At 41.9% G+C, this 144,179-nt stretch overlaps 3 protein-coding genes across 7 annotated transcripts in view; 2 read left to right on the plus strand and 1 right to left on the minus strand.

Moving 5' to 3' along the window:
• The first annotated feature begins 22,929 nt into the window (after positions 1-22,929).
• Positions 22,930-92,604, plus strand: top3b (DNA topoisomerase III beta). Its single transcript, XM_078250339.1, has 18 exons — positions 22,930-23,210; positions 45,773-45,904; positions 46,849-46,955; positions 47,080-47,154; positions 52,583-52,779; positions 53,852-54,008; positions 54,099-54,212; positions 61,126-61,216; positions 62,941-63,095; positions 63,283-63,388; positions 64,608-64,754; positions 65,675-65,848; positions 67,323-67,451; positions 69,650-69,799; positions 81,890-81,990; positions 87,490-87,691; positions 90,806-90,993; positions 92,207-92,604. The coding sequence occupies exons 1-18, from the start codon at positions 23,141-23,143 to the stop codon at positions 92,477-92,479; spliced, it is 2,568 nt and encodes an 855-aa protein (XP_078106465.1). The 5' UTR covers positions 22,930-23,140; the 3' UTR covers positions 92,480-92,604.
• On the minus strand, positions 40,444-44,048 carry LOC144517514 (uncharacterized). The gene is made up of 3 exons (XM_078249601.1): positions 44,034-44,048; positions 42,401-42,576; positions 40,444-41,138 (listed from the first exon to the last, which is right to left on the minus strand). The coding sequence occupies exons 1-3, from the start codon at positions 44,046-44,048 to the stop codon at positions 40,910-40,912; spliced, it is 420 nt and encodes a 139-aa protein (XP_078105727.1). The 3' UTR covers positions 40,444-40,909.
• A 28,230-nt stretch (positions 92,605-120,834) lies between the features above and the next one.
• ppm1f (protein phosphatase, Mg2+/Mn2+ dependent, 1F) overlaps positions 120,835-144,179 on the plus strand; it is an 81,466-nt gene continuing 58,121 nt past the window's right edge. The window contains exons 1-4 of one of the 5 annotated variants that reach the window (XM_078250341.1): positions 120,839-121,165; positions 122,562-122,629; positions 126,485-126,721; positions 127,154-127,186. In XM_078250341.1, coding sequence (XP_078106467.1) covers positions 126,555-126,721; positions 127,154-127,186 — 200 coding nt within the window. In that variant the 5' untranslated portion in view covers positions 120,839-121,165; positions 122,562-122,629; positions 126,485-126,554. Of the gene's footprint in view, positions 121,166-122,561; positions 122,630-126,484; positions 126,722-127,153; positions 127,187-144,179 lie in introns of all 5 variants that reach the window. The other 4 variants (XM_078250342.1, XM_078250344.1, XM_078250340.1 and 1 more) reach the window with 4 other exon arrangements.

The raw sequence follows: 144,179 nt of genomic DNA on the forward strand, positions 1-144,179 counted from the left end.
TCGACGCCGAGAAGGCATTTGACCGGGTCGAGTGGTCGTATTTGTTCTATGCCCTGGAAGAATTTGGCCTAGGCATTATGTATAATACTCCGACGGCGGTGGCTCTAACTAATGGGCTTAGACTGGACAATTTCCCCCTCCACCGCGGAAATAGGTTTTAAAAAAAAAATAAAAAAATGGCCTCCAACAGCTGACGTTTCAGGAACCTCCAGCACCTGTGGAAGTGCCGAGCTACAAGTGGCTCCTCACTGTGTACAGCAAGATTTTTTCATTATTTTGATAATTATAATGATGATTACTTGTTGTTTTCTATGTTAATGATTTGTTTCTTTCAGATCACAAAGAAATTGAGTGGGCCTGCAAAGGGGACAGTACAGTGGATGACGTCTGTGGGCAATGAAAGTGGTCAGGTGCTGATTAGTGTCCTGACTGCAGACGAAGGTGGTGGAATTGATGCAATGGCAGCGGGGTTGGTGGAGCGATACAGGAGGGCAGGTGTTGCTCCTCCGACTTTGCTCTATGTGGACTCCCACTGCTGCAAGGAGGCAGGAGACACAAAGCTGCAGCTTTAGTTACTTTGCAGATTCAGATAAATAATACAAAATAATATGAATAAATTATGATGTATATAGTAGATAAAGATGAGACTTTGTTGATCCCGTGGTGAAATTCACAATCTACCTGCCAAGTCATACTTCCGCTTTTATTTTGGTGAAAGTAACTCAAAAGTAACGCAAAAGTAGTGTAAAGCATTACAATTCAGAGACAGTAATATTGTAATATAACTAATTACTCTCAAATGACAGTAACTAGTAATCAATAATGTATTATATTTTGGAAGTAACTTGCCCAACACTGGTTATCAATTCATCAGTGTCTGGGAAAGAATTGCTCAAGGGCAAGGAATGCCTGGAAATATACTATGGATAGAGTGGAAAAATCATATGTAACTCAGCCCAGTCAATTTCAATAAAAAAACAAAATATAACATCCTAAGCCTGATCACTCTAGTTCTTTTTTCAAGCATTACTCGAACAGGACAAAATTGTGCCTTTGTTGGAGACTACTTTCAGCGGTGGATGAATCCACATTTGGTGCTGTAGTGAGTATTTGTAGCAGCAGGATGGTGTGTGTGTTGTTGAGTCAGAGTAAAGAACAGTGTGTGTGTGTGTGTGTGTGTGTGTGTTGATGGTGATGGAGGAACATGTCAGCCAGTGCAGCAGTGTGTCTCACTGATGACATGTTATGATCCATCAGGCTGTGATACACACACAGGACTTGTTAGCAGAGACATTCACTGCTGGTTTGGGTCTGCACACGGGATTGGTTGACTATAAGACAAATATACAATGTAATCAGCCTCATCCTGTAAATGCATTACTAGAGTACTTTATTTTCCTCTCACTGTCTTGAAGAATAATTCTGGTTTATTCAGACTTAGTTCTTGTACTCATTGTTTTGGCAATCATCCCCATCAGTACTAACAACATTATATTCACCAGGTGTGATAGACATGAGCGTTCAGGTTCAGATCAGACAGGTTGGAAACAAATCCCAGGATAGTCAAATGTTTGTGGAAAAGAAAATGAACAGCAAACGGTCAAATTGAATGGATTGATTTATGGAACTGATCCCAAGTCTTGTATGTATTTGCATGATGTGCCTCTGTGCTGTGTCAGTAAGATATCTGTATCCTGTTGCTCAGCAGAGGGCAGCAGAGTCTCAGCTTTCAGACTGAAACACTAACTCAAATATGAGCAATGCGCTACCATATACTTTAGTCTCTTTTCTTGTGTGTTATACCACAAACCTTATCCTGTATGACCTAAGTGTTGTTCTTCTAATGTATTTGTCACACTGTGGGATTCACTGTATACCTGAGTGTGCATCATTACAGATACAGAGGGGAAAGATACAGAGTGGCAGGTAAGCAGAATAATTAATGCTGCCTGACACACATTGTCTACCATCCATACATCTATCCATCCTCCCTCCTGACAACTCCTCACCATGGTCACCATAATCCAGTGTGATCAGGCATTGTGGGTAACAGCCTTCATCCTTTTTCCTCTCCATGATATCATTTTTTACTACTTCCCTTCATCCTCTGGTTCTAAAGTTTCCAACCACATATTTTAAACCCAGCGTTTGTGAAGAGTTCTGAAGGACTCTCGGGTTTCCTCTGTTAGATATACCAGCAGCCATGCTCCGTCTCAGAGGTAAAGAGTGGGCGGAGGAATCTCATGTAGCCTACACCGCAGGATGGGATCTGACTTCATCATCCATGACACAACTCCTGCTTCTCTGTATGCTTTGTTTAATATTAATGGTACTTTTACTTCAGTGTTTTGAATTAAGACTGCATTTTGTACTTCATCAGTTAGAGAGCACTCATTTAAGGCTGGCCATATGGCCAATATGAACATCATCATCAAATCTTAACTATGAGAAATAAAGTCTGCCTGTATCTGCCTGTTACATGCTTAATGTTGACATGATGTCATAAGTCAAGTTGTCATAAGCAAAGAAACATTTATTGGTATCAACAATATTTCTGGAGCATTGTTAGCGTGTTGGCTAGTTCCTCAGCGCTGCTAACCACTCTTTTAGCTTGGAACAAAATAAACACTGCTTTAGCAACCATTTCACAGTGAATTACACAATATCCCAATAAGAATGGTTTGAATGTCCGGGTTTGAACTGAGCCTGATTGCAGCTGTTAAAGTTTAAATGATTATTTTCAAAGTAAAGCAGCCCTAGTTCAACCACATGTTGAAATATACACACAGTTGCCAGCTGAGTGAATATTTGGTCTTGGCTCACTATCTATAGCTCTCAGTAGAACATTATAACCATCGTGATGTATCGCAAGACTGTTGTAAAACACTGCATTAGCTTAGCTTAGCATTAGCTAGGTGTAACTAATACACAACTGAGCTCATTGAGAGATGAACAAGATTTGTTTGGAATAACGGTGATATGTAACCTACACATACTGACCATGTTTTATTAGTACTAACTGGAATTATATTGTCTTTCTTCCTTTTTCAAAACTCAAATGAGCTACTCACCTTAGTAAACCTTAGTTAGTTTTCACGTCATGAGCCCAGTTTAGATCCAAATGTAGCGCACATTATTCAACAAAAGTGCAGAAAATTGGCAAAATAAAATGCAATGTAATACGTGTTTCCATCCACCACTGCTATATGAATATAAGGAGTTGGAACTATTGGGGGCACTGACTCTTCAGGACACAAGATGAGGTGATTAAGATTGCAAGTCTTTCTACTAGAGAACAGCTTTATCCTGGGACCAACAATAATGATAAACAAATCTACTATGAAATATGTATCAATACAGTTTATTAGGAGGAGAAACATTTTTTAAAAAAAGGCTGAAGAGGATTTGAACATTGCGCCATTGACTTTTACAAAAAAAAACATTTTAAAGCTTAATATTTTAAAAAGTACAAATAGCCTCGGGAAGGAACTTGTCTCATAAATTCACCAGAGTTTAGAATGCCAACCCAAGAAGAGGGAGGTGATGGACATCTGGATGGGCTCTACGAGGGGCATGGGCACAAGAGGCCCACTAAGGTGGGAAAACACTTCAAACACTCCTTAAAAACCAGGTTTGATTATCTAAAAAGCAGTTTAAAAAAGGACCCAGATGTTAAAAGAACCAGTGGACAGGACGGTCAGCGGGAGTATAAAACTTTAAATAAAAATTACTTCCACACCAGCCCTGGGGCCTGTTGCACAAAAGTAGAATGAAGAAATCCAAGATAACTGAAAAAGCGCAGCTTGACATAGTGTGATTCAGTCATTTCCCCCCAGCAAAATATAAGGTCAAAAACCATTGAGGTGTCCTCTCCCTGTTTCATGAATGTACAGTAGCCTCAACTATAGTTACTGGTCCAGTGAACTAAGACTAATTAGGGAGGCTTGTACAATTATAAAAACCTATAAATTGTTCAATCCTCCCAAATTATAGTCCCAGTTCACTAGGACTGACAGTTTTTGCACCCATAAGTTTATTCATATGTGAACTTTAAGGATAGCACTGTTTAAATAGTGCATTTATTTGTAAAGCAAGCAGTAAATGGTCATTTTATAATACTTTCTGGTTATGATACATCTTAAAATCTCATACATCTCAAATAGGGATCTGCAGTGAATGGATTGGACAATGCTGTACAATGTCAGCAGAAAAATGTATATGCATATTGAGTGTAAAAGTAGTTGATGCAAGTTTTTGTACATTCAACCCTATTTACTAATGAGGAAGTTGTGAACATATATTTGATAGTAATAGTAATTACTGTCAAATTTTTATGTCAGTACCGGTGACCAGAACTCAAGCCAGAGTGAAGTTTCAATAAAGGTGATTTTATTGAAATGAACAAACAGAACATGGTTTGAGTGGCAGGAGATTCAGATGAGTTAGAGAGAGGGAATGGGGTCCAGTGCTCTGGATCTTGTGGTGCCGGCAGGTAGATCTGGGTCCAGGCTCAGGGCAAGATGGTCTGAGGTGAGACAGGGAAAAGCAAGTTAGCAATAGGTATTTCACAATAGTGAAAGTTCAGATTGGCTGGCGTTCTCATACTAGTTGATTCAGTGATCCGGCGGGGACTGGAAGGTTGGCCTGGCTTATAAAAGGGGAGTTGACAGTTGATGAGGAACAGGAGTGCTGAGTGGTGTGATGAGCCACAGGTATGAAGGCAGGAGCTCCAGTGACCACACCCACCTGTGGCTTCCAGTGCATGTGGGAGAGAGCAAAACACAGACGGACGTCAAACCAAAACACACAGCAGGCACACCAAAAGGGAGAAAAAGAACACAAACTACATTCACACACCATGAAGGAGGCCAGGGTCACGGCCGGCAGGCAGTACCCCCAGGCAGTCCTCCAGGCTTTTCAGGATGGGAGCGGTGGAAAGCCCAGATGAGAGCAGCATCCAAAATCCGCCGCACAGTGAACGCTGGCTGGCCATCAATGAGCCGGGGGGGGTGGAGGGGCCGGGGAAGGAGGGAGCAGTGGGCTGATGAGGATGGGCTTGAGGAGGGAAACATGAAAGGCCGGGTGGACCCTGAGAGTGCGGGGCAGCTGGAGATGGACGGTCACGGGAGTGATAACCTTCTTGACAACAAAGGGGCCAATGTACTTGGGTGACAGTTTCTTCGAGACAGCTTTCAACGGGAGATCTCTTGTAGAGAGCCATACCTTGTCTCCAACGGAATAGGTGGGTACTCCACCCATGGAAGCTGGGATGACCAGGGAGTGGGTTTGGAGGATGCCAAACAGCGCAGGGTGGTCTCCAGTTTCTGGTCTGCTCTCACCGCTTGCATGGGGATGGAACCCTGAGGTCAGGCTTACAGTGGCTGTGAACCGTGAATACCAAAGAAACCAGGAGCTCAGCAGTTTCCTTGGCTGTGGGCTGTTTAGGCAAGGAAGGTAACGGGAAAACTTGCTAAAAAACGGTCCACCACAGTGAGCACAACAGTCATACCTTTAGATGGTCCGGAGACAAAATCCAGAGACAGGTGGGACCATGGGCAACGCAAAGTGAACCTTTTTCAGCTCCGAAAAGGCTCCTTCCGTCTCGGAGGTCCAGTGAAAGGGTCTAGGAGGGGAGGGAAGTGCGGTTAATGGTGCAGCAATGCAGCTGTAATTTCTAATGAAGCGTCTCGAAATTAGCAAAACCCAAGAATCTCTGAAGCTGCTTCCTACTCTGGCTTGGGCCAATCCAAGACCGCTCTCACCTTCTCGGGGTCCATCCTCACCTGACCCTTGGAGATGTGGCCTAGAAACGTGATAGTGGAGGCATGGAACGCACATTTCTGCCTTGACAAATAGCTGGTTCTCTAGCAGCTGCTGGAGGACTTTGTGAACATGCTGGATGTGCTTTGCTTGATTCTGGGGGGAGAAAAAATAAATAAATTAGTATATCAAGGTAGACAAACACAAATCTGCCCAGCATCTCTCTCAGCACATCATTCACCAAGCACTGAAAAACTGCTGGTGCGTTGGTGAGACCAAAGGGCATAACTAGGTACTCAAAGTGCCCAAGGGAGTGTTAAGGCAGTTTTCCATTCATCCCCTCAGGGATGAGGACTAGGTGGTAGGCATTGCGCAGGTCTAGCTTAGAAAAGACTGCCCCCTGGAGGAATTCAAAGACAGAGTTCATGAGGGGAAGTGGATATTTGTTTTTACTGTAATGTCATTCAAACCTCTGAAGTCGATGCACGGCCTGAGTGTTCCATCTTTCTTGCCCACGAAGAAAAACCCGGCTCGCAGAGGTGATGAAGAGGGACAGACGATCCCTGCTGCCAGCGAGTTGTTAATGTACTCCTCCATAGCTGCCCACTCTGGCCTGGAGATGTTATACAGACGACTACGAGGAAACGTGGAACCAAGCAGCAAGTCGATGGCGCAGTCGTATGGTCGGTGCAGGGGTAAAGAAAGGGCCTGCTGTTTACAAAACACTTCAGGAATCCTATGGTACTCAGCGGGGATTAGCGACAGGTCCGGCAGGACTGGTAGATTACAGAGGGAGGCAAAGCAGATCGCAAACAACTGGCATGACAGGTGGGGCTCCAGTTACTTATTTTAGCTGTTGTCCAGTCAATCTTAGTATTGTTTAGTCAGCCAGGAGTGCCCCAAAACCAGAGGTATGAACTGTGAGGGGATAAGCTCACAGCTGGAGCTGGACTGGGCAGGTGCGGGTGGTGACTCGAGCCAGCAGTCTCCCGTTGAGTGTGCTAGCCTCCAGCGGCTCTCCCAGTAGCTCTGTAGGAAACCCCAGCTGTTTCACTAACTGTGTCTAAAAAAAATAAAAAATAAAATCTCGTCGGCTCCCGAATCAATGAGCGCTAGGAGCTCCAGAGTCTGGTCCCTCCAGCAGATGGTGGCATGTAACTGGGTACGAGGTCGGGAAGACAGGGGTATAGTTGCTCGGCTCGCTAGGATGCTCCCCCTGGCTAGCGAGCCCTCCGGTTTAGCGGTCGGCTGGGGCAGGTGGCAAGGTAGTGACCAGGTTTTCCACAGTAGAGGCACATGTTAGCTCTTCGTTGTTCCCGTTCCTCCGTGCTGAGCTGGTTCCGTCCCAGCTGCATAGGTTCGCCCTCGGGGTAATCCTCTCGCAGCATGGGTTCCCGTGGCTGTACAAATCTGGGAACAGGTTGGGATCTAACCGGGGCTAGGGGAACGCTCCTCCGACGAGGTGTAACCTCACAGCCAGAATTACGCCGCTTCTCCCTTCACTGCATCGATTGTCTATACAGATAGTCAGAGAAATTAAATCATCCAAGTCTTTAGGCACAGGATGTGATACCAGTTCATCCTTTAGTAATTCACTTAATCCATTGACAAACTGCCTGCAAGGATGCCTCATTCCACCCACTCTCTGCTGCCAATGTCCAGAACTCAATGGTGTATTCAGCCACGCTCCGAAGCCCTTGGCAGAGAGAGAAAAGCCTCATGAAGCAGTCAAAAACCTTAGCTCTGTAGTGAAGGCAGCATAGGTGGTGGTGGCCTGATTCTACTTCCTCCACTGAACTGAAGCCCACTCCAATGCCGCTCCCCACAGCAACCCAATCAGGTTGGCGATTTTAGCTTTTTCCATAGCGTATGTAAGGGGCTAGAGATCAAAGACAAGACCACACTGCATGAGGAACGTTTTACATTGACCTAGATTTCCATCGTACCTCTCTGGTGGGAGACCCAAGGTTCCCTGGCGGGGTTGGCTGCAGTAGGTGCAGCTGGTACTAGGAGGGTTTGCAGTGCGCTCTGGAGATCCTCCATGTGGGTCGATAGGTTTTGGAGTTCTCCCATTATCTCCTGAAGCACGGTGCTGTGCTGGTCCAGGATTGCTCCCTGAGTGGAGATGGCATGACGGACAGGCTCCAAATCCGCTGAGTCCATTCTGGCCGGATCGTTCTGTCAGGACTGGTGACCAGAACTCAAGCGCAGACCAGAGTGAAGTTTCAATGAAGTGATTTTATTGAAATGAACAAACAGAATGTGGTTTGAGTGGCAGGAGATTCAGATGAGTCAGAGAGGGAGAGGGAGTCCGGGCTCCAGTGCTCTGGATCTTGCGGTGCTGCCAGGTAGATCTGGGTCCAGGCTCTCAGGGCGAGATGGTCTGAGGTGAGACAGGGAAAAAGCAAATTAGCAACAGGTATTTCACAATAGTGAAAGTTCAGATTGGCTGGCGTGTTCTCATACTAGTTGATTCAACGATCCGGCGGGGACTGGAAGGTTGGCCTGGCTTATAAAGGGGAGTTGACGAGGAACAGGAGTGCTGAGTGGTGTGATCCAGTGACCACGCCCACCTGTGGCTTCCAGAGCATTAACATCAATGTAGATGTTAACGATTTAAGTTGCTGCCGTTTCCATGCTGGCTGTCGGCTCTCTGCAGTGGGTGGGGCTACTGCGCCGTACCCCCCGCGACTGATACTTGCACACAAAACGGTGGATGCAGGAGAAAAAGGAGAGGAGACGACACGATGACCTAAATTGAGGACAGCGACGCTCGTTATTGTAAGTGCAATAAAGTCAGTACTTTATCAAACTGTATGAATGTGTGTCCCAGGCCAGCATAGGAACTTTATCTATCGATATATATACTCTCACCCAATAGAATTAAAGTGATTTCAGTTTGAAAAAAAAATTAAACACTGATAAAAAAAATATTAACTTACCAATGTCTTTCATGAGGTACATACACATCTCAGAGCAAGGGGACAGAACTTGATCTAAATTTTGCCTGTAGAAATAAAAGGTGAAAATAATTGAAATAAATACATTTGACAAATTTTTGGTTACAAAAGAAACACTTGAATGTTGAAAAAAAAAGCAGCAATATTTATGTTTCAAATAGGCATTTCAGTATCTGTAGTTTCACATAACGGTCACGGTTTGTCAGGAATGGCTTGGACCCAAATGCAGTTTAGATGATTTAATAAACAAAAATGAAGTACATACCAAAAGTGTCCAGAAAACAGGCAAAAACTAATACCAGAACAGGATCTCAAAAACTGGAACTCAGTGACAAAAGTTAGACTCCAGACACTGACTAACAGAACACACAGCAACAGACTGAACAGAAACGTAATGCTCCCACACAAGACAAACAGAGAGACTAAATACACAGGTTAACAAGGACTAACAACAGGTGACACAACAGGTGAAACAAATCAGGGCAGAACAATCAAAACAGGCGAAGCTAAGAGACAAGGAGACTTGGAAATAAAACCCAGGAAACAGAACATGACAGTAACCCCCCTCCAAAGGCGGATCCCAGATGTCCAAAACCAAAAAGCAGACAAAAGTCAGCAGGAGGCGGAGGGACCGGAGGAACAAAAAAGTCAAGCGGGGCTGGGAACAGGGATAGTGGGAACTAGGGACCACGGGCACTCGGGAACTGGAGACAGAGCCGCTAGGCACTAGGGCCTGGGAAGCTAGTGGGCGGAGAGGCCTGGGGGAAACAGAGGGGCCACTCGGGACAGGGAACAGAGGCGCAGCACAGATGGGACCCCTCTGGCGGCTGGTGGCGAAAGCAGAACCCTTCAGGCGGCCGGCGGCGAAGGCGAAATCCCTTCTGGAGGCCGGGCAGGCGACAGGTCAGCTGGGCTGGAGACAGGCGACGGGTCAGTATCGGCCAACAAGGTAACAGGAACCGGAGTAGGCGGGTCCGCCAACAAGGCAACAGGATCAGAAGTTGGCAACTCCACCGACCGAGGTAGCAGGCAAGCGACGGACCGCCGACAAAAGCAAAGTCTCTGGGACGCTGGAGACGGGCGAAGCCTCAGGGGTACTGGGAAAGGGCATAGTCACTGGGGCAATCTCAGGGACAGTCTCAGGAACCCCACAACCCGGCAGAGTCACTGGGGTCTTGGAGACCGACAGTCGCTGGGGCGCCGGTCAGCCAAGACTCTGGGTGGGAGGTCAGTCGACGTAGACTCTGGTGGAACGCTGGGCCGCTCTGGCACGCTGGGCCGCTCTGGAAGAGTGATCATCGAAGACTGGACAGCTGCACATCTGCGGAGGTTCTGGACGGCTGCTCGGCTTGGAAACGTTGGAGCACAGGCTCAGGTCCACTGGACAACTCGGACGCCGGTCCACTGGAGAGCGGTTGAACCAGTGCATGGCGTCGGGGACCATGTCGACCACGTCCTCTTGCGGCCTCCACGGTTCCCAGAAAATATGGCCAGAGCGATTGCCCTTGAAAGACTGCTCAAGGGAGCTGCATGAAGGCGAACTGGACCGTAGATCACCGGCTAGTAATCCAGCGGCTTCGGCCTCCTCAGTCCATCTAGCACATTTAGCTAGGTACTGGAACAAAGTCATACAAGTCTCTGGCTTTCCTCCAGGTGGAGAAACTTCCTGACTGGGAGAAGCAGGCAAAGGGGTAGGCGGGGTCACAAACAGAGAACCTGTAGCCACAATGCTAGTAGGCCTAGAAGCAGGCAGGCTAGTGGGTGCTAGCTGGCTTGGAATCTGATGAGGAGCTGGTACATGACTGAGTGAAGTATTGGTGGAGTTAACAGGTTTGACTGAACACAATCCTTTAGTAAGTGGATGAGCTGGAGCAAAAATGAAGCTTGTAACCCAGTTAGGAATAGAGTCCTTTAACTAAGGTTTTTCCAAAACCTTATGAGCCAATGCCAAAATTGCCTCCTTCTGGCAATAATCGTTAGCCTTCCTCCACCAGGCTTTCAGTTCCATAAGTTCACATAAAAGGTCATAAAGTTCATCAGAAATCATCTCTGCTGGGTCCATGTTTGGTGGGAGCATTCTGTCACGGTTTGTCAGGAATGGCTTGGACCTAAATGCAGTTAACATGATTTAATAAAACAAAAATGAAGTACATACCAAAAGTGTCCAGAAAGCAACAGGCAAAAACTAATTCCAGAACAGGATCTCAAAAACTGGCACTCAGAGACTAACAGAAACATAATGCTCCCAGACAAGACAAAGACTAAATACACAGGTTAACAAGGACTAACAAGAAACAGGTGACAACAGGTGAAACAAATCAGGGCAGAACAATCAAACAGGCGGGAAAACAAAAGACAAAGTAAACTAGATAGGACAAGGGAGACAAGACAGACTTCAAAATAAAACAGGAAACAGAACATAACAATCATGACAATAACAGATGTTACTCAACTTAATGCAGAGGAGCATATATTTGACTCCGGTAATCTTGCTCTCAAAGTACAACACTCACTTAACATATAAAGAATAAAAACAGAAATGACGGTAAAAAAAATTAAAAAAAAATACTGTTAAGTGTACAGTATAACAATACAATAGAATTTACAATTTTACAAAAAATATTCAAAATAGAGAGAGGGAAGGAATAGTGTAATATCATTCAGTATAGTCTGAGATTTTAAAGAAAAAAAGCAATATTATATTAACCCAAATAGAGATAATGAAATCAATCATTTTTAAGAATGGCCAAATGAATTCCACGACTGACCAGTGGAAATGTAATACCAAGGAAACAATCATACTTATGATCTAATCTTAGGTTAGAGGCAAAAAAAAAGAAGTTACAATTAAAAACGAGTCTGCGGATGTATTAGCTACAGGCTTGCGCTATAGATTGAGCTTCTCCTGGCATTAAAAGTTATGGTCACTTAAGCCTAACATTAGCTGCTCAAAGCCATGTTCAAAATACACAATTTCACTGTGGCTACGACTAGTTGCTGGCACTCTCCCCTCTTCCCCTCCTGCCCCGCACACCATTTCTAATTGCAGAGCAACTTACAAATTTAGTTGTACGTTTTATTTATTTATCGCCATTTCGTTTTACATGCAGCAAAAAAACTATTACGATAAATAATGTACCCGGGGTGTAAATTATTGAAACCTAGCAAGGCGCAGTTTAGCTAACGTCAACGTTAACTAGCTAACGCTGAGAAAGAGTGACACACATTATTATATTGTAACATTAGCTAGGCCAAGAGAAAACTTGCACTGAGAAACGTCTCACAAGGGCCAATGACTATTATCACTCACCAAGTTATTTAAATAAATTCATGTTTAAATATACTGTATGAATTACTTACACGTGGATGGAGGATGGGAAACAATGCAGCTGTAGGGAAGTCATTCCGTATCCGTTAAAGCTGTGTGTCCTGTCCAACGTCAAGTCCCAGCTTCCCATTCATTTCTATGGGAGCAGCTGTGCAATGCATTCTGGTAGCGTCGCGGGAAGCGGAGCGTCTAGTCGCCCGCTCATTCTCATGTAGTTGAATCAGATGAATCCAACCAACAAATGAGGTTGTTGCAAATGAGTAGCGGCTGGCTCGGCTCGCCGCCTCTCAAAATCTGACGAAAATCTTTCAAACTGACCTTTGTCGATCTGAAATGAAGACAGATTCAGCAACTGCATGGCCTATTTCTCACTTAAAATGTTTTCAGAAACACATTTCGGTTAACTATTTTCGTAAAATATGAGATTGTATACTCCGATCGAGCCGCCATTAAGGTTCTTTTCAAATTCGGGAGTAGCCAGAGCCACGCGCGTTTGTCCAATCAGGTGCCGGTCAAGGGCGTGAAGCAAGTGGTCGTTGTTTTGATTAATCTACTTCTCATTGCATTTATCTATATGATAATAATTCATCTGATTTTTCTTTTAATCACGTTTTACAGAGAAGAATTAATCATTTAATGAAGGTAAACACCATTCACTTCTCCGGGAACCATCACCTTATCGTGGTGGAGAGGTTTGTGTGTCCCTATGAACCTGAGGGCTGTGTTGTCTGGAGCTTTGTGCTCCTGGTAGGGTCTCCCAAGGCAAAGTGGTCTCAGGTGAGGGGCCAGACAAAGAATGGTTCAAAAAATCCTATGAAAAATCGAGGAAGGGATGAAGTGACCCTGCCCGGAGGAAGCCCGGGGCCCCCGTCTGGAGCCAGGCCCAGATGGAGGGCTCGTCAGCGAGCGTCTGGTGGCCGGGTTTGCCACGGAGCCCGGTCGGGCACAGCCCGAAAAAGCTACGTGGCGGACATCCCTCCATCCCATGGGCCCACCACCTGTGGGAGGAACCGCTGGGGTCGGGTGCGCTGCCACATGGGTGGCAGTGAAGGTCAGGGGCCTCGACGGACCAGACCCGGGCAGCAGAGGCTGGCTCTGGGGGACGTGGAATGTCACCTCTCTGTGGGGGGAAGGAGCCGGAACTTGTGCGGGAGGTGGAGCGCTACCGGTTAGATCTGGTGGGGCTTACCTCTACGCACAGTCTTGGTTCTGGAACCATACTCCTGGATAGGGGTTGGACTCTTTTCTTCTCCGGAGTTGCCCAGGGTGTGAGGCGCCGGGCGGGTGTGGGGATACTCACAAGCCCCCCGGCTGAGCGCCGCTACGTTGGAGTTTAACCCGTGGACGAGAGGGTCGCTCCCCTACGCCTGGGCGGGTTGTGGGGGGGAAAAACTCTGACTGTTGTTTGTGCATATGCACCAAACAAGAGTTCAGAGTATTCGGCCTTCTTGGAGACCTTGAGTGGAGTCCTGCATGGGGCTCCAGTCGGGGACTCCATAGTTCTGCTGGGGGGACTTCAACGCGCACGTGGGTAATGATGGAGACACATGGAGAGGCGTGATTGGGAGGAACGGCCTCCCTGATCTAAACCAGAGTGGTTGTTTGTTGTTGGACTTCTGTGCTAGTCATGGATTGTCTATAACGAACACCATGTTCGAACATAGGGATGCTCATAAGTGTACTTGGTACCAGAGCACCCTAGGCCAAAGGTCAATGATCGATTTTATAATCGCTTTCATCTGATCTGAGGCCATATGTTTTGGACACTCGGGTGAAGAGAGGGGCGGAGCTGTCAACCGATCACCATCTGGTGGTGAGTTGGGTCAGGGGTGGGGGAAGACTCTGGACAGACCTGGTAAGCCCAAACGGGTAGTGCGGGTAAATTGGGAACGTCTGAGGAGGCCCCTGTCCGACAGACTTTCAACTCACACCTCCGGGCGGAGCTTTTCGTGCATCCCTGTGGAGGCTGGGGGGCATTGAACCCTGAGTGGACAATGTTCAAAGTTTCCATTGCTGAAGCTGCGGTGAGGAGCTGTGGTCTTAGGGTCTTAGGTGCCTCAAGGGGCGGTAACCCACGAACACCGTGGTGGACACCGGTGGTCAGGGAAGCCGTCCGATTGAAGAAGGAGTCTTTCCGGGATATGTTATCCCAGACGACTCCGGAGGCAGTTGCAAGGTACCGAAGGGCTCGAAGGGCTGCAGCCTCTGCCGTGAAAGAGGCAAAGCAGCGTGTGTGGGAGAAGTTCGGAGAAGACATGGAGAAGGACTTTCGGTCGGCACCAAGGTACTTCTGGAAAACCGTTCGCCACCTCAGGAGGGGGGAAGGGGAACCATCCAAGCTGTGTACAGTAAGGATGGGACGCTGTTGACCTCAACTGAGGAGGTAATAGGGCGGTGGAAGGAGCACTTTGAGGAACTCCTAAATCCGACTAATACGCCTCTATGGTAGAGGCAGAGCTGGAGGATGAGGGGGGGATTGGCATCAATTTCCCTGGTGGAGGTTGCTGAGGTAGTTAAACAACTCCACAGTGGCAAAGCCCCAGGAATTGATGAGATCCGTCCCAGAAATGCTTAAAGCTCTGGGTGTGGAGGGGTTGTCTTGGTTGACACGCTCTTCAACATTGCGTGGAAGTCTGGGACGGTGCCTAAGGAGTGGCAGACCGGGGTGGTGGTTCCCCTTTTAAAAAAGGGGGGACCAGAGGGTGTGTGCCAATTACAGGGGTATCACACTTCTCAGCCTCCCGGTAAAGTCTACTCCAAGGTGCTGGAAAGGAGGGTTCGGTCGATAGTCGAATCTCAGGTTGAAGAGGAACAATGCGGATTCCGTCCTGGTCGTGGAACAACGGACCAGATCTTTACTCTCGCAAGGATCCTGGAGGGAGCCTGGGAGTATGCCCAACCAGTCTACATGTGTTTTGTGGATCTGGAGAAGGCGTATGACCGGGTGCCCCGGGAGATACTGTGGGAGGTGCTGCGGGAGTACAGGGGTGAGGGGGTCCCTTCTCAGGGCCATCCAATCTCTGTACGACCAAAGCGAGAGCTGTGTCCGGGTTCTCGGCAGTAAGTCGGACTCGCTTTCAGGTGAGAGTTGGCCTCCGCCAGGGCTGCGCTTTGTCACCAATCCTGTTTGTAGTATTTATGGACAGGATATCGAGGCGTAGTCGGGGTGGAGAGGGGTTGCAGTTCGGTGGGCTGGGGATCTCATCGCTGCTTTTTGCAGATGATGTGGTCCTGATGGCATCATCGGCCTGTGACCTTCAGCACTCACTGGATCGGTTCGCAGCCGAGTGTGAAGCGGCTGGGATGAGGATCAGCACCTCTAAATCGGAGGCCATGGTTCTCAGCAGGAAACCGATGGAGTGCCTTCTCCAGGTAGGGAATGAGTCCTTACCCCAAGTGAAGGAGTTCAAGTACCTTGGGGTCTTGTTCGCGAGTGAGGGGACAATGGAGCGGGAGATTGGTCGGAGAATCGGCACAGCAGGTGCGGTATTACATTCAATTTATCGCACCGTTAGACGTAAAAGAGAGCTGAGCCAGAAGGCAAAGCTCTCAATCTACCGGTCAGTTTTTTGTTCCTACCCTCACCTATGGTCATGAAGGCTGGGTCATGACCGAAAGAACAAGATCCAGGGTACAAGCGGCCGAAATGGGTTTCCTCAGGAGGGTAGCTGGCGTCTCCCTTAGAGATAGGGTGAGAAGCTCAGTTATCCGTGAGGAGCTCGGAGTAGAGCCGCTGCTCCTTTGCGTCGAAAGGAGCCAGTTGAGGTGGTTCGGGCATCTGGTAAGGATGCCCCCGGGCGCCTCCCTAGGGAGGTGTTCCAGGCACGTCCAGCTGGGAGGAGGCCTCGGGGGAGACCCAGGACTAGGTGGAGGGATTATATCTCTAACCTGGCCTGGGAACGCCTCGGGATCCCCCAGTCGGAGCTGGTTAATGTGGCCCGGGAAAGGGAAGTTTGGGGTCCCCTGCTGGAGCTGCTACCCCCGCGACCCGACCCCGGATAAGCGGATGAAGATGGATGGATGGATGGAAACACCATTCATTCATGTAATTTAAGCAAACTCCTAATTTGCTAATCAAACACATGCCCAAGTCTATTTTTTTTAGTGTATCCTCTTCAGACTGACATGTTACTGTCGAGGTTGAGACCTTTCCAACGATGTGTTTGATATAGTCCTACGACAACGTTTTAATTGTCACATATCATGGAGACCAATTTGCAAGCGATACTTTATTGTCCCCAGAGGGATATCTGCCGTGAGTTCAAATGCTTCACACATAACACTTGACATATTGTTTTATCATACAGCTGACATATACTTACAATAAAAAAAAACATAAAGTGATATGTAGCCAGACTGAATCACATCACACAGCCACAATCTATTGCTCATATTTCACAAACAGTGACAAGACCCTATATGCATCATATCATGAAGCTATTGCAAAACCCCTGCAGCCTCAAGCAACATTATTTAAAGTTTTAATTGAGGTAAGTCCAAATTAGGGCTATAGTTTAGAAATATTTAGTTTACATTGGGGTAACCTATTTCTTCTGCTAGAGGATAAGAGCTACTTGGCATGGAGAATAAAGATGGATCAGACTTGAGCCCTTTATTTAGAGCAGTGTTTCTCAACGGGGGCGTTCAGAAGATGACGCTGGAAGCAATATTTTGGAAAGAGGGGCGTTTGTTTGAAAGCTAGTTTAAACCAAAGATTCACAATAACAATGCATGTTTACACTTTAAACTACTAAAAAACAGTGGTCTGCAACATTAAAACCTGCCAGTTCACGGCACTGCAACTGGACGAGACGGATATCATAACTCTTGTGCTTCTGTCAGCTTTGTTTGGCGCAGCTCCATGCTGCCTTCACAAAAACGGGACGTCAGAGCATCATCTTAAATGAGCTCTGTAGTACGTGAAGCTGCGTTCAGAGATTAAAAGCAATCGCCGCGACGTCCTGTTGTGTTCTTTAACCCCCTAATGTAGCACAAGTAGACTTTATATTTCACAGTAACAGTTTTTCGTCAAATCGTTTATAGAACACAAAGTTTCCTACTGCACCTGAAGGCAGCTTCATTTCACGGAGAAAGAGAGAAAGAAAAGAGACGAGCGAGAGATATCGACTGTGCTTTTTTGTTTCGCAAACATTTAGCTGTTTCATAAAATCCCGGGCAGTTCAGGGCTTGTGTTTGGTGTTTTAAAACGTTCTAGTGGAAGCGATAGAGGCAGTGATGTAACTGTTTACTGCAGGCTACAGGATTATCACACCTCAAAACGCAGCGCAATATGGGGTTGCGTTTCTCCAAACGTTTTTTTACTGCTATTTACTCGCAAGACAGGCGATAGCAAACCTATACTATTCTAACCTATACTATTCTAAGCATCAACAAAGGTCTCTCACTAACTTTCAAAGGTTGTAAACTTATTTCCATTCTGCAGTAGGTGTCGTTCTTCAAGTTGGATGTCGTTCTTACTTTTACTTTTTGTGTGTGTGTGTGTGTGTGTGTGTGTGTGTGTGTGTGTGTGTGTATGTGTAATCCTTCTGCTTTTACCCCTTGATAAGTGCCAGCTGTTTTCCGTTGGAACAATTTAGCCTACATATTTTTTGGGGGGCGTTAGGGGCCTGGATAATGGATAGGGGGGCGCTGGCACAAAAAAGGTTGAGAACCACTGATTTAGAGTGTGGCCAACTCAAATCATGGGCGCCATAATGGATACCAACGTCAGAAGACTCTACAGTGTAACCCTATGGGGCGACTATGCTATCTTGAAATAAATCGGTTATTTTCACCATAAGCAGGCATATACATGTTATTATCAACATTTGTCAATATGTAAAAGGTCCTTACGGAAATATTCCAGTGTATATTTAACGTCTATATCGTAAATGGGACTCTAAAAAATGCCCATGTAGTAAGTGCCGAGCAGTGTTTACCTTTCCAATATCCGCTAGCATACAGGCTAACTATAGCCAGTTAGCTTATCCATATGGTGATACCTCATAATAGCAGTGTTAGAACTGATACAAACACCAAAAGAAAAGGCACTAATGATGTCTCCATTTCAAACATCAGCAGGTTGATTGTGGGCAACAATACAGTCGTGGTTAGCTCGCCGAAACTCTGTTGCCGAAGTTGCTGGGTGGCTCGGCAACGTTAGCTAATGTCCGCTAGCATAATGTACAGGCTAACTACAGGCAGTTAGCTTTGTGTGTAACGTTACTAAAACCCACCCATCTCGTAGGAGTGAACCTTAATATTTCATTCAATACAATTATGGTACAAAAGGAGCACTAACGCCACAGGTCTTATGTTGACAACGTGGACGCAGACTCTGAAGGTGGTCGTAATATTTGCCTAGCAGGCTAGGCTAACGCTGTTGAGTTAACGTTAGCAAACGTCGGTGTAGCTAGCTGTCTAAACTTGTGAAAAGCCGAACAGCATCCCCGTCCAAGCTGTGTTTCACTTTCCCTCCAATATTATTATACACATAATAAAGACATCTGGACTCGGTCGAGACCAACTGGCAAGACCAGTGGCAGAAACCGAGACAAGTCCAAGTCCAAATACCACCGAGGCTGAGACAAGTCCAAGACCATAGAAAAACTGTCTGGTACTACACCCCTGAACGTTATCATGCTAGCTATAATAACTTAGTAGTAACCGAGGCAAAGTTATGTATTAATAATATTTGCTAAATTTACTTTACCTCACAAAAAATTGAGTAGTCATTTGCCCTCCAAATTTGTTCTTTTCACATTCAGCTCCCATACTTTTCTCCTTTTTGGTTCACGGGGGAACTTGTGAAATGTTTTTCCGCTTCCTGGTCTTGCATTGCAGTCAAACGCGCAACAGTTGGGCATTTTTTCAGTGATTTATGTCATTTTAACAATAATTTACTACATTTTTCCACTATTCCCTACACTATGTCAATGGGAATCAGATGAATGTTGGTATCCAACATGGAGTCCACGAAACACGTGACCACCTCGGAACCAATCGCATAACGGGATAGCTCAGAACATTCGATTCCCTAGTTGGCCATACTCTCTAAATAAAGGGCTCTAGATCAGACCATATTCTCTGTGCTTGCCTGGAGAGACAGCCACCTGACAAGCAAGCTTTAAATGAGATGTTTTTAGATATTGTCATGCTGACATATTAAATGCTCTGTAATGCAGCCTTGTATAACATAAACCCTCTGATTCACCGTGAGTGTCTGCTCTAAATAATAACACACACTTTGAACACGGGCATTCCAGCTCTGTTCCTTCCCTAAACACTAAGGGGGTAAGCTTTGCTTCAGAGCTCGAATCTCCTATGGCGCCATTTTGATGCTACAAAGCGATCACCCGACGTTAGCATTCCATTGACTCCCATTCATTTTTACGTCACTTTGACAGCGAATAACTTTACATCTGAAGCGTTTAAAGACTTTATTTGTCCATTGTTTATTTTTAAAGAAACACGACAATGTATAAAAGGCTCCATTACCTTGTACCTCACGTTATGGCTCCGTAGTATACGTTTTTGTAAAAATAGGCTAACGATTGTGTCATAACCACACGACTTACTGTCGCATAGTAGAGGAATTACCGTATAGTACAGGAGAAGCTCGCAGGCAGTTTGGACTTACATTAGCTGTTTAAGTTTAATTACTAATGTTAACTAGCATTTTAGTTAACAATAATTAGCCTGTGTCCATGTTATCTCCTTACATATACCTACGCTCTCCGTCTCTGCAAGATTGGGAATGATTGAGATTTCTCTTGGCACAGCTACCAGAAGACTTACAACTTTCAGAAACGTTGCTCACATCACATTTACGTCGTTTCTCTCAGTTGGAGGCTGCGCAATAACGCTCAGCGCTCACTGGAAAAGTGCTTCTAAAGGCCTTCACTGGTCTCTGTCCAAAGCAACGGGATCTGTTGGTCCATTCTTATATACAGTCTATGATCGATACACGCTTCACAGGAAACTTCCGGGATTTCTCTACACACGCTTTGAAGCCTCGGCATAGAACGTAACATCACTACCAATAAGTAGAAAAGGCTATTTTATTCACTTTAAACATTGGATGAAGTGATTCTTTTCTCTAACACAGATGATGCTGTCATTTTTCATAGATCCCCCATGTTAGAGATTATAACGTTACCTAGCATGTTTGGTAGCTTGTTTAATAGCTTGCTAATTTCACCCAATATGCTTTCACTGGTTAAAGAAAATGTGCCAGCTGGCTAGTTAGTTAGTTAGCTCGCTTGCAGGGGGTTCAGTTCTTAGTTCAACATCATCTATTAGAGAAAAGAATCACATCATCCGATGTTTAAAATGAATAAAATCGTTTGCCAGCCTACTTACTGGAGTTCCACAACTATCCTCTACAACTGTACTATTTTGTATGCATTATCTGTGTCAACTTCAAAAATTGCTCTTGAGAAATTTCATGTTTATTGCCCCACCCTTCCAACTGTTTCAATCTTTTTTTAAGTATGTTAACACCCTTTTTCTTTTAACAGGCCCATTTAAACCACTGACATTGAAGCTGAGGCAGAAAAAACAAACAAAAGAAACCAAAACCTCAAGCGCCGACCCCTTGAACACTCGTCACCATCCAAAACCACAAACCGGGACCTAAGTTTAACGCTCTGAAGCTGTTCTGTTTTTAAAACATGTTATTACTCGGTGTACAGACAACATTAAATGAATATGCAATAACACCCTCATAACAGTAAAAGTAAACTTGGTAATAGAGATTATCTTTCAAGTGCAGCCACAAATATCTTAAGTCAATAATGTCCAAAAAAGAAGGGGACAGCATTGCACTTACATAGTAGTCACTCAGTAAATAAACTGTAGAAAGATATGGGGAATGTCACTTTCCTCTCCTTAGAGAGGTTGCAACACTGCACCCGCACCTTCAGCTAATTGAAGATCAACGTCTGCGTTACCGTTGTACATGATGGGACCACCTTTCTCTCTGGACATAATACAAATACATGAAACAGTATTTTACTGTTTTTGTTGTCTTTATTGTATACATCCTTAAATACAACGTGTGACAACTACATCAATATTACGTATATTATGTATTTTTTCTTTCAGACTTGCGTCACTTTCTAAGAATCCTGGCGGGTTGGACACTTTTTCCATGGTGCATAACTTACTGGAAAAACTGAGCAACTATTGCCACGGTTGCTGTTGACAAAATAACTTATTAAATATGTAAATTGAAGCGATATTGGCGTTACAGAGCTGCCTGATTGCTGTCCGATTGTCTGATATGAATGACTGCATTGCATTATGGGATATAAATGCCCTCGTAATTTCCTGTCTTACCGCATACTGTAATATTTCGCCGGTAATAAAACCGAGATAATAACATTAAAATAAAGTAATAAAAACCATGGCTAATAAATGCTGATTAATGTAGCAGTTATAGTTTTAAAAATATAAAAAAACAACTAAGCAATAGCCTACCTACAGCTGCTACATTAGTTTTAAATGTGTGCTGAGCATTACAAAAAAACCCTGCTTTCATATAATTTAGATTTTAGTGCCTAATTAATATTAGAAAAATAATGAAGTCAACTACTACAACCCATTTTAGGGCACATTACATTTCACATTACAGTTATTCTCTTCAGCAACTTCAGTAGGCATTTGTTTCTCAAAACTGTGGCAAAATGTAGGCTACCTGACGGTACGTATTTGTGGCGCTGCAAAAAATGTGGCCAGAGGTGCATTTATCCCATGAGACCTTAGTTAAATCAACACCTCTCTCAGCACTTCAGGTAGAAGTTGGACAAATGCCAATGCAACTAAGAAGGAAACAGGTAAGGGCCAGTAATTGGGCAAATCTACAGAGTCAAATGATTCACATCTTACAAAAGGGATAGGAATGAATGTGGGGAAAGTAGTAAAATAAAAAGGAAGTATTTTGAAATATTTCAGGAATTAGGATTCAGTGATTGGGTTACAAGTCCAACTGTTTTAATGCCATTTGTTCTACCATGGTTACTGCCTTAGCCTATAGTTGATTTTTCCATATTGAAATAAGTACATTCAAGCAAATGTAATTAATATGCAAGCTTATGTGAACACTGTGCTGCATGAGAGATATGGATATTGTGTACATTTATTTACTGATGGTTCTAAGAATACAGATAATGAAAAACAGTCTGGCCAGTCTTAAGCATGCTTCATCAAGATGCAGAGAGGACATTCTTTATTAAATTATATTATCCTTATATAGAGTCAGTAGACTGGGAATAGATTGTATGTGATATACAGTATATGATAGTTTTTATGGGTACCAGCATAGGCATCTGAGGGAATTAGATAGTAGATACTGGCTAAAAATGGATTAGAAGCAAAACGTGAGGATGTGGCAATACCAGTAAGCAAAACAGATGCAAAACATTAATATGGAACCACATTAAGATACAATGGCAAAGTCTATGGAACACTGATACTAAAGGAAGACATGTATTCCAGATTCACTGGAAAGTGGGGGAGGAAAGGGTACTGGGGAAGAATAGGAGAGAATAGTGCCTGTTTAGCAGAGTGAGGTCACACAAAGCATCTCTGCACCTTATTAGGAAACATCCCACTGGAAATTGTGATGCCTGAAATCAAATGGAGACTGTGGATCATGTACTTCTATTATGACCTAAATACTCAACTGAAAGACTGGTGTTAAAGGCACATTCACATTAAAACAATCTTAACTCTGGAAATATGGTGTTTAAACTCATTTTCACATAACTAAAACAAACTTTACTAATCACAAGAATGTAAGGAAAATGTAACAAGGATACAGTAGGCGGCGATAATGCTCCGACTGGTTACAAGTCGCCTTTAAAAAGAAGAAGAAGAAAGTCCATGCACCGGAAGATAATCATGTGTATAGGGTTTACGGTCTATCGTGGTTCCTAAAACAGCATTTTAGCAAGCAATTATATACAAAATTAACACTTTTCTTTATCGTGGAGTGATTGTTGCTAGAACCCATTAATCAGGTTTAAGGTAGTAACGTTAAGACTGCTTGTGAGCTGAGTTTGATAGTGGAGCTGTTCGCACTTCATTCAAAATGAAAATTGTTTTGATGGTGGCAGAGAAACCATCCTTGGCTCAGTCTATTGCCAAAATCCTCTCTAAAGGTGGGTACGAATTTATTTCTATGTAATATGCTACAACGTAAGACTTTAATTTAACACAAAGGGACAATCCCCAGGCTAATAGCAACAGACTAACGTTGGAGTAACGTTATCATTTTGCTTTGTTGTTGAATACAGTGCCTTTATAACTAACGTTAGAAACCGGGGTGAAGTTAGTTTAATGTTTGACATTCGTCAGTTTTCATGGATGTTACCTTCAATAGGTCCGTGTCAAAGCCTAGATTTCACTCAGTTTCAGGGTATGTTGGAGAGCTAATTTAGACAGACGTTTCACAGTTATTTTTAACTCAAAATCACCAAAAATGACGAAGCAGTTAAGAGCGCAAAGAACTGAATGTCTGTCCAACGCGCCCGTCACAATAGACATACTTACAAAACAACTGACATAGAATGAAAAGGAGGAACCGTCAAGCAAAATAACAACCTAAGCTTAGCTAAGTTTCCATCCACTTGTCAATCGAATTATCTGAAGTTCGGTAAAAAAAAACTCAAGTGAAAGCTGGTGAAAGTGTGTTTCCATCCAACGGCTTTAAAGCGAATAAAAACCTGTGCGTAATGACGTCACATGCTGTTTTGCGATCAAATTGGTATATCGAATTGATTTGAGACATTTTAAGGTGTTTCCATTCATTTTCGCACTGAATCGCACAACATTCAAGCAAACATTTGCGAACAAAGTTTTGCAAGACAAAATGGATCGCGCCATCTACCAACAAATGATCAATATTGCACAAGTTGTAATAGTGCTTATGTGCCAGCTGATAGCGACATATCAAGCTATAATAAGAAAACAACGACGCTATCAACACATTGCTATGATGATGCACGTAAATTTCCGACGACAACGGAGGCGGCCTGTGGTGTGGGAACGACGTGGTTCAGAGACACTTCACGGAAACCCTTTGGTTGAAGCAAGACAACATTTGACCTGTTGTGTAATTTTATTCGCCCGTCCCTTTCCCCAGATGTCGCAAGCTATCGCCCTCCGGTTCCAACCGAGAAGCGTATCGCCATTGTGCTCTACAAACTGGCTACATGCGCAGAGTACAGAGTGGTAGGCGAAACGTTTGGAGTCAGCAAAACCACCGTGCACCTGTGTGTTTACGCCGTGTGCAATGCCATACGAACGAGGATGATGCAAAGGTATACCTACCTGGAGTGGATGAGGCGCATGATATCTCACTGCGTAACTCCAGAGTGCACCTTGTGCCACAGGTGTATGGCACAATAGACGGGACTCACGTCCCGATTAGACCCCCTGCTGAAGGCTACAGGGAGTTCCTGATAAATTATGGCATTTCTTAGATTTTTGCTATCTAAAATAGCCGTTATATTTTGCTCGTAAATTCAAAAAGTCTCTCGTCTCCTCGTTCGTCCACTTACATCTGTCTTTATTGACACCCGCCATGTATGCAAACAGAGCGGAAATACTGGGCGGAAATTAACTAAAACTTCTTCTTCTTTTGTTTTGTGGCGGGTTGCAACCATAAAATGATAAATAAATAAAACTTAATCGCAAATCATTATTTATTCGGCAAATAACGTTTCCATCAGCGTTTATCGCATAAGCCGTATATCAATCAAGATAAAATCCGATGAGATCGAACGTATTTCCTTTGAGTCGATATTTATGAAATTCAATCGAATTTTACTGTTTCCATAAGGCATTTTTCATTCGATATCACTTAATTCGGATAAAAACGTGTAGATGGAAACATAGCTATAGTGTGTGTGTGTTTATGTGTGGGTGGGTGAATGTGTAGCTAAGTTTCCATCCACTTGTCAATCGAATTATCTGAAGTTTGGTAAAAAAAACTCATGCGAATAAAGCTGGTGAAATTGTGTTTCCATCCAACGGCTTTAAAGCGAATAAAAACCTGTGCATAATGACGTCACATGCTGTTTTGCGGTCAAATTGGTATATCGAATTGATTTGAGACATTTTAAGGTGTTTCCATTCATTTTCGCACTGAATCGCACAACATTCAAGCAAACATTTGCGAACAAAATTTTGCTAGACAAAATGGATCATGCCATCTACCAACAAATGATAAATATTGCACAAGTTGTAATAGTGCTTATGTGCCAGCTTACATTTGTCTTTGTTGTCACCTGCCATGTGCGCAAACAGAGCGGAAATACTGGGCGGAAATGAACTAAAACTTCTTCGTTTTGTGGTGGGTTGCAACCACAAAATGACCTAAAACTTAATCGCAATTCATTATTTATTCGGCAAATAACGTTTCCATCAGCGTTTATCGCATAAGCCGTATATCGATCAAGATAAAATCCGATGAGACCGAACGGAGAACCAGCAAGAGGCCACCCCTCCCGAGCGCAGGCAGAGCCAGCGGCCAGCGAGGCCGAGGCCGATCAAGACCCCGAACAGGGACCCAGCCCCTGAGGCAAGCACCCCTAGGGAAGAGGGCCAAAGCTACCGCGACTACAGCGGCCATTGTGCTCCTGGGACAATCGCCCGCCCCCCATTGCGAGAGAGCCGGCAGGGGAAAACAGCGGGAGCCCCACCCCTGTCAAAGAGGGACCCGGCAAGGAATGCCACCCACCCCTAGGATTGGGCACCGGCCTCGATGCAAACGGCAGCAACGAGACCGAACAAGAACGCCCGAAGCAGATATGAAAATTTGTTTGGTCGTCAAATGTGCATATTTTAACGTAGCAAAATTCCTTGAGTAACTTTTGGTCAAGTCCATCTGGAGATGCTACCTACCTGCTCCTTCAACCAAATATCGAGAGGCGCGAGCCGCGACGTCTGCGGTACGTCGCCGTTGCAAACATCTTCCTTTGTGGGTGCTTTGTGGGAAATTAAGAATCAATGACACCGACATGACCAATCGCACTATGACAGATGCTCCACTTAGCACCAACTGCAGTGTTTCATTGCACGGTATCGGCGCCTATGAATGGTGTTGATTTTGGATTGAAAAAGTGTGAGAAAAGAGTTGCATTTGTACACTGAAGGTTGTAGAAACTTTGTCAGGTGCGTTAAGAAGTTTGTTTATTGTAAAAAAAACCAGGGGAGCACGCAAAAGTAAAAACCAAAACCTAACGATAGGAGGCAAACATCAGTAAATATTGAGAAGTGTGAGCTGCAAGGTCTGTGGTACATTTCCATTGCAAATATCCCATTAACATTGAGTAAAAGGGCCAAAGCTCGTCTACGTTGATTATAGTGCCCCCTAATGGCCGATCTTCGCCAAATTTGGTACAGAACCTCAGAGCGGCATGCCGAACAATCAGCACAAGTTTCGTGTTGATGGTATGTACTGTGGCAGAGATATTGCAATTGCAAATTTCCCATTTAAATACATTGTTATTGGCCAAAACAAATAAACGTTGATTATAGTGCCCCCTAAAGGCCGATCTTTGCCAAATTTGGTACAGAGCGTCGTAGTGGGATGTTGAACAATGATCCCAAGTTATTTGCTGATAACATTTAATTTGGTCGAGATACGATATGATACGTGTGTGCGTGTGTGTTAGCTAGCTAGGAAAATTAGTTTGGTCGTCAAATGCGCATACTTTAACGTAGCAAAATGCCTTGAGTAACTTTTGGTCACATCCATCGGGAGATGCTACGTACCAGGTTTCGTGCTGATCCGTCGCACGGCCTAGGACGAGTTTGAAAAAGTTGGTATTGCGGAAAAAAATGTAAGCGGAAATGGGCGTGGCCTATATCATGTGATTCAGCTTGATTCAAGGAACACGTGGATGTAAGGATTTTTAATGTGCGATGTGTAATGTGGGAGTTAAAGGCAAAAAAACATTATAGCGCCACCTAGTGGTCCACATGTGTAATTTTTGGTAGGTGTGGTCCATGACCAATTGTCTATCTACCCTGTAAATTTAAAGTTGTTCACGTTAGTGTAAGTAGTAAATTTAGACGTGGGTCCCATAGGCCACGCCCACTTTGACCCCTCAGTACCCCACTCTAGGGTTGGCCTCAGGAGTGGCCCTAGATGGTACCCAACAAAGTTTGTAAAAATTGGATGAGCGGTTCATGAGATATAAACGTTTTGTACCTAGTGGCCAATCTTTGTAAAACGCGTGGGTGACCTTCAGAGGGTCATGGTAAACAAGAATCTAAAGTTTGGCATTGATGGCATTTATTTTGGCCGAGATATGGCAAAGTTGGTGTTTTCATAGTTGGCTACACAAATTTGTTTGTGCGTAATATTTGCAATTTTTATCCTATCAAAATTGTTTTTATTGACTTTTTGTCCGGCATATATATATATATATATATATATATATATATATATATATATATATATATATATATATCACGTGATTCAGTTGGATCCAGGGAATGCGTGGATGTATGGTTTTTGAATGTTCGGTGTACGGTGTGGGAGTTATAGGGCCAAACGCGTTTTTTCTGCTATAGCGCCACCTAGTGGTGGAAGTGGGTGAATTGTTGCGCCTGAGGTTCTTGCGGAATTCTGGACCATTCCTGAAAATGCCAACCCCCCACCACATACGGTGTAGTCGGAGTTTTAGGCGGAGAAGAATAATAAAAATCAACAATAGCGTTCTACAGCCCTGCTGTGCGAACGGCATAGCTTTGCTATTGCCCGTTCTTGCTGACTCGGGCTTGAACCCCTAAAAAAGAAACCCAACGATAGCCAACCCTTCCTGCTCCAGACATGAGCAAAAGCCCGCGGCCTCAGGCCTCAGACCTCCGGGTCCAGAGCGTACCCCCCCCCCCCGCCCCCCCACCAGAGGGACCACGCCCCCTGACCCACTCCAGGCAAGGTAAGGCATCCACCAACCCCACGGCGCCCCTGACGCTCCACGGGCAGAACACGAGGCCAATGAGACCCCCCCCACACCCCGAACCCCCGCGCATGCCTCTGTAAATGTATTGTGTTGGATGCATGTCATGATTTGTGAAGTGTTGTATGGTGGAGTGGAGATTAGGTGCGTGGTAACTAAAGTGCAGTTAAAAATTGGAGGGTAGTTGCGACATGGGCACCCCACAACTGGCAGGTAGTGGACCTACGGAGCGCAGACTGCCACGCCCCCATTAAAATGATGACTTTTAAATATGCATTAAATAGCCAATAGATCAAGTAATAAATTAAAAAGAAACAAATAAAAAGATATATATGTAAAGAAGTGACAGTCTTACAAACTTCATTAATGATAATGACCGCAGGAGTTCCCAATTAAATAATTGTGAGTAGACATCAGATATTAAAATACCTTTCTTATTGGTTACCAGTTTAAGAGACTCAAAAGTATGTCATTTTCAATTTGGAATAGTTTAAAACATGGTGTTGCTTTGGAAAATTTTTCTTTGTGAATATGGAATTTACCTAATAAAATAAAGAGGTTTACAATATTACATAAATTCCTATCTTTACATTCAAAATATGTAATAATATGTTTCCCTTCAAGTGTAATTGTATGTGTTGTGATTCTTGTTCTGTCTTACTAAAACTACAATAATTATCATGAATTTTGAGATAAACAGGTTGGTAGGATATATATTATGCAATATTTTCAAATGTAATTCCTTTACTTTGTTTGTGATACAATATCTAAAAGGAACAAGCCACGCCCTATGCCAGTTAATATCAGTAAAATGAGAATTCCAGAAAAATTTCCCATGGGGTGTTTAATTTTGTACTACACTTAATTTTGTTATAACTTTTCATTAATTATAACATGCCATTAGGTATAGATTTGAAAACCGAGTTATATTCTTTGAATGTTATCGGGAATGCCTTCTCTCTGAGAAAGGATTCATAGTTAAACGTACAATATGTAACTTTCTGTCGCTAGGAGTCTCTCAATCAAAACAATGGATTGTAAACACAGACGTTTGATGACGTAGGGAAGTTGCGTGGAATTATGGGAGTTTTTATTGCTAAATGCTGATTGTTGTTTAGAATGCATCTGTCCACGGACAAGTTTACCCATTCAAGTTTAGTAACGTTTATTCATATCATGCTAATAAAATAGCTGCAGTTTCCCCAACATAATTACGTTTTTCTTGATTCAATCTGTATTGGTAGCTGGCTGACCAGTTAGCTAGTGAGCCGGCAAGCTAACATTAGCGGCTAACATTAGCAGGTTTTACCACCCTATCGCAGTCTATTTCACATGCCAGTGTCACCTTTTGGATTTTACCGGGCGGACGGGGTTTGTTGTAACGCTAGCTAGCTACTCAACGAGGCTGAGAGACGGGTGTGGGAGGGGATTGCAGGGGGACTCTCCACGGCGGCAATGACGTTCGATTGCTGTTAGCAGCAGCAGAACATCTTCCAGCTGCCCGATCTCCCCCTTCACTTTTCTTTAATCTTAACTATTCGTTTTGGTGCTTAACGCACCTGTTTTCGGGTTAATTTAGCTAGCTAGTAAAGACAGCTACGTTTAGCTGTCTTTACAGTTAGCTAGCTAAGGGGGGAGAAATTCGGCAGGGAGGAGATTTTCGGTACAAACACCGTTAGTGTTTATGGAGACGTAACTAGCTAGCTAACATTATGGATGGCCGATGTTGTGACTAGGATGCCTGTGTCTGATATTCTCTGTTTCCCGACGCTTCATTAAACTGCTGTTAGCGTCGTAAGCACTGGCTGGGGCTAACGGTAATTAGCTATTGCTACATGTCCCGGCTGTGTTGTCAGCTATCATCCTGAAAGATGTCTCTTTGTGCTGGGGGAGTGAGGCAGGCAGAGCGGAGTGTGCTAGCTGGCTAAATTAGCATTAGATTAATCGTCTATCTATACAGCTAACGTTACTAGTAAACTTATTCATGGGTTAGCGCAGTGCTGCTTTTATCCATGGTCAAAACAGTCATACTACTAATAACTTGATGAGCGTGTTGAACGATGTTGTACCCCTATGATGTTATCCACCAAGCATTAGCTAGCATTAATGTTAGCTACTTGTCAACCAGCACATACATTGTAGTAACATTAAGCTGGATTAATATTGGTATGTATCAATAAATAAGGTTTCTGCTGTATTACTGTGTTGCAAAGTGGCATGTTGTTAATCACAAAATGATGCATTTTGGCAGAAAAAGCAGTGTTACCAGTATTTTTTTTCTGTGACATTGTATGATTTACAATTCCTCTCGAACGTAGCATCTGGGTGCCCATGTCTTGATGGAAGTTACGAGTAGCTAGATGGTGAAAGGTTATGACGCCACTGACGGGCGACGAGCTAAATGAAACGTGACGTGTCTTAAAATAAAATAACAGATTTCTCTGGGTTTGCCATTTGATGGAAACATTTGGGATAGTGTAACTACACAACTCAAAAAAATATATAACATAGGTATGGTCGTTTTTAGACATTTTAATGCAGAAAAGTTACATATTGTACCTTTTAAGTAATTGGTTATTACAATCAAAAATGTCTTTTTAAGAAGATAATATCTCTATTGATCCATTTCTGCAAATAGAATGACTTGTTCTCCTCAGTGATGCATTCATTATTCCATAAAATAGACTTGTGTGGAGAAACGTTATGAGAGTGACATCGCTTCCAGGCCAAAAGAGCTTGTTGATAAATTGGGATAGTTTTAACGGCAATCTTGTAATGTTGTAGTTACATTTCAATAAAAATGTAAGACCTCTTACACTATTAAAGATGTTATTGGGGATAAAGTACCATAAAGACTTTGGTGCTCTGAAACATTCCTTCAACTATTTCACCTTAAAGGTGTAATTCAAGTCCCTAAAGTCCAGAAGTTCAAATCCACCTTCATCATTAGAACCAGAGAGCACCTCTTTTTTTTTAAATGATGGTGTCTGTTTTTCCATACAAAATTCATAAATACAGTATTTATGTCTTTACATGTTGAATCATGGACATTAAGAGAGAGAGGGCGGGGTAGACAAATCTTGAAATCCCTTCTACTTTAGTCAAAAGAATCGTTCCTAAAATAGAAATGTCTCTTTGAAGCCATAAATTCAGTATTGTTTGTCTTCTTCAATTTAGACGAAAAATAAAAATAAAAATTACCAAAAAAATCTTACAAATGCCCCTTTTAACCATTTCAATGTACATATTATCTATTTCCTCTTTAAATTTTTTCATTGTTGTTTCTTCTTCCTCTGAAAGATTATCCTTAATCATTTAAGCATTTAATTTATCCATAATACTTATCTCTTTAGCTATGTTATTTTTTTTAATTACTTCGTTTAATAGCTATTTCTCTGATTTTAAACTTGAAATATTCCCAATTTTGTATGTGATTCACTTCGTTATTACCAAATATGCTTTTTGCTGTTTTTTTTTTTGACTAAATCACAAAACTCATCTTTTAATAAATTATTTAGTTTCCAATAACCAAGTATATTACCATTTTGTTGTTTTGTTTGTACCAAATGGATTGAAATTAATTTATGATCAGAAAGTGGGGCATAACTATGTGATGATTCTGACACAAATTGCAGACAAGAGGGAGATATAAGCCATAGATCAATTCTAGACTGCAAGGATCAACTGACGTTGCTCCAGGTAAATTCGTTAATGTCAGGGTTTAAAAATTGCGAAACATCTATAATTGACAGTTGTTAACAGATATATACAGTACTTTTAATTCTTAAATGTGGGATTAATTTTACAGGTACTCTATCTACAAGATCATCTGGAGCATCATTATTTGCCTATAATTGCCTCCAATAATCAAGTGTGCATCCTTATATTTGTTTTTAAAGGCTTCAAGTTTCATACAAAGTTGTAAAAGCATTATTTTTGTTAGAGCTGTATTGTTATAGTTATATAAATTGCAAACTATAAAGAAGGAATTGTCTAATTTGTAAACCAAGATTATCCATATACCCTTATTTGAGATCACTGATTCAACTATATCTCCTTTAAAATTGTTGAGAATGGTGACACCTGCTGATTGTTAAGAGGCATGACAGAAATAGCATTGATCACCCCATTGTGCTTTCTAAAATTTCACATCACTGTCCACCGAATGAATCTCTTGTAAAAATATCAAATCAGCATTTTTTCATCTACTGATCAAAAAGATTGATTTCCTTTTAGTACTGTCACGGATACCCCTGACATTAAGAGATATTATTTTAAGGAACTAAAATGGAAGTCTGTTATAATGAAAGAAAAAGAAAAGAAATTCTGAACTGGATGTCTGTTAAGGTTATTGAAACTAGTTAAAGAAAAAAATACTCTGAGATAGGAAATATCAGAGATTAGCTTACCGTCAAGTAGAAAGCTCTGAACATCAGTACCTCAATTAACTCTGAAATTCTTATTTTAACTATTGGAGTGAACATATTGCTCTTTTAATTGTATACAGGGCGAACAAAATAACCCAATAAGATTGGGTGGCATATTTAACTTGAAAGTTTTACCTCACATTAAGGGAAGTTTAACAAGTTATGCAGTGTGTCTCACACCGTTAATGATGACCGCAGGACCCTGCCATTTAGTTTTCTTTCCGTCAGCGCGCTTGCTTCACAAGAGGCCGCAGTTTATTTCTGCACTGTCTCGCCTGTTGGGTTAAATCCTCAGTCATCCGGAGGTTCTTGTTCTTTTTTGGTGCAGACCTTCGTGGGATTTGGGCTTTTCGTGGGAGTATCAGGAAGAGGTGTACATAAACTGGGAAACAAATTTTCAGCATCTATATCCATTATCAGGCCTCCCTTTCTCACATTCTTGGCATCTGTCTTTGACATCTTAGCACACGTGTCCTGGCTGTTAGAAACTTTGGTTTACAGCACACTGCGCACGTGTCCTGGTTGAGCAAAACTTTTTGAACAGTTCATAAGCTAGTTGCTAGTTCACAAAATTTGACCAGCTAAAGTCCTTTTGTTTGGCCAAATTAACTTACTGGATGCAAGAGCAAGGTTCCACACCTTCGTTCATCGATGATATAGTCTCAATAAGCCAATTTACATGTCGGTCGCCATCTTGGACCAACCCCCCTTGGCCAGGCATCCATGCGAGGCGCACGCCTCCATAAAATGACGTGCCAAGAGCCGTCGGTTCCAGCGCGAAGGAAGGCTCCGCAAGCTGTTGCTTTTTGTAAATCTACTACTTCTTGCTTATTCACCAATGTTGGAGAGGTAGGGGCTAAGCTTGACAGACTGGGGGCGGTTTGTGAGAAAGTCCATAATCCAATTGCAGATGTGAATGGGTAGGCCTAGATGGTCCAAATTTTATGTCTGGTATAATAATATTAAATGCTGAGCTGTAATTTATAAAGAGCATCCGAATGTAGGTCCCTTTGTGTTCCAGGTAATTCAAAGCTGTGTGAAGAGCCATGGTGATGGCATCCTCAGTTGACCCATTTACCCTATATGCAAATTGATAGGGGTCAAAGGTGGGAGGGAGGCAGTCTTTAAAGGGAACCTATTAATGCAACGACAGGGTCGCATTACTGCTGAAACATATCCGGTTGGGTAGTATTTGGTTCAGAAGCTTGACGATTTTTTCTTGACGATAGAAAGTGCTGCTTTATTCCATAACAATCCACTACTAACTACAAGTAGCTGCATGCTAACGCTAGGGAAACCTATAATCTTGGCTGCTAATGTTGTTAATTTCTCCCCAATTTTGGGTCAGATTACTACATATACAACATATCCGGTTAAGTAGTATTTGGTTTAGAAGCCTTTATTGGTGATTTTTTTTTTTTATGGTACAAAGTCCTGCTCCATTGCAGTCAGTCTCAGGCTCACATTGCAACAGCAGCGGAGATTCCAGAGACTCAAGGACATGCAGAAGCACGCTGACTGGGCTTTTTCGGGAGGGGGGCTTAAAGACACAGCGCTCCAACAGAGCGTCTCAGACTGAGGGTGAATACAGGTGCAGCAGCCATGGGCAGTATGAAAAAAATAAGTGTTTTTTGAACATTAAAGCATGTAAACATGTTCTAGTAGAACCACAAAATACAAGTATGAAACAATATATAATAGGTTTCTCAAAGTACTTCATAACGTTGGGAGTGAGTGCGATAGGTTTCTAATTATTTAGACTGTCTAGACTGCAACAGGCTTTTTAGGGACTGGGATGATAGTGGCTGTTTTAAGGCAGGGTGAGAGGATGGCCTGTGCCAGATACAGGTTAAAGATGTTTGTGAAGACAGCAGCAAGTTGGTAGGCAGCCTTCTTTGGGTTTATCGATCTGAACACCTGTCTCACCTCATGTTCCTGTACAGCAATATCATGTGGCACATGTGCCTAAGACAACAAGCAGACACCCGTCCCGGTCATGGATGTACAGGTGCTGGTCATATAATTAGAATATCATGAAAAAGTTGATTTATTTCAGTAATTCCATTCAAAAAGTGAAACTTGTATAATGTATACATTCATTCCACACAGACTGATATATTTCAAGTGTGTATTTCTTTTACTTTTGGTGATTAGAACTGACAACTAATGAAAACCCCAAATTCAGTATCTCAGAAAATTAGACTATTACTTAAGACCAATACAAAAAAAGGATTTAGAAATGTTGGCCAACTGAAAAGTATGAACATGAAAAGTATGAGCATGTACAGCACTCAATACTTAGTTGGGGCTCCTTTTGCCTGAATTACTGCAGCAATGCAGCGTGGCATGGAGTCGATCAGTCTGTGGCACTGCTCAGGTGTTATGAGAGCCCAGGTTGCTCTGATAGTGGCCTTCAGCTCTTCTGCATTGTTGGGTCTGGCGTATCGCATCTTCCTCTTCACAATACCCCATAGATTTTCTATAGGGTTAAGGTCAGGTGAGTTTGCTGGCCAATTAAGAACAGGGATACCATGGTCCTTAAACCAAGTACTGGTAGCTTTGGCACTGTGTGCAGGTGCCAAGTCCTGTTGGAAAATGAAATCTGCATCTCCATAAAGTTGGTCAGCAGCAGGAAGCATGAAGTGCTCTAAAACTTCCTGATAGACGACTGCGTTGACCTTGGACCTCAGATAACACAGTGGACCAACACCAGCAGATGACATGGCACCCCAATCCATGACTGTGGAAACTTTACACTGGACTTCAAGCAACGTGGATTCTGTGCCTCTCCTCTCTTCCTCCAGACTCTGGGACCTTGATTTCCAAAGGAAATGCAAAATTTACTTTCATCAGAGAACATAACTTTGGACCACTCAGCAGCAGTCCAGTCCTTTTTGTCTTTAGCCCAGGCGAGACGCTTCTGACGCTGTGTCTTGTTCAGGAGTGGCTTGACACAAGGAATGGGACAGCTGAAACCCATGTCTTGCATACGTCTGTGCGTGGTGGTTCTTGAAGCACTGACTCCAGCTGCAGTCCACTCTTTGTGAATCTCCCCCACATTTTTGAATGGGTTTTGTTCACAATCCTCTCCAGGGTGCGGTTATCCCTATTGCTTGTACATTTTTTTCTACCACATCTTTTCCTTCCCTTTGCCTCTCTATTAATGTGCTTGGACACAGAGCTCTGTGAACAGCCAGCCTCTTTAGCAATGACCTTTTGTGTCTTGCCCTCTTTGTGCAAGGTGTCAGTGGTCGTCTTTTGGACAGCTGTCAAGTCAGCAGTCTTCCCCATGATTGTGTAGCCTACAGAACTAGACTGAGAGACCATTTAAAGGCCTTTGCAGGTGTTTTGAGTTAATTAGCTGATTAGAGTGTGGCACCAGGTGTCTTCAATATTGAACCTTGTCACAATATTCAAATTTTCTGAGATACTGAATTTGGGGTTTTCATTAGTAGTCAGTTCTAATCATCAAAAGTAAAAGAAATAAACACTTGAAATATATCAGTCTGTGTGGAATGAACGTATACATTATACAAGTTTCACTTTTTCAATGGAATTACTGAAATAAATCAACTTTTTCATGATATTCTAATTATATGACCAGCACCTGTATATTAACTAGGGCTGTCAGCGTTAACTTGTTAATCGCAATGCGATTAAGGGCCGACGCGATACTTTTTTTTTTTTAATCGCATGCCGGCATTTATTAATTTAATTTATTTTACACTTCACTTGGCTTTGCACTTCAACAGGCTACTATTTTGACCCTTTGCAGCACCGTTACTTATAATCAAGCTGCCACTTCCTCCTAACACATCCTGCTGTTGTTTGCAGGCTGCAGGCATGATGGAGAAACACAGCAGCAATAACTCTGAATGTAGCTTTTTATTTTCCAAAACTCGAAAGCCATATGCACGTTGTGTAAAGCCGAATTAAAATATCACCGAAGCACATCAAGCTTGAGCTACCACCTACGGAGCTAAGCATAGTAGTACAGTTAACGTGATGCTACCCGCTAGCGGGCTAAATGGGTGGCAACTAACTGCAGACCTGTCAGCATCGTAGAGGACTCGGGTCTTTAAGATGTACTACGGTTGACTTGTCTCGTTGCCGTCGAGGGAGACAGTAGTTTCACCATACACATACCACAGGGAGAAAGCAACCACACTGGAACTGCTGCAAGGTGCTGCAAATGTTGTCTCATTAACCGATCACTGGACGTCAGTGAGTAATCAACATTATTTAGGAGTTACTAAACACTATATTGACTCTGGTAAGGATTTAAAAATGTTTAGTTAGGTACTTGGAGGAATTGTGCAATAATGACAGATTCACACATTTTTCTTTTGTTTACAGTAAATACTTATCTTAAAATCAAGTTCATGAAGTAACTTTCTTTGCATTCATTTGATTCCCAATCAAGATACACTGGTAAAAATTGCTTTCCATTGTTAATACGTACTTAAAAACTGTTCTGAAATGCAAAATAATAGAATTTTAATCATGTGATAAAATATGCGATTAATCGCGATTAACTATAGACATTCAGCGATTTAATCGCGATTAAAAAAAATTTAATTGTTTGACAGCCATAATATTAACGGTTGGCTCATTGCTCAGATGCTCTCCACATTGTTTTCATGTTCATACGCTTAGGCGGTGCGCAAAAACGCTTAGTAGCTGCACCTAATGGGGTGTTCACACCAGGGCGAAAGCAAATATTTGCGTTGCACCATTGATGTGTGTTTTAATCGTTGGATCATGGTGTTTTATCACGCTACTCATGTTACCCGCCAGTGTAGAGTTGTAGGCACCAACAAAGTTTCTTTCTGTCATCAATATGACCAAAATAACCACTGTTGCTTAGGGGTGTAAAGATTCACCAATATGAAACAAGTTCCTTAGCCACATGCTAACACTCACAAGAGTATTATTGTGCTCATATGTGTACTCATGTAATATTCTTTATGATTATTATTGGTGTGCTCACAATGGCTGTGTAACGTGGACCTATGTTTGAGTTACTTTCTCTAAGATTACAGCAGCAAGTTGGCTGTTAAATTTAATATGGAGCTGATGTAGGCCTGCCCGATATTGGGGGGAAAAAAAAGTGACATTGCGATATATATTGCTATATGAAAAAAAGACTAATTTTTACAAGATGACATAAATAGCTCTATTTGGAAATAAATCATTCTTGACTACTGGGGTGATTTTGTAGGGGAGTGCATCTACATAGAAAATAAAAATGAAAAAGGAACTTTTCTGCTGTGAACTAGAGCTGCAAAGATTAATCGATTAGTTGTCAACTCTTAAATGAATCGCCAACTATTTTGATAATTGAGTCTGTTTGAGTAATTCTTTAAGACCAAAAGTAAAAATTATTTGATTCCAGCTTGTTAAATGTGAATAATTTCTAGTTTCTCCTCTTCTCTGTGACAGTAAACTGAGTTGAGTTTGAGTTGTGGACAAAAAAAGACATTTGAGGACGTCATCTTGGGCTTTTGGCAAACACTGATCCACATTTTTAACCATTTTCTGGTTGCTTACAATATCATCTCTCAAAAAACTAAACATATTTAGTGCAGTTAAGAAAACATTTTCTGAAATGCAATAACAAACTCAAACTAAGGCATACATTAAACATACATAAACATTACCTTATGTTGTGCAACTTAACTTTCAGAACTACAAGTTACTGATCTGTATATAGGCCTATATCGTAAATATTACTTATACTCAACATATTTTCATTTATATATTTGATAACAATGTCACACTGCTCTGTTACACTTATGCTAGTAGATTGTTGATCAGCTGTTTCTCCGTGGAGAGCGAGTGAGAGAAAATGGTGCACAACAATCAGCTGTTTTTCCGAAGGGATAGTCAACAAGTCGGTATTTTCTTGTCTTGGTTTTTGGTAGTTGTTGTGTTTGGTGTAGTTTCATTGTCCATATGACTCTGTGATTTACTTTTGTCAGGTCCACTTTGTGGAATGGATGATTAAGTTAGACTCAATGTTATCTGTGTGCTATTATTGTGGTAAGCTAGTTCGATTTCGCAGTAAACACACTGTACAGAGTTTTTGTTTTAACTACGTTTGAACTGATTCCAAACTTTGGACACTTTCTGTCGTTTTCTCTAACCTGTCTCTTCTCTTAGCCCCTCACTATTTATGCTCACTTTCTTCATTTTGTAATCTGCGCCATCAGTCTTCATGGCATGTGTCGCCAGCAGCGTCAGCCCAGTGTGCGACAGTAATAATCATTCGTGCAGAAACACCATGAGCGATACAACGTTGGTAACGTTGATTAAACGAAGTTTCGAGGCAAATCATTTTGCATCGAGGTTTTTTAGTAATCGAATTATTCAAGTTACTCGAGGAATCATTTCAGCCTAGTAGAAATACACTGATTGACTGACATGACACCATTGTATTCATATAATGCTATCAATCCAGATTAAAGTGAATGATATTAATAATGCATGCATGTTGCTTCCTCTAATTTTCAGGTTGTGGTCGACTAGCGGGGCCTAGCCTTGGTTGTTTGATAAATTGATCAACATTGATTATATATATATATATATATATATATATATATATATATATATATATATAGTGTATGTATATGTATATATGTATGTGTATATATATATATATGTATATGTGTATATATATATATATATATGTGTATATATGTATATATATGTATATATATGTGTATGTATATATATATATGTGTGTGTATATATATATATATATGTATATATATATATATATATATATATATATATGTATGTATATATATATGTATATATATATATATATATATATGTGTATGTGTATATATGTGTATGTATATATATATATATATATGTATATGTGTATGTATGTATGTATGTGTATATATATGTATATATGTATATATATATATATATGTGTATGTGTGTATATATAGTATGTGTGTGTATATATATATATATGTATATGTGTATGTGTATGTATGTGTATATATATGTATGTATGTATGTGTATATATATGTGTAGGTAGGTTGGTAGGTAGGTATATGTCCGATAAATGAATATTTAAATAAAAACGGACGAAACACCCTTCAACCATGTTATGAGTGTTGGCATTGCATAGTTTGTCCACCAGAGGGCACTCTACAACGTCCCTTGTTGGCAACACTCGTGTTTAACCCTTTAAGTTTCATATCTTAAGTTTGTATTTTTATACATTTTATTTATCAGAACTTTAATATATTTTGATGTTCCTCTGTTCTATTTTTATTTTTAAACTGTTAGCATATTATTTTAGTGAGGACTCATAAATAACTACAAATAACTAATGTTAGGGAAATCGGTTTGTTTTGTTATGCGTTTCTGGATTTAAAAAAAAAAAAAGTATATCGGCCGATATATCAGATTTTTACATCGCCAAATATTTGTATCGATATCGGCCTTAAAAATCCTATCGGTCAGGCTCTAATGCAGACCGTTAGCGGAGCGTATGTGCCGCAGAATGTAGGTTTTAACTGGCTACACCTGCTGCGCACACACAGCGTAGGATTGTGTGAGTCACAGGCAAGACGGAGAGCTTTTGCTTTGGTATTTTTGTTGTCGATATTTTGTGAAAACACCAATTGTCAACCCTACAATATTGTCGCAATATCGACATCGAGGTATTTGGTCAAGAATATTGTGCTATCTGATTTTCTCCATATTGACCAGCACTAGTTCAATCCCTTGGTGATGCAGAATAAACATGCTAATGCCTACTCAACCATTATGTTGTGGATTAGAGAGACATGATTTCAAAGATATTTTCAATTTAAGATTTATGATAATAATGTATATTTATTAGTCCTGGCAGTTCTGGTAATGGACCCTCATGTATTTGTTGTTCTTATTTGTCTTCTTCCTCTTCTTTTTTCATCTTCCTCCTCTTCCTGCTCTTCCTCCTTTTTCTTCTTCCTCTGCAAAATGCCCAGCCCCGACAGCAGCTATAATTTTACTTATATTTGAGTAAAATTTATTTTTCAGAACATTACTTTTAATTGATTATAATATTCTAGTACTCTTTCTAACCCTGCTGAACTGTACTGTATACTACTGTAATGTGTACTGTAGTGGATAATACTTAATACTTCTCTTTTGACTGGATAAAGGCTATACAGAATGGACCCCAATTAATACAGGAATCAAAGTTGTGACAACCAGGTTTCCAAAATACTCCATATGGACACAATAATTATATCAGTTAATGTAAAATTGATAAGCTATTAACAGCCATGTATGGAATGGTGCTAGACAGCCAGTGTCTGAAACTGGAAAACAATAACAATGAGTAAAATTGACTATTTCTCAAAAACCATCTTTACCTCGTGCTGCATCTGAACAAACATATTTTCTTGTTTTTCACCAAGGTCCTAAATTGACATTAGAGCACTTAGTCCTGTTTAGCTGTGCCTGGAGATGGCACATATACAAGCTATGGTGATAAGCTCAAACTCCAGAGAGTAGCTGGTCGTGGGGAAGCAGCTGGGTTTTTTCTTGAGCACAGGCATTCTCAGGGACACAGGGATAGTCTCTAGACCAAAAGTGTTGTCGAGTCCCCTGCAGGAGTGGCTGGTGTGGCAGCTGGCCTCATGGATCACCTGAGGCACCCGGTTCAAGTCAATGTTCTCTCTGGTGAGAGATGAGGAGCAGGGAGAGATTACAGACAGTCTTTCATTCAGTCATTTGTTAATTTAGTGGTTCATGTGGTAAGTAAGCAGTTGGTTACATCTTCGACTGTGAAGAATTAATTTTAAGATCCCCCTGTTCGTATTTAAAGCTGGCCCCTATAATGGCCTCTCTCAACTCTTTCGTAGGTGAGCCCCTTCCCTAAGATCACTTAAAACTCCACTCAAAACCTGAAGTCCTGATAAACTGGAAGTTTGGATCTAAGGATAATTTGCAACATGTATTCATGTAAATAATTGTTGCTGAATGTTACAGTATTCAAATTATAAAAAACATACTTATTTACCCAAATAAATAATCTTTAATTTAAAAAAATGATTTCCACTAGTTTTCATTTTTTGCAACCAAATTTTGACTCTGTTTAGTAATATTTTTAAGTTATTTGGTCCTGCATAAACAATTGAGTGTCGCAAATCTTGCTAAATATAGCTTTGGAGCTGAAAAACCCACTTTTTAAAATATTTTGACTGAATATTTTTCCAAGAATGAGTATTTTAATTTCCTTTTTTTAAATTCCGGCTGTAATATTACATTCAATGGTTTTATTTCATAGGTAGATATTGTACTATGTTCACTTCAAGGTTTTCTACCTCTATGTGATTCCTATTTTTTAAGAGTTCAGGCCTGAGGAAAACTATATGCCAGTATTGACTCATGGACATATTGCCACCTGCTGGCAACAGGACATCAGCCTTATATTCAATGCGCTGTAATTAAACTCCATTTAATTAATACAATTCTGTATCAATCTAAAGACCTTTTTAAGATGAAAGGTTGTTTAAAGCTTAAGTTTTTGTTGAATGGCGCTGCTATGGCGTGGCGGCCATATTGAGTGTTGAGCCATAAAACCGAAAGATGTTGTAACTTGAGTGTACATTGGCCAATCTCATGCTTGATAACTGTCGAGGCATCATTGCAATCAGCAGAGACTTCCTTTTTAGTTGGAGATGGTTTACCCTGCCCCCTTTACTTTAGCCACGCACCTTTCATAACTCATGAACCGCTTGACGTAAGCACTTTAAAACACAGGAAGTTGTACAACATTTGCAAAACACCATTGTCAACACTGCACACTCCACGCTGTAAATCAAATCTAACTCATGTGCACAGTGCCCAATGGCCGGTCACATGCGAAAGGTATGAGGGCCCGTTGGTCGCTGATTGCAGCTTAAATTATGGTTGCACTCTTGTATACTTATACTCACACGTAGCTCCAAGTTGCGATGCTGCGCTCGTTGATGTGGCTGGGCAGGTTGACCAGCTGGCTGTAATAGTCCTGCAGGCTGTATGTGCAGAATGATTCGTCCACACACTGACTGCCCAGTGGCATGGCTAGACACTGGTGGAGGGCCAGCAGGCACAGCAGAAAGACTCGCAGCAGCTGGACACAGAAAACAACTAGGGTTGTGTTAGTGTGGACAAATGTTTCTGTGTCAGTTACTTTGCCAAGTTCCCCGGTAGAGTGTAGGGTAGGGCTGGTTGATATGGCCTGAAAATAAAATCTTTATAAAAATTTTGGATGCTCCAATTGCAAAGAATTCAAAAAATAAGCTAATACCCAATGCTCCCCAGTAGAGTGTAGGGTAGGGCCTGAAAATAAAATCTCAGATCTTTGTAAAAATTGTGGGTGCCCCAATTGCAAAAAATTCAAGAAATAAGCTAATGCACAAAATTCCCCGGTTGAGGGTAGGGCTGGGCGATATGGCCTAAAAATAAAATGTTCTTTTTCTCATGTAAAACAAACAAATTATTTGTTTTGATTTTTCAATAAACATGATTACCAAAAGCAAACAGAGATCTACTCAGATTGTCTTCACTGTTATTTATAAGTGATCAGATTGGACTTGTGTGTCATTATTTTCATGGTCCAGTCATCACCAGCCTGTGTGTATGGGTTGCCGTTTTAACGACCTAGGCGTCAGTAACCACTTAGCTGGTGACGTGGCTTTCCAAAGCAGGGGAATGAGTGAACTAGCGAGCCAGCCAACGGCTAAATAAGTAGAATTTACCAACTTATGCCTAATGCTTCATCATTACACTCCGGTCACAGCGCCCTCAATCACATTGGAATTGGACAATAGCCCAATCGTGGTTACTCAAGAACGCTGACTGATGGAGCTTTGAAATAATCAAACATTTAAGCTTTCTGGAAACAATACAGTTTAAAGTTATGTGAATAAACATTTATAAAAGAGTAAACATTTTATTTTAAATGTTTAAACATAAAAAAAAAATTGTTCAATAGCAATGTGTCCTCCATTCAAACATTGGCTCCCTCTTAAAAAAAATCCATGTGTCTGTGCTTGCTGCGACAATATCACAGTATCATGTTCCGTTTAACATTAGATTTATCTTTAATATCACAATCAAAATCATATAATGTACATAATGTTAATTACTCCTATGGAGCGCAAAGTTTTGGTTAGCAATCATATGAAGAAGAGAGAGGTGGTGTGTCAGATCCATGGAAAAGAGAAGGGAATTCACTTGTCACTTGCTGATTGATCAATCTTGTTCCGCTCAACACTTATGATCTTTAGCCACACTAGGGCAGGCTCTAAACTTTACAATGCAATTTTTCACCGACGAGAATGGATTTTGTCCCCAATCTTTTGTTATGCTAGGAAGGGATCTCACAGCCAGTATGGATAGAAAGGATAATTACAGCTACCCATATCTATTTCAATGTGGAAATGGGTGTGTGAGTATTGCATTAAGGTAGACTTAGAAAATGTGATCATATCCTTCAAAACCATAACTAGTCTACTCTAAAGTCCAGCCAAGTGTAACCATGTAGTAGCTGTCAAAACACCATCAACAATAAGGCAGGGTTCTTACCTGGATCTGTTCCATTGCTGAAGTTTATGACTGCAGATTGGTGTGATTGTTTCTGTTTTTTGTCCTGGTGATGTTGATGTGTGCTATATATTTTTTTTTCTTTTGGTGTCGTTTGCTTGGAGTTGATCTGCGACCTGTATCTCAACATGCCTCTATTTATATGTCCTGTTCTTTGTGTGTGTGTGTGTGTGTGTGTGTGTGTGTGTGTGTCTGTCTCGCAATTAGCCTTGACAGAATAATTTTATTCAGAGCAGACATCAGCGTGTAGCATTGAGCCCAGGTAACTAAGGGAGGACCCTCACTACCGGAAAAGGGGCACTGCTGTCAGAGGTCTCATGTTCCTGCCTCACTTGCCATCATTCTGACCTCAAACTCCACGCATGACTCATTACCTAGTGTAGGGTCTAGTTTTAGAAAATTATAAGTCATTTTATGTGTACGTTTTGAGTGCATTTCAAAAGTTCAACAAAGAAATAGACATTTTTATTTATTTTAAATTTTCTGAAGGATTAATAGAGCCAACAATCTTCCTCTGTAATGCCATTCGAATTCCATTTATTATTTTTAATTTTCAAATTATTTTAACAGTTAATCCTGAAATTCAGCCAATTATTAATATTTACTACACTACTTTCCCTTATGAATTACCAATGCTATAGTCTCTATCTACGACGTACCACTTCCGGGATTGCTCCGTTGCTGCCTGAAATTCCGTTGGATTTCACTCTTTTCGGCCGGATGTCCGTTACATTTTGCTTTCTTTGTGTTGAAATTTTAAACTCGGTTAACTGCTCCTCAGATCTCTGCAGGATAAATCGAGACAGCTAGCTAGACTATCTGTCCAATCTGAGTTTTCTGTTGCACGACTAAAACAACTTTTGAACGTATACATGATCCACCAAAACAAGTTCCTTCCCAAGGCATGTTTCAGCAGGAATGCGACCCGAAATTGGGGAGAATTTAACAAATTGGCAGCCAAGATGACAACTTTTACTGCCGTTTGCATGTAGCTATTATAGTTAGCACTTGACACTAATCGAATATAGCAGCACTTTTTACAGTCAGTAATCGCAGATAAAGGCTTTTTAACCAAATATTACATAACCGGGAATGTTTAGGAATAATGTGACCCGGAATTGGGGAGAATTTAACAACACTGGCAGCCAAGATGACATTTTACTGCCGTTAGCATGTAGCTAAATGCGACAATGTTAACACCACCACAGTAGCGCAGTAAGAAAACAAACACTCCAGTCCTGCCTACCTGGAGCAGATGACCAATCATAGCAGGCCGGCTTAGAGTTGCGTAACACTTAGCCGAGTAGAAAAAACTGTTGAAACTGGAGCGTTCAGAACAGTTGGAAATCTGAACGTTCACAGGATTTCTCTAAAATACGTTTACCTCATTATTTGAAGTTTTGGCCACGTTTAACACGAAAATCCGACATAACATTGTAGATGTGACAGAAAATATAAAAAAGCATAATATGTTCACTTTAAATGCAGATGAAAAGTCCAGGAAAATAGCTCTGGCATATGTTTTATGCTGGCTAATGTAGGTAGTAATACACTGACTATGGATAAGTACCTCATACAACCCTACTTCAAAAAATCGGAAATATACCTTTAAGCTTTAGTACAAACAAGGGCATTGAAATGTTTTGAGGCCTACAACATCCTGCATTTTTAAATGACTTAATTGACTAATTACTATCTTATCTGTTCTCTTTGGCCTTAAGGAAATTGTACAAGTCGCAAGGGGCTCAACGGAGCATGCTCTGTGCACGAATACACCGGCAGCTTCCAGGGCCAAAATGTACGCTTTAAGATGACTTCTGTTTGTGGACATGTGATGAGTCTGGATTTCATCGGTGGGTATCATCCATATTAATTCCTGCTCACCCTAACACCCTTACTCAACTAACCTTTATTGATGACATTTCCTTGCAATGCTAAAATGTAATCTCATAGTATATACAGGAAGAAAAAACAATAGAAATTAAAGCTGCAAGCAGCGATGTATGGGCCCTCGCTCCTCTGCGGGTCAAACAATCACCAACGAAGAAGGAAGTCTCTGCTGAGTTCAATGATACCTCACACAAGACTATGCCATACAGTTCATCAGAGTTGGAGTGTTATGAATCCTGAAAAGTTCGAGCCAGTTGAACAATGTACACTCGAGTTACACACACTTCCTGTTTCGGCGGCGAAACGCACAAAATGGCCGCCCTGCCACGTCCACGCCCTATGACGAAAAGTTTTTCTTTAACAACTTTTCATCTTTAACGTCTTAAGATGGCACAGACCAAATTTGTTCAAAGTTAATCGGATGAAATCTCTAGGAGGAGTTTGTCAAAGTACGACGTGGAAATGGCCAAAATCACACTAATTTCGAACTTTCAATTCAAAATGGCGGACTTCCTGTTGGGTTTAGGGTATGGCTCCAATGACGTTTCTTGTGCGTCTTGACATGCTTATAATATTGGGTTCAGGTCTTGACAGGCCCTAATAATTCCTTCAGTTCCAATAGGGCCTTCGCCGCTGTCGGCGCTCGTGCCCTAACAAGCTGATAATATATTCAATACAAGAAAACCTTGAATGACCGCTGTAAAGCAGCAGTCTGACATACAATGAAGACATTATGTTTATCTTTTTACAGAACTGCTGAATTTAATTGAAATGCAATGTGTAATTGAGTATAAAGCACCTTTACATCTTTATTTGGGTTTCAACCTCTTCAGCATCCTAACTCTTGATTTTGATTTCTTGTAATTTCTTACTTAAACAGTTTAAGAGCTTAGTCCTTTTTTTCCAGGGAAGTACAACAACTGGGACAAGGTGGACCCTGCAGAACTCTTTAGCAATGCTCTCACAGAAAAAAAGGAGGCCAACCCCAAACTCAACATGGTCAAGTTCCTCCAGGTAAATGAGCTTGACCCAGTATTGGTTTTCTCAAGACATTGGTGCTCACTGCATTTTGTGTGATTTGATGTGTCTTATGCCTTCTGTCTTTGGTGCTCACCCCAAGTTTCTGGTGTCATGTCAGGTTGAAGCCAGAGGCTGTGATTACGTGGTTTTATGGTTGGACTGTGATAAAGAAGGCGAGAACATCTGTTTTGAGGTAATTCAGGCCTGGTATACACCTGGTTATAACATGCAAGCTGTATCTGGATATGTATTATGTTATTTGTGATCGGCTCTCCATATGCAATTTTGAGGGGGTTTTTTTTCTTAACAATGTGGTCACGCTGTACATATTGCATTTACACCTGCTGAGATCCAATCACAATGTGAGCATAAACACTTCCAACTGTTGTTTACAGCTTGGGGTTCCGCTAAGGCAAAAATAAATCAGTAAATACATTATGCAATGCTTTGTCAGTTTATGCAAATAATGAAAACATTATTTTCACCTACCTTTAGTAGTATCTCTCTATGTAGATAGATTTAGTTGTTTGGCGAGGTTATGCGATATGTCACTGAAATTTCTGCCTCCTCCCCAATACAAAGGAGGTAAATGAAATTGTGTTTTTGGTGATTAAGGCACTGTAGATTTCTCATATAATCTCTTATCTCATCGAAAAAGCTTATTTAGTTCACAATGGGTTGCTGAGGGAGCAAAATGTATGTTCTGATGAGAGGCAAATAACAAGAAATCTATAGTAAGTAAATTTTATTTGGTTGATTGAACTCTCCAGTGACAATCTGACTGGCCCTGTTGCACAAACTTATCACTAAGTGATTCCTTTCACATTACACATAATCATTTGACACTGTATAAAAAAGTTAGTGCAACTTTAAAGGTAACATATTGTGCTCATTTTCAGGTTCATACTTGTATTTTGTGTTTCTTCTAGAACATGTTTATATGCTTTATGTTAAAAAAAAAAAAATATATATATATATATAATATAATTTTTATTTATTATTTTTATTCTCATACTGCTCACCCCTCTACAGTTTTTCCGGGGGTCTAAAAAAGTCTAAAACTTTAAAATCAAAAGTATCGTGTTCTAGGTTTTTAATTATTTTAAACAGGTCTTAATTTTCCTACGGCCATGTAACGTTATCTCTAACGCTCGTTGAAATGCTACTGCAGTGCTTTAGAATGTTTGTTTGTTTTTTTTATTCTTTTTTATTCCGTGGTATTGCAGTTCTTTCTTTCACTAGTCCAAATATAATTTGCTGTATTACAACTACAAATGGGACCAACCTGCAACTTATGTTGCAGCCAATCAGCTTTTTGTGTTATTGGCACGTCTCTTTCTGATTGTACCACAGACATAATACAAATTGTATTCTTTAGCTATGGAGAAGTGCAAATTTAGCGATACTTGGCTTGAAAAAAAAAAGTGACTTTAGAGCTTGGTTAAAGCCAGTTGCTAACGTTTTGAAGCCTACTGTTTCTTATGCAAGAAAGCAATTAAACTGCTAATTGGTGTTGAGTCCCATGCAAAAAGTGAGCAACATCTAACTGCTGTGAAGGGTCTCCAGCAAACGACAGCCATCAGCCAGTTTTGCCAAGTATCTGGCGGCTTCAGCCCCGTACCCAGCACTACCTCCACACTGCCTAAGCGAGATCCACACAGCAGCTTCGCAACTCCCGTAAGCGACCTCTGTGTTGCTTTTCGATCAGAGCCAATGCTAAGAGGGGAGGACACTAGTCCTATAATGCAAATTAGGAAATTGGGGGATTGTTTCAGGTGATGTTTCCAGACTTAGACATTTGACTTTTTTTATGTCGTGATATAGGTCATAATGGTATTTAAAAGGTCTAAAAAGTCTTACATTTGACTTGGTGAAACCTTCAGAAACCCTGCTCTATCTGAGACACTGTTGTAGCACCTGTTTCTTTAATCCCACTCCCGAAAAAGCCCAGTCTGCTCTGATTTGTCAGCGTTTCCAGCTCCGCATATGTGCGCTCTCCTTGTCCATGTACTGTCAGTCACCAATCAAGGTTTCTAAAAATGTATGGCGTCAGGAATATCTGTCATATCTCCCGAGTGCGATTAAAACACACAGATATTACTCTTCGCGCACCAAATAAACAATCAAGAGTTGTACAGGCAGCTGCTAGCATGAAACAAAACATGGAGAGAGGGAAAGAATGGCACCTGCATGTATAAAAACTAAGCAGCACGCGCACAGAGCAGCCACCACACGCCTGTGAGTGTCTGCTTTGCGAGAGCTGGAGGGCATACACGCTCTTGCAGGTAAACTCTGCTCTCAAAGTTGATTTCTGCTCCAAGGAAACCAAGGAGGCACTGGGCCTCTTATGATTGATCACTTTCAAGGCGATCCCACCCCCGGACCTCCTTAGTTTACCTTGATTGACAGCTATTGTTCAGGAAGCACAAAGGTGTACCCAAGGGGGTAAGCGAGCATCCGGAAAGCTTACCTCCTATGGGGAGATTCTAGGCTAACAAGCCATCACCTTCCGTTAGCATTCCATTGACTCCCATTCATTTTGGTGTCACTTTGACAACGAATAACTTGACATCTGAAGCGTTTAAAGACTCTATTTGTCCTTTGTTTATTTCTAATGAAACGCAACAATGTATAAAAGGCTCCATTACCTTGTATCTCACGTTATGGCCCCGTAGCAGCCGTTTTTGTAAAAATAGGTTAACGATTGTGTCATAACCACGCGACTTTCTGTCGCACAGTAGAGAAATTACTGTATAGTCAGGAGAAGCTCGCAGGCAGTTTCGACTTACATTAGCTGTTTAAGTTTAATTACTAATGTTAAGTAGCATTTTACTTAGCAATAATTAACCTGTGCCTATATTATCTCTTTACATATAACTACGCTCTCCGTCTCTGCAAGATTCGGAATGATTGAGATTTCTCTTGGCACAGCTACCAGAAGACTTAGGTTGCTCACGTCCCATCTACGTCATCAAGCTCAGTTTGAGGCTGCGCAGTACGCTCAGCCATCACCGGAAAAGTGACTTCACTGGTCTCCGTCAAAGTATATGGTGTTACTGTGTCCATTTCTTTTACTGTCTATGGGTGTACTGGGCGAAGAACAGTTTTTCTGTCTTTATTAACAATGTAGTGCAAGATGGCACCGTGAATAAAATAATGTCGGCATGCGATTCATTTATTTTACACTTCACTCGGCTTTTCGTCGTGCCTAACGGCTACTATTTTGACCCTTTGGTGCTGCCGTACTTCTTCATAACACATCTTCTGCTGCAGAATGCAGGCAGGCTGCCGGCATGGAGAAAGACAGCAGCAACACACTTCTGAATGGCGCTTTTCTTTTTAAAAAAAACTCCCGGACGGCTCAGTAGACAATTCGAAAGCCATATGCACATTGTGTAAAGCCGAATTAAAATATCACCGAAGCACGTCAAGCTTGAGCTACCACCTACGAGCTAAGCATATTAACGTGACACAGTTTGATGCTAGCGGGCTCAGGCAAAGCAGTATTTTGGAGAGTGCTACTTGCCGACCTGTGGATGAAACCAAATCCAAAAAAATTACTACAGCTCTTGCAAAATGGGTGGCAACTAACTGCAGACCTGTCAGCATTGTAGAGGACTCGGGTCTTAAAGAAGTGCTACGGTTGGCATGTTCTGACCCGTCTTATACACTGCCATCGAGGGGGACAGTAGTTTCACCATACACAGCCTGTATGACACGGAGAAAGCCGCTAAACTGGAACTTCTGCCAAGTGCAAACGCTGTCTCATTAACCGGTGATCACTGGACGTGGGTCAAACACCATCTCTTCAGTCTTGGAAACGTTTAGAACAAGATGGTTATCGTCGCACCAATTCACAAACCTTTCAATTTCCATAAAATAATCAGATGGGTCACAGTTCTTTTTCAGCAGAGATACAATTGCAGTGTCATCAGAAAATTTAATGACATGATTATTTGGATAAAAACTTCTACACTCATCTGTGTATAAAGTGAAAAGGACAGGTGAACTGACACAGCCCTGAGGGGCTCCTGTGCTCAACATTTTTGATTCAGATAGAATCCCATTAACGCTGACCTGCTGTCTACGATTGGGTGATACCATTTGATAATAAGGGGGTGTACTTTAAAATCATTCAGCCTCTTAATTAACAAATGTGGCTGCAGCGTATTAAAAGCTGAGCTAAAATCAACGAATAGGAGGCGTGCGTATGAGGTAGAATCCTCTAAATGTCTGTTAATACTGTGTCACAGCGATGATGGCGTCATCAGTGCTTCTGTTACTCTTGTTACTCTGAAGTCTCTTGTTTCGAATCTACAGAAAAAAATGATTCAACTAATTTGCTTTATCCCTCTCATTTATCACATTAATACACCTCTTAGTTGGTGCCATGTTTGTCATGGCTTTTAGAGAGTCCCAGAGTTTCTTATTGTTCATAGTCAAACAGTGGGTTTCCAATTTTTCTCTCTTCTTACATCTAGCTGTCCTTAATTTGTGATTAATTTCTTTCTGCATAATTTTCATACTTACAAGGTCCCCTCTCTTGAATGCTATTTTTCTCTGTACAATGCACTCTTCTCTCCGAACTCGTGCTGAGCAGGTAATTTATGGACTTCGTATTTGCTGATCTCACTTGACTGCTCATTTATTTGCCTCACTGTTATTTGTCTCAATCCTTCCTTGATCGCGCACCGCCCCCACCCCTCCCCCACGTAGTTGCTAGTAGCCAAGGAGGACACGGCGGATTAAAAAAACATGATGGACTCTTCAGAAGAGGTAATTATCTTCATTTGAGTCTCTGCCACCGGATGACACAATCTTCTGAACATAGCCATACTGAGAAATACAGAGAGAGTTGTGTGGAGCTGATAGTCTTAATTAGCTTTGTAGCAACTCATTTGGCAATGGCTTGAATGTAACGGACGTTCATTAATATCAAAAAGTTACTCACTAGTTTTTCAGTGTTTCAGCAAACATTCCAGTTAAGTTTCAGCAGAAAAAAAATATTCAACTGACATGCATTCTTTAGGGTACAGTAGATAAAAGTGATATGTATGTATGTATGTATATATATGAATGAATGAGATAAAAACTTCAGCGACTTTTTTAGTACAAACAACTACGGTGAGTCTGCATGGACAAACAGAGCTGCACCGTCAAAACTGCCAACTTTCCTAAAGGGGCAGCAAAATAAGTATAGCAGTGGGTATAATAGAATTATATGAACAGTAGCAATAATAATGGCAATAATTCTTCAACCTTTATACTAATTAATCATTGAGGGGTGACCCTCAGTTACAATGTCACAGAGTCAAATTACAGACAAAAACAAAATAACAAAACAGAAAAGAATCCTAACAAAAATAGAAAGACTTAGAAGTATGACTAATAATTCCTTATCCATGTTGACTTAACCACCGGTAGTCAGGGCTGATTTATCTCAGAAGAATTATGTGTTTTGTGAACATTAAAACATGTAAACATGGTTTTGTAGAAACCCAAAATGCAAGTATGAACCTGAAAATGAGCATATGTGGGACCAGAGGAGTAAAGGGTCATGGAAAATATACTGTATTATTTTCATTTTCTACCACTCAGTCATTATTTTTCTTGCCTCCCAGGTACTGGATGCCATTGAGCCAGTGATGAGCAAGGGGAGTGGCAGGGAGCGGAGTGTTTACCGTGCCAAATTCAGCTCCATCACTGACACTGATATCTGGAATGCCATGAATGGTCTGGGAGAGCCCAACCGCAACGAAGCCCTGTCAGTGGATGCACGTCAGGAGCTGGATTTGCGCATAGGCTGTGCCTTCACCCGGTAAGCTGCTTTCTACAGCAACACATTGGCTCTTGGCACCTTGTGTTAGATTTCCTGCAGCTTTTGGTGTTACGTGTGTGTGTCTGTGTGTCTGTGTCACATCACACGCATGGGGCTTCACTACTCTCAGTCAAGTCTGTCTTTGCAGCTGGCTACAGGTGTCGTGAACAAAACTGATTGCTGTCTACCCTACATGCAAGTAATGAAATTATTCACAAACACATGTTAGATAAACGCCCAGGCTCTTGTGCTTTCCAGCAAGTTGTTTTGTTGCCAGCAGTTGCGCACATTTCACCTGCCCTTTCACCGGTTCAGTGCACTCTAGTGGCTTCCCCAGCCGCACATTTCTTCTGCCTTTCTGCGCAATGTAGCATTTCCTCAGCCACACATTTCTCCTGCTGTTCTGCACACTGTAGAGGCTTCTCCATCATGCTGAGCCAGGCTCCCTGCCTTCCCTGCTCGGGCCACATCGCTAAATACTACCTCAATCTGTGACTGCTACACGAAAAAGCGGACACGCCAAATCTCTAGATAAGCTGCAGCCTGATTGAACAATTCTGTCGTTGCATCCACATGACACAAGCCTTCCGTGATCGCGCACCACCCCTCCTCCACACAGTTGCTCTTTAGCCAAGGAGGAGACGTAGGATAAAAAAAAAGGATGGACTCTTCAAAAGAGGTATCTCGAGTTTCTGCGCGCGAAAGTTGCCGGTCAACACCAATTTCTAAACATAGCCATACTGAGAAATACAGAGAGAGTTTTGTTGAGCTGATTAGCTTTGTATCAATTAATTTGGCAATGGCTTGTATGTAACGGAAGTTCATTAATATAAAAAACTACACTAAAGCTTTTAAATAACACTCCAAAGATACATTTTGGCAAGGGAAAAACTGGCATGGCCATTTTAAAAGGGGTTCCTTGGACTCTCAACTCAAGATATCTGAATGAAATGTTACTCAAAACTCACTGACTGTAAAGTCTGTAGAGCTGCACTTATTGTGTGTATAACTTATTACAACTGATCTAAGGTAATAATAATTAGCCTGTCTATGTTGATATAATATTTTTCAGGTTCCAGACCAAGTATTTCCAGGGTAAGTACGGTAATCTAGACTCCTCCTTGATCTCATTTGGACCATGCCAGACCCCAACACTAGGCTTCTGTGTGGAGCGCCATGACAAGATCCAGTCCTTTAAACCAGAGACTTACTGGGTCCTCCAAGCAAAGGTAAATCCCCTGTTTCCCTCCCCCTGACACAGTGTGAATGATCTCTTCCATCCGTGCTATATACTGACAGAGATGCTGTGTTTTGGTCAGGTGTTTAAAGGAAAGGACAGCCCACTGACACTGGACTGGAACAGGGTGAGGGTCTTTGACAGGGAGGTGGGTCAGATGTTCGTCAACCTGACCAAGACTTTTTGGGAGGCCCAGGTAAGAGCAAATTGCAGAGCATGCAAGTCCTTTCCCGTCAGCAGAAAGTGTAACCAGCAGTGGCAGTGCAATTCCACTAGGAAGAATTCACGTGAACATAAAACAGCCTGCCTGATATATTTCTGTTAAGAAATTGCAGTAGAGATGTCAAAAATATGTTTGAGGTCTTTTAAATATAGTGTCTCAATCACGTAATTTGCCCACCAGAGAGCACTTAATTTTTACACTTAAAATAACAAACTTAAACCTGGGGTAGGTACACACACACACACACACACACACACACACACACACACACACACACACACACACACACACACACACACACACAGATTTGCTCTATGGGTGATTAGAAAACGGCAGAGGAGCAGAATCGATTGATTGATGACCGTTGCAGAGAAATGCGCTTTTGGTCGAAACAGCGAGGCGGCTGCTTGCCTGTCCCTGGACATATTGTCCCTGATGTTAAACGTTTATCATGCTTCTTGCGGTCGGGGCATTGCAGAACCGTCTGGTCGTTTTATACTGATTGCGATCAAAGCGGTCAGCATCGGCCATAGCGGCTCCAAAAACGGACTTCTTCTCTTCTGTAGCCAATCATTGCAATGCAGTCTGTGAAACCGCATCGCCTTGTTACAAAATCTTGAGAACAGGTTTTTATGCTTCTTGCAGTCAGCACGGTCTGAGGGGTCGCCGCAAACCATCGCAGTCATACTGATTTGCGGTCAGAGCAGTAGTCAAAGCAGCTAAAAAAAACGACTACTTCTGTAGCTCATCATTGCAATGGTGTCCGCATTACTACAAAATCTCGGGCGCACATTCACCCAGGTCGCAGTTGCGTGATATCATCACTAACTCTCATAGAATGATATATGTGACTATATCAGGATGAAATGAATAGCTAGTACTTGTTGATGTATGAACGTGGTCCATATACCCGTGCTCATCTAAAAGCAGGTTAATGGTCGCTGTGGTGTTCCTGGTGTGAGGTGCGTGAGCCATAAAATTACATCAACAAGTTTTCGCGGCACATGGTCGTCCAACTAATTTTTGTAACTCGTCGCACCCTGTGCTTTCCGTTTCAACATGGTCAGCTAGGAAGACTGGTCGTCCAGGTTGGCCTGTACAAACATCTGTATGATTGTTCTGTTGTCTCTACTACTACTTGCTTATTCACAGATTATTTTGTTTGTATGCCACCTGGTGTTTCATCAAATACTGCAATGAACAATGCTTGTAGCAGGCATCTCTGAAGGCCTTAGAAACAGAGAAATCCTCCGTTTCAACTAGGTCCTCTGACAGTTGTAGCCCATCAAGAAGCTTTCTTAATCAGTCATGGAATTACAGTGTCTTTGTAACATAAATAAATAACTATGAATCAAAAAATCAACTCACAAATCTCCGTTTTGCTCCGCAACCTTTCAACCCACGTCTTTTTTTTTAGCTGTGGAGCCGTTAGCGCCACCTTCCAATTAGCCTACTGCTCCGAATAAGTGACAAAATAACACCAACATGTTCCTGTTTACTTGTTGTGATTTGTATAGTCACATAGGTGACATTTTCTGACTCCAAATACAATGCTCAGAGCCTCTCGTTCAAGTTGAGCATAATTAGACTCTGCATTGTTTAATGTCCATGATGCAAAAACGATCGGCTTTTCCTCACCGTCTTGCAGTATGTGAGAGATCACCCCCCGTACGCCGTAAGTAGGACTACTACGGAATAATAACCGTTTATTAGCCCAACAGCATGTCTTAACAAAAGCATGGCTAACACCGACAACGGAAGCTAAAATTACCCACAATCCATCAGCTGTATCTCAACTACGGATATGACAGTGGCCCAAAATACACAACACAAAACTATTAAAAAATTCTGCTGTGGTGCTACCGGACCCTGGGGCCTTAGCCGCAGGCAGGGCCCTCCATTACCTTTTTAATTACCTCCTATAGTCAAATCTACATTAATGAGTTCTCTTTGCTCTTCTGTCAGTTTGGGAAGCCCTAGTGGCCCTTTAAAAGGAACACATTTCTTCACCAGTAGAGGTAGATAATGACCTATAGAGATCAGTGTAAAATTCTTTAAAATCTTGTTAATTTCTAAAGTTGCTGTAAAAACATCTCCAGAATTGGATCTAACTGCAGAAATAGTGGAAGCCAATTCCTTCTGTTTTATGTTTTTTAGCAAGTAAGTTTCCTGCCTTGTCTCCCGACTCAAAACAATATTGTATTGCCCTGAATAAACTGAATTCAATATTCTAAGATAGAATTAATTGAGTCAGGTTTCTCAGGCAAACCTGCGATATTCTTCGCTTAATCTCAGTTTCAATATGTTTGATTTTACTTTCTCATTCTAACAGTGCTTTAGCACTATTCCTCTTAGGAAATTAAGCATGTTGTATAATGCGCCCCCTGATCACAGCCTTTAAGGCCTCCCATGCCGCCCCTGATGATGACACTTTGGACCAAAGTAATCTTTTAGCTCAGACCTACTGTAAGTCATTCTATATTGTCTGTCTCCTGTAGAAGAGCGGAGTTGAGGCGCCACCTATAAGAGCATCTTCTCTCACTTTGAGGCAACAGGTCTAGGCACACCACGCATGATCAGAGATTACGATATTTCCTATCGCACATCAAAGGGAGGGAGCCAGTGATTTGGACATTAAAAAAGTTCAAAATTCTCCAAATATCAACCAAGCCTAAAATCTTTAATGTGAGAGGGGCTCTGGGAGCCCTGCCCCACTGTATTCCCCCCGCCCCCTAGAACAATATTATACAAATCTATAAAAACAAATGCTGGATTATCTATATATGTTAGCCAATATTAGTTCTTGCCCTTGTATTTCAGCTTGTAATTTCCTTTATAATCTATAAAAAATGCCTGATCATCTACATTAGGTGCATATACAGTATGTTAGCCAGAATTAGTTCTTGCCCTTTATTTCAGCCAGAACAATAATAACTCTTCCAGAATTATCCTTTAATTTAAATTGCTGGCACATCAGCACATAAAAGCAAATCCCAATCCCTCAATCTCCATCAACTCCCGAATCAACTCACCCAAAAACTTTACTGCATCTCCTCCTTCCTTACCCTCGGGGATGCCCACAAAATGGACATTATTGCATCAGGATCGATTTTCAAAATCCTTTTCCCAGAGCATGTCAACATCTCTTTTGGTGGCAGCCGGATTATCCCATCTTTCTTTCTCGTTCTAACTCAATGGAGATTTTCTCTTGACTAGATCTTAACGCTCCACTGTGAAGCTAGCGCTAATGGATCTCCGTTTTCAGTGAGGCTGTACCAGACTCTCCCTGTGACCATTCTGCCTCGGGGGACCGGCGGCGCAGCGAGAAGCAGCTGCCGTCTATCAGTATTAATTTGAGACAGTTTCATAACCTGTGAAAATGTCTCATAGTAGGGTTATATAGTAGTCCAATTCCGTGTTTTGGTATTGTTGGTTTTAACACTTGATGCGAGCCGTACGAGAGTAGCCTACACATGAAAACCACAGTTCCAACCTCTTTATTGGCATTGCCCTAACTCCCTGAACAAGCTCTAGAGGCGCAGCATCCCGCTCCATCTCTCTGCTGAGCCCCGTTCATGTAACAGCGGCAGCAACTGTATTTTCATACCATGATGGTTAAATTTGAAATTAAGCCACGGTTCACATGCATGCTGAACCGTAGGGGTGGTCTGTTACACTACTATTGAACATCACTGACAATTTATTGATCAATAGAATACATTAAAAATAGAAAACATTACACTTCCTAACGTTTTATAGGCCTATTCATGACACTTGTATTATTGTACAAATTAGCTACAACAGTAATAGCAGTTATCCTACTTATGTAAGTGGCTCCTAACTGTTTCGACTTAGGAGCAAAATGTGCTCCTTGGGGAAAAGTTACAGAATTTTGTGTTTTTCTTGACCTAAATAAAGACGTTTTCACCATACATTTGTGCCTAAAAATGTATCCGAATGCAGGAAATGACTCTCTTTGACTCTCAAAATTTCTAGGGGGAGGACTCCCAGACCCCCACCCCCACCCCCTTCATGTGTCCCTCCAAAAGCTCATTTTGAGCCAGGAAAAACCTTGGCATATGCTTCTTAATATCTCCACCGGCCGCTAACTTTCTAGTTCTCAACATTTTTGGCATCCACAACGTTTCTCGCACTGGCTGAGCACAAATGCCTCTGGTTAGTATTTTTAAAAGGATAAATATAGCAGTACACTATATGGAGCTCACTTCTCAGTTGGGTCTGGTTGAAACAGAGTATCCGCGAAGTAAAAACATCGGCAGCTATACATACATTGTCTTGCTCTGGATGAAGTGAAGGCTGAAGCACGTAGGTAGAGAGAACTGTATATATACTAGAGCTGTCAATCTTCCTCTATAATACCATTCAAATGTAATTGTTATTAATATGTACTACACTACTCAGGCTTATGCATTGCCACTATAAGCACATGTAACAATCACTTGATTGTTACATGTTCTGTCCACTAGAGGGACTTCCAACATTAGCCTGGCCTTGAAGGGGACCTACGTCATGGCGCATTGCATTTCTTGCACGCCACTCTGTTTACATTCATTTTCAACCATGAGTGATAAACACAAATCAACAGTGAACTCTGTAATGAATCATTATCTATCTGATTCTGATCTAACTCGTGCATTGTTTAAATTATGACACAAATTTGTCATAAATTAAGTAACAATAGTGTTAGCCACAATGCTAACGGCATTGATAACTAAGCCAAATGGTGCTGTCACTACTATTTTAGTGATTTATAAGCAACCTGTTTCTTGTAGATTGTCACTTTACTGAGAATACAGCTATTAGAAGGTAATATATGAAGTCGAAGCTAACTCTGACAGCTGTCGGGCAGATAACATTAACTTTAGCGCTCTCCATGAAGTTCCCAGCTAAGCTCCTATAACTCGCGACGATTTCCAGCCGCAGCCTCACTCACCCTGTGCTAACGTTACTCGGTACGTAACGTTAGCTCAGTGATCTTAAGACCTCACAATGTCTTGTGTTTCTCTCTCCCGCTAACTTATTGTTCATCAGACGTGACATGACAAAAGCATTTTGTTTTCACATGCGGGTAGACCAAGGCACGAAGAGGGAGATTAGCTAACGTTAGCCAATATATTTATTAAAAAAATCGCATTTGAGTAGTAATTTTAGCATTGCAATAGTATTGATTTTTTTACTATTCGACTTTCGGAATTCGTTCAAACAGCCCTAATATATACGGTCTAGCAGTATTTATTCTTATTCTTCCTCACTTGTACATTTTGGATGTGACGGTTGGTATTTGCGGTATTTGTCCTACCCCTCCTCCAATGTGATTGTTCGGCTGGGTAAAAGTGACAGTGACAAGTGCAGCTGTTTAACCAAAATTGAACACTCTTCAACTTTCTGCTACCAGAAAAAACACTCCAAATGTGCAAAGCTCAGCACAGAATAAACGCTCATCACCTCGCCACGCCACTTGTTGGTAGTATTGTATAAATATGCGGCGCTCCAATTTCAAAGCATTAAAAACTGGACTGGCCTCAGGAAAAAACGCTTTAATGGACACACAACACAACCAGGTAGAGTGCACCGTGACAATTCAGTTAATATAGAGTTACTGTGCAGTTGTTTTTTCCCTATCCACCAATCAATTGGTTGAAGAGTAAGTGTAAATGGGCTGCATTTATATAGCGTCTTAATGCCTACTCAAAGTGCTCTTACATAGTACAAGCACTACTCACCATGACACACATGCATACACTGGTAACCGAGGCTGCCATCACATAAACCTTCATCAAATAAACATTTACATGCTGTTGGTCACCGATGGCGCAGCAACGGGAGCAATTAAGGACACTTCGACAGCTAGACCGCAGGGGCCAGGGATCGACCCACTGACCTTGTGTGGAGTTTAACTCCGAAAAGACAGTTAACCACAGGTTCCCGTTAATCTTACGATGGACATGTGTTGTGATATTTAAATGAACCGTCAACGGCGAAATAAAAGCCTCTTATTTACAAGAGCGGTCTGACAGACCTCCAGCTTACAGCGAGGTGTCTGGGCAAGACTGGCCGAGCGACGAGCTAGAGGCCGGGGCAGGCGCTTGCTGGCTGTCGCCTCACTTCATGGAGGTTCTCAACTCCGAAAACTTTGAAGCAAATTGTCAATTCGGCATCAATTTTCGCAAAACTGCCTATATTCGAAATCTAAACAGTTAATTTCTCGCCTAAAACGTTGTCAGAAGTGAATTTAATGATGAATAAGATGGTGAAAATTGTTGTTCGTTGTTGCTCTGTCTGCAAGTTCCGAGTTGGCAGTGGGTGTGACTTATAAGTTCGACCAATCAAGTACACCTAGGAAAAGGGAAAAGATCCTGCTCTGAAGTAGGAGCTAAAAAAAGTATGCTACTGCGGCCAGAGGAACTTAAAAATCCCAAAATTTTTCCTGTCGGAACACGACGAAAAAAGTGTTCTAGGAACGTTTAGTTCTAAGAACTGCAAAAATCCCTCCGGTCAGAAAGCCCCTATTACCTGTGTATTTAGTCTATTTGCTTTCTGTGTCTGGGTTGGGTTCGTCGTCAGTCGTTTGTTGTGAGTTCCCTTCCTGTGCTAAAGCTGTATTTCCATGTTGGATTTCTCTGTGTTTCTGTGTTTCTCTTGTGTCGGGATTATTCCTCAGCTTATCATGGTTTGTAAATTCTCCTTCTGTTTCATTAAATTATTTATACAAACTGCTGCTCCCTCCTCGCCTTTCTGCACTTGGGTCCAAGCCTCACAAATCCTGACAACCTGATGGATTCATCCAAGGCACGGTCATCCAGAATTGGAACTTACCTTAGTTGACCTCTGATATAAGATATATCTGATACCTCTCTTAATACAGGTGGAGTCAGTGAGTAAGAAAGAGAAGGCTAAGCAGAGGCCCCAGGCCTTGAACACAGTGGAGATGTTGAGAGTGGCCAGCTCTGCCTTAGGTATGTTCACATCAACATGAGCAGCGTTTCATTAGTTGTCATTTCCCCATAACTATTAGTTCTCCTCTTGGTAATGAACTTAATGAGAGTGAATACTTGGGAATTTGAGAATCTGTGTAAGCATGTAATAGTGGCTCGTATCGCAGCTGCCGACTGCAGCGATCTTGCTTAATACTGGACCATTCAGTCACTTAGACACAACAACATAGGAAATTAGGGTCCAGGTTGAAAACTACACAAATAAAAAATGAGCCCTCACAATTGAAAAGCTGGAACTAGGGAATGTTAGGCATTTTTATTTATTTTTAGAAATGAGTATGAGATCATTTGACTAAACAATTAACTGACCAATTGCTTCAGCTCTAGTTTAGATATAAAGTAAATTTATGAATACTTTGTGCAAACAGTCAAGTTTTAAAGGTTTAAAGGATAAGGCTGGCATTCTATATTTTTCTTCCTGTCAACAAATTCCATAAAAAGAGCATTAGTGGGTAATTTCCATTACCCACTGGGCTGTCTGTGCTGTGTAACAGCTGCGCCGTGGTTTTGTTCCGTCCTCTGTCACGCACCATACCAAACCGGGAGCGTCTCAGAAGCGCAGTGTCATGCCTGCCCGACTCACAGATTTTAGTAGCTCTCAAAGTACTAGAAAGAACATTCAGGTGTTTATTAAGCTAGTAGTATCTACCTTACACTCTAAGCACTCCTGCAATTAAACTTCATGCCTTCTCTTTTCTGGCGTTGTCCTTTTAAAAATTATCTGCGTATAGTGGCGGTTTTGCATCACTTCCTGTGAAAACCGGAAGTAGGACAGATATCAATAAGTTTTAGGATAATAGAAGATTATGTTTATTTTTTTGAGTTATTTACTGGAGATTCTGCTCTTTCCTAAGAACAAATCCCAAATAAGAAAACACTGATGAATGTCAGAATCTTTGTGAAAACTGCGTAAGTGGGTTATAAGAAGAAATTTCGGTTACACTTTACTTGACGGTATCTACATAAGAGTGACATGACACTGTCATGAATGTGTCATAAACATTATAGACAGTCATAAACGTTTATGACATAACTCTTCTTAGTAAGTGTCATTCGGTTTTTGTCATGACAAGTTATGGTTAGAATTAGAGTTAGCGTTAGGGGTCATGTGTCATGACTGTGTCATGACAGTGTCATGTGTTCATGACAGTGTCATGTCACTCTTATGTAGATACCTTCAAGTAAAGTGTTACCAACATTTCTTCATATGAACGGTTGAAGAATAAGCCTCTTGTTGGTTTGTTTGTTTTAATGTGATTTGTTGACTATCAGAAATATTTGGAATATTCAGCCTTATTATATATTTAAAACAAATGCAAAATACTTTTTATTTACTATAAATGAAAATATAGGAAGTGCAGTTTCAGAGATTATTCAGTAGAAGGTATTAGGCAAATTGCACAGTAGAACTCCATACTGTGGTTAAAAGAAAATCCACTTTTAAATTATATTTACAGCATTTAGTCTAGGACACAGTTGTCTGGAAATCTGAAAATGACCGTCTTCAAAAACATTCTACGCAACTTTCATAGGATAAAACAAATGTGGAGTCCGGTATTCTGATAGTCCAACCATCACCGTAATTCAGACTGAGACCCAGTAAGATCAAGTAATAAAATGACAGCTCCAGTTTTGTGAGGGTGTAAGAAAAGAGAAAACATTTTTGATAATTTTTGATGCCTCAGGTATGGGTCCCCAGCATACCATGCAGATTGCAGAGCGTCTGTATACACAGGGCTACATCAGCTACCCACGTACTGAGACTACCCACTACCCAGAGAACTTCGACCTGAAGGGAACACTGGAGCAGCAGACCAACAATCCCTTCTGGGCAGAGGAGGTGAGCACCCCTGTGGGGCCAAGGATACAAAAAGGAATAATTCTCTGATACATTCAAGGCCAGCAGTTTATGTATACAGAAACAGATTTATTGTAATTATGTCCATAGGCAGGCAGTTACAATATGTGGATTGAATGTGGATACATATCAATGTATGTTTCTAAAACATGTTTTACCCCTCCATCAGGTGAAGGCTCTGCTTTCAACTGGATTAAATCGACCCAGGAAAGGAACTGATGCTGGAGACCATCCACCTATCACTCCCATGCGTGCTGCCTCAGAACGGGAACTGGGTGAGTCATACAACTAATTAGATAATAGATAATACATATCACCTCAGATCAAAAAGTAAGGGCAAGACATCAGCTGTCAAAATAGCCATTTTATTGTATATGATATACTGATGACAGACTTGTATACCGTATTTTGTTGTTTTTACTGTTTAGTGTCTGTGTGTTTTTAACTCTTTTATTCAAACTTTACAAAACCACACACCATATTTTTGCCATATTCACATGCTTTTCAACAGTTCCTACTTATGGCATTTTTTTTCTCCTTGCATTCCAGCTGCAACAATAATTAGTCATTTTTGCACATACATCTTACAAAACCAATACAAGGTCGGGGTGTAAATGACTCAGCCTTGATCATATTAGATTAAAATATAATAATCTATATTAACATTACCGTTATATTATCATTGCAGTAGCAGAGGCATTACAGGCATTCACCTCTTTACGAATTTCGGCTTCTGAAGCCGTAAGGCATTTGTGATTTTTTTTCTTTTTTTCTCCAATTCGTACAGCTCCCATACCCTTTGGTCCAAACATTATACGTTGGGGGTTATACACTTGATGGCTGCTGCTAACGTGATATGTATAAATATGCCTTGTCTCTGCCAACGACACTGTCTGGTAGCACACCTAGAAGAACCACTGTAGGGTCTTTGGGTATCTCATAGTGAAAGACTACTTTAAGAGCATCAAAGACATCCTTCCTCACTTAATCTTGGGCATGACCACAGAATATTACCAATGTGCTGTCCATTGTTTGGTGCTTTTTATTGTGTATAGTGTAACCGTACATGACAAAGCATGTTAAAGACTTTTTACACTGATCAGCAGAACACGTCTTAATTGATTAAAGTGTCAATTTACCCAGATTTTTACCACTTTACTTGTTTTTATTAGTTTTGAGATTTTTGCCTCCACCCCAATACATATAATTTGTTATTACTTTTAGTCATGTGTATACACTAGAAGAAGTCCTTCAGGAGAGACTGTCTGAAAATCTCCGCTATTATATATCATATTTAAATGATTAATATGTGTCACCCCTCTTATGACTGCCGGCTTTTCACTTTGTATTCGAGTGTGGCCGTTTGGAACAACTACAAACAATTTGGCCTTCTGGTGTGGTTGGACAACGACACGCCCTGACCTTTAAATTCTTCCATGGACGCCTTCATGTTCATCCTCTAACCCAAGTTCTTCCTCTTCTGCTATTCCACAGGAAGTGATGGCTGGCGGCTATACGATTACATCACACGGCATTTCATTGCCACTGTCAGTCAGGATTGCAAATACTTACAGACCACCATAGACTTCAACCTTGGCACAGAGGCCTTCTCATGTAGTGGCAAAACCCTAATATCCCCAGGTAAAGCCAGCTGGGCACACATTCAGCTTGCCTCTTGAGTACCAAACTGCTGTTGGCACTTTGCACATTTGTAGCTCCTACTTCAGTAATATCTGCTGCTTTGTGTTCGACATAGACCTGCACTCGCTCACCTGAGCAGCGTTGAGTCTGTGGTACTGGCACAGCAGCCTTCATGATAGATTGGCTTGACAGAGTGGTGACTACAGACCATACAGACAGAGAGGCCGGCTGCATACACAGGAGAGGAAATTTCACCGGACATTATGACTGGAGAGAATTAAATATGTCAGACTTTAACAGATTTACCGGCTAAAAACCGGTAATTACTGATAAAGGAAACACTGCTATGAGGGTTTTTGGACAATTTTTGTCATGGTTTTGTTGGTGTCAATGAATTTCCAATAACAATATACAGTAGATACATTTGCATAAATCAAGCATATTTGTCCATTCCCATGTTAATTAAGTATTAAATATGTGACAAATAAAAAAATTAAGGTACATTTTGAACAGACAATGTGATTCATCATGCGACCAATCGCGATTAACTATGGACAATCAGGCAAGTAATCGTGATTAAATATTGTAATCGATTGGCAGCCCTAATTGCTATATCACACATGTATTCGACATATGTTTGTAGTCCTAGTTAATTTGCTCAGTGTATTTTTTTTCACTTTTAAGAGGTTGCTTGTGACCAACTACAAAGACTAAAAACAAGGCATTACCTGCAAAGATCAGGGTTTGGGGGATCATTACATCACAGTCCTCTACAGGCATTACAGAATTTATATTAGACAGATAATAAAATGAAAAACAAATGTCGAGCTGTTTTAAGAAGGGAGACTCTGCACTTGTTTCATGATATGTAATGATGGATTTATGAATAAATGCATTTTAAATGCAAATTCTATTCCCAGGTTACACAGCAGTGATGCCGTGGCAGGGAATTCCTCTTGAAGAGGCGATGCCAGCTTGTGAGCGTGGAGACACTTTCACAGTAGACGAGATCAAGCTTTTGGAAAAGCAGACCAGCCCCCCAGACTACCTGACCGAGGCTGAACTCATCACCCTCATGGAGAAACATGGCATTGGTATACCTCAGCACTTTCTGTTTAATTGTAAGAGAGGAAGCAGCCTTTGCAAAGTGCTGGCCTCAAGGTGTTGCTACAATTATTATCTTGGGTTGAGCACAGCAGAACTTCAGATTGTTTTTATTCCATCTGTTTTGTACATTCTTCCAGAGAAATGCATGTATTCAGAACCTTGAATAAAAAATTTCAACAAACTGTCTTATCACTTAAGACATGGTCAGGATATCTTAATATATTTTGCTTAAGTCTTATATGGACTCAGGATACAAAACAAAATAACTGTGGTGACAAACTGATGCCCTTCACTGAGGCATCCCTCTCTTGGTCACATATACTAATTCAAAACTAGTCAGACATTCTCTGCTGAATAGATTTCTGGCCTTTGTATGTGCAAATAGTAGTGCTGTCAGTTAAACGCATTATTAACGGCGTTAACGCAAACCCATTTTAACGGCATACATTTTTTTATCGCGAGATTAACGTTCTTTTTGGCCTAGCAAACTTTGTAGTTTTGCTGTTGCAACAACTAGTAACGTTAGAAAAACTACAACACCACACCGGATCTAGCTAGACCGGAAACAAAACAACAGACACACTTGTTTGGGCTTGCGAGCCAGCCAAAGAGTAGCTAGTACATACCTGCAAACTAGTCGCTTTTCAGTGAAAATCGCCATTTTGAATGGGAAAATGTCATCCAGAGAGTTTTTATTTGGGGGGGTGGGGTCCGAGACCTGGTGCTAATACGGCACCGATGCCTTAACGACCGTTATCTACCGGACCGAATAGCAACGCGTATTTCGGTGCTTAATTAGGTGCCACTTAAATGCCTGCGCTTCTCTCTGATGCTCCGAAAATGGATGTTAGAGGGAACTGAAACATCGCCAACACTACACTTGCTGGAGTGAACATGGTTAAAATGCTGACAGCTAAACAGTGTAAAGTGTGACCGTATTTCACTGTAGAGGATTTTAACACCAGACTGTAGCTGTCGTTGTCTGAAAAACACAGACTCAATACCTTTTTCCCATCCAGTGGTTGTTTTTGCCTTTTTGTAGATCAACTTTTTATTGTTTTATATTTTTGAACAGACAAATACAACTGAACAAGGTGCTCGTTTTTGGGTTTTTTTCGGTTCAGGCACTGTTTTAAAAGTATCGTATCATGTTGATAAGAGCATTAAAATGAGAATAAATAATGGGACAAAAAGAAATCAAGGGACATTTAGAATAGAGAAAAATGTGTGATTAATTGCGAGTTAACTATGACATTAATGCGATTAATCACGATTAAATATTTTAATTGTTTGACAGCACTAGCAAATAGTATTAGTTATTAAGTATTAAGTTAACTCACGACTTGATGCTGTTCTTTATTAAGCATTATGTTTTTAATAGGATCTGCATTGCAACATTCATCTGCCAATGGATAATACTAATAATTAACAGTTTTACAAATTTGGCTTCTGTCCTCCTAGGTACTGATGCCAGCATCCCTGTCCACATAAACAACATCTGCCAGAGGAACTATGTGACTGTAGAGAATGGACGCAAGTTGAAGCCAACCAACCTAGGCATTGTCCTGGTACATGGCTACTACAAGACAGGTCATTTACCTTATATTATTCTACATTCTATGACATGTATATGAGATTTGTGGCTGTGTGGTTGCACTTTTCTAGAACATTGCTGAATCATATCTGGATGTCAGCAGATGCAGATAGTCCCATATAATCAATCCTTTTGGATATGGGACCAGACAGAATGGTTAATTAAATTTCATGAGCCACATTATTAATGAGAATTGAAATTTGTGAGTGGCTTTTGTAGAATGCTATTAGTGTTTCCCCTGAGGGCAAAACAGCATAACCGATCTGGCACAATATGTTCTGAGTCCTGCACTACGAAGCAAGATCAACATGCCCTGGATTATCAACTAGTTCCATCAACCCAGGGTTTCCCCCAATCCAGCGACGCGCGCGTTCACATAAAAGAGGCCATGACCAATCGCAAACATATTTTACAAAGAGCAAACTATAATTCTACATAAATATGAATAACACAAACACGGTTTTACGAGCAAAACACAATACAGTCTTCAGTGCTTCCTAAAACAGGAAGGAAAGCTAGCAAAAAATAGCTGACGCTATGGTCCAGGATTGCTGTTGTTAAAATGAACATAGTTCCTCGTGTGAATTTCTTATGTACAATGATCCCCTTACCCCCACCAATACATTTCTGGAAGAAACTTGATACCGTAATTCGGCAGTATATTTGGAATAATAAACAACCTAGACTAAAATACTCTACCCTGCAACATACCACAAACATGGGAGGCCTGGCCCTCCCCAACCTTAAAGTGTATTGCAGAGCCTTTCAGCTACGGGCCCTCAAAGTGTGGATGGACCCCTCATCTACAGTTCCATGGAGAGAAATAGAGCAAAACCTCACTGGAAGTCTAAGACTGCAAGACCTTGCCTTTGCAGGTGTGTGTCCAAAAAAATTTATGTTAGCCTATGGTCTATTATCACCAACGCACTGACCAACGTTAAACAGGTAGAGGAGCAACTACACTATACCAATAAGTGGCATTTGAACACCCCAATATGGCACAACGCACACTTAATGTCTGGGAACAAACCCTTTGCTTGTAACCAGTGGAGTGACAGAGGTATTTATACTTTAGACCAGCTATTCAATGAGAAAGGTATGTTGAGTTTTGAGGACCTGAGAGCTAGTTTTAAAGACATTTTTCTACCTTTATCTTCGCTGAAGATCAGCCCTAAAATGCTATGGAGTGCCATGGGGAAACAGTCTTGAGGCGCACCCAGTCATTAAATGGTCTGTTGATTTTCCTGTGGGAGGATTAGTGTCCAGGATTTATGCTAAACTGATGCAAGGATTTATAGGAGAACTCCCAATAGCCGGCTCAACTACAACTAAGAAAATGATAGCTCAACGCTGGCTCCCCCCCATTCGCTTTATTTAAAACAGTGGTTGGCGTATTTTCTGGACATATGCTTGAGCTTTCTACAGCAAGGATTAACAAAGCCAAATTATCGACTATCAACCTATGGAAAAACACAGCAGCACAAATATCAGACCTAATGACCTCAGCGCCTCAAGAACTAGAGAGAGATTAGGCAAGGTGTGATTTCTGTTTGTTTGCTTGTTTTGTTTTCCTCGAGACCACAGACCGTGGGGGGTGGGAGAGGGTTTGTGTTCCTGTTCAATTTGTGTTTCTTTGTTCTGTATGTTTAAAGTTAAAAAAGCAATACAAAATTGATTGAAAAAAAAGCTGACACTGTAAATGCGTAAATCAACGCTTATCAATATCACTTCCCCATCAGTCAGGCACAAGATCTGACCATAATTACACTTGTGCTTTCCATAAAGTGTCGTTGCTTTAGCCAATTATTTCAGTTGCGACAAATGATCCATCGTCGTGATACACAAAACCCTGGTTTGAACCTGAAGTTAACGCCAAATCTTGCTTCGTAGTCAGGCCTCTGGTCCAGCTCAGCTAAAAACACAAACAAAGAATCCATCATCACGTTAGCGTGTCGTTCACTACCAAGCCTGTTTGTAACTGTTGCTATAGCAATGTTTCAATTAACTTTAGCAGTTAAGGTAATACACTTAACTGTCCTGCGGTTACAGACTTGAACTAATCACAGACCGTTGCCTCATTCATGGACGTCGTTATTGTCGTTGTCGTTATTTTTGACTGCCTGGCGCAGGTTCCACGGTACTATTATAGGGGAAACACCGTATTAAAATACCAATGATTGTGTGCACTTTGCAGATGCAGAGCTGGTGCTACCCACCATACGTAGCGCTGTGGAGAAGCAGCTAACCCTTATCTCTCTGGGTAAGGCGAACTACCAGCAAGTCCTGCAGCATACGCTGGATATCTTCAAGAGGAAGTTTCACTACTTTGTGGATTCCATCCCCAGTGAGTTTACTGCAGCCACAGGAGCACAGTGTCACAATTTCCTTCAAGGGATTTTCTGCAAAAAGGGCAACATTGTGTAAATCCTAGTGACAATGGGCTTTTAAAATTTATAACAAGGATTCAATTACATCATCATTAATCTAGTCTCGCTTTGCCAGACCACCCACACGATTGGAGGAGGGTCTGGCTACTCCACAAAGCATTCCGGGATGGGAGAAAAACATGCTCTGGTTTATTGCTATTTCTTTAAACCAATCACAATCATCATGGGCGGCGCTAAGCTCCGCACAGAGCTGCTGTAATAGTAGTGCAAGATTGGACAGATAGTCTAGCTAACTGTCTCAATTTATCATGCAGAGATCTGAGGAGCAGTCAACCATAGCCTTTATAAATCCACTGGAGTTTAAAATTCCAACACAACTGATTGATGGACATTTATCTTATGTAATGTAAAGACTCAATTGACTCAAATTATAGATAATACATGAATCTAATCTACTTCACCTGTAGCTGTAAATAACATAACAGACAATAAGTACTCTACTGATAGTACAGGTAAGGTACTACAATTTAACACAACTGAATGGGACATTTGCATTTCACTAATGTGATGTTTCCCCCAAACTTTACCCACTCTAAACACTAATGTAACCCCTATTTTGGTAAATCCACCTTTACTCTAGGTTCATAAAGAGCTAAGGAACATACACTGTAATAACCATAAATGAAAGTGCACAGACAACAAGGTAAATTGAAAAATGAAACACTTTGTAGCTTAAATGTGCAGGTATTAAGTGAATAACACAATGAACATAAAAAAATAGCCTTTCAAAATAAACGTCTTTTAGTTTTGTCTATGTTTTGTAAAATGTTTTTTACACTTTTTTACACTTTCAATGTCTGTTTCATCAATCCACTGTCTGTAGTTTGTTAAAGGTCTGTTACTGTTCCTGGGGCAGTTTCTTTTGATAAGTGCACCCTGTAGATGTGTGAAGCAGTCCTGGTAACTGTCACCACCCTACCACTAGGTGGAATATTCGATGAGTCTTCATTCCAGATGGAATCACGCTGGTAGGATCGATAGGAATGGATCTTCCAAACTGGTTCTGGGGGTCATGTGATGGCGGTTAGCTGAACAGACGCTTTTGCCAGAGCTCCGTGCCCCTCAGTGCTACTTTTCCTATTATCCTGCTAATGACCGAGCACTATGAGACATGTTTTATGTTTTGAACATAACGGGCTATGTCCTTGGAAAATGTTTGGCCACAGTCTTTTGGTGAGATGGGAAAAACCAGAGGAAATAAAGACAAAAAAGATGTCCCGTCTGACCCCGGCAATGACACACAAGATGGCGACCAGACCTAGCTTGATACCGTTGATGGGCTTGACCGTGCCCTTGCTAAAGCTCTGGGTGTAATGACTTCCAACATTACTAAAGTTATTGATAAAAAAACGTAGCCCTCTGGACGAGACTATCCACAAGCTTGCTACGGAGCTTGGGCAGCCGGCAGCCGGTGGAGTTTTTCGAGTCATGGCTACCCCGCGTCCTAAAGATGACCACAAAGGCCGGACGCATAAAGCTGGAGAGAGCCCACCGCACCCTCGCACAGAAACCGGACCCGAACAGGAGCCCCAGATTGCTGCTACTCTGATTCCACTCATTCAGAGACAAACAGAGGGTCATGGAAGCGGCGCACTGGGCGAGCCAGAACGGTGGCTTAATCCACAACGAATCTAGGGTCTCTTTTTAGCTCTCGTGCTGTCTCTCGATGCTGAGAAGGCATTCGACCGGGTTGAGTGGTCGTATTTGTTCTACGCCCTGGAAGAATTTGGCCTAGGTGACAATTTTGTGAATTGGATTAGGGTTCTGTATTACCCTATACGTGGATGACATTTTGGTACACCTTACGCAACCCCAAACTTCTGTTCCCTGCCTGATTAAGGTCATTTCATCTTTCAGCGTCTTTTCGGGATATAAAATTATCTTTGCAAAATCCAAGACTATGCCTCTGGGGTCGTTAACATGCGTTCCAGACATGGTTGAGCCCTTCCCGTTCCGCTGGTCTCCCACCAGTTTCATTTATTTAGGAGTGCAGGTAACACCCACTTTTGATCAGATGTTTAAGTCCAACTTCCCCCCCTATTGGATGCTATAAGGGCAGACCTAGACCGCTGGGCCCCTCTCCCTCTTTCCTGTTTAGGCAGGGTTGCTCTTATTAAAATTAATGTACTGCCTAGACTGCTGTACCCACTGCAAATGATCCCTATTTTATTATCCAACAAGGTTATTAAGGTGCTTGAAGGTTGGTTGAGCTCCTTCATTTGGAGCAAAAGAAGGCCCCGTCTCAAGATGTCAAAACTTCAAATGGCGGGTCGTGATGGAGGGCTAGATGTGCCAAATCTTAGATTTTACCAGCTGGCATCACACCTGCGACTGGCACAACTGTGACCCAGCCTCAATTTGGCATGATATTGAATCCTCCTCAGTCGAATTGTCCATTGTTTAATCTATTGTTTATGAATAATCTTGAATCTGTTAAACACTGCCCTAACCCTATTACACTCAGTACCATCAGAGCCTGGAGATTCATTCGCTCCATTGAAGGCCGGGCTCAGTTATCTCATCTCACCCCCATTCTTGATAACCCAGACTTTTTGCCAGGCTTTAAGGACCAGGGCTTTAAAGTGTGGTGCACTCAAGGGCTAAAGAAAATAGGTGATCTATTTAAAGGCCAGATTTGTCTATCCTTTCAACAGTTGTGTCAGCAATTTGGCTTATCTAATCAAGGGGACTTCTAGGGCCAGTTGTTCAAAACATTTAATCTGGATCAAAATGATCCGGATTTGGAAATGCCATTTTTTTGCTATTCAGGATCAGGTAATCCGTTTTACTTTTATGACGGTTTTTCAAAGCAACATTGGACTGGATCACCCTGATTCAGATACACCGTTTTCAAGATTACCAAATCCGGATTGCCAATGCTCTAAATGGGACAACATATCACAATGTGGGCTACCAGCTATGTAAAGAACAGGTAGAAGAGCCAACATGGGGTCACTGTGTTTCTTATTTTGAGACAAAACACAAAAATAACACTAGAACTGCAAGCAGTTATGACGGGGCGAAAGCGAAAGCGGAACCCGAAGCCAGGCGGCGGGGAGGCAAACGTCGGTAAATATCGAGAGGCGCAAGCCGCGACGTCTGCAGTACGTCGCCGTTGCAAACGTAGCGGTCAACAGTTAACCTCCATGCATATACAGACTACCTTTAACAATGATATACGGATAGGATTGGAGATGAAAAGTTCAAATGACACGTTACCGCGATCAGCTTCGTGGGAAATTAAGAATCAATGCCACCGACATAACCAATCACACTATCACAGACTCTCCACTTAGCACCAACTGCAATGTTTAATTGTAAATGAATGGAGCCTACTGGCAGTCTGGCACACGTGGGTGCTCAGTATTTTCATCGGCGCCTATGAATGGTGTTGATTTTGGATTGAAAAAGTGAGAGAAAAGAGTTGCATTTGTCCACTGTGAAGGTTGTGGAAACTTTGTCAGGTGGCTTAAGAAGTTTGTTTATTGTAAAAAACCAGAGGAGCACGCAAAAGCGAAAACCAAAACGTAACGTAGGAGGCAAACATCAGTAAATATTGAGAAGTGTGAGCTGCAAGGTCTGTGGTACATTCCCATTGCAAATATGTCAGTAACATTGAGTCAAAGGGCCAAAACACGTCTACGTTTATTATAGCGCCCCCTAATGGCCGATCTACGCCAAATTTAGTAGAGAGCCTCAGAGCGGCATGCCGAACGAGCATCACAAGTTTCGTGTTGATTGCATTTACCGTGGCAGAGATATTGCAATTGCAATTTTCCCATTTAAATGCATTGAGTTATTGTCCAAAACAAATAAACGTTGCTTATAGCGCCCCCTAAAAGGCCGATCTTCGCCAAATTTGGTACAGAGCATTGTAGTGGGATGTTGAACAACGTTCTCAAGTTCTTTGCTGATAACATTTAATTTGGCCGAGATATATGATACATGTGTGCTAGCTAGCTAGGAAAATTTTGTTTGGTCGTCAAATGCGCATACTTTAACATAGCAGAATTTCTTGCGTAACTTTTGGTCACGTCCATCTGGAGATGCTACGTACCAGGTTTCGTGCTGATCCGTCTCATGGCCTAGGACAAGTTCGGAAAAGTTGGTTTTGCACATTGCGCGATATTGCAAAAAAACTTTTGAGAGGAAATGGCCGTGGCCTATATCAAGTGATTCAGCTAGATTCAAGGAAGACGTGGATGTAAGGATTTCTAATGTGTGATGTGAAATGTGGGACTCAAAGGCAAAAGAAACATTATAGCGCCACCTAGTGGTCCACATGTGTAATTCTTGGTAGGTGTGGTCCAAGACCCATTGTCTATCTACCCTGTAAATTTAATAAATTTTAACCTTCAGAGGGTCATGTCAGACATGACAGACATCTAAAGTTTGGCGTTGATGGCATTTATTTTGGCCGAGATATGGCAACGTTGGTGTTTTCATAGTTAGCTACACAAATTTGTTTGTGCGTAATATGCGCAATTTTTATCCTATCAAAATTATCTTTATTAACTTTTTGTCCAGCCCATCTGGAGATGCTGCCTGCCCCAAATTTTGTGCAAATCAGTCGCACGGTCTAGGAGGAGTTCGAAAAAGTAGGTTTTTGATAAATCACGATTTTTCACGCATAAAGGTTTAGGCGGAAATGGGCATGGCCTATATCACGTGATTCAGTTGGATCCAGGGAACGCGTGGATATATGGTTTTCAAATGTCCGGTGTACGTTTTTTTCTGCTATAGTGCCACCTAGTGGTGGAAGTGGGTGAATTGTTGCGCCTGAGGTCCTTGCGGAGTTTGGGACCAGTCCTGAAAATGGCAACCCCCCACCATGTACGGTTTAGATGTTTAGAGTTTTAGGAGGAGGAGGAGAAGAAGAAGAAGAAGAAGAAGAAGAAGATGATTAATCAGGAGAAAAACAATAGGGTTCTACAGCCCTGCTGTGCGAACGGCATAGCTTTGCTATTGCCGGTTCTTGCAGACTCGGGCTTGGACCCCTAATAAACATCCACTTCCATTCATAATTTCTTTTATGACCCCTAATAAACATCCACTTCCATTCATAATTTCTTTTATGACCCCTCATCTGAGCCACAACAAATAAAAACAAATATACATTAACAAATAAATTTTTAAAAAAAAAGGCCAAATGTCCAATAGTTAACAAAATAAAGAATGTTCAGGGTTCTTCTTCTTCCTACTATTGAGGCATAATGGCACTTAACACCCTCCAGCAGTGCATGAGTTTCTGCAACAGTGAAATTAGGTCCTTTTGAGTCCATGGTTCCACCTCATCTGTTGTAGTGAACATAGTATTCATAAGCCTTGGGCATGATTGACTTAATTGAACACAAGCCACAGCACGTCAGCCAATTGGTGTGTGGGTATTTGACAGCCATCTTATATTCAGCCTTTCTCAGTGAACTTAGAGAGAGGCACTGACATGGCAGGTATTGTCCATCGCTACAACCGTTTTGGTGGAAGAGGATAACATCAAAGGGTGTATGTTGAGTGTGCACAACCACTGGAGCAATGCACCACTGAAGAACTGTATCCTCGCTTTCGCTTTGGAAATGCTGATATTAAGTACATTGCAAACCTTATCAGGCCAGAACTTCAACAGAGAACCCAAAAGAGTCACAGTCTGTCTGTGGAAGAACAGGTCCTCATTGGTCTGCGCTCCTATGCATCTGGGACTTTCTACCAAGTTGTTGGTGACAATATAGGAATGGACAAATCAACTGTGAGTGATGTAGTGAAAGCTGTGTCAATTGCATTGGCCAGCCTGGTCAATTAGTTTGTTTCACTTCCAAAGGATGTCCAGATTGCCCAGACAAAGCACACGTTTTTTTTCTTTTGGGGAACATGCCCAATACTATTGGGGTTATTGACTGCACTCATGTGCATATCCAAGCACCTCATGAGAGGGTTTGGGAGTACATTAACCGAAAGGGGAGGCACAGCATCAACATACAACTTGTGGGCGATGCTGACCTCATCATCACAAACTGTGTCGTGTGTGGCCTGAGTCTGTTCATGATGCACGTATCCTGAGAGAGAGTGCTTTATACAGAGAGCTCCAAACCATCCGACCGGATGGCATAATATTAGGAGACATTGCCTATCCACTCCTACCATGGCTGATGACTCCTTTTCTTGCAGCAACCACACCTGCGCAGGCACGCTTCAACACTGCTCATTGCAAAACAAGATGTGCAATTGAGCGTTTAAATGGAGTTCTGAAGAGATGCTTTGCATGCCTTAACTACTTGCGAGTGGAACCACAGGGAGCATACAACATAATACTTGAGTGTATCGTCCTGCACAACATCGCTACCAGGTGCAATGTCCCTCTCTGTGATGATGTTTATGATGCACCTGAGCCTGTTGAAGAACCAGACCAACCTCTGGCGTCAGTCAGAATGAGGGACTGACTGGACGTATAGTAAGGGATGCAATTCTTAGAAATTATTTTTGACAGGCTCCTCTCTGATGATTGATTCTTTGAAATTAATATACGGTGATGAATGACAGAAAATGGAATATATTATTTTTGTTTGTTATTGAAATCTGTTTGGGGGATTATTTCATGGGGACAAGATCATTTTTATTTTTACTTTACTATACTGAATAGCTTAATTGGTAGCCTATGTCTACTTTATCAACGGTTACACAAGTCAAGTGCAAAATATAAATAAAAGTATATACACTAAATGATACAAATGTATTATTTGACCAATTTTAAAGTTTTACTACATTTTCTTCCTGGAATCCACCTTGAAATTGGGATCAGGATAATCCTGTTTTTTTGGATCAAAGTTATCCAACTCCTACTGACAAGTTTTGAACAACACAAACTGAAGGTTTGATCCAGATTAAAACTAGGATTGGATTCTGTGATCTAATCTGATTTCAGATTCCTTCTTTCCCTTTTGAACAACCCATTTTCAAGATTTGATCCAATCCAATAACCAAAATCCGATCAGCTTACCTTTGAATAACTGGCCCATCCAGATAGTTAGTTACAAATGAGAGATTTTGTAGTTAAAGACACTACCTTAATGACAACACCACTTCATGTGTGGAGGAGGCCCTGTCTTTACAGATTAGTAAAAAATGCATTGCTGTTTTTTACAGAACCCTGAATTCTTATTCTCTTCTTACCTCACAAACCACCAAGCTTGCTTGGGAGAAAGATCTAAGCATTTCTATAGATGATGCTGACTGGCGGGAGGTCTGGTCTCAGGCCTTGAACATTTCTGTGTGCAACCGCACCAAATCCACACAGCTCAGTACGCACATAACATTTTGTAATCGTTTCATCTGATCTGAGGCCGTATGTTCTTCGGGTGAAGAGAGGTGCGGAGCTGTCAACCGATCACCATCTGGTGGTGAGTTGGGTCAGGGGGTGGGGGAAGACTCTGGACAGACCTGGTAAGCCCAAACGGGTAGTGCGGGTAAATTGGGAACGTCTGGAGGAGGATCCTGTCTGACAGACTTTCAACTCACACCTCCGGTGGAGCTTTTTGTGCATCCCTGTGGAGGCTGGGGACATTGAACCCGAGTGGACAATGTTCAAAGTTTCCATTGCTGAAGCTGCGGCGAGGAGCTGTGGTTTTAGGGTCAAGGGGCGGTAACCCACGAACACCGTGGTGGATACCGGTGGTCAGGGAAGCCGTCCGACTGAAGGAGTAGTCTTTCCGGGATATATTATCCCAGAGGACTCCAGAGGCAGTTGCAGGGTACCGAAGGGCCCGAAGAGCTGCAGCCTCTGCCGTGAAAGAGGCAAAGCAGTGGGTGTGAGAGAAGTTCCGAGAAGACATGGAGAAGGATTTTCGGTCGGCACCAAGGTGCTTCTGGAAAACCGTTCGCCACCTCAGGAGGGGGAAGCGGGGAACCATCCAAGCTGTGTACAGTAATAATGGGACGCTGTTGACCTCAACTGAGGAGGTAATAGGGCAGTGGAAGGAACACTTTGAGGAACTCCTAAATCCAACTAATACGCCCTCTATGTCAGAGGCAGAGCTGGAGGATGATGGGGGATTATCGTCAATTTCCCTGTTGGAAGTCGCTGAGGTAGTCAAACAGCTCCACAGTGGCAAAGCCCAGGGGATTGATGAGATCCATCCAGAAATACTGAAAGCTCTGGGTGTGGAGGGGCTGTCTTGGTTGACACGCCTCTTCAACATTGCGTGGAAGTCTGGGACGGTGCCTAAGGAGTGGCAGACCGGGGTGGTGGTTCCCCTGTTTTCAAAAAAGGGGGGACCAGAGGGTGTGTGCCAATTACAGGGGTATCACACTTCTCAGCCTCCCCTGGTAAAGTCTACTCCAAGGTGCTGGAAAGGAGGGTTCGGTCGATAGTCGAACCTTAGGGTTGAAGAGGAACAATGCGGATTCCGTCCTGGTCGTGGAACAACGGAACGGCTCTTCACTCTCGCAAGGGTCCTGGAGGGAGCCTGGGAGTATGCCCAACCGGTCTACATGTGTTTTGTGGATCTGGAGAAGGCGTATGACCGGGTGCCCCCGGGAGATACTGTGGGAGGTGCTGCGGGAGTATGGGGTGAGGGGGTCCCTTCTCAGGGCCATCCAATCTCTGTACGACCAAAGCGAGAGCTGTGTCCGGGTTCTCGGCAGTAAGTCGGACTCGTTTCAGGTGAGAGTTGGCCTCCGCCAGGGCTGCGCTTTGTCACCAATCCTGTTTGTAGTATTTATGGACAGGATATCGAGGCGTAGTCGGGGTGGAGAGGGGTTGCAGTTCGGTGGGCTGGGGATCTCATCGCTGCTTTTTGCAGATGATGTGGTCCTGATGGCATCATCGGCCATGTGACCTTCAGCACTCACTGGATCGGTTCGCAGCCGAGTGTGAAGCGGCTGGGATGAGGATCAGCACCTCTAAATCTGAGGCCATGGTTCTCAGCAGGAAACCAATGAGTGCCTACTCCAGGTAGGGAATGAGTCCTTACCTCAAGTGAAGGAATTCAAATACCTTGGGGTCTTGTTTGCGAGTGAGGGGACAATGGAGCGGGACATTGGTCAGAGAATCAGCGCAGCGGGTGCGGTATTACATTCAATTTATCGCACTGTTGTGACAAAAAAGAGAGCTGAGCCAGAAGGCAAAGCTCTCGATCTACCAGTCAATTTTCGTTCCTACCCTAACCTATGGTCATGACCGAAAGAACGAGATCCAGGGTACAAGCGGCCGAAATGGGTTTCCTCAGGAGGGTGGCTGGCGTCTCCCTTAGAGATACGGTGAGAAGCTCAGTCATCCGTGAGGAGCTCGGAGTAGAGCCGCTACTCCTTTGCGTCGATAGGAGCCAATTGAGGTGGTTTGGGCATCTGCTAAGGATGCCCCCTGAGCGCCTCCCTAGGGAGGTGTTCCAGGCACATCCAGCTGGGAGGAGGCCTCAAGGAAGATCCAGGACTAGGTGGAGGGATTATATTTCCAACCTGGCCTGGGAACGCCTCGGGATCCCCCAGTCAGAGCTGGTTAATGTGGCTCGGGAAAGAGAAGATTGGGGTCCCCTGCTGGAGCTGCTGCCCCCGCGACCCGACCCCGGATAAGCGGACGTAGATGGATGGATGCACATAACACCTGTTGTCAAGAACAAAATGGACGCTAATATTTCCCCGCTTTGCTGGAAGTGCAGGTCTGAGACTGGTAATTATGCTCACTGCCTCTGGTCATGTGTGAAGTTACAAGGGTATTGGTCTAGTATTGTGAATAAACGGACTGCTATCTTTGGTGTCCCAATACGGATGGACCCTTTGTGCCTGATACTTGGTCTTCCGGAGGGTCGGATCACTGATAGTAAGCACAGGAGACTTTTCAATATACTGACTTTTGCTGCTAGAAAGAACATTCTACTCTTCTGGATCAAACGTGCTGCTCCAACAACAAGGTCTGGGACCCTTACTTGCAGCATATTGGGCCCACGATGTCATCCTCCTTGCTTCGTGGATTTCCTAGACCAGCCTAGCCTGTCTTTGTGACTTGGTTTTAAGTGCCCACTATCTGACGAGCGCCTTGTAGCCTTGCTATGTTTATGTGCTCTGTATTGATTCTCATCTGGATACTGCTTTGCCTTGCTGCAGAATGCTGAGAGGGGGGAGGCTGGATGGAAAATGCTGTTATTAATTTTTACTTTAATAATCATTTTCTATTTACTGTATCCACATGCCCACATTCTGCTGTTTTTTCCTTTCCCGTCGTGTTTGTGCTGTTCTGTGTGTTTTGAAAAAAATGCAATAAAAATATTTTTCAAAAAAAATAAAAAATACTGGTTGTGAATCTGTCCATAAGATCTGACATGTTTTATGTAATCAGGACTCATAAGAACTTGTTTTGACTATTTGTTGAAAAATATTTTTGTACTTAAGCGTAACAGCGAAACATAAGCATCACGTATAATAATGATAACATGTTTAGGCTTTGCATTCCACTCTAGTTCGATAACTTAAAGTGGCTATATGTAATTTTCAGTTTGTGATGATACTAGCAGCCACTTTAGACATTCATTTACAATAAAAGAATAAGTTACAGATGCATCATTGCATTTCAAGTGTTTCATATGGTAACTTAGCCTACTTTGGATGTCTCATGAGCTAAACCTGGTATCACTGTCACTGTGTCAAAAGCCAAAGCATTAAGAGTTTGTTGTGGCAGCCAGCATAATAATTTAGATTAAAATAGGGTATTTCGTGAAACCCACGGACGATTTACACAAGTAACGTTACAGGGGGACAAGGGAAAAGAAAATAGTAGGCCAACACAAACGCAGAGTAAAAGGAATAAAATGCCCACGCTAAATGGAAGGGGGCGTAATTTAATGTTGGCTACTGATTTTAAAGTTATTTTATGAATGAAATAGACATAGTACATACCTGAGGGCCAATTCGGGGTGGGTTTTGAATCATTTACAATCCCGTAATTGTCTCCATCTGTTAATAACCCGATCGAGTGTGACTCGCGCATTTTGTCTTTTCAAAAAAAAAAAAAAAGCCTTTTGTCTTTCACTTTCCCTTTTAGTTCTTCGTTTAATTTACTTCTTTTCTGTGATGGTCCTGCCCTATCAGCCATAACTACAGCAGATAACTTGTAAAATAACATTAAAATACAATTAGGCCTATGTAAAGAAAAGGCTGGATACGCTAACGCACGCTTTCCGGTGCTGTTGGAAAGAAATCTGTGACCCATCAGAATGTGTTACTGTAGCGCCGTCTACCTGCCGCAAATCATTGGGACTGCGCGGGAAAAATCTAACTCGGGCAGAGGCCTTACTAAAAACTACATAAAAATGGCGTTCTTTTTACTGTTATTCTTGTTTGCTGTTTCTCTTTGAAAATGATTATACTGAATAACGTTGTATCTCTGTAGCATTTGCTTTACTAACCGAAAGCTTATTGCTTTAATCCATTAACATTGAACGACTACGGCGCTAACGTAAGCCACATTTCCAACTCAATAAACATGCAGGCAACGTGATGCAGCACACACAACTAGCAATATTAGCATCATACAGCTAGCTTACCGAGATAGATGAAGAAGGAAAATGGGACTTTTCAAAATTCTGTTTTTTTCTTTAGTTTCCTTCTCTTTTTTAATATTTGATTAAATAATAATAATATTTAATATTTGATTGTGTTTTACCAACTCGCTTTTTAATGCTAATGTCAACTTTTTGCTGTTAATCTGTTTTCTTTGCTGCGGTTGGTATCTTACCACTTGACCTTATCAATTAAGTAATTATAAAAATGCTTTATATTGTGTTGCGATTATAGTTATAAAGCATTATGATTATTCATGGGTACTTATAACTATACTTATAGAGCGTTATGAGCAGATTATAACACATTATAACTGTGTTTTATAATACATTATAGAGACAGGCTTCATAGAAAGTGTTACCGAAATTTTATTTAGGAAAATGTTAGTTTGGTCCATTCCTATGGAACTTTTGCCCACAGTATCTGCCTGTTGTGTTTTACAGGCATGGATGAGTTGATGGAGGTCTCCTTCTCCCCAATTGCTGCCACTGGGAAGCCCCTGTCTCGCTGTGGCAAGTGCCACCGCTTCATGAAGTACATCCAGGTCAGCAGAACAGTCAAAACTAGAGTTAAAATTTGAAGAAAGCATGATTGTAGATTTGATCATCAACAGGACGCTAGAGTGTCTTTGCAATTTGAAAAGCGCAATTAAGATATGAACATAGCAGATGTTTGGTGGCTAAGGCAGTACAGTTTAACATCACAGGACAAGACAATGGAGTACCACTGTATTGGGTAATAGTAGATGCCAGGATACCTCAAGTGCCCACTTTAACACAAGGACACTACAGTCCCCTTGTTGAGTCACTGTGACCTCAATTATAAGTGCCAAAGATTCAGTTTCTGGCTTGACAAATATGGCTTGTTAGCCTACAGAGCTGACGTGTTGCTTGTTGTTCTCCTCTGTTGAACAGCTGCAAATGTCATTAAGTGGGGTAAATAGATAGGGGGTATCTTAAAGTTGTCTTTTGATATATATTTGGTTTACACTCTGCTCCAACAGGTTGTAATGTAAGTTTTAGAATCCAGCCGTCTTTGCCAAGAAATTGATCAGAAACCTTGTTAACATCTTGCATACACATTGTCACAATCAGGTGATTCTTTAGTCCACCCTTAAACACTCTGTAAAAGTTTTGTTACACTGTGTTGTTACACTTAAGTTTTTACTTCATCAAGGCACCATTTATGTTCCTTTCTGGACCACGTGATGTCTAGCTGTTGAGCACTGGCCTTCAAAGTTCAGCTCAAAAAAGAGCTTTAAATGCTTTAGCTGACATGCTCCCTTTATTACCATATCCACCTGACGACAGAACCACTTTAAATTCATGAATGATTCATGAGGCTGCAGATATTTAGGTCATTGTTATTGTATCTGAATATATTTATAGTGGGTTGCGTGTGACTGTTAAGTGGTTTACAAGGTAACCCTTGTATGAAGTCCCCTAGGAGCCATGTAAGACATGTTCAAATTTGAGTAATTCAATTATAAATTATTATTTGTCTTCCACCAGCCATTTTTATATTATACCAGCATTTGCAGCATCCTGTGCCTTTTTGGTAAGGTTACTTGGAACACTTAGCCCAGAGTAGTTTTATTCTCCTTGAAACAAGTTTCCTTTAATTTTGAAAGAATTATACCCCAAAAAAATCAAAACTTTTTTGCAATTTGCAACTGTCTCCCGCAAAAAAAATACATTTGACTTTTGCAACTTTTATCGCAAGGTTTTACAAAAGTTGCAGCAAAATCTGGAGGGACTGAATAATTTCTAACATTAGCTAAGCTCCTAAGGGGTATGACTGTTAACAGTAATTGTTTATTTTATCTACATATGCCAGATTGTAATTGTATCAGTGATTATAGGTCAGACTGTTAAAGATATGCAAGCAGCAGCTGTCACTTGTTGCTATAGCAACTCCAAACTTCCTGGGCTGTAGATGCCTAAAGCCAGAGATATTGAACATGCTCATGTTTCTGGCCCTAAATCTGCCCGACAAAACCGCTGATTAAATAGCCTTTTTTGCCCACCATCACCACCCCCCACCTTTTATTTCAGAGGACTATATATTTGTTTGTAATTATTATTATTTAAATTGTTAGTTGTTGTCCCTATACACGTTCATAGCAACAAAAATAACAAGGGGGGATACAGTTAGAAAACTAGAAAATGCATTTCCTGCAGAAAATGCATGGGAATGCTGAATAGCTAAATTGCTAAAGCTAAACTGGATGAATAGCTTAAATCCATAAGAAGAAGTTGCAGTAGTGAGAATAGTTGGGAAAGTAGGAATGGTTTTAATTAAGTTGAACACCACTAATGTGAAAAAGATGTGGAATAATGTGGAATTGATGTGGAAGTTTTTTTTGTAAAGCTAATCTGGATTGCTGGTTAAAATGTGTAAAATGAAGGTGAAGTTGTAAGAAATGTGGAAAAGTGATAATTGTTCTAATTAATAGAAATGTCTTTAAAAAGTTGAATAATAGCCATATTGTATGAAAGTTGTAGGTGTTACAACAGTGGCACAGCAGTGGCAAGCGAGCAACATCCGTTCGGCACACTGCAGCACCACAGTGGTAAACGTCCGCAGACTGCATTTCAGTCTCTCTTTTTTCTCTGTCTATTTAATCTTTTATCTTTACTTTAAATGTTATCAAACAAAGAGAAATGTTCTCCCCTCGTCTTAAAATAGTCCAAAATCTATAGAGTAAATTACTTCCTTTTCCAGCTGATGCAATAAATATGCACAGGAGGAGAAATCAGAATGTAATCACTGCGGAACCAGCGTGAAATAGCTTTATTTCTCTCTCTCTCTCTCTCTCTCTCTCTCTCTCTCTCTCTCTCTACTGTACAATGACAATTCCAAGTAGCTACAAAACAGTTCTGCTGGTATACAGCTTGATGTTAGTGTGTGTGAGATGTTGGCTGTTCACTGAATATGACGTATGAAACCCTGTCCATTTCTAGAACTTAAGGTAATTGTTATGCGTTGCTCCCGGGTTCACCTGGTTGTGAATTGTCACAACCAGGGATATACCCATATTGACTGGCTTGGTTTGAATTTCCAAAAGGAGGGTTGAACCCTGATCAGACAACCCTGGTGAAACCCTGGGCATTGGTGTGAAAGGGGCATAATGGGCAGGCCATCTGTTTATCTCTTTGCCAGACCTATCTCCACAACAACACAGTGCACACAGCTCGCAGTGTGAGCTAAAGTTTTTGAAAAATACTGGCTGTATTTAAAAAAAAGCCAATGCTGGGCACCCAGATAGCTCAGTTGGTAGAGCTGGCACCCATATATAGAGGTTTACTCCTCGACACAGCGGGCCCGGGTTTGACTCCGATCTGCGGCCCTTTGCTGCATGTCATTCCCCCTCTCTCTCCCCTTTCATGTCTTCAGCTGTCTGTATAAATAAAGGCCTAAAAATGGCTAAAATATAATCTGCATTAAACTTAAGGGTTTGCAGTAGTGGTGTAAGTGGGGCTTCCTTTTTGTCTGTGCATTCTGGTGGAATAAATCTGCTTTTGCTTCAGCAACATTCGAGCTTTGTGTGGGACAGTGTTTGTGCCACACTGTGTGATTCGCTCTGATGCAGACATTGAGTGAAGTTTCTTTTTGTTAATTAGGACACACCTGAGCACAATAATTAATTAAAATGACACGTTTGCTGTGGAGTCAAGCACAAAGGGGCTCTGTGGTTAGTTCACAACAGTCAGATGCTGGTAACACAACATTTAACCAGTGGATCTGCTGTGCGTAATTATTATAATAATTATCAGTGACTTATTCACTCCTGTTTGACTTTTTTCCTGTTGAGGCTTTATTTTTTGGCTCATCCTGACTATCCTGTTATGATGAAGTTACCAGCTTGGACCTTTATTTAAATTAAAAAATATGACCATTAAATGCAGGAAAGGACCGCAGATCAGTATCAAACCTGCAGCCCCTGACATCAAAGACAGAGCCTCTACCACTAGGCCACCCAGGCACACATGATCAGTGAAGTGTGTTTCCGGTCGAATGCACCTAGACCCGATACGGTGCCGTATGCTGACCATCCCTCCTTCTCTACAGTCGGACCTGGCATATTGGGGAAACCCCCGGACTCTGTCATCTGGGTTTTTTTCCCCTGGCGGGAGTGACGTCACACACATTACGGTGTACACAGACGCGTCTCTCACCGGCTGGGGTAGCATGTGTGAATCACAGGTGGTAGGGGGGAAATGGCCAGTTTCCCCTCTTCCCCACATAAACTGCCTGGAGCTGTCCATGGTGCTGAAAATGTTGTAACATTTTGCCCAAGTGGTGGCAGGGAGGCATGTAATCATCAGAATGGACAACATGACTGCGGCGGCGTACATAAACCATCAGGGTGGCATGCGCTCGGCTCGGCTGTTGGAGATAGCCAGGATAGCCTCACAGCGAATGGAAATTTAATCCACTCTCGTGCAGAGGCTATGGAGCAGGTTCGGGGGAGCGAAGGTGGATCTGTTCACCTCACGAGAAAATACGGAGACGACGGAAACCTGCTGTGCGTTCTCTCACACCTCAATGGGTTTTAGCCCTGGTGCTGTGAACTCTGGGGAACCCTCCTTTCGAGCCTCTGGCACAAGTCCCTCTCAGGACGCTGTCACTGAAAACAGCGTTCCTCCTCGCCTTGACGTCAGCTAAGAGGGTGAGTGATTTATGCGCGCTGGCGGTTTCATCGTCCCACCTCTCCATTAGAGGGGACAGGAGCGCAGCCACTTTACAGCCAAATCCATCATTGCACCGAAGGTTTTAACAATCCTTTTCGGGCGAGGGAGTTTTTCCCTCTGCCTCATAACAACAATGCGGAGGAGGCGTCTCACCGACTTGCCCAGTGCACACGTTATTCCAGTACGTTTTACGCACGGCAGACATCAGATAAACACAGCAGCTGTTTGTTCACTGCAGAGAACGCTCTAAGGGTGCTGCTCTTTCAGAACAGCGTCTGTCTCATTGACTGTGTGAAGCTATCAACCAGGTCTATAGCGCAGAGGGAGTGGAACCCCCCCCTCAGAACATTCGGGCGCACGCGTTCATCCGTTTTTATCTGTGCGATGCATCTGAGTCCCCCATGACTCGCGCAGTTTTACCCGCACTTGACGGCAGATGATGCGCTGTCAGGTTTGGTTTTGCTGCGGTCTCCATCCTCCTGCACTTGAGTGGCTTGGAGGAATGTGGGTTTTTTGCAGTATTGCAATATGATGGATATTGGTAAATTATTTTTAAAAAATATTGGAGAAACTTGGACATTATCATAGATTATGTCAACTCAATTTCAGAAAAAAGGGTGTAGTCAATTATGAGTGCAGTGAAGCGTAGAGCTAGCATCTGGAGATGTGCACCAAATTTGGTTACAATAGTGTTAACAAATTTTGATTGATGAGAGTTTATGTATTGGATCTTAAAGCTGGGCACTTAAATCTTTGCGTTGTGAGGCAGAAATTCCATATTAAGCATATTGTAGTCACTCAATATAGCCACTCAAGTGGTCTGAGCGAAAAAAGACTTTTGACTGTCCTCCTTGGCTCTGTTTTCAGACTTTAAAAAATCTAGCTTTTGAGGGAAGACTGGCCAATTAAAGGTCATTTAGAGATAGAGAGAGGGTTCCTTTGTTGAAGGTTCTGCTAACTGTGGCCAAAGGCTGCAGCTAATTCAAAGCTAAACTTTCAGATAAGAGTTTATTTTCCAGGGAGCAAACATTTGTTCTAAATAAACATGAGAGCTGGTCTGCTGTGGTAAGCCCTTAGCCTAGCAAGAAAACCGGCTCACACCGCATGTGTGTTCAAGCTGTGTTAAACTGCAAATAACTAAAGCTACAACACCGACTACAGACACACTGAAGTTGGTGATAATAACAGCCTCCTTTTTCCTTTGAAAAGTGGCCACAGTACAAGGTCTCTGAGGTTGAATAGGTAAGGACCTGATAATCAACCCTTGTTGTTTTAACTGTACAGTCTGTAGGATGCACTTAAAAGTGAATAACCCTTGCATCACATCTGATCCTTATGTCTGTCTACAGGCCAAGCCCAGCAGGCTCCACTGCTCCCACTGTGACGAGACCTACAGTCTTCCCCAGAATGGAGCCATCAAGCTGTACAAGGAGCTCCGCTGTCCACTGGATGACTTTGAGCTTGTGCTGTGGACCTCTGGAGCCCGGGGCAAGAGCTACCCTCTTTGCCCGTACTGCTTCAGCAACCCACCTTTTAGGGACATGAAGAAAGGTAGGACAAAACTCTTGTCCTACTACTTACACTTGGTAATTATTGTGGTTGTTATATATTGGCTAATTAGCTTGATTAGCCCTAACACTAGTACATTCATTATTACTTTTTACAAGTTTGTTATATGATAATAAATAATGATTAAAAAAAAAAAGTATAAAAAAAAGTATAAAAGTATATTTTTCAAAAACCTTTTTTAATGGCCTTTGATGAAGAAGTGGCAGTTCTGAATTGAACTGATCTGTATTTTAGGATTACTAGATTAATAATAAACTAGAAAATTCATACATGGTGCACATCCAAATAACACTGGCTAACAGTAAATCTGCTGTTTGACATGTCCTGAAAAGAGAGGACAACACGGCCTACAGTAAAGAGTCTCCATGATAGAAGGTGTGTGTGTGTTGCTATGGTGATTTCCGCAGTGAGGGAGTAGAGGAGGGAGGGGGAGACAGTATCTTTAATGGGTCAAACGTCCATTTAATGATAATTATACCTCTGAAGTTTGTTCTGTAATTCAAAAACCGTGGGTCCAAACGGTAAAAATATTATTTATATACATTTTCATTGTTTCTTTCGGCAGTTGGTATGAACAGAGTCAAAAGTTTAGGTCCGATGGATTCCATAGTTAGATGTCTGCGACCGGCACAACATTTCCTACATTTTGACCATTCATGATGTATGAAGAGTGAAAACTGTAAGGGAGAGAGGAATTTGTTTAGAAAAATTTCAGAGAATTGTACTGCAGCTTCACCCTCTGTCCTCCCCTCTGGCTCTCAACATTCTGTCCCATTGGAAAATCTGAAATGGTCTGAAAACTGGAAGATATTTAAACTTTTAATTATTTTTCTACATTAAAGTATGGTGATACAGTATGGCCCCAAAGAGGGGTTGTTTTGCGCTATGTTAAGCGATTTGCCGATTTTGTGAAAACCGCACAGCAAATCTCTTATTCAAATGATAGCACACCATTCTCAGTCATTACACACGTTTTGATGTATTTTGTGTGCATGTGTTGGCAACGCTTCGTGACTAGTAGTGGGACAAAAATGTGGCGGAATAATAAGTATGGGGGATAATACTCATTCTGCCGATTGCTGCACATCGGCACACTGAATAATTGACTTTTTCTGTGTTGATTTTTTTTAAATCTTTGATTTGTAGAATTATACACGCTAAAGATTATATTATAATTTTAAGAGTAATATTTTCAGTAACAACACAGATAAAACAGTTTTTCTCAGGTGAAATTGAATTCATCATCATGATGATGATGATGATCATGGTCACTCGAAACGAGTAGGTCGATCCACATATTTTGGTGCAGTGTGGGCAGGGGAAAGTGGAGGAAGTGAGTGATGAAGGAGCCTTTGTCTCTGCCGCACGGCGGGGCTCCATTTCATGGCGCACAGCTCCTTCCTGCACAGTTGTCTTCCAGCAGTGTCTGTCCAAAGCAATGCGCTCCCAGTTGCTAAATGGAATTTGGAACTTCTAGGCTGATCTTAATATTGTCCTTGAATCATTTCTTTGGACCGCCGGGGCCCGCCGAACTTCCTTCAACTGGGGAGTATAGGATCTGTTTAGGGAGACGTGTGTTTGACATGCAACTGCCACAGCCAGTCCATCAAAGTTGATGCTGCATTATTGTGGTGGTGATACTGAACATGTTTCGTCCTCACAAATCCAACCCCAATGGATCCTAGGCTCATTTGTAGCTTTTCCTTTTCAGAAGAAAGTGTAGCCACTCTTCTCCTCCTTTAGTTGTCCTGCTTGTCAGGTTTTGGAGAAAATTACTGTAGTCTTTTTTTAACACCAATCAAATTGATTAGAGAGAATTATTTCTACCGGTCATTCTGACCGGAGACAATTAGAATTTCCAGTCCTCATCATTTGGAAACTCAGATACACACACTGGTGGGCCTGCGCGCCTTCTCTCTGGGGGCCACTGCTGCCAAAGTAATTATCGCTACGTTTTTTACGATTTCTTTTGAGTTTGGTGATCTTTTAGAAATCCCACTGCTGAAATGTACCACAGTGTGCGTCTGGAGGTCAGTACCAGGTTCAGTCCAGGAGCTGACTGCATATTGAGCTGCTCTCCTAGTAAATCAGGATCTGAATACACATACACTCACCTAAAGGATTATTAGGAACACCATACTAATACCGTGTTTGGCCCCCTTTCGCCTTCAGAACTGCCTTAATTCTTTGTGGCATTGATTCAACAAGGTGCTGGAAGCATTCTTTACAAATGTTGGCCTATATTGATAGGATAGCATCCTCCACACCATTACACCACCACCACCACCAGCAGCCTGCACAGTGGTAACAAGGCATGACGGATCCATGTTCTCATTCTGTTTACGCCAAATTCTGACTCTACCATCTCAATGTCTCAACAGAAATCGAGACTCATCAGACCAGGCAACATTTTTCCAGTCTTCAACTGTCCAATTTTGGCCTCATTTTCCTATTTTTAGTGGAGATGAGTGGTACCTGGTGGGGTCTTCTGCTAGTGTAGCCCATCCGCCTCAAGGTTGTGCGTGTTGTGGCTTCACAAATGCTTTGCTGCATACCTCGGTTGTAACGAGTGGTTATTTAAGTCAAAGTTGATCTTCTGTCAGCTTGAATCACTTGGCCCATTCTCCTCTGACCTCTAGCATCAACAAGGCATTTTCGCCCACAGGACTGCCGCATACTGGATGTTTTTTCCTTTTTCAGACCATTCTTTGTAAACCCTAGAAATGGTTGTGCGTGAAAATCCCAGTAACTGAGCAGATTGTGAAATACTCAGACCAGCCCGTCTGGCACCAACAACCATGCCACGCTCAAAGTTGCTTAGATCACCTTTCTTTCCCATTCTGACATTCAGTTTGGAGTTCAGGAGATTGTCTTGACCAGGACCACACTCCTAAATGCATTGAAGCAGCTGCCATGTGATTGGTTGATTAGATAATTGCATTAACGAGAAATTTAACAGGTGTTCCTAATAATCCTTTAGGTGAGTGTAGATTGCGATCACAGACTCAATGAAAACCGAAATTCTTGGTAAATTTGGCATTTAGTCTCAGTCTTGTAAAGCCTTCTGACATTCTGACCCTGATCTGCTTTTCCTAGGTATGGGATGCAATGAATGTACCCATCCGTCCTGTCAGCACTCTCTCAACTCGTTAGGCATTGGGCAGTGTGTGGAATGTGATAGTGGGGTTTTGGTGCTGGATCCCATTTCTGGACCAAAATGGAGGATGGCCTGTAATAAGTGCAATGTTGTGGTGCACTTCTTTGAACATGCACACAGAGTGCAGGTAAGAAAATGGTCCTACATTCTGTCCTGTCAAGATATCTTATTTATATGACCCAATTTCAAATACAATGTCTAAATAAAGCTGCAAGCAGCGATGAACGGGACCTAGCCCTTCCTAGCACGTTGGGGGTACTGGCGCGATGCCTGGGCGATTTACTTCAATTTTTGCACACAGCCTCAGTGGAGTATGGGGAACAACTTTGCCGGGTTCCGTGTAATTTGGAATAACTGTTGCCAAGATCAGCATTTATCGCGATTTTACAGGGAAATATCCCATCTCTAAATGGGCAAGTCCTAGGCCGTATGATTCAGCTTCATTCAAGGGGCGCGTGGATTTAAATTTAAATATGCGATATGTAATGTGGGAGTTATAGACCAAAATGCGTCAACGTTTATAGCGCCCCCTAATGGCCAATCTTTGGCATATTTGGTCCACAGCCTCCGAGTGGCATGGTAACAAGAATATTAAGCATTTACTTTGGATGAGATTTTTAAAAGTTTGTGTTTGGTAGTTAGCTAAAAGACAGATTCTTACGGTCTAGGAGGAGTTTAAAAAAAATTGCGAAAAATACGTGAAAAATGCATAAAATTCAAAATGGCTGACTTCCGGTTGGGCAAAGCTAATGGAAGTAAATTGAAAATATGTCCGAAATGATGAGAGCAATGTGTGTACTAAATCTGGTGAATATTGAAGCAACTATGTCCAAATAAAGGCCTTGCACGCATTAGGGGGCGCTATGGAGCCCGCTTACATGTATGGACCAAATCACTGTACAGTCTCGCAATGCTCACAGCTTTTAATTTGTGCACCGATTTTTGTGAGTATTCGAGTATATTAAGGGCTTCAAAAATGCGGTCAAATGCTAAAACTGATTAGGGGAGACTATATAGAGAGAGTTTTTGTGCATCCTAAAGTCCTCAAACAGGTATTTGACTTGACTGTTTTGACCTTCTGTCAGGCAAAAGAATTTAAAAAAAAATTGTATATGTTCCTCAAGATGAGACCAATGTTCCCACCAAATTTCGTGAAGATCAAATAACCTTTATGCAGACCATGGCGTGCGTTAAGTGGCGCTATGGACCCCCCTGGCCATGCCCGAGCCAATTCACTGCCTTTATATTTATGTTGTCTTGTTTTGTTTTTTTTGTTTATCGTTTCAGCTACTACAATTTGTCTTATGTGCTGCTTCTATGGTTCTTTTCTCTTCACGTAGGTTGCTCAGGAGAGCTGTGATGCCTGCGATGCCTCTCTGGTCGCCGTAGACTTCAACAAGACTCGCACTCCACTTCCTGCCGGCGAGACCCAACACACTGGCTGTGTTTTCTGTGATCTGGTCTTCCAGGATCTGGTGGAGCTCAAACATGCCACCATGAGGCACCGGGGTGGGGGGGCGAGAAGAGGAGGACGGGGACGGGGCAGGGGACGTCGTGGCAATCCTAAAAAACCTAAAGACAAAATGGCTGCCTTAGCAGCCTACTTTGTATAGTGTCTGTGCATAGTGCGTCCTGTTATTTGTTGACAATGGTATGAAGGTGTATATGTCAGTAAATGGACTTCTGTTTTTCCATGTGTATCTAATTACACTGAAGTAAAATATGTATTTTAAAAATGTTTGCTGTCAGCGGCTCTGTTTGTTTGTTTGTTTGTTTGTATAAACAAACAGGTTATTTGAAAGTTTAGTGAGCTAAGCTACCAGTTCCACAATAAATGAAGCTTCACTACACTGAAGCTAACGTTGGTCCCTAAATAAATGTAGCAAGCTTAAAGTTAGGCTTGGTAACATGTTTTTTGAAATGGTCTTTACACCCCTTTACACAAAACAATTTGTGTCTCAAGTGACAATCCCAGCGCTATCCAGTAAATGGCAGTAATGCAACACTTATGGATGCCAACCGCTGTTAAACGACTATGAAGAAGCCTTGTCAAATGTTTCAGAGACGGTTGGCAGAATCTACTTGACATTCCTCTGGGTAAGTTGATATTATTAGGACTTTGTCGTCAAATAAATTACATTTATGTTTTCAGCATCATTGTTGCAGTGCATTTACAATTTGCTCTGTGTTGTTATAGCGGCAGTGACAGTTTGCTTCTTTTTGGAGCGTGCTAACGTTCATGTTCTTGTACAGCTTGAACAGCAACACTAACTTAGCTCGTTAAAGTCTACCCTGTAACATGGGCTTTACCTGGTCTTTGTATGGAATTGGCAGTCTAAAATGTTATTAAGCCCAGCTTAAACCCGTCGGCGAGCTAGTGAATATATAAACTAGACAATCTAAGGAATCCATTGATACCAACCATGTCATGCTTGTCCATAACAGGGATATATAAAATAAGGTTCCAAAGTTAAAGTGCTCATATTGTGCTTTTTGGCTTTTCCCCTTTCCTTTATTGTGTTATCAGAGATGTACACAAGTCATTTTTTGGAAGTCCAAGTCGAGTCTCAAGTCTTTGAGCTCGAGTCCAGGTCATGTCTCAAGTCTTTGAGCAAGTGCGAGTCAAGTCTCAAATCAGACAATAGGACAGCGAGCAGGCATCTCTGCAATGCCAAAATCGCTTCACTGTACACTGTACATATTTAACACGGGTTTTGTCACTATGGTGCTAAAACAGTCTCACAAGTATTTGCAACTTGTAAAACACAATGCACAAATGAATACAGAGTGATTTGTATCCGTAAATCTGTGTTGTATCTGTGCCTCTAATTTGTGACTTGTGAAACACTGCAGAAATGAATGCAGAGCGATTTGTATCCGCAAACACAATTCACAAATGAATGCAGAGCGATTTGTATCCGCAAATACGTATCTGTGTCTGTGTGTCTAATTTGTAACTCATATTTCATCATTTGTAAATGAACTTAGTATTTTCCAACGTAAATATATTTGTAAATCTCCTGTTTGTGTGGGTACTTTTGAGACTGTTTTTCCGCGCCGTTGTTGTCACAAAACAATTTGTGTCTCAAGTGACAATCCCAGCGCTATCCAGTAAATGGCAGTAATGCAACACTTATGGATGCCAACCGCTGTTAAACGACTATGAAGAAGCCTTGTCAAATGTTTCAGAGACGGTTGGCAGAATCTACTTGACATTCCTCTGGGTAAGTTGATATTATTAGGACTTTGTCGTCAAATAAATTACATTTATGTTTTCAGCATCATTGTTGCAGTGCATTTACAATTTGCTCTGTGTTGTTATAGCGGCAGTGACAGTTTGCTTCTTTTTGGAGCGTGCTAACGTTCATGTTCTTGTACAGCTTGAACAGGAACACAAACTTAGCTCGTTAAAGTCTACCCTGTAACATGGGCTTTACCTGGTCTTTGTATGGAATTGGCAGTCTAAAATGTTATTAAGCCCAGCTTAAACCCGTCGGCGAGCTAGTGAATATATAAACTAGACAATCTAAGGAATCCATTGATACCAACCATGTCATGCTTGTCCATAACAGGGATATATAAAATAAGGTTCCAAAGTTAAAGTGCTCATATTGTGCTTTTTGGCTTTTCCCCTTTCCTTTATTGTGTTATCAGAGATGTACACAAGTCATTTTTTGGAAGTCCAAGTCGAGTCTCAAGTCTTTGAGCTCGAGTCCAGGTCAAGTCTCAAGTCTTTGAGGGGCAAGTTCAAGTCAAGTCTCAAGTCTTTTTCCTCGAGTCCAAGTCAAGTCTAAAGTCTCTGGCCATCTGATCTGTCCCTAACACTGTATTGTTAAATCTTATGAATTCAAAGCATGTCCTGTAGCTACCATCCATACAGTACAGTATCAATTTCCGTATTGCTATTTAACAACAACCTGAAGAAATATTAACCTAAGTCTGTCACATCATATGGATACAACTATAAAGATACAATTTGCCTGTTCCCAGCATTAGCACAACACTTTGCGATGGTTAGCTTGTTACTGTCTTGTTACGATATATGCTAAATTTGTGTCTCTTTCACATTAGCAAGTGACTGACCTATCTGGGTGCGTTTTGAGATGCCTGATGAAGTTCAACGTTGTTGATCCGGCATCATTTATCTTGGTGCCACACACCTTGCATGTAGCTGTTCGCTTACTGACACTGTTTACGAAGTTATTGAAAGCAAAACTAATGACAAAAGGCACAACTCCAGGAGGACTTGGTGTCGCCATCGTCAATGCATTTATGTGTGTGCGTAGGCATAGCACATGCGTTATGTTGCACATTATGGCAAAGGGCAGGGGACATGCAGCTCGTCATACGTTTCCCCAACGTATATGCGCCAATAAAAGAAAATAGAAATAATGAATGAATTTAGATTTAAAAAGCAATAATTGAGCAGAATTTTTAAGCCATTTTCAGAGTCTCTCTCACCTCAAGATATCAGAATAAAAATGGATTTATCATGTTTTACACTGTAGCTGTTGCCATAACTACAGATTTCAGGTGATTGCAATTTAAACTATAAATAATAAAAATTTAACATTTGCTTGACATATTGTAACCATGTTTATTAATACTGTAATTGCCACGCACCGGGTTAAATACAGTTGTGTTCAGAATGATAGCAGCGTGTTTAAAAAAGTGAATAATGCTCAAAATCCTAAGAATAGTTTTTAATTCCATAATATCAATGCATTGGGGACACTGCACATTCAATTCCAAATCAAAACATGACCAAAATTGATCAAGTTTGTGTTATACCTTTACAGAAAGTGAAGAAAAAGAACATTTACTGTATAAACTGAAAAATGTCTCAAGGGTTTGCTTTGAATCACTGCACTAATATTTAGTTGCATAACCATTATTTCTGACAACTGCTTCACATCTGTGTTGCATGAAGTCGACCAACTTCTGGCACCTGTGAACAGGTATTCCAGCCCAGGACGATTGAACTACATTCCACAATTCCTCTGCATTACTGTGTTTTGCCTCAGAAACAGCATTTTTGATGTCACCCCACACGTTTTCTATGGGATTGAGGTCTGGGGATTGGGTTGGCCACTCCATAACATCAATCTTGTTCATCTGGAACCAAGACTTTGCTCGCTTACTGGTGTGTTTTGTCTTGTTGAAAGACCCATTTCAAAGGCATTTCCTCTTCAGCATAAGGCAACATGACCTCTTCAAGTATTTTGATGTATTGAAACTGATCCATGATCCCTGGTATGCGATTTATAGGCCCAACACCACAGTATGAGAAACATCTCCATAACATGAATTTTGCACCACCATGCTTTACTGTCTTCACAGTGTACTGTGGCTTGAATTCAGTACATACGGGTCATCGGACAAACTGTCTGCGGCCCCTAGACCCAAAAAGAACAATTTTCCTCTCATCAGTCCACAGAATGTTGTGCCATTTCTCCTTTGGCCAGTCAATGTGTCCTATGGCAAATTTCAACCTATTCAGTACATGTCTTTTTTTCAGCAATGGGACTTTGCGGGGCCTTCTAGCTGATAGCTTTGCTTCACATAGCCTTCTTCTGATCGTAACAGTACTCACAGGTAACTTTAAGTCTTCTTTGATTTTCCTGGAGCTGATCATTGGTTGAGCCTTTGCCATTTTGGCTATTCTTCGATCAATTCGAATGGTAGTCAGGCTTTGGATGCCATTTCAAGTAAGGCATGGATACCCGACCCGAGCCCGACGGGTCCCGACGGTTCCCGACGGTACACGACGGGCAGGGCCGGTTTCGGACAGATATTTAGAAATTATGGTCGGGTTCGGGCCGGGCTCGGTCACATCAGCGTGATAAGACATTTGTTGTAAAATGGTGCTCCTTTAAGAGAGCTCATGTGTCTGTGTGTGTATGTGTCTATGTGGAAGCTGGTCAGAAGAGATAGAGAAAGAGGAGCAGACGTGTAAATGCGACCGGAGCAGAGTTATTGAGTTACTGAGCAGTTGAGAAGTATGACACCTGTCAAGCAATAACTTCCTCCTGATGGTTTCTCATACTGTGAGGAGAGTCTGGTGGGTCCAAGTACACCTCATCAGTGGTCAGTCAGATCTGTAAAACATGGCAGATTCAGTGTTAGATTAAACTAGGCATCATCATTTTACCATCAACTTACCCAGAGGAACGTCAAATAGATTCTGCCAACCGCCTCTGAAACATTTGACAAGGCTTCTTCATAGTTGTTTAACAGCGGTTGGCATCCATAAGTGTTGCATTACCGCCATCTACTGGAGAGCCATTTATGGGATCGTCACTTGAGACAAATTGTTTTGTGACAACAATGGCGCGGAAAAACGGTCTCAAAAGTACCCACACATATAGAAAGAGATTTACAAATATATTGACATTGAAAAATACTAAGTTCATTTATAAATGATGAAATACGAGTTACAAATTAGATGCACAGACACAGATACGCATTTGCGGATACAAATCGCTCTGCATTAATTTGTGAATTATGTTTGCGGATATAAATCGCTCTGCATTCATTTGTACTTTGTGTTTCACAAGTCACAAATTAGAGACACAGATACAACACAGATTTACAAATACAAATCACTCTGTATTAATTTGTGAATTGTGTTTTACAAGTTGCAAATACTTATGAGACTGTTTTAGCACCATAGGTTGCTGTCAAAAATAACTCCTGATGTTGTGAATGTGTGAGGAGGTAGACAGAGTGGAGTTATAGATGCTGAAGCAAAAGTTGTGAGTGGTTTTGAAGAGGAATTGTGGACCGATGATGATCATGTCTGATTTGTCACAGTTTGAGAAAGTTGGTTTGCATCCATGATTTGATTTCACTGAGGCCAATGGTCAAAGAGGGGTGAGTTGCAGTGGTGATGGATTTGGTGGCGATGTACAGCTGTACAATATTGGCGACTGCGTATCATTGTCAGGTGTCATTTCATTTCAGGAAATTATGACATAGAATAAAATAGTTGCCACAAGTACAGCTTTCCCTTTAAGTCCTGACAACTCATTTTAATTATGCACCACTCTGCCCCCTTTTCTCACTGTCCTTGCCGTCTCCTAGTACCCAGCTGCTCTGATGAACCTCTGCGCCATCCTCCACCTGAATGGGAGAGTTCCTAAAGCGGCTGCTTGAACCTCGAACTAAGGCATACATTAAAATAATAATACATAACCATTGCCATTAAGTTGTGCAACTTAACTTTGAGAACTACATTTCACGCTGACAGTGATCTGTATATATAAGCCTATACGTAAGTTATACTCAACCTATTTTCATTTATATATTTGATTACAATGTTATAAACACAGCTCTGTTACACTTTAGGCTAGTAGATCGTTGACCATCTGTTTCTCCGTGAAGGGGAGAGACAGTGAGAGAGATAAAAAGAGGTGCTCAACAATCAGCTGTTTTTCCAAAGTCAGCTCTTTAGCTAAAATTGTGGTCACTACTACGTTTTTTTTCTTGCCTTTGTTTTTGGTGTGATTTACTTGTGTCGGATAAGCTCTGTGGAATGGATGAGTAGACTGGATGTTTTCTGTTGAGATGCTGTAGCATTGATATTGTGCTATTGTGAGAAGCTAGTTCGATTTTGACAGACTGTACAGACATGACTATAGTTATTCTTAGTTATGTTATTAGGCTGTATTTTCATAGATTTTAATCTGCTTTATTGCAATAAATTCTGTTGATTTTGTTCTGTGATAGTTTCCATTTTGTCTTTTGTTTTATACAGTACAGGCCAAAAGTTTGGACACACCTTCTCATTCAATGCGTTTTCTTTATTTTCATGACTATTTACATTGTAGATTCTCATTGAAGGCATCAAAACTATGAATGAACACATATGGAATTATGTACTTAACAAAAAAGTGTGAAATAACTCTTAACTCTTAAATAGGTCTTATATTTTAGATTCCTCAAAGTAGCCACCCTTTGCTTTTTTGATAGCGCTGCAAACCCTTGGTGTTCTCTCAGTGAGCTTCATGAGGTAGTCACCTGAAATGGTTTTCACTTCACAGGTGTGCCTTGTCAGGGTTAATTAGTGGAATTTTTTGCCTTATTAATGGGGTTGGGACCATCAGTTGTGTGCAGAAGTCAGGTTGATACACATCCGACAGCCCTATTGGACAACTGTTAAAATTCATATTATGGCAAGAACCAATCAGCTAAGTAAATAGAAACGAGTGGCCATCATTACTTTAAGAAATGAAGGTCAGTCAGTCCGGAAAATTGCGAAAACTTTGAATGTGTCCCCAAGTGCAGTCGCAAAAACCATCAAGCGCTACAACGAAACTGGCTCACATGAGGACCGCCCCAGGATAGGAAGACCAAGAGTCACCTCTGCTGCTGGGGATAAGTTCATCCGAGTCACCAGCCTCAGAAATCGCAAGTTAACAGCAGCTCAGATTAGAGACCAGATGAATGCCACACAGAGTTCTAGCAGCAGACACATCTCTTGAACAACTGTTAAGAGGAGACTGCGCGATTCAGGCCTTCATGGTCAAATAGCTGCTAGGAAACCACTGCTAAGGAGAGGCAACAAGCATAAGAGATTTGTTTGGGCCAAGAAACACAAGGAATGGACGTTAGACCAGTGGAAATCTGTGCTTTGGTCTGATGAGTCCAAATTTGAGATCTTTGGTTCCAACCGCTGTGTCTTTGTGCGACGCAGAAAAGGTGAACGGATGGATTCTACATGCCTGATTCCCACTGTGAAGCATGGAGGAGGAGGTGTGATGGTGTGGGGGTGCTTTGCTGGTGACACTGTTGGGGATTTATTCAAAATTGAAGGCATACTGAACCAGCATGGCTACCACAGCATCCTGCAGAGACATGCCATCCCATCCGGTTTGCGTTTAGTTGGACCATCATTTATTTTTCAACAGGACAATGACCCCAAACACACCTCCAGGCTGTGTAAGGGCTATTTGACTAAGAAGGAGAGTGATGGAGTGCTGCGCCAGATGACCTGGCCTCTACAGTCACGGGACCTGAACCCAATCGAGATGGTTTGGGGTGAGCTGGACCGCAGAGTGAAGGCAAAAGGGCCAACAAGTGCTAAGCATCTCTGGGAACTCCTTCAAGACTGTTGGAAAACCATTTCAGGTGACTACCTCTTGAAGCTCATCAAGAGAATGCCAAGAGTGTGCAAGGCAGTAATCGGAGCAAAGGGTGGCTACTTTGAAGAAACTAGAATATAAGACATGTTTTCAGTTATTTCCCACTTTTTTGTTAAGTACATAATTCCATGTGTTCATTCATAGTTTCGATGCCTTCAGCGAGAATCTACATCTGGCATGAAAATAAAGGAAACGCATTGAATGAGAAGGTGTGTCCAAACTTTTGGCCTGTACTGTATATATTTATAGATCTCCTTTGCTGTCACAGTTAACATCACAACAAATGGAGTTGGAGAAAGTGGTTGTTGTTTTAAACTAAAGAAAACCCTTTTGGGTCAAAATATGTAAGGAAATTGATGTTATATTCAAGAAAAAAAACTAGCTTTTACTCGTGTCAGCTGTATTCTGGGGTTAAATCCTAAAGCATTGGGTCTCGGCTCCTCCAAACTAAGGCTGCTGGAGGTGCTTCTCTTTAATGCAAGGAGATGCATTCTTCTTCTGTGGATCTCGGACTCTATTCCCACGATTTCACAATGGACCCCATTAGAAGCTATTAGCTTCTGGCTCAGAGACATGCCTTTTCGCTTTTTCAAATCTGGGACCCCTTCTTGGACTATATTGGGGAGGAATGGCCTCTATGGTTTAGCATGGTCTGAGATCTCGAAGTACATTTCCAGGTGACATACAATAGCTTAAGTAACCCAATTTGACTGATTACGTTTATGCCTCAAATGTGCAAACTTCTTTGTTTTTTTGTTTCTTCTGTGTTTTTGTTTAGTTGTTTTATTTGTTTTATTCTTTTTTTTTTGTTGTCTTGGTTGTTTATTTTAAGGGGTTGCGGGTGGGCTAAAAGGAGGGCTTTATTCTTTACTCAGTGGCTGTATTCCTTTATGTTGTATGTGCCCCGAGGAAATTTGGAGGCTGGAATCTGTCCGACTTGACAGCAGATTTTTGTCACCACCCGCTGCTGCTGCCGCCTGCTCTCGTCCACTTTACAGGCGAGGCGCAGTTCATCTCGAATAAACCTACTAATTCATTTGAATGAATTAATAAACCCCTGCACTGTAATATTTCAGATGTGTTTGAGCAAGATTTCTGCTAATGTTAAAAACTTCAAAATATAACTGTTCCCATCTGTGTTCTCTGTGATTTGGAGGAGTAGTGATATTTTGAGGTCTCTGAATGACAGAAAGTTTAGGGAAGTTGCTGTACGCTGCTCTACATCAGAGGTGGAAAACCGAAACTGGGGCAGAAATACACGGAGCACAAACGCGACACATCTGCCGCAGGCATGTCTACAGCAGAGCGCGTCCATTATAAACCTGAAGCTGCATAGACCACAGAAGCCGTGCTGCTCATCTCTGTTTTTACAGCAAGAGTGGACACTAAAGCGACGCACGGGTCTGAGCTCCGTGTGTTTTGAGTCAGAACCATAAACTATAAACGTCACGTCACAGGAACTTCAAACTAAATCATTAGTATTGCGCTCCTAAACTTTGTGTTGATGGCATCAATGTATTAGACTGATTTGGCTATGATTCCCCCGAAAATTACACCAACGTTCCTCACTTAGAGACGGTTGCTAGGTGATAGCAACAAATATGTCATGCAGGTCTGGGGGAGCTGCCCATTGTTTGCTTGCCATTTGTCAGTGAGTATGGATGTTTTGGGTCTGATGTGTTCTTATTTGGTTTGTGAGGGTTCGCCTTGAGCGGTCCCTGACAAGTCTCAGAATTGGTCTTCTGGAACTCCCATCAACCTCAAGCATCCCGAAGACCAACTGGCGTTCATGCTGCCATGTTTTGCCACACCTGCCACGATGGTACTGGAAAGTAAAGGGGGAAAAAACAAGTACTTTAAAGCGGGACTACTCCCATTTTTAAAATGCATATGTTATTCCTATGGTCTGAGACAGCCCAAAAATATTACAACATATTAACCATGAACAACTATCTTCACAATCCAAACACTGCACGGCAGAGTGCTAAAAGTGCTCAGCACCCAAACACCTTCCAAATGCTGGTAGAATTTGGCAAGTGGCATGTAGGCTTATATATTTATTATTGTAACACTGGAATACTGTGCCACCACACGACGCAGGAGCACAGCTGTGGTCCAGTGCGCAGACCATGGCCTGACAACAGATGCAAACACTGGCACGGCTTTATGGAGCAAACAGGTTATGTAACGTAACGTCAAACTATATCAACATAGTATTGTCTCATCCTATTACGTTTCAGAATATATATATATATATATATATACTGTACCTTAAAAAAATCAATATACCCCCAAGTTATAGTAAGCAGTTCACCCGATTACTTATGGTAGACCTTTTGATCCTATGTCATTAGATAGTTGCTTATGGAGCATTGTAAATAATTGCGCCTAATAGTAACAAAGCAGGTAGATGTTTTTGTATTATATAGCTAAGCATGTTTATTTTTAATTCAGGTTTGCACTATAGACCTATTAACAAACATTTAACATTTAACAGTTAAACTGCAGGCTCCACAAGTAGGAACAATACACCATTTATAACAATTCCAAGCATTTGCAGTATGTTTGCCATATGTATGGTGAATAGTTTGTGTTGAGTGTGCATACAAGAAAACACGGAACTCTGAATGTTTCCCCTAATTTTAGCAACACTGATAAATGTAAAGTAAGGCTATAGTAGTAGTGTTCTACATAGCCGCCCAAATTGAAAGCGAACAATATAATAACGTTACATCAAATGTAAATTGACCATAGACTGACACGATTATTGCTAGGACTTCTAAAAAATATCAGGCTTCCTAGGACTAAGACGAGTACGTCACTGACTTCTTCGTCGCTCTTTTACCAGACAGACATAACAGCAACCCCACGTGTGTCTAACGTACATCAAAGATTCTCTGGCTGTCGAAAATATGTTACAAGCTTGAAACTGGGTAGGTGGGGGAAGTGTTCGGGGTCCTGGCAAGGGTTCCCTTCCTCCCTCTATCTTTAGGCTTCAGAAAGCAGCCTCCTAGTTGCAGCGGCTGTCTCCCTCTCCAGCGTATTGCTTGCAGTCGTAAGCTGACCTGCTGAGCGCAGACGTCATGTCAGCTAACAGGCAGAAGAGACACCTCTGGCAGGTCGGATTAATGCCCCTGCTCTCCCCACTTTGGTATGGAGGAGGTGGCGGATTCAGATGTAGAGGTGACATCAATGCTCTACTCTGAGGGCGGTGTAGTGTCCTGTGGACCGAACACGGACAAAGGCGGTGACACCATTGTCAATGATTTTGAACGGCTTCTCGGCAGGGCGGCCATATCTCTTGACATTTCCCTTTCTGTAAACCTGACAGTGCTCCTCTCTCAGTTAAAACGAAGAAAGTACGAGGGTGCAAAGGTGAGCTCACTGGTAGAATCCTGATTTCACAAACCTTGTGGCCACTCACAAGTGGTCTAGATCCTAGGGAGCAGGTTGCCTGTGGGCCGCTCCCTCCGATGTAGGCTATACAGCCCTCCCTCCTCTATTTCTCCCTCAGCTCAGTAAGACCTATTGTGAAAGGAGGTAAGCAGGGACCTCCGGCAGAGCCCTTGTCCTGCCAGCGGCCTCTGCTTCTTCCTCTGGTGACAGGTGACTGCCGATGTGCACAGGAGATTTTTGGACAGTGGCCTTTCCAGGTGTGCCAGGGGCTGTAAAGGGGTGTGGATCTCTGAACCTCAGCCAACACTCAAGGTTGTGGTATGAGACCAGGAGGCCTCAGGCCCTGACTTAAAGCTGTGCGAGGGTGCAGTAAGCCACACAGTAAGCCAGACTATGGTTGGTCTCGTGGAGGCACGGAGCCTTCTGCTGGTGGCTGACTTTGAAGCATAGCAAAGAAGTGCGCTGCGACCAAGGGCGTAAATCCCAGGGGGGGTCAGGACCCCCCCCATCTAAGGGTTGTCCCCCCCCCCCCAGAAATATCATTAAAACAATGCTGTGTATTGTAAATAACATAATGATGTATACTTAAAATATCTGTGTAAGTAGTAAAACAATACAAACCCCAAAAAATGCTTTTTAAGTTTAGAAACATTTTGAGTTCCCCCTCCCTTGCCTCACAGTGGTTTGGTCCACTGCATGCTGTACGTTAGGATCTGCACTCGACTCACAGTCACATCGGGTAGTGACAGGAATGTAGTAAGTAACATCAAATGAAGTTTTTCGTTTCTCAAATAGAAATGATGCTGAGTAATTAATGAATTAGTCATGACAAAAAAGTTTGCTATGTTAGTTACCTAGCTTGTTTAATAGCTTGTTGGATAGAAATGCACCCACTACAACTAACCTTACCACGGCGATAAGCCTAACGTTATGTGTGTGACCTGATATTAGGGTTAATATTGAAGATCTGCAGTTGTGTTTTGCTCAATATGAAGTTAAGTGGCTGATCAGTTAAATATATATCCTCTGTCCCAGACGAAACCTAATATTTATGTGGAGGAGGCAAGATCATTTTAGAATTATAATATGACTGCATGGTGAACCTATGAACCTAACTCATATTTAGACATCTGCCGTTAAAGATTTGTGTTGTTGCCCAGATAAAATGACAAGAGAAAAGAAAAACAGACATAAGATCCTTTTTCAGTAGGCCTACACCAAAACGCCAAGTAAGTACAAGTCTTCATATCAAGACAATTTGGTAACATCTTTACAAGAATGGGTGCTTATGGAAATACCAACGTCACTATGTCACAGGCAAAGGAGACTACTGTTAGATCAGATTTACACCCATGGCTGCGACCAGTGGTTTACCTCCAGCTGGTCTCCACAGATATGCCCCAGGCAGGTTGGGGTGCCGTCCACAAAGGCTGCAGGGTCAGCAGCCGTTGGTACAGCCTATAGGTGACTCAGCATATCTCTGCCCTGGAGCTAGATCTGTCCACCTAGCACTCCGCTACATCTTGCAAGCCTGAACTGAGAGGTCTTTGTCAGGATCGACAGCACAGTGGTGGCAGCCAATGTGCAAACTGGCAACCAGGCTGTAGCTGTGGGCATATCCCCTCTTTTGCTCACTCATAGCGGTGCATATGCCGAGCTGCTAGCTAGAAGCAGCAGCAGACATTGTGTTGAGAGGGGGACCGCACCCATGGGAGTGGAGGCTCCACACTCTTGGGACAAGAGGACAGACGGTGTCTACTCTTTTTCTCCCTAGGAATGTCAGACCACCCCTGGGTTGGGACGCTCTGGCATGAAAGTAAAGGTAGGGGCCCTTGTGGCTCACCTGGTTGAGCGTGCACCCCATGTACAAAGGCTCAGTCCCGGTCGCAGTGGCCCAGGTTCGATTCTTGCGGCCCTATGGCCTTAGGGTCTGCTTTACGCCTCTCCTCCTTCCGCTCTCCTCCAGCCTCTTCTCTGAGAATTCAGGCTGACGGAGTGTGACTACATCTGGCGGCTCCTCTTTGGCCCCCCATGATGTGATTTTAGGCTATGCCTCCCATCTTGCACAGGGCGCCTTGGGGCCCCCGTCCCAGAGGGTCTTGCTGTGTGGGCACAGGTTCCGCCCCTTCTTGGCAGGGCGCAGGCTGGTGCCTGGCCCCTGAGTGTGGCTTTGGGCTTGCAGTTGGGAGGGTGCTTGCCATATGTGTAAGTTCACCAGGTGGTTCCCTACTCTGCGACAGCAGCGTGGCCTCCTGTCACTTCTGCTGACCCAGCTGGAGGTGGAAAAGTGGGTTGCAACCCTGCAAGGAATTTTGGCAGTGGTCTAGGCAGTGTATGTTTGTGCTTACACACTGCATGAGCATGACTGCTCGTTGATTTTCTGGTTTCTCAGAGGCTTCCTAAGGCTGGCAGTCATAAGTCCAGTCCTTTAGTCTCTCTTTGGATTTGACCATGGTCCTTGGAGCACTTCTGCATCCTTCCTGATCTGGCCCCAGTCCACGTTTCACCCGGTCAGTGCCCTGGCGGAATACATGAAGCGCACATGGGCCCTAAGGAAGACGGTCCAGCGGTCATTCTGCTATCGGTCGTCTGAGCGTACCTTTGTCAAAGCCATGGCTGTCCCACTGGGTTGTGGACGCTATTGAGCAGGTGTATACATTTTCGGGTGTGCCTGTCCCATCCTGGGTTCTGGGGCACTCAACCCTTGGCGTTGCTACCTCATGGGCTTATTGTGGCAAGCCTCCCACGTATGTACAGCAGCCACTTGGTCATCTCTGTCCACCTTCATTTGCTGAATGTGGCAGCCATCCCCTCCTTTGTGAGTGTGTGCTGGGGGTGTCACGTTGATGGATTACTAAGCCTTGCTGGCTATGTGTTCATCTCACCGGTTTATTGTCTCCCTGGTCAGCTGAGCGCTCTGCAGGCTGAGTGGCCTTTTTGTTTGGGTGTCGGCCTTGAACAAAGTGAAGGTGCGGTCTTGCATCTTGCAGCCTACTCCCAGCAGCCCCTCTGCCTCTCAGGCTTGGCCTTTGCGACTTGCAGGGCCTTGACCTGGTTGATATAGTGTATAGTGGTCATAGTGTTCTTTTAGAACAGTTCATTGTAACTTGTTTTTACACTATCTGGGCTTGGGCAGCACTGTCTCCTCACGGAGTGTCTCTTTTTTTTTTTTTTTTTTAAAGATTATTTTTTTTACCTTATCCCTTTATTCAAAAGTCAGGACAGACATGAAAGGGGGAGAGAGACGGGGATGACACACAGCAAAGGGCAGCAGGTCGGATCCGAACCCTGCGCCACTGCAGGACTCAGCCAACATGGGGCGAACGCTCTCACTGGGTAAACCAGAGGTCGCCCCACAGAGTGTCTTAAAGAGTTCCCCGTACATATGGAATATGTATCGGTGGAGAGATAGTCTTGATATGATAGAGAACGCTTGGTTACGTTGTAACCTTGGTTCTCTGAGTGAAGAGGCTATCTCTCCAGCTGTAGGCCACTCGGAGACTGTTCCGGTCATACTATCAGTGATTCCACACCAGCTCAGGTGCTATATAGGAAATAGCATAGGGCATGGCCAGGAAAGCCGGTGTGTCTTAAAGAAGTATCCACCTACCTGACCTCAGGGGGATCATCCCCGTACATATGGAATATGTAACGGTGGAGAGATAGGCTCTTCACTCAGAGAACCAAGGTTACAACGTAACCGAGCAGTTTGCAATTAATGCTATTTTGTTTAAGCTAATGTTAATGTGAGATTTGCTTTCAGTTTTAATCTAGCTACTTTTAAAGAACTAGGTCAGTCAAAGTTACCTGTTTAACTGTGGTTTTTACCAATGGAACATTAGCAGATGTGACATGGTGCTTGTGTCCTTTGCTTTGTCAACTTTAGCTAGCCTAGATGGAAACTCGTTTCAGCAAGAAGATTTCAGAGATGAAGGATGCTACGGAAAACCTGCTACGGGTTGTGGAGGAGGCAAACGAAGATCAGCCACAAGAAAAAGAGGTCCCTGTTCGACCAAAGACAAAAAAGCTGGTTAAATATTCCCCAAAGAAATTATGTAAGCCATTTTTGTGTTACTACTTTCACCAGAAGAGCTTGAAAATCACCTTACCTGCCACCAGCCCAGTAAATAATTTTGTTAAGCAGCTTACATTTGGGATGTGGCTGTTAAATCTGTCCAACTGGTGTTCAATCAGTTTATTTATTAAAAAAGTATCTTGGAATATCGTGGCACATCCACAAGCCATTGTATCTGGTCGACAAAGTTTTCTTGAATATGATTTTAATATATGAATTATTTATTTTCTTATATCTACCTAAAAGAACAGAACAGATATTCAATCTGACTAGTTTTTGTCAGCCCAAGTATTTATGGTATTTGTTTAGTCCATATAAGACATAAATACAATTATGTTTATTGTATTACACTTTATAACTACCCTATGACTGCACAGTTGTCCGCCTCCACAATATGCCGCAAAGGACATTTCACGTGACCGCAGATTTAAAAAAAAGGCTGTATTTATATACAATTACATTTGTTTACCAAAAACACGTGCAGGTTCACCAACAGTGGCAGTGGAGTTGGCCAAACTGAAAGCACAAACCAAGATGGATCGACAGAAGATAGAACACCTTCTGGAATGGTTAAATACCTGGAGGAGGCCAACAGGGAGCTGAAAAGCAACAAGGACTTCCTTCTTACCCAGATTAAAGAACCCTCTGGGGCGTCTGCATCAACTGGCATGTCAGGTACAATGGTAATACAATTAACTGTGCTAGTTACTGTACAGTACTAGATGTTATATTGTCTCTCCTTTTTGTTGGAGGCACAGGCATTTATCACAGCACACAGGGCAATAGTTTAGCTATGTTAGTAAGTAATTAGTAAATAAGTAATTCTAATAATATTTCAGATTTCAATCCCTTTAAGAGGATTTCAGATAGAATGCAGTAACTCCACCTCTGCATCTGAAACACATTATTTCCAATAACACTTATTATTACTTATATATAATTTAATGGTGCTCTGCTTTCAAATATGTTAAAGGTACTTACAAAAAGACAGATACTGTTCTTTTAACCATCAAATACAGTGTTAGCATTATAAAAGTAATGATTTGCAATAAAACAAACCCTGTTCTTCTGTAATACAGTTCCCTTCTTTCAAAAAATGTAATAGTACCCAATAGAAAGCTTGCATTGAAAAGACAGCTTTTTAGGTTTTTGAGCTTTGTTTACTTATACACCTCTCTGCCCCCAATTTTCACAGGCTCTAGAAAGACTGCTCGGGTTCCTCCTTCCTACTTTAACGTCTCCCTCCCCCTCCTCTTCCTGGACAGACTTCAGATCCTCATCATCCTCCGAGGATGAGGAGAAGAAGACAAAGAAGAAGAAAAAGAATAAGAAGTCCAAGAAACAAACTGATTCACGCATGCATTGATCCTCTTTACAATTAGACAGTTTCTTACCCTAAAAGTTGCCCATTACTTAACTGTTTTCTATGGTTCATATTTGTATGAAAAACAACTACTAACATGTACAGTACCTAGTTAATAATAATCAGTTGGCCTAAAAGTTACTACGTGAAGTCCATCTTCCACATTAATTGTTATATTTTAGTATTAAAGGACCATCCATCCATCCATCCATCTTCATCCGCTTATCCGGGGTCGGGTCGCGGGGGTAGCAGCTCCAGCAGGGGACCCCAAACTTCCCTTTCCCGGGCCACATTAACCAGCTCCGACTGGGGGATCCCGAGGCGTTCCCAGGCCAGGTTAGAGATATAATCCCTCCACCTAGTCCTGGGTCTCCCCCGAGGCCTCCTCCCAGCTGGACGTGCCTGGAACACCTCCCTAGGGAGGCGCCCAGGGGGCATCCTTACCAGATGCCCGAACCACCTCAACTGGCTCCTTTCGACGCAAAGGAGCAGCGGCTCTACTCCGAGCTCCTCACGGTAACTGAGCTTCTCACCCTATCTCTAAGGGAGACGCCAGCTACCCTCCTGAGGAAACCTATTTCGGCCGCTTGTACCCTGGATCTTGTTCTTTCGGTCATGACCCAGCCTTCATGACCATAGGTGAGGGTAGGAACAAAAACTGACCGGTAGATTGAGAGCTTTGCCTTCTGGCTCAGCTCTCTTTTCGTCACAACGGTGCAATAAATTGAATGTAATACCGCACCTGCTCCTACTGCTGATACTACAACTGCATTTTGAAACATACTGAGTACGGTGTTAATTACTACAACATTGCTGACTCAAAACAATAATATAATTGAATACAATTAAAATATATTTGTAATGAGGTCACCTGTCTGTGTCATACTTGTTAAAACAGTGAGACCACTTTCCACATCATGCCATTGTTTTCTTGTACATAATGTCAGGACTGTTGTTAATTTTCACAGCAGAACATAGTGTTTGATGGCCAAACTGACCTTATTACTCAATATAAAAGTTACTTTCATTTCATACTTTCATTCAGTAAAATTCAGATCACATATAAACTACCAATCCATATTTAGGCATTTTCCATGCCTTAATATCATCTTATACTATGTATTTTGAACATGCTTGTCATTAATGCATTTCATCTTTTGTTTTCAATAAAGTCGTTTAGCCCCCTTCTTATCAGACAATATCTTTCACCTCTCAGCTCTTTAGGTAGATGCTCATCGTTCTATGCAGTGTATATGTCTGATAATAATACAAAGTATTTTCTTCTTTTCTAGCAATGTATTTCAGCTCTTCACTTATTTAGGTAATGCAGTTCAGCATTTAACCCAAATCAGCAGTGCAGTGCAATGCATTTGAGCTTTAAGATTTTTCAAACAACTTGTTTCATATTTCTACATTTGTAAGTCTTCTTTACTTATTCATAATATAAGTTAGAAAATATACTCAGACCTCACAATGTTCTACATCTTTTGTATTATTCAACTTTTAACGCCAACAATTCAGTTTAGCGTAAGCTTTTAAAAAACCTTTTAAAAAAAAATCTTTTTTACATTAGTGGGGTTATTGAACTTTTGAATTAAATTCATATTATTAAAACCTACTTGCCACTTTTCCAACTATTCTCACTACTTCACCTTCTTCTTACCCATTAAGCTATTAGTCCAGTTTAGCTTTAGCAATTTAGCTATTCAGTATTCACATGCATTTTCTGCAGGAAATGCATTTTCTAGTTTAATTTGTTGTTGCCTTAGTTTAAAAATAAAATCAGATTTTCTTTAATGTTAAGAGACTGAACAACCGATCAGAAAAAGATGAAAGACAGGTAAAGCCTTGAACTACATTCCAAAATCCAAGAATATACTTATTGGTTTTCATGACACTGAGCCATTTCATACACTGTAAGACATTTCATGTTAGTTTAACTTGGAAATGCAAGTTCACCTGCTGCCTTGAAAATCGAAGTTCACTCAACTTGAGGACTGCCTTTGTTTCAACTTAGAAATTAAAGTTAATGAAGTTGATACAACTACAGTGTTCTAGTTTTGTTAAAGTTGTTCTTTTAGTTGATTTAACTTTTTATTACTTGATTTAACTTCATACTTTAAGTTAAAACAAATAATTTATTTTCTTTAATAATGCAAGAAACCTTCCTTGCCTAGTATAACAGACATACATTTCTGCTTTATTGCAACTCACAGTTTCAAGTTAAAACAACATAACCACATTTATACTACTTTCCATTTCAATTTGAGAAGAGTTAAATTCCAAATTTGTTTCAATTTACATGTGCTAGCTATCTTGACTAATAGTTGCAAGTTTGTTTAATCATCACACTGAATTCTTGCAGTTCATAACATTTATTTTGAAGTCAAAATACATAGCATTATCAGGGGTTTGGCACACCCAAATAGCTGTTTAACATAAACAACATGACATTTTACAGGCCGTAATCCATGTCATATGTGGTCTTGAGTTGTTCCTGACATGCTGGAGAAATTAATGTGCATTTACTATATTTAACTTATTAACTAGGTTAATTGAAGACAGATGCAAACAGAAGGTTTACACGTTTTAAACATTGATGAACACAAATGTTCACAGCTGGCAGTGCAGACAAAGAGGGCAGAGATAGAGGCAAAAGTTAGATGGTGACATCAGGTTCATATAATCTTGAAACGAACAAGAACAGTGTTACACATTCCTACATCTTAAAACTTGCCTTATCAAAACAGGTGTCTGTTTACCCATCTGCATCACATGTCAGCAGGTAGTAAAGTAAGCAAAATCTGAGATAACAACTATATGAACAAGGACAACTTTGTAAATTGTTGAGACCGAAAAGGCAGGACTATTCAAACAGTTCAATATAACAGCATCCTCCTAATAGGGGGTTGAGATATGTTTACTGGCGATATCTGAGCAGTCTATTTCTGAGGCCATGGATTCTTGCTGAGCACTGGTCCGGTATTATGTTCATGATGACCCTCTGAAGGAACTCAAAGGAGTATTTCATATTACGGGGGTACTCCAGGTTAAGGCAGTAGATTGTGCTCGTCAACACAGCAAAGCCTGTTGGCACATCTCTGACATCATTAACAATGATTTTCTCCTCTACTACCACAGCCACATTGAAGACTTCCAAAGGAAATGCATCATCCAATGGGCCTTCGTGTCCAATCAGCAGTCCAACCTGCAGTTCTTTCATTACCACGTCAAGAATTTCTCCATGGGCCTGAAGATATACAAAGACCGTTACTGACTGTCGCAGATCACTGTTCTACTTTGTACCAAGTTCTTGGGGAGAGTATCAATTCTTGGATGCATGCAACAAATATACATGAGTAAAATATTTTTCCAGTCCCTGTTCCTGAACAAAATAAATACCTTAATTGAAATATTAAGTGCTATTTGTCCATGATTCAAGTGAACTAAATCAAACCTTTATTGAACATTCATTATATTGTTATTGATTTATTGTCCAGTCCTAGTTGACACATACAAAAAATGTTAGAGATTTTTACATTTGACTTTTAAAGGCCTATGGAAATCCTGTCAATGTCAGGATTGTATGGTGTTTGCAAAATATATATATATATATATATATATATATATATACACATACATACATACATACACATATAGTTATAATCACAGGGATTATTTTTAAAAACAATTTCAGTAACAAATTAGTGTGCTTTTACCTGAATCACATTTCAAAATAAAGTGTACTAATTTAACTGTATACTGTGAAATGTGTAAATACAATGTCACTTACATCACACATCCTGATTATGTTGGAAGAATCCTCTGAAAGATAGCAGGGAAACCAAGTAGAGTAGCCGTTCTTTTGTTTTGGTTTGTGTCCTGCACACAAAAGTAATTAGATGTAATATTAAACGAGAATCCTAGTTTTAGTAGACATTAATAGGGATGCTTTTTTAATATGATATATGTACCTCCTTTTGAAGACACTGCAAAACACTGCTCAGGGTCAGCCTCCTGCTTGATGCAACAGCAGCTTTGTACAGCTCCAAAAGCTTTGGCATCATGGCATCTAGTCCATCCAGAAAGGACTCCACCAGGTCTTTAGTGACAATTCTTCTGAACTCTGAACTTAGCTAAAACAGACAATGACAAAACAACAAGAAAAATGGCTTCAGTGAGGGAAAATGAGAGAGTGAGATAGAGCCATAGGGGAGAAACACAAATAAGTCACAAATATGTGTGCAACAAAGTGCATGCATTCTGACATCATAAATGTTAAAGTAACAAAAGACAGGATTTCTATGCTGTACTCAGCTGGAGAAGGATTACCTGTCTCTCACTAAACAAAGCAGGCCATCTGTTCAATCGCAAGCTGAATACCCAGCAATACCATCCTTTACCCGACCCTGGCTCCATGAGACAAGGGTGCTTTGCAACAAGAGCTTTGGCTACACTTTCTTAGTGGTCTTTACTTGGAGAAGCAGTGATTTTGGATATGATATCAGCTAGTCTATCCAGTATTTCACTCTTCACACTCTTTGAGATGACCATCACAGTTCCATCTTTGGCATGAGCATCATTTGCTGCCCTCAGCTGAAAAAGCTGGAATGACAAAAGGGTCAGGCCACTCTGCTGAATCAGAACTACTCGGGGAACCAATGCTTGCAGTATCTAATGGTGAGTCAGAAACTGGTTCAGAAAACGTAAACACAACTTTCAGTGTGGCTTGTTCCATTGGTAGCTCTTTTATGTCTGTCAAATTGCAGAGCTCATTCCCAAAGTCTGGATCTTCATTATTAGTATAGTTCTGCTCTGAACGACTGGAAGAGTACAAGATCTGGGTCTGTACGTCCCAGCGCAATTGGCCCCAGTACCTAATTCAGTAAGTATGTTGTCACCTATCTGGCTGATCTCCCTGATCAACGTGAAGCAATGAGAGTATGGTAGGATGGGCTACCCCTGTATCCTATACCTAGCTAGATAGGTGGGACGCCCCTACTCCAGAGCAATATAAACCCAATATAATTTGCAATAACAACTGAGTAGATATCTCAACAAATTATTTATTGATTGACCCTTTAAAATATTGTAAATCAAACCTAGTCCGATTAAATTTGACCAGTTTCAACTCTGCTATTGCAGGAATTAATCCCCAAAAAAAATAAAATTACATAAAACCAACTAAGGTTCAATGTGACAGAAAAACAATACTTTTCAAAAATCCCTAACTGTTTTTAACAGATATTCCACAGAGAAAAATAAACACCAGCTTGCAGTCAACAAAAACCAAAGCACAGTTTTAGTAAATTATTGACAGTTTAACAGAACATGCTAATTATCCTTAAATGTTCAGCAATCAATAAGTTCAACCAGAATCACTTTTGTTTACACTCACTGTCCCTCCAAAGGTGCAGATTTGAGTCCGCTGAAAATTGCTCCCCGAGTCTATGACAGCAGAAGTCTATTGTCCGTAACAGTATTACAGCCTTAGCTGCTGACGCTCCCAGTCCACGGTCAAAGTAGGACAAAATAAACCATACCTCAGTCTCTGGTGTAAAGTAATGAACAAAAATCCGTGACGACAGAATATTCAGAACGGTGTGCCGCAGATAAAACCAGGTTGAATCGCTGAGATGGCGTCTGGATGGCAGGGAATCCTAACTTCAATATTCACTCACAGAATAACGTTCTCTTTGCATCTTTGTAGGTGCGGGTCTGTGTTAAGGCGAGGTTGCTCTTCAACCCCTTCCAGTCACGAAAACTCTCCGTTAGAGCTTAACTGGCCGCTGAGTAAAATTAGACAACGCTCCTTTCCACACTCTAACCTTTTACCATCAAGGCCACACGGAAGGCGGCTAACATCAAAGACTCTGTCGCTATTGCTAATAGCTTCGCCGACCTTTGTTCAGCTGAGGAAATGTTTCCTAGATGACGCAAACAGATTCAGCCCTTACTTAAAGCTTAGCAACCCCGACTAGTTGAATGCATGGCATTGTACAATAAAAGGTGCATGCTGTATGAATGTGCATTGGTCCAGCAGTCAGTATCCTGTTCCAAAGATTAAGAGTGTGTTTAAATGTAAGACAGATCTTCCCTTTCTCAAACATTACCTTCATGTAACATGAAGGTCCTCTGAGAGATGAGTAGCTTTCCTTCAAAGGGGTATGCAGCAAGGGGGATGTGGTCATTCAGACTGTCAGGATCAACAACCACAGTTACTGCAGGGTCCTGTTTGGCAAGCTGGAAACACCTTAGATGCTCCAGGAAGGCAGCTGTGAATATTTCTATAATGAATGAGATGCATCCATCCACTACACAGATTCCCAGCACTCTCCCAAAATCTGGCAGTCCACTTTTTTGTCCAACTGAGAGAACCATTCCTTTAGAATATTTTGTCCCATAAGCAATGCAGGTGAGTGAAACACTGTCCAGACCTTCAAACTTATACCATATAGCTTCTCTGATAGCAGCATCTAAGATGCTCACAGACACAACTGATACTCTCCCAGTCTCAGTGCTTGGCTTGAAAATAGTTGGCATCTCTAAATAATATGTCAACATCAGTTGATGTCTTGTGGCCAAAGTGTGTAGAATATGAAGTTACCTGCATCACGGACCACCTTTTTAAAAAATTAATGTTTTGCCTCAAATCTTATTGTCCAGAACTCAATTAGTGGACCAAATTTCTTGATCAGCACAGGATAATGTTCAAGATAATGATGCTTAGGGCGTAATTTAGTACCAGGAAATATTTCTAAAAGCAACTGTCTGTGGTCAGAGATTTTGGCTTGTAGGTAGCACAGAGTTTCTGTTGGATTGTTCATTGTGGAGCTCCACAATGTCTTTCAACTCAAGGACCAGAGACCACGTTTTTTCACTCTCTGAAATACAGTGACCAATCGGACCAAACGGAAGAAATCTCAGAAGCACCCAGTTTTCGTGTGCATTGACACCTATAGTTCCATTTTTTTGAAAAGTTTGTTTGTATTTGTTGGTCTGTTAGTTTTGTCATAGAACTGAAAGGGAAATGATGCAATTCTATCATTAAGGTCGTTCAATGTAAAATACCTTTTAGCAATCAGATCTGACAAACATAGGCAGAGTTCCACAGGTACAATTCCTTCCAATAAATCATGCAGAAAATCAGGTGGAAACCGCTTTGCAGGATGAAAGTGGACAAGTCTTCTTAAAGGACAGTCTTTCTTCAAACCATCAACACAGGAAGCATCAGTTGTCTTAAGCACATTAACAGCTTAACTTTAAAGTAAAAGTCCCACTTCTGACATCATGCTGCTGAATATCTACACGGTTAGCCAGACAAAATCTGCAGAATTTGGTACACTTGGTATCCAGCAAGTGAGTGTGCACCCAAGTTGTCTGCAGACACATACAAAACAGTACCTTTAGTATAGGTCCCAAGTGTTTGTACAAATATATTTGTTGTCTCTAAATGCTGAAGATCTCTAATCAGTGGCTCCAAAACCCTGCTGTAACCATATTGTTTAATGTGAACAGTTTTGCACAATATGGCTACATAAATTGATGATAATGTTGCTCTAAGTCTTATGGGTAAATTGGCTATCACCCAATATATGCCACACACTTTGTGTTTCTTTTTTGAAGTCCCTAATGGATTACAAATTTCAAAATCGTCTATGTATAAGCCAAGCGCTATGCTGAGAAGTTTGTTTTCTTTAAAGTATTCACCATCTTGATATGAACGGTACTGACCTTCCTGTTCTTTGGATCTCTGTAATGTCTGAAGAATCTTACTTAACAAATCTAAAATAGGAACATAAACAAATGAGTGGTTTTTTTCTTGTTCATTTAACACATACTCAACTGGTTCAATAACTGTAAAGTTATTTCTATAAAATGACTGCCTTTTGCCCTCTGTCCCCAAAGGTCCCTGCCTTGAAAAAAATCTGAGTGGGTTCAAAGATTGGATTTCATCAGACAGTGATGTTACAACAGAGGCATCAGCTACATAGTTGTTTTCCTGCAAAACTTTCTCTATTAGTTTTCTTGAGATTTTGATGAGCAGTTTCCCCAATGTCAAATACCTCATCAACTACTTCCTGTATGGCTGAATTTGAAACATGCAAAATTGTTTGCATGCGGAGAAACAAAGATGCCAACTGATTTTTAATAGACTCTCCATTATCAAGGGCAGGTGCAGCCTCATGTACAGTGTCATATGAAGGTAATACCTCACTATGAGAGACATACTCTTCTTCTATTACTTCATTTGTGAGTGTAAGGGCTAAACAAAGCTCTGGTCTTAAACTATTTAGGGTGGAAAACTTATGACAGCGACTTCTATGAGCAGTAAATGTTGACAGTATCAACCCAAGTGCAACCCCCAAATGGACATTTAACCAATCCCCTACTCTTCAAATGAGTGTTCAAATGAGCAAAATATTTGTTAATGTTACTGGGCTCTGAGAATGTGCACAAATCACAGCATAACTTAGTTACAATTTTAAGTCCTTCAATAGCATGGTCTTTCAAATGATTTTTAAGTTCGGTTTGGGTTTGAAATGTGTTCAAACAGTCTTCATAAATACAGTCGAAGCCTGAACACCTCCGATGATGTTTGTAAGGCTGTATTATTCTTCCTTGGGCATTGGAGGAAAACACACAAAACTTACATTTCCACTTCATCAACTGGACATCAGTTACTTGCTGAAATCTGTAAAAAATAAAAAATAAAAAGTTATACAATGTATTACAAAATATTAACCTATATATTTATTTCATAAATGCTTAATGATTCATCTTTTAAAACGTTAGTTGTTTTTTTTTTAAATGTATTTTCTATGATAAAGTGATTGTGAAGCAACACTGCTCGACTTTCCCTAGTTCCAGCTTCCACATTCTGAGGATTTGCTACATTTTGTCTAATGTTAGTAATGGTTATTTTTACTTACTGACATGAGAAAATAATTTTTTTGGTTGACAGAAATGATTGTCCAATACATTCTTCCTAACAGTGGATCTCTAATTAATACTTAAACAAATGCAGTATAAAGCAACTGCTCGGCTCAAATTACGACCTTTATGATTATTAAAATGTTCAGTTTTGGTTTAGTTATGTTAGTGTAGCTGCTGTTTTTCTTGCAAACTGTTGATTCTTATTTCATTGTATTACATTATAAACTAGACAAAATACAGAACAGTATCACCAAAAACAATTGTCTCAAAGATGAATGTGAAATCTCTAGACTATAATCTCTAACTGTTCAATAGTTGCCTAACCCTATCCTTCCTATACTATCTCCTTGATGTAGAGTCTAAGCATACATTACAACTATGCCTACTGTTGTACTGGTTTACATTAAACTGTGGCATCTATGATCCTCACCTTTGTCATCCTCTCTGTGCTGCTATTGTGAACTGGTAAAGTGAGGAACGACTGACTATCTCAGCAAAGAGTGGTGCGCGACCTCGGCTCGCGTGCTACAAATCCGGGCGCGCGGGCAAGATTTACGTCATTTTGACGTCACGATGGCGCGCGCCAGGTTGGGAACGGCCAGTATAATGGTACAGATCCATTTGTCCGACACGACTGAAGCGTGGTGTCGCGACGTCATACATCCATGGTTGATGCTCCACACCCTTGACCGGCAGCTGATTGGACGAACGCCTGACGTGGGTTTGGCTTCTCGAGAATTTCAACAGAGTGTCATGGCGGCTCGTTGAGAATACGATCTAGTATTTTACGAAAATAATTCACCGAAACGTGTTTCTGAAAACATTTTAAGCAAGAAATAGGTCATAAAGTTGCTGAATCTGTCTTTATTTCAGATCGACAAAGGTCAGTTTAAAAGATTTTCGTCTACTTCTACTGGAGAGTCGCGTTCAACAGATTAATTTGCATAAAGATGGGCATCGGCCAGCTTTTGGACATGCAGCATTATTTCAAATGCAGTGCTGCCTTTTTTCAAATGCAGCGCCGCCTTCCCGGAATGCTTTGCGTGCACGTTGAAGTCGCTTGATGTCACCCATAGGAATATAGTGGAGCGCGGCGCGACAGAAGCGTTGCACGGTCAAATGGATCTGTACCGTGATTCACGCTTCAGAAGCGGAGCGTCTTGCCTGTCGACTTGCAGATTTTATTGCCTCTACAAGTACTTTACAGAACAATCACATGTTTATTAAGCTAGTATCTACCTTCCACTCCAAGCAACTGGGTGCTCTCGCTGTTTCACTGCCTGCCTGGCTGTCCGAACGGCCTGCGGCTCGCGTGAAAATAGACCTGGCACGTAGCGGAGCGTAGAGCCGCTTTACGCACACTTCTGGGACGGCTGGTGGACTATCAAACATTAACTTGAATGGCCGCATTTGATCGGGGGGCCCACGCGCCTCCGGAACGCAGTGCAGACAATACCAAAAATGGAAAGTGGAAAATACCGGTTAGGGCTAAATGCATTTTAATCTTGGATGAGTATTAAAATTGGGCTATTTGCTTCTTTGAATGGCACCATTGAAACCTCTGCCAAGGGAACTGCAATATCAGCTCACATCCCAAATCAGATCACAAATTATGCTTCCGAGACTATGTAGCCTAAGAAATGTTATTACTTCACTTTAGGCTATGGGTGCTTGTGTTTAGCTTCTGACAAATTTCAATACTGACAGTTTGCAGACTCAGTTATTCACCATTTCCATAACAAAAGTAGACAATGACTAATTAAATTACATGTAGCTCTAAAGAGGACATCTTTGTGTATATGAAGTATTATTAATCTTTTAACCAAAGTTCTTGTGTGAAATAAGTTAAATTTAGTGCATGTCCACTGTCTGTGATTGCCTAGAAATATTCTTAAGGGCTGCAATTTAGGATTATATTTCCAATTATGAAAAAATGCAAGTAGAGTGACTAATTGACAAGTCATTTAGCTAATATTGTTTTTATACAGTAGCCACTGTTTTTCCATTTATATAAATGATAGAAGGTTAAATTAAACAGTTGACAAAATAAACTTTAAAATATTTGATTTTTTTTGAGCAGCCAGCAGTGAAGAGCCCTAATTCTATTGTTTATTGAAATATGAATGTGTTTTTTTAAAGGCTGCATGGAGTCAGATTTTTCCAGTTGTGATGCTTTGCTGTGATTGTCTATAACTGTTCACTAAATATGATGTAGAAGCCACTTGAGTCTCTGATCTCTTCACTGGACCTAGTAAAACTTAATTGACAACATTGTTAGTATACGGTAAAATCTGTCTACATTCTCATGAGGAAAATGTTCTAGTATAAGAGAAATGTTACTCAAGGAACAGCACAATTGCATTATAAATTAGGATAGGTAGTAACTATAAACAATGAAATAACATTACATGATTTTGACATTTATCAAAGCAAACAGATGACCCATATTTCACAAAAACTAGAATGCACTGGTAAAAAATAGACATGAGACTTATTTCTAAAGGCTGCATATTAAGTTGGCTAGGTGAAAATAGGGTTTCACAGGCTACCGTTTATTCCCTGGCTGCCATTAACTGCGTTCCCCTGGATAAAGCCCAAAAAATGTATCAACAGGGGACACAGTATGATAAGAGGTAAGATCAAGACAAAGTTGTTTCTATGTACTATGTACTCACAGTATGGGTGTGAAGCAATCAGTGGCAATTCAGTTTCATCAATTACATCCTTATTGTGGCTTGTTTGAATGTTCACAGTGAGCTGTTAAATAATAAATATAGATAAATGGACTTTCATTTTGAAGGCTAGGAAAATTACTATTCTTTTTATGTAATTGTATGTAACAAATAGGTGAAAATAATTTAATATCGTGTTCAGAGATAATAAAATAAATAATACCACCCCTTCCAAAAAAAAAATATATAATTTATTTTGTACAGAATTAGAAAAACAATTTTTGCAAAGAACTATAGAAAATTAGCTTTTATTTTGAAGGCGAATAAAACAAGGGGCGTGGCGTCAGCGGCTACAGGCGCTACTGTCATCACAAACCAAACGGACGTCGCTGCGCTCACGGCGTCACTTCACGTTACGCTTCAAAGGAAATTACTTTTTTTTTATTATTAAAACAATTCAGTACATTACAATTTCTCGTAGGAATATTGAGTTTGCATTCCTCAACAACAGTATCTATTGACAATGCATAAAGATACATACAAAATTAAATAAAAGAAAGTCTCATCCCTCTAAAAACAACACTCGTTTCCTCTCTCCTTGCATGAAAGGAAGCAAGTTAGAGAAACGTATCCACGTAATGAAGAGACTTTTGGATGTAGCCTACCTATGTGACTAAGTTCTACTCTTTGAACCATCAGGTCTACCAGCGCAGGTTTGTGTGTGCTTTATCAATGAATCTCGTTTACTCTTTGTCTCGCCAAAGGGCGTGTTTCCCTCGGCTGCTAGTTTGATTTTATAGGCTAATGCCAACGAATTGCTCCAGTTTAGCTCGCTAGCTCCGGGTAAAATGAAGAAACCGCACCCTGCTCGTCGAGCTCGAAATTATAATTTCTGAACTAATCAAGCCAGTATTACCCTAACTCTACCCTAAAATGTGGCTGATTGTATGCATGTCAGTGTAAAGTTAATGTGTCCACCATATGAGAACGCTGTCGCCAACACCGCCGACTGAAAGATCGATTTTTTTTTTTTACGTGTTTGGCAAAGCAAAGTACAAAATAACATTTGTAAAGTAAAGTTGAGTAGGTTGTAGCTAAGCATTTGACGTTAGATATTACGTTATGCCTACAGTCTCGACAGCTTTGACACATGTCTGTTCCTCTGATGTTTAAATATATTGTGGCACAATGGATTTTTGAAGAAATTTAGTTTCCGTGCTATTAACACTTCAAACGTAAACATACCGCTCAATCTATGACTAAAGTAACCACTTCTAGTTAAAAAGGTGATGGCTGCTCGCTGGCTTTTTATCTGTATTTTTCATCTATCTCATGGGCACAAATACATCAAAAAGTCAGGGGTGCATGCTGGGTGCTTTCAGTCAGTCAAAGCAACCATGAACTGACTGAGTGAACCATGGATGTATTATGGAGTGAACAGCCAATTGAAATGCAACTGGGGGAACTGAACAGTTAGGTAACGGTGATGAACTAGTTCTTTCAGATGACAATAGACTTGACATTTAGCAGATGCCCTTTTTAAGAGTGATAAATACGAGTGCAGTGGAGTAAATACATTTCTAAGATCTCCAACTTTAAAGCAACCAACCAAAAGACATAAAACTGTACAATTACAGCAGAACAAAATATTAGAAGAGGAAAAAAAACCTTACTCCTAATACCAACAACAACAACAACCTAAAACTAGAACGGCAAGTGGTTATGAAGGGGGTCCAAGCCCCCCAGTGCAAGTCGCCCCCGGCAGGCCTTAGTGGTGATGCAAGATGGAGCTGCTTGCCCATATGCAGGATGCATGTTGCAGGTTGAGAGAAGAGTAGTTTGGAAATATAATTGTAGGATATTTCATAATTTTGCAACAAAAAGGCCACCTAGCGCCTCCTCAAAATAAAAATAAAATGTGCAACCTAGTGGCTGATCTATTCCATATTTTGCACATAGCCTCAGTGGACAATGGGGAACTACTCCTTTTGAGTTTCGTGTTAATCTGGGTAATTTTTCACATGGTACACAACACTTCCTGTTTTGAGTACAACCTACAGGAAGTTTTTTGTCTGTAACTTAATAATTTTGATAACTTTTTTTTATCAGGAGGATCCACAGATACTACATGCAAATTTCAATGCAGGTTGGACTTACGGTAGGAAGAGGTTGAAAAAGTAGGTTTTTAAATATATCACTATTTAGCTAATTAATTTTTTAAATTGAAACAGCACCACCTATTGGCCGATTGACCCCAAAATCGTCACAGAGCCTCAGTGGACAATGGGCAACAACTGTGTTGAGGTTCATACTAAAGGTGCAATATGTAATACTGAAAGCTAGTGTTTAAAATAGTTACTGCAGTACAAATTCAAAATACTGGAGAGAGTCATCTCCTCCGCCCCCTCCTCCCCAGGCTCGAAGTGCACGGAGGTTGCCAGGTGGCGACCACAGCAGCCGCAACAATGTTGCTAGTCTTGTCTTGCATAGCAGACATTAACGTTATTTCACAGCACAGCGGAGTAGATAATGTTTGATGCCGGCAATATTGACAGTCATAAAAGCCCGTGCGGAGCTTTGTTCCCAACGGTGAGAGCTGTCCTCTCCACCCGATGGACAGACACACTTCCTAGACTTAGAGTTACGGTAGGAACCGCTAAAAACACACAAACCTCGTCATCCTCTCCACCCGACGGATAGTCACACTTCCTCAGTTTAGAATTAAGGTAGGAACTGCTAAAAAATAACAGTACCTTGCCGTCCTCTCCACCCAACTGAACCCACTTTATTGGCTTAGAATTATGGCAACAATAGCTAAACACACTGCAAACTCACGATCCTTGTGGGATCCATAATAACACATTAAAGGTCATGTAACTGAAGGCCTCTGTGATGCCCATGATGTGCACATGTTAAGTTTATGTCTCAGAGTTGTTCAAATATTACTAGGGTTGTGCCGATGAACGATATCATCGTCCGTCGGCCAGCCATCACGATGGACGATGATATCGTGAGCAACCATCGTGATGCCACACCCCCCACCCTGTCAGACACACACTAATCCTAGTTGCGGGCGCTGGACGGGAAATTGACAACTGCGTCGGTCGTAAACTAGAAAAGACACTTGCGTCATGAGGGTGCCATTTTATGTGTGAGCTAATGTTGCGCATCTGTTCATGTGCGCTGCAAAAGTTATGTTTCTGTTTATTGAATGCGATATTCAGTGCAAATATAACGGAGAATGTAGTTTAATCTCAGTAATGATGGTGTATTAGGTTATTACTGTCACTCTGTTAAAGGCAAATGTTCCACTGTGCTGTTATTACATAGTTAAGTGAAAGTAGGTCAAGTTGTAATTTACTGCTCCTACCAGCAGGCGGCAGCATAGCCATGTAATACTGTCTATTTACAGAGGGCATTTAAATGTATGTCTGATCGTTAATATGTTAACAGTTAGCCCCATTGTCAACTGCCAATTTAGGAGGACATCGCCCAACCCTAAATATTATATTACCCTTATGTGAACCACTACTAAAAGTGTTACGTTTTTTTGTCCTTTGATGTGACAGCCCTAAATTACATGTTTAATTAAAAACTCTATGTTAAAGTGCATCATTATGAAAAATTTAACAAATGTGTCCTGCTAACTGCCAATGACAGGTTAGCTAGGTATTATTAGGTCATTAACTGACACAAAAGGCTGAAACATCCTTTGGTGTGACAGAAATGTCCACCGGTGTGACACCTGTAACTGTCACACCGGAGGACTAAGATGTCACACAAGAGGACAAGGTCTCTTTAAGAAGCATTTTAAAATAATTAAATACGATTTAATTAAACTCCTGTTACAATGAAATGTTACATAAACAGCAGTAAAGTAATACTTTTTTAATAAATAAAACTGACTGCATTACTATTGACAGTAGGAGACAAAGGAGTCAAAGTTCATTTTGTTGATGAAAATGTTTTTTGTTTTTTTAAAACATGGTTAATGTTGTTGTTGTTTATCAAAATTAAATGTTATTTCTTCTGTGACATTAAAAGACACTAAAAGTGCAATATACCATTTCTGTCCTTTTAGTGTGATACAATGTCTTTTATTGTGAATGTGTGTTTATGTTTAAAATATCCTTAAGAAAACAGTTGAGTATTTCTTTAGGGAAGATAAAAGTCAACACTAAAATTGGTATAATTTTCAACAGTTTTGAAAGGATAATGGCAAAGTCTGACTCGCATTTATTGAAATAGTCAAAGTCTCCCCCAAATCATGGGGAAAAATAGGGGAAATGTTTTTTTTTAAACCGTGAAAGATTAGTGGTCCCTAATATTTTCTAAAAACATCAGATTTCACACTACATAACATTTTTTACATTAAAATTAGTGTTTTACAAAAACATTTTTACTGCATATTTGTCAACACTCAAAACACATGAGCACTATTTGTATTGACGAGGTAAATTGTTATATATTTGATAAGCACCTGTACTGTATATTTAAACTCAAAATTAAAGTAACGTGCTGTTTGCATATAGCCAGGCAAAGCAGCCTTTATGTATTTTTTTTTTTATAGAAGTGGTCTCTGCTCTCTGCTGTCACATCTCTTCCTCTCTCACCAAAGTGAGGGAGTGGTACCGTGGCGTGTGGCAAATGTCAGAGCTAAGAGCATGTAAAAAATGCAATAGATCAGTGAATGCACAGGCAATTAAGTGATATCCCCAGAGTTGTGGTGTTAAAATAAAATCCACTCCTTTTTGTCTGAGACCGAGACAACACTTGAATAAAACAAGTTGTGACTAAACTAAGTACTACAAAACTAACAAGGGTTACCAATCCGACTCTGCCGACCAGAACTGGAGACTGTCTTGTATCAATTTACAAAAACAACAGAACGGGACAGAACATGCACAAGGTGCTTCAATGATACTGTGGGCCTTTCTCCTTTCCCAAATTTGTACCTCCTTGATTCTCGATTGTGACCCGGAAATCATTCTCAGGGCGCCATGTTGAAGGACGTCCCATTTCCTAAAATGCACATCGAGGAGCAAGGATCGAGCATCGAGGAGGAGTTATAATCGAGGATACACTGATGTATCCTCTGCGGAAGTCTTTTCACCCGCATGTAAACAAAGAGGCGTGCCAGAGCAAGAGGAGGAGAGAGAGAGGAAAAAGGGGGGAGAGAGATATTAGAATTATATCCGCAGTCCCGTGGTTAATCCAGCATTACGGATCGAGCCAGTCGGATCATACAGATTAACATTCTGATTAATAGCGAGTGGGTGAAATAATAAACAATTGACGAGGAAAATATTAACATTCTCTAAAATGTGAACATAGCAGAGCTGCTGTCGGACAGACAGCTTCATTTGTAAGTGAAGAAACAGCAGCAATTTCATTAGGATTAGGCTATCTCAGAAGTAAAATGTCTAGTTCTGTTTCCTCTGTTCCTCTACAGTTAGTTTTGCTGTTTAAATGTCCAAGGATCTGTAGTGACATTACTGTGTGTATGGAACCATTTACAAGCAGCCTCTCTAATCATTAAAGTAAATTGTTATAGAAAACACTCATACATTAATACAATACATCATTAAAAAGCAACGGAGCCTACAGGGATAAAGGGTCAGTGAAATGTCTATGCGAGTCTCTAAATCGGAGAAAATAATTAGTGGGTGGAAGGTGGAAGATTTTAAGCTTACAGGCGGATTCGGATAAAGAGCCGATCCACACATTAATAATAGTGTGTTTGTGTGTATATAATATAGGCCTACTGTAGCCTTTATATGTGTATAGTTCTTTCATACAAACATTTGTTGTGTATGACACTAAAATAGCCTATAAAGACTATAGCCATATAGGCTGTGTGTGTGTGTGTGTGTGTGTGTGTGTGTGTGTGTGTGTGTGTGAGATTAAGATCCATCAGTAGGTGACTTTTAATTGAATTTCCTTGTGTGCTGCTATGACTAAAGGTGACTTTAGGTTAAAACAATATAATATTAATGTAATAACATTTTAACCTGCTTTCTCTGCCCTTTAAGTCTCCACTTGAGACCTGTGAGCCCTGACCCGCTGTTAACCTGAGAGCTTACTGCGGCCAGAATCAGCAAGATGGAGGAGGAAGAGGCCAGGTGCTTCCTGAGGAGGTTTGTGGAGGAGTTCCCGGCTGCTCTGGAGGAAGGCAGTCTGCTGCCTGTCAGACCCATGAGCCGCAAAGTGTCCCTGGAGGAGCTGCATGGAGAGAGTCTGGAGCTGGGCCTGAGGCTGCTTGCTGCCAGGTATGACTGGGAGGGAGTGGTTGACTGTTGATGAATGACCATCTCTGTTCTAAGTTCACTAGCGAGCTGAACTAAACTTTAAGACCATAGACTGGTTAAAAAGCGATTCAGGCGTGGTTCATTTCAGTGAGTGGGGCTATGTGCAGTCGGCGCTCTGGTCAAGCACTGAACGATACAGTGAACAAATCTTTTGTATGAATCGTTTTAGTGAACTTACTGAAGTGATTCAGTACACTAAAGTGACAATGTTGCCATTCACTAGCACACTAGCACCGCTACTCCAAGTTAACTTTAACCAGCCAGATTCTATGTGAAAAAATATGGAGTTATTTTTGCTTATTTATAACCCAAGCAAAAAAAAGGTTTGAGAGCATTTTTCTGAAGATATTTGACACATATTGTGGCTTGATGCATGTTTAATTGTGCTAACAGACCCTCCAAGAAGTCGACGCTCCAGTTCTTTCGGTGAGTGAAATATTATTTTATTATTATACGTTAGCATTATTAGCATGTTAACTAGCTTACGTATATATTTGTTAAAATATGTTTATTTATTACCCTCCTTGTTGAGGTCATAGCTACCTGTGATACCTTCACCACACAGCATAACCCTCCAGGAATTCGCGATGTCGCGATCGCAACAATTCACGCGAATTTAACCAATCACCATGAATTCGGTGCGACTTGCCATTTTGACCAACTTTACCACAACATTTTTTTTTCAAATTATTTTTATTTGAATTTCACAATAAATGACATACAGTGGGCCATGTTGAACGAAGCATAATTGAGACAGTATGTCAATTCCCCTCAAGTCCCTTACCCACCCGCAAACCAGCCCAGATCAGATCCAAACCAGACGGTGACAAACGACACAGACCCATGCACACAGACAAATACACACCAGTAAGGAAATACAACATCCAAAAGATAAAAATAAAAAATTAACAAATAAATAAGTACATAAACAAATTAAAAGAAATACAGGAAGAGAGGAAAAAAAAAAGGGAAGTAAAAGGGGGACGGCAGCTGACGTCGAGTGGAGCAGTCTAGAAGGAACTCAGTCCTCCATGTCAGGAGATAAGCTGAGGGAATCAACGAGTTCTAGGAAAGGGTTCCGTGTCTCTAGGAATGTCGAGATAGAGCCTTTAAGTGAAGATCTAAGCTTCTCAAGCTTCAAATTGTCGAGCACTTCTTTAATCCAACGGTCGTAGGTGTAGGGGGGCGGGAGAGCCTCCAGTTTAGCAAGGTCAGTCTCCGGGCTAGCAGAGATGTAAACGCCAGGGCCCTCCGCAGTGCAACAGGGAGATCAGCGTCAGGGGAAATGCAAAAAATGGCTGATAAAGGGTTTGAGGGGATAATGTGATCATAGGCTCTGCTCCTGGTGTCAAAATGCTCATCCAAAAAGTTGTTAATTTACGCCAAGACCAGAACATATGAGTGTGGCGTGCAGGAGACTGGTTACACCTATTACAGGCCAGTGGAGTATATTTTAGACAATTTTGCGTTTGTGTAGTGGACTTTATGAAGGACCTTGCATTGGATTAGGCTATGACGAGCATATATGGAGGAAGAATTAACCATAGCCAGAGCAAGGTCCCATTGTTGGTCCGTAATAGTCATGTTCAGATTGCTCTCCCATGCAACTTTTGTCAAAGTACGTGAATCGTATAATACAGAAACGCATTTCTTTCGGTTCGGGTCTACTGCCAGGAGGGAATCAGTCAGGGTTGCGGGGGGGCGGTTTGGAAAGTGGGGGAATGTCTTTAGCAAACCATAAAGGGAAGAGAACTTCGTGAAGAACGCAAATATGCCATTTTTGTATAGGTCTTTGACACTGATGACAGCATTACTGTGCCAGGCCCTAAATGCCAGGTCTGAACTTGAATGTGTAAAGACATGGTTTTTAAACAGTGGGGTCAAGGCAGAAGGGCCTTCTTTTTTTCAAGTTTTTCTTAACTTGACTCCAGATCTTGACCGAGAGGGTTTATTTTTGTTCAAAAGTATTATCACGCTACATTTTAGCACTTGTCTATTAAGTTACGTTTTGACTTCGGTCCATGCCGGTTTAACTTTACTAACTGTGGCTAACTTGGCTCTCATTAGCCGAGTGTCTTGCTCCAAAGCTTATAAGCTAGTTAACATGCTAATAATGCTAACGTATAATGTAAAATAAAATAATATTTCACTCACCAAAAGAACTGGAGCGTAAAACAGGTAAGATAACGTTACATGCAAGGGCGTAACATTGGGGGGGGTTGAGATCTCCACCGAGGGGTGTAGTCTAATTGTGTGTGTGTATATGTATATGTGTGTGTGTATATATATATATATATATATTAGGGCTGTCAAACGATTAATTTATTTTAATAGTTCTATAGTTAACACGTAGTCACGTTAACTGAACTATATGCTTAGCTCCGTAGGTGGTAGCTCAACCTTGACGTGCTTCGGTGATATTTTAATTCGGCTTTACACAATGTACTTTCGACTTGTCTACGAGGCGTCCGGGAGTTTTGAAAAATAAAAAGCTCCACTCAGGATTTCATTGCTGCTGTCTTTCTCCATCATGCCTGCAGTAGGAGGATGTGTTACGAGGAAGTGGCAGCTTGATGATAAGTAACGGTGCTGCAAAGGGTCAAAATAGTAGCCTGTTAGGCACGACGCAAAGCCGAGTGTAAAATAAATTAATAAATGCCGGCATGCGATTAATAAATTGATCGCATCGGCCCTTAATCGCATCGCTCTCTCTCTCTCTCTCTCTATCTATCTATCTATCTATCTAGATCTATATATATATATATATATGATAGATAGATATTTTCATTCATTCACTAGTTGAAGAAAGGAATAAGTAGAGAAGAAAGAGCTGTGAAAAACCTTCATGAAAATGCAGAAATATGAAACAAATTGTTTAACAAATCTAAAATGCACTGCACAAAAACCTGGAAGTTGAAATGTAAAACTGTCAGAGTTGGAAGCAGAACTGCATTACCTAAAATACATTGCAAGAAAAGCTGAAAGCTAAACTGTAATACTATCAAAAGTGGAATCTCAAATGGATTGACTGAAAAGGCTGAAAGAAGAAATAGTTTGTATTATTATCAGACATGTCCTAGCTGAGAGGGGGCTGAACCACATTGCATTGAAAAAGCTGCAAGACGAAATGCATTAATCACAAGCATGTTCAAAAAGGATAGGATAAGTTAAGGCATGGATTTTAATTTTATATATGAACTGAAGTTTACTGAAAGGTACTTTCAATGAAAGTGTAAATGTCCAGACCCACAATCAGCCGTCGGACAGTCTGGCGAGGTCAGTGACTCGAGTCTGTTTGGTGTGTTCCGTGCCGTTGTCCGTCGGCCTTCATTTTGACCGATTTGACATGTATCATCAGCGGGGCGGGCACTGCTGGCACTCGGACTCAAATGACCCATCTGATTGGTAGAATGCTAACCCGGAAACGGGGAGAGGAATGAGCGTGACTAGAGTCTCTCAAAATCTGACAAATCTTTTAAACTGACCTTTTGTTGATCTGAAATGAAGACAGATTCAGCAACTGCATGGCCTATTTCTTGCTTAAAATATTTTCAGAAACACGTTTCGGTTAACTATTCTAGTAAAATATGAGATTGCATTCTGAACAAGCCGCCATGACAGTCTGTCTTTGAATTTCCGGAGAAACCGGACCCACGTGACGCATTCGTCCAATCAGCTGCCGGTTTAAATTTTTGGCCGACAATACAGATTAGTGCCGCCTGCTGTTATGGAGACGTATTATGTCTCGTCGCTTTGGTGTGTTCCGAGGCACTTTTTTGACCAACTCGGGGAGACTGATCAGTGCAACTGCCTTTTCTGCCGAGGCATTTAAAAATTATTCAATGCACTTATGGCTGTTGGATAAAAGCAGTTTGTTCTCAATTTCATGGACCTGTATCTCCTGCCTGACGGCAGTAGTTTGAACAGTGTGTGATGAGTCCTGTAGGATGGATTTGGCCTTTTTAAGGCAACGGGAGCTGTGAAGTTCCAGTGCTGCCTTTGTGACCCCCTGGAGCTTTTTCCTCTGTGCCACAGTGCAGCTTGAAAACCACACACAGAGACAGTATGACATGATGCTCTCAATTGAGCAGCGATAGGACACCAGCAGTTTTTGGGAGATGACTAGCTCAGTGGTGTGGGCGCCCAAGGTCAGGTCCTCCATGATGTTGACTCCCAGGAAGCGGAAGTCAGAGACCCTCTCTACACAGGTCCCGCCTATGAGCAGTGGCTGGATATCAGTTTTCTTCCTCCTGAAGTCCACGATTAGCTCCTTTGTTTTTGATGTGTTGAGGAGCAAGTTGTTAACTCTGCACCACCCCGCCAATCGCTCCACCTTGTCTCTGTAGTTGGACTCCTCCCCCCTCGTGATGTCATCAGTGAATTTGGTGAAGGTGTTGCTGTGGTGAGCTGGGGTGCAGTCATGGGTGTAGAGGGTATGGAGCAGGGGACTCGGCACACAGCCCTGTGGGGAGCCAGTGCTGAGGCTGAGGGCCATGGATGTATGGGGGCCAACTCTTACCCTCTGAGTGCGGTCTGTCAGAAAGTCCTTAATCCAGAGGCAGGTGGAGTGTGGTATTCCAATGTCGGACAGTTTGGACACCAGTCTGTGGGGGAGGATGGTGTTAAAAGCAGAGCTAAAGTCTATGAAGAGCAGTCAGGCATAACTCCCCTGCTGCTCCAGGTGGGACAGTGCAGCATGGAGGGCTGTGGCCACGGCATCCTCAGTAGATCTATTAGCCCTGTAGGCAAACTGGTGTGGATCAAAGGTGGGAGGATAGAATGACATGATGTGGCTACGGACCAGTTTCTCAAAGCACTTCATCACCACAAGGGTGAGTGCTACTGGCCGGCAGTCGTTGAGAGTGGTGATGTTCGTTTCTTTGGGCAGGGGGCCTATGATGGAGCCCAAACTTGACCCACGGGCCGGGTAGGGGCGATATGTCCCGCCACCGGGCTAGACCCTTGATCAAGCATTTGTGGTTTTTAATCATTACTTTATTAGCCTAATTGGGTGGGGAGAAAGCTATGCCTCTCCAGCTTCTCCCGTAGCTCTGGGACAGTGAACTGGGAGAGTGATTGGTTGAAGATCTTAGTAAAGACCCCCACCAGCTGGTCCACACAGTCCTTCAGTGTGCGTCCGCAGATGCCATCAGGGCCGGCCGCCTTCCGCGGGTTGACTGCCCGCCGCGTACGCCTCACCTCATGCTCCTCTACCATGAGGATGGTGTCGCTGTGGGCTGCTGGATGTGGTGTGGCTGCCTCTGGTGGCTTAACTTCCAAGCGGGCGAAAAAGTGGTTCAGCTCCTCTGCCAGTGAGGCACCCCCCTCCGCAGCCCCGGGGTTGGTCCTGTAATTGGTGATGTGCTGGATTCCCTGCCATACATACTGTTGAGGCTTTAATTTTTTTATTTTAAATTGGCTTTCCTGTTATGAAGGAAGTTACCAGCTTGGATCTTTATTTTGAAAATCATAAATTACACTGTGTGTGTGTCTGTCTCTCTCTTTGTCTGTCTGTATGATGGGAGTGTCTGTTTGACATGTCTGTTTGACAGGCGTGTCTGTTTGACATGTCTGTCTGACGTCCGACGTAGTCAACATAATCGATTTACGTAAATGCGCCGACACAAATAATTTCGACGCGTCACGTGTAGAAATCTAAAAATAACATGGCTGCCTCCAGCAACAGCGCAAGGATGGATTTCTCGCAAGTTCAACAATACGTTGAGAAAAAGGCTTGCACACGGTCTTCTAAAGTGTGGGAGTATTTTTACTCTTAATGCAACAACAACGTGTTCTGTAGACTTTATAAAATGCATCCCTGAGTTAGGATAACAGCAGCAAAACACCGTAAGTTCTGCTCACCTTTTTGTCCCTTTCCCTCCCAAGTAGAGTTTAGATTCTCTGCCCGAGCCCAAACTTGACCCACGGGCCAGGTAGGGGCGATATGTCCCGCCACTATCCTCGGGCCTGGCCGGACCCTTGATCAAGCATTTGTTTTTTTAATCATTACTTTATTAGCCTAATTGGGTGGGGAGAAAGCTATGCCTCTCCAGCTTCTCCCGTAGCTCTGGGTATATGTCCTGCACTGACTTGAGTGTGAGGTAAACTGTGCTAAAATCGTGTCTCCCCCATCTGTAGCACTGTCTTCAATAATTGCGCAACCAGGCCAGATTGTTTCAGATATCTCACGAGTCATTTATAACGTCAGTTATAACGGGCCACGTATTAAAAAATGATTGGGTTTAAATCGGTTTCAGGCTCATAATTCCAGTTAATGTGTCGGGCCGGGCTTGGACACAACGTGCACAGGCTCTGGTAGGGTCGGGCTTGATTTTTTTGGGCCCGATCGAAGCTTTACTCCCAAACATGTGCGATTATCATCATAGTCACACGGAATGTGTTCCCAGAAGTAGCCCAACCAGTAGTTAGTCCTATGACTTAACATTAAGCATCATCAAACGCTGTCAGTCTTATTTTTTTTGGTTTACCATCATCATGAGTGACCCAATCGATTACAGACTGTTATATTAGACACTCTGCAACTTGCCTTATGTTGGATTTATTTGATACATCTGATTTCATAAGTTGCTAAAACTGCACTTTTTTTACTGTAACATTAAAGGGAGAAGAGCTTGGATGTTAAACAAGAGCTTATTCATTATTTTACGTACTACTGTTGTTTTTCCGAGAACAGCAGCTGCAGATTGTGTCGGAATCCTCTACAGTGAAATACAGGCACACTTTACACCGTTTAGCGTTAGCTGTCAGCATTATAACCGTGTTTAATCCAGCTACTAGCTAGCGGTAGGCTAACGTTAGCTGCTGTCGAGTATAGTGTTAACTAGCGTCATGTGCAGCGATGTTTCTGTTTCATGTAACGTCCGTTTTCAGAGCATCAGAGAGAAGTGCAGGCATATCAGTGGCACCAGAATGAGGCACTGAAATCCGCGTTGCTATTCCTGCAGCAGCAGGATGTGTTACGAGGAAGTACAGCAAAATAGTAGCATGTTAGGCACGACACAAAGCTGAGTGAAGTGAAAATAAATTAATAAATGGCAGCATGCGATTAATCCGATTTAAAACGCAAACTAGCTTAATGAAGCATACTGTCAGTCTAATATGAGCTATCAATCATCATCAAAAATATACATATTGCACATCAAACTTTCTGACAATAATTAACAAAGATATTAGAACAGTATGTCAGCATCTATTTCACATACCGAGAATGCTACCAAATGCATGGAACGTCGAAGATTGAAGCGCATAGTATGGAGAGATGATAACACGTGAGGCTGTCCTGCTCACATTCAACTTCCTGACTAAGTCCAATGGTGCAAAGGTCCTACAGTTCTTAAAGGAACACACACGCATGTGGAACAAACTACTGCCAGCAATGGGAGAAGAAAAACATTTAAGTGAACTAATGTCCTGATGGGGACAGAACAAAATGAAATAGAAACAGATTTTTTTGTAGCACTGATTCATGGTTGTTGCACAGAAACTACCAGACGTGTTTCCAGATAAGTCACAAGATTAAGGCTGCATCTCATTTCTCTGTCATAACCCTTCCCCCTACCCCTACCCCTTAGTTTTGCGCGCTCCCGTGAGAGTAAGTGCTGTCCCAATACTCATTTTGGTCGAGGGGTAGTGCTAAGGGGAAAGGCTATATACCCCTTAACGCCAAGTAAGAACGCAAGCTTACTTGAACAGTAAGGGGTACCCAGATTCATTGCGCAACAAGGAACATGGCTGCCAGGTCGACCAGAGAGATTCATAAATGTAAGTATTTTCGGCTTAAAGAATTGATTTAAAAATTACGACGGTCTTGTTTTGTGCTCTACACAGTCCTGTACATATACACCATAATTGTAATTGAAACGTTTTTAAAAATCGCTAGCTTGCTATGCTAACGCTAACGCTAAAGTTAACGTTGGCTACATTGCTTATTTGCACAACAGTCCCGCATTTCTCTGCCTTGAATGGACTCCATGCATGTCTACAGTGTTAACTAAACTCCATTAGCAGCGAATTTCGTTTGATATCAGTGTATAACACTACTTGCTTTGGAGACATCGATATGTGCTTTACAGCTATACGTCCTGTATCACACAGGGACGCCGGAGGAAACCCAGCAGCTGATCCACTTTCTGGGCTGAAAACGAGCAGAAGTTTCTGCTTCATGTTGTAGCCATTCATTATTGTATTGGTACTGTATTATTGTAAATGTGTAATTCATTCCTGTTCATGCACCTGTACATTGTTGTTGGTTATGATACAGGACACTAATGAAAGAAATGGGGTATGAAGGGAAAGGTTACTGGCCAACAGGCATCAGACTGGGGTCTGGAATTTCAGAATAGCTGTAGTTTTTTGTTTGTTTGTGGTCTTGTGTGTCTTTTTTTTAGTTTTATACATTTGAGTGCCTTTTTTATGTGTGTGACATGTAAGTTATGGTTCTAATAGTTGTAATAATGTTTACTTTATTGCGCAATAAAGACAGCTTTTTGTTAACAAAAAGTGTTTCTGAACATCAATGACATTCAAAACAGTGATAACTGAAACAGATATACAACACACCATGCATTGTGTATATAAATATTTATTGCAAACAGACCTAATTATGTATGATTATGTAACCAAGTGGCGTCTCATTTCATAGGGGTATGTTTTCACTCCTACCCCTTACCACTCGTTTTCGAGGGCCAAGGGCTAGGGGTAAACTAAGGGGTAGGGGTAAGATAGAGAAATGGGATTCAGCCTAAACATATCATTTGTAAAGTAATACCTTGAAAGAAAAGGGAAATATTTGGAACATAAAGGGTGGATGAATTTCAGCATAATAATATGGCTATTACCTATTTTAAAGTTTTATCTAATTTGGAAGGTATTACATTGATAGTAGCCTATAATACTGTGAACACATTATATACCCCATTATCATGTTATTACAGTATTAATATAACTATATTCCCATTACCCAGATAAAGTACAGTGGGGCAAAAAAGTATTTAGTCAGCCACCAATTGTGCAAGTTCTCCCACTTAAAAAGATGAGAGAGGCCTGTAATTTTCATCGTAGGTACACTTCAACTATGAGAAACAAAATGAGGAGAAAAAAAATCCAGAAAAACACATTGTTGGATTTTTAATGAATTTATTTGCAAATTCCTCGGGAAAATAAGTATTTGGTCACCTACAAACAAGCAAGATTTCTGGCTCTCACAGACCTGTAACTTCTTCTTTAAGAGGCTCCTCTGTCCTCCACTTGTTACCTGTATTAATGGCACCTGTTTGAACTTGTTATCAATATAAAATACTGTCCACAACCTCAAACAGTCACACTCCAAACTCCACTATGGCCAAGACCAAAGAGCTGTCAAAGGACACCAGAAACAAAATTGTAGACCTGCACCAGGCTGGGAAGACTGAATCTGCAATAGGTAAGCAGCTTGGTGTGAAGAAATCAACTGTGGGAGCAATTATAAGAAAATGGAAGACATACAAGACATCCCTCGATCCGGGGCTCCACGCAAGATCTCACCCCGTGGGGTCAAAATGATCACAAGAACGGTGAGCAAAAAGAATGCTGAGTTGCATCCAAAGAACACCATACCTACTGTGAAGCATGGGGGTGGAAACATCATGCTTTGGGGCTGTTTTTCTGCAAAGGGACCAGGACGACTGATCCTTGTAAAGGAAAGAATGAATGGGGCCATGTATTGTGAGATTTTGAGTGAAAACCTCCTTCCATCAGCAAGGGCATTGAAGATGAAACGAGGCTGGGTCTTTCAGCATGACAATGATCCCAAACACACCGCCCGGGCAACGAAGGAGTGGCTTCGTAAGAAGCATTTCAAGGTCCTGGAGTGACCAGTCTCCAGATCTCAACCCCATAGAAAATCTTTGGAGGGAGTTGAAAGTCCGTGTTGCCCAGCGACAGCCCCAAAACATCACTGCTCTAGAGGAGAGCTGCATGGAGGAATCGGCCAAAATACCAGCAATAGTGTGTGAAAACCTTGTGAAGACTTACAGAAAACGTTTGACCTCTGTCCTTGCCAACAAAGGGTATATAACAAAGTATTGAGATTAACTTTTGTTATTGACCAAATACTTATTTTCCACCATAATTTGCAAATAAATTCATTAAAAATCCTACAATGTGATTTTCTGGATTTTTTTGAAAATGATAAATTACAGGCCTCTCTCATCTTTTTAAGTGGGAGAACTTGCACAATTGGTGGCTGACTAAATACTTTTTTGCCCCACTGTATATAGTTTGTTCCACATTTGTGTGTGTTCCTTTTAAGAACTGTAGGACCATTGCACCATGTGATTTAGTCAGGAAGTTGAATGTGAGCAGGACAGCCTTATGTGTTATCATCTCTCCATACTATCCGCATCAATCTTCGACGTTCCATGCCTTTGGTAGCATTCTCAGTATGTGAAATTGATGCTGACATACTGTTCTGATATCTTTGTTAATTATTGTCAAAAAGTTTGATGTGCAATATGTATATTTTTGGTAATGATTGATAGCTCATATTAGACTGACAGTATGCTTTATTAAGCTGGTTTGCCACTATTATCTTGGGTTGTGCTACATGTAAGTATATTTTAGTTGATTTAGATAAACAATATAGGTTATACTACGTACACTGTATAACAATACATTACGTATTTCCTTTATTTCAGCTTACATGTTAGCTACTGTATATACTACCGCGTTACAGTGGCGAAGGCCCTATTGGAACTGAAGGAATGATTAGGGCCCGAGCAATGAAACTGCAAGGACCCTATTGTTTTTGATCAGATTATTATTTTTACCAATTCCTCGTCACATTTTTGAGGGGGTTAGCATGCACGAAAACTCACAAAAATTTGCACACGTCACAACTGGTGAAAATTGCAAAGATAAAAAAAAGTACACATATCCACCACTAGGTGGCGCTATTGCAGAAAATAACTCCCAAACCGTACATCTCACATTCAAAAACCATATATTTTCGCATTCCCTGGATCCAGCTGAATCTCCTGATATAGGCCACAGCCATTTCCGCCTAGACTTTTATGCGTGAAAAATCGCGATTTATGGAAAACCTACTTTGCCGAACTCCTCCTGAGACCATGCGACCGATCTGCATGAAACTTGGCAGGTAGCATCTCCAGACGGACCTGACAAAAAGTTATCCAAAGAATTTTTATAGGATAAAAATTGCACATATTACGCACAAACAAATTTGTGTGTGTGTGTGTGTATATATATATATATATATATGAAAACACCAATTTTGCTATATCTCGACCAAAATAATTGATATCAACGCAAAACTTGCCATGACCCTCTGGAGGTGCCCCACACATTTTATGAAAATTGGTCACTAGGAGGCGCTACAAGTACATAAAGTTTATAGCTCATGAACGGCTCATCCGATTTTTACAAAATTTGATGGGTACCATTAGGGCCACTCACGAGGCCACCCCTACAGTAAGGTACTGATTGGTCAAAGTGGGCGTGGCCTATGGGTCCCTAATTGGTTTTAGCACTTCGGCACATTTTTGACGGCCTCAATATATACGAAAACTCACAAAAATTGGCGCCCACATAAACACCTGCAAGCTTTGCGAGACTGTACAGCGATTTGGCCCAAACCTGTAAGTGGGCTCCATAGCACCCCCTAATGCCTGGAAGGCCTTAACTTGGACATAGTTGCTCCGATCTTCACCAGATTTAATACCCATATTGCTCTAATCATTGTGGAAATAGTTCCCATTTACCTTCATTAGCTCTGCCCAACCGGAAGGCGGCCATTTTTAATTATGCATTTTTCATGTGTTTTACAGTCTTTCGAACTTGTCCTAGGCCGTGATTTCAATCTTCTTGAATCTTTGCAGGTAGTATCTGTTGACCCTCATGACGAAAAGTTATCCAGAGAATTTTGATAGTTGAAAAAATGCACAAGTAACAGCAACTTCTTGTCTAAACAGGAAGTTTAGACAAGTCTAACTCCTCCTGGGCCGTGAGTCCAATCTGCACGAAAACTTGGATATAGACTCGGTGGACCCTCATGACTAAAAGTTATCAAAAGAATTTTGATAGCTAAAACAATGCGCAAGTTATGGAGGAACAACTTCCTGTTGGTGGCTGTTAAAACATGAACGGTTGTATCTTGGCAAAAGTTATTCCGATTTACTTGAAACTTAGAATGTGTGGTCTACATGTGATGTTGCGTCTGCCAGTACCCCCGACTGCAAGAAGGCGAGGGCCCGTTCATCGCTGCTTGCAGCTTTAATTATTCTATTTCCCGGCAAATGAATTGCCTTTTTGTGGGGCTTAACATATTCAAAAACTCACCAAAATTGGCAGTCGCATCAAGTCTGGTGAGCATTTACGTATTTTAAGGGACTCGGGAATAGGCGCACAAAAATGGCTCGCTAGCACCCCCTACAAAGTTAAAAAATGTTTGCCCCTGCAGTACGTTTAACGTAGACTCACGAAACTTGGTACACATATGTAGCATGTCAAGACGTAGAAGAAACGTCATGGGAGCCATACCCTAAACCCAACAGGAAGTCCGTTTTGAATTGAAAGCTTGAAATTTTTTGGCCATTTCCACGTGTCGTACTTTAACGAACTCCTCCTAGAGATTTCATCCGATCAACTTCAAATTTGGTCTGTACCATCTTAAGACGTTGAAGATGAAAATGTATTAAAAGAAAAACTTTTCGTTATATGGCATGGCCGGGCGGGGCGGTCATTTTGTGCGTTTCGCCATCGAAACAGGAAGTGGGTGTTAACTCGAGTGTACATTGTCCAATTGGCTCGAAACTTTTCATGATTCATAAGACTCTAACTCTAAGGACATTTACCGGACAAAATTGACTCAAAGTCATAGCGCCCCCTAGTGGCAACAGGAAGTAGGCCAAAAAGTCAAGGTGCTATACTTTAACGAACTCCTCCGAGAGATTTCATCCCTTCTTTTCATCCCCAACACCTTAAAGATGAAAGTTATTAAAAGAAAAACTTTTCGTCAAACGGTGTGGGCGTGGCGTGGCGGCCATTTTGAGTGTTTAGCGATGAACAAAGAAATTGTAACTTGAGTGTACGTTGTCGTATCTGCCCCCTATGCTTAAGCCACGCCCCCTTTCATAACATTTGAACCGTTTAAGGTAGACCCTTGTGTGAGGTATCATTGAACTCAGCAGAGAATTCCTTCTTCATTGGTGACGGTTTGGCCCGCCCCCTATGTTTAAGCCACGCCCCCTTTAATAAATGCTGACCCATCTCAGGTAGAGTCTTGTGTGAGGTATCAATGAACTCAGAAGAGAGTTCCTTTTTAATTGGTGATGGTTTGACCCGCCCCCTATAGTTTAGCCATGCCCCTTTTCACAGCTAATGAACTGTACGACGTAGAGTCTTGTGTGAGGTATCGTTGAACTCGGCAGGGAGTTCCCTTTTCATTGGTGACGATTTGCGATGTCTGAGTGCCCCGCAAATGCACGGTCGCAAGGAGCGGCGTCCACCAGTAACCCCGACACACGCAGAGGCGCGAGGGCCCATCCATTGCTGCTTGCAGCTTTAATTACTTTGGTAATTACATATTACCTATATATTACTGCTTTATTATCACATTGTTACCCCACTATTACCATCTTATTACCGAGCCGTAATTTGAAGCGCTACCCAAATCTGTACTTAGAAAGAGAGAAAGACATGAACAGATTACTGATACACTATAAACAACAAATTAACCAATGCAAAAACTTTTCATTTGACCAAAATATATCTGTGATTGGGAGTTAGATAAGGCATCTTGTCTCTCGTTCTCCGGGAACCATCACCTTATCGTGGTGGAGAGGTTTGTGTGTCCCTATGAACCTGAGGGCTGTGTTGTCTGGAGCTTTGTGCTCCTGGTAGGGTCTCCCAAGGCAAAGTGGTCTCAGGTGAGGAGCCAGACAAAGAATGGTTCAAAAATCCTATGAAAAATCGAGGAAGGGATGAAGTGACCCTGCCCGGAGGAAGCCCGGGTTCCCCATCTGGAGCCAGGCCCAGATGGAGGGCTCGTCAGCGAGCGTCTGGTGGCCGGGTTTGCCACGGAGCCCGGCCGGGCACAGCCCGAAAAAGCTACATGGCGGACATCTCTCCATCCCATGGGCCCACCACCTGTGGGAGGAACCGCTGGGGTCGGGTGCGCTGCCACATGGGTGGCAGTGAAGGTCAGGGGCCTCGACGGACCAGACCCGGGCAGCAGAGGCTGGCTCTGGGGACGTGGAATGTCACCTCTCTGTGGGGGAAGGAGCCGGAACTTGTGCGGGAGGTGGAGCGCTACCGGTTAGATCTGGTGGGGCTTACCTCTACGCACAGTCTTGGTTCTGGAACCATACTCCTGGATAGGGGTTGGACTCTTTTCTTCTCCGGAGTTGCCCAGGGTGTGAGGCGCCGGGCGGGTGTGGGGATACTCACAAGCCCCCGGCTGAGCGCCGCTACGTTGGAGTTTAACCCGGTGGACGAGAGGGTCGCCTCCCTACGCCTGCGGGTTGTGGGGGGGAAAACTCTGACTGTTGTTTGTGCATATGCACCAAACAAGAGTTCGGAGTATTCGGCCTTCTTGGAGACCTTGAGTGGAGTCCTGCATGGGGCTCCAATCGGGGACTCCATAGTTCTGCTGGTGGACTTCAACGCGCACGTGGGTAATGATAGAGAGACATGGAGAGGCGTGATTGCCCATAAGTGTACTTGGTACCAGAGCACCCTAGGCCAAAGGTCAATGATTGATTTTATAATCGTTTCATCTGATCTGAGGCCGTATGTTTTGGACACTCGGGTGAAGAGAGGGGCGGAGTTGTCAACCGATCACCATCTGGTGGTGAGTTGGGTCAGGGGTGGGGGAAGACTCTGGACAGACCTGGTAAGCCCAAACTGGTAGTGCGGGTAAATTGGGAACGTCTGGAGGAGGCCCCTGTCCGACAGACTTTCAACTCACACCTCCGGCGGAGCTTTTCGTGCATCCCTGTGGAGGCTGGGGGCATTGAACCCGAGTGGACAATGTTCAAAGTTTCCATTGCTGAAGCTGCGGTGAGGAGCTGTGGTCTTAGGGTCTTGGGTGCCTCAAGGGGCGGTAACCCACGAACACCGTGGTGGACACCGGTGGTCAGGGAAGCCGTCCCGATTGAAGAAGGAGTCTTTCCGGGATATGTTATCCCAGACGACTCCGGAGGCAGTTGCAAGGTACCGAAGGGGCTCGAAGGGCTGCAGCCTCTGCCGTGAAAGAGGCAAAGCAGCGTGTGTGGGAGAAGTTCGGAGAAGACATGGAGAAGGACTTTCGGTCGGCACCAAGGTACTTCTGGAAAACCGCTCGCCACCTCAGGAGGGGGGAAGCGGGAACCATCCAAGCTGTGTACAGTAAGGATGGGACGCTGTTGACCTCAACTGAGGAGGTAATAGGGCGGTGGAAGGAGCACTTTGAGGAACTCCTAACCGACTAATACGCCCTCTATGGTAGAGGCAGAGCTGGAGGATGAGGGGGGGATTGGCATCAATTTCCCTGGTGGAGGTTGCTGAGGTAGTTAAACAACTCCACAGTGGCAAAGCCCCAGGAATTGATGAGATCCGTCCAGAAATGCTTAAAGCTCTGGGTGTGGAGGGGTTGTCTTGGCTGACACGCCTTCAACATTGCGTGGAAGTCTGGGACGGTGCCTAAGGAGTGGCAGACCCGGGGTGGTGGTTCCCCTTTTAAAAAAGGGGGGACCAGAGGGTGTGTGCCAATTACAGGGGTATCACACTTCTCAGCCTCCCGGTAAAGTCTACTCCAAGGTGCTGGAAAGGAGGGTTCGGTCGATAGTCGAATCTCAGGTTGAAGAGGAACAATGCGGATTCCGTCCCTGGTCGTGGAACAACGGACCAGATCTTTACTCGCAAGGATCCTGGAGGGAGCCTGGGAGTATGCCCAACCAGTCTACATGTGTTTTGTGGATCTGGAGAAGGCGTATGACCGGGTGCCCCGGGAGATACTGTGGGAGGTGCTGCGGGAGTACGGGGTGAGGGGGTCCCTTCTCAGGGCCATCCAATCTCTGTACGACCAAAGCGAGAGCTGTGTCCGGGTTCTCGGCAGTAAGTCGGACTCGCTTTCAGGTGAGAGTTGGCCTCCGCCAGGGCTGCGCTTGTCACCAATCCTGTTTGTAGTATTTATGGACAGGATATCGAGGCGTAGTCGGGGTGGAGAGGGGTTGCAGTTCGTGGGCTGGGGATCTCATCGCTGCTTTTTGCAGATGATGTGGTCCTGATGGCATCATCGGCCTGTGACCTTCAGCACTCACTGGATCGGTTCGCAGCCGAGTGTGAAGCGGCTGGGATGAGGATCAGCACCTCTAAATCGGAGGCCATGGTTCTCAGCAGGAAACCGATGGAGTGCCTTCTCCAGGTAGGGAATGAGTCCTTACCCGAAGTTAAGGAGTTCAATTACCTTGGGGTCTTGTTCGCGAGTGAGGGGACAATGGAGCGGGAGATTGGTCGGAGAATCGGCACAGCAGGTGCGGTATTGCATTCAATTTATCGCACCGTTAGACGAAAAGAGAGCTGAGCCAGAAGGCAAAGCTCTCAATCTACCGGTCAGTTTTTTGTTCCCTACCCTCACCTATGGTCATGAAGGCTGGGTCATGACCGAAAGAACAAGATCCAGGGTACAAGCGGTCGAAATGGGTTTCCTCAGGAGGGTAGCTGGCGTCTCCCTTAGGGATAGGGTGAGAAGCTCAGTTATCCGTGAGGAGCTCGGAGTAGAGCCGCTGCTCCTTTGCGTCGAAAGGAGCCAGTTGAGGTGGTTCGGGCATCTGGTAAGGATGCCCCCTTGGCGCCTCCCTAGGGAGGTGTTCCAGGCACGTCCAGCTGGGAGGAGGCCTCGGGGGAGACCCAGGACTAGGTGGAGGGATTATATCTCTAACCTGGCCTGGGAACGCCTCGGGATCCCCCAGTCGGAGCTGATTAATGTGGCCCGGGAAAGGGAAGTTTGGGGTTCCCTGCTGGAGCTGCTACCCCCGCGACCCGACCCCGGATAAGCGGATGAAGATGGATGGATGGATGGATGGATGGATGGATCTTGTCTTACATTATCATTACCACTGCTTTCGTGCATTTCATATGGTCATAATGACACTTGTGATACACATTGTCCTTTTGTCTTAAAGAATAAAAGGGTGCATTTACAAACTTCATTCAAGAATAGTTTACTGATGTTAATGGCAGGCTATTTCCACTGATAGTCACAGTTCTCAGACTTTAGCACTCAATCTGATTGTTTCTATCAACTTTACATCAATCCAATTAAAATTTGTACATGAGATCACTTCCCAATAAATTATCTGGGCAGCACTGAATCATAAAAACATGTTCAAAAGTTGCCTATGTTGTTGGTGCATAAAAATCG

This window comes from Sander vitreus, chromosome 5 (genome assembly GCF_031162955.1).
Source record: "Sander vitreus isolate 19-12246 chromosome 5, sanVit1, whole genome shotgun sequence".
NCBI lineage: Eukaryota > Metazoa > Chordata > Actinopteri > Perciformes > Percidae > Sander > Sander vitreus.

Bases quoted from the DNA above. Each gene is read 5' to 3' on its own strand.
- LOC144517514 (XM_078249601.1), bottom strand. The intron at 41,139-42,400 runs GTGAGTATAAGT...ATCTCTCACCAG, and splicing joins ATCGCAACTTGGAGCTACGT to AGAGAACATTGACTTGAACC.
- top3b (XM_078250339.1), top strand. From the start codon at position 23,141: ATGAAAATTGTTTTGATGGTGGCAGAGAAACCATCCTTGGCTCAGTCT. The intron at 64,755-65,674 runs GTAAAGCCAGCT...TTCTATTCCCAG, and splicing joins CAAAACCCTAATATCCCCAG to GTTACACAGCAGTGATGCCG. The intron at 67,452-69,649 runs GTCATTTACCTT...TGCACTTTGCAG, and splicing joins ACATGGCTACTACAAGACAG to ATGCAGAGCTGGTGCTACCC.